The sequence below is a fragment of the Lissotriton helveticus genome, chromosome 7 (genome assembly GCF_964261635.1).
Source record: "Lissotriton helveticus chromosome 7, aLisHel1.1, whole genome shotgun sequence".
In the NCBI taxonomy this organism is placed as follows: domain Eukaryota; kingdom Metazoa; phylum Chordata; class Amphibia; order Caudata; family Salamandridae; genus Lissotriton; species Lissotriton helveticus.
The window spans coordinates 277178972-277323150 of record NC_136068.1 but is presented as its reverse complement, the minus strand read 5'-3'; positions in this window follow the sequence as shown (position 1 = coordinate 277323150).

Here is a 144179-nt window from a genome sequence, read left to right as displayed (position 1 = left end):
ATTCTTGTTCCACAGCACATAAATGTACGATATTTGCCTGAGCAGTTCAGCATCCAGTGGGAGCCACCATGTTTTAATGCATGTTTAGGTTCTCCTATACATGTCATCGTTGCTTTGTTCAGTGCTAATAACAAATATTAAGAAGGTGTCATCAGTACTAATAATAGTCAAGTTCAGATTCAGGAGCAGGCATTCTGACGGGAAAAAGAAAGGAGAGATTATCGTGATACATGTAATAGGTGTGTTCAGTTAATCACGACAATGACAGAAAAACTAAAACAGCAATTATTCCCTTTTAAAGACGTCACAACATCTGCCCCAATTACAAAAATCAGACATGCAATTTGACCTAGGAAAACCGCAGAGCGTACTTCAAATTTGTTTCATGTTTCAAAGCTATTATTTCTATTTGTAACAGTAATAAAGGCGTCATCGTAAATGGGAGCAGGTGAGTAGTGAGTGCCTTTGGAAAACCATATAAATAAATAGAGACTCTTAGCATTTTAATAGAATAAAAACACAAAATAGGGAAGCATTAAAATGTAATGAAGCAGGCTGCCAACAGGCACTGGTGTTTACCCTTGAAGTAGTGCGATTTCCCATCAGGTGATTGGTCTGGAATGACTGGTGGCCCTCCACCGGGGGAGCGGAGGCCATGCCCACGGGAATATCGGAGGCCCCTTAAACCCCTGCGGCGCAACTGGGCCCAAGCCCACCAGGGGGCTCCAAACATTCAAAGGGGCCCCATTTAGCCCAAAGCTAACGAATATCAGTGAGATATGGGAGATTCGAGGGAGAGGGGCTCCTTACTTCTGCAAAAGGGGGGGGCGTCATTTTGGGTTAAGCCACTGGTCATGCCTCTGTTGACCTGGCAGGTAGCCCACCAAAATCCAATTAATCTCCGTTCCCCTTGCAGGTGTGTGAAGATATATAACCACTAATGAGGGTCAACCTCATTTGTGTCTATGACCAAAACGTAGGGGCAGATTTATGAGTTCTGGCGCATCTCTGCAAATCAGCAGGGATGCGGCAGAACTGATGCGTCACGCAATTCCCTCCTTGCGGCACCACCGATGCGCCGCATTTACAATGCGGCGCACCATGGTGCAAGGAAGGGCAGATGCGTGACGCATCTTGTGGTGTACGGGTGGCGCATTGCTGGAGTAGCGTCGCAAGTGCGACGCAACTCCTGCAATGTACAGAGGCCACCCATACATAACGTGGTGCGTCAAATCCTTACGCCTGCTTCAAGCAGGCGTAAGGATTTGACGCAGCAGCGTTGTAAAACTGACTCAGTGAAATCTTGTAGATTTCACTGCGTCAATTTTACGGGGCTTTCCTACGAGGGAACGCCCACCCTGCGACAGAACGCCCACATGAAACCTGACGCAGGTTTCATGTGGCGCAGGGCTTTACAACGTGACGCATCTGCCTAGATGCGTCACGTTGTAAATAGGTCGCAGGGATGCGCCACGTTTTCGCGCCGTTGCGTCACGCAACGGCAGCGTAAACGTGGCGCAAGACCGACATACATCTACCCAATAGAATTTAACTAGCTGAAACAGGAAACTTGAATATCTAAGGAGTGAACGTTTGTTTTTGACAATGTTTACCTTTCAGATCCATAAATACTTGCTTGTAGTAATACATTATTTCTCTTGACTCATAGAGTTGTGAAGTATGCTTTTCCCAAAGCCCTGTCAAATGGCACACGTTTTAGCACTAGCATCTGTCAAGGGTTGAGCCAAGACAATGCTAGCTCCAATTTTAGCACAGGCACGTACCACGAGTTTTACCTAGTGATAAAAGCGCGTTGTAAATGTTAAATAAATGGGATAATGGTGGCTGCCATATGATCTCAATTGCCATTGGCATATGTTATTCCGCATTATTAGTGCTGGACTCCGGGTAAAAATGTAATTTACTCAGCTGTGTTTTTGAGGCTTCATTTACCGAATTTATCTGAATAATTTATTACTATTTTATAGAAAGCTAAACTAGTCTATAGAGAATCAATGGCAGACAATTATATTGTTCAAACAAAAACAGCTGTCTCCACTAATTACTTTAATTTGTGGCTAGATGTAGTTTTTAGCTCTGACAATATGTTGTTATAATAACCTCATCTATTGTCAATAGCACCACGGCAAAATAGAAAAAATAAATTAAAAATAAAATGATCTAAGTGGTAGTCACTGTGTCTAGCACATCATTTACGACATAGAGGTGCCCTTAACCCCCAAGCAAAGGAAGAGGATAGGGGCTAGTAAGCAGCTATAAAATCCTTTAAGTAGTACTTTTTCAAATGTCACTAAAGCAAGTCAAGCAGCACACCCCTACATCCACGGCACACTTTTTTTTCAGGTCCATATAGGATGCATCTGCTGCAATAAATGTGCAAAACGGGAGACGACCTTTACAACAGGCGGGTTTCACCGCGGTGGGTTTACAACGCTGGCTTTACAACGGAAGTCATTTCAACAACTTGCGCTGGATAGTGCTGTAAGCTAAGGAATAGTATGGTTTACTATTCCAATACCTTCCCTACTGTACATAGTCTGCTGTTGGAATAGTAAATCGTATTATCTCTAAGTCCCGCGCCCTCCAGCGCAAGTCGTTGAAATGACTTGTGTTGTAAAACCTGCATTGTAACATACCGCGATCAACATGATCGCATAGTAACATCATACATTCATGCAAAACGAGGACATCTAAACCCCAAAATGGCACTGATGGCGAAAGTGAGATGCTAAGGTTATAAGAGAAGGTCTATGTGTTGGAAGTACAGAAAGTTAACATGGCCCTTAATGCTTTGTTGATTTTCTTTACGTGACACTGCCTTCTAGTGCTTAATTTGATCCGGTGGTTGCAGGTGAGGCCCACCGGCACTCATTTTTGGGGACCAGCACTTATATTTCCTCATCAGTCATTGACCCACGGAAAGAGAGAAAAAGACACAAAATAGGTTAATAAAGAGATAGCTAATGATGGAAAAAGGGTGACAAAGGTAGAAATCAGGGATGAAAAAGCAACTGAACTAGTTAAATAAAAGGACAGGGAGTGTCTGGTGGTGGATGAAAGGGACATGAGGTGGAATAAAGAATCTGCAGCACTGGTATTCGCCATCCCCAACATTTGATAGCACCAGCAGTGAGCATCTAAGGAAAATCTTGGGTCTTGGCATTCATTCTTTTACAAATTAAGCACTGCTTCCTTCTTCACCTTGAGTACAAGGATAGTAATGACATCTCCAGGGTTATCAATACCAAACCTAGGGTATTAGCTATTCTACCAATTCATAGTTGATGTCGAAGTTGCAGAGGTTACTAAAGTTACTACATTTTGCCAAGTCAAACGCACACCCCTTTCACATACCTGACAAAAAGCAACTGGTCATTAACTGCCAGAGACAATGTATGCAGATGACATGATGAAAATGATACTAGGAAAAGTTTGGTCAAACAGGAAACCACTCTAAAAGTATTGTGAGTAATGCGATTCCACTTTGCGAATAAATGAAGACGGAGCATAGATGACAGCCACCCCCTTTTCGAAGAATGTTTGGAATTTAAAATAGAACAGAACATAGCTGCTGATGACATTACAGGCACACAGTCCTGCTCTGCAACAGTGTGAGATCTCATCCCACCTCACTTCAGGCCGTATGCTCATCACAAAACAAAATTCTCTGTCTCTCCCATACTACTGCTGTCCAAAAAGGAATACCAAGGGTATTCATTTGGGAAGCTTTTGGAACTATTTTTTTGATATATTATCAGTTTCCAAACTTTAAATGGACTTCTCATAAATGTATCATTCTTGGAGGTCAGGTATGGTAGGAGACAATCACTTGGCTCAGGACATAAGAAAATAAAATGTATTTACCAAAAAGCAAAAAAAGAAAGTTTTTCTCATTTGTATTCACATAATTGTAGAATACACAAACGTACATAACTTGTTTGAAGCACCGAAAGATCCCAGTGTAGGTGAATAGGTTATTCTAAAATTTGTTAGTGAGGTGGATTGAACAAATGAAATATAATACAATTTGTGAGTTTTTAAATCACGACAGCTGTGATATTTCAAATTGTATGTCCACATTGGAGACAGATTTCAGGCCCAGTAACAAACAAATGAGGCCTAAAAAGATCAGGACAAAAGCAGGATCTGGACACATGTTCCAAAAGAATAGTGTAAATAAGCCAAGATATCAAGATGGTAGGTAATCCGCATCTTACAAGTTTTATCATTCATTTATTCATTTGATATGCAGAATCATCCACAATATATCAGCCTGCCTCCATGCCTATAACGAAGTTAACTATGTACCTTTACTTAATTGATTCCTTGGTGGTACGTACAAGTTGAGTTGGATGAGGATAGCGGCAGAGCTTTATCCCTGAATACTGAGGGTTGTGTAACTCAAGTGTTCTCAGAGAGCTCTGGATATTACCTAATAAGGTAGTTCAGAAATCACAGACCTCAGGAGTCATATCAATTAAGCTTGTCTGCTCTCTCACTGTGGCGCCTTAATGATACACAGAGGAGAATCCATTCTGTAAGGGGAACAAATTAGACCAGAGCACACATCTAAATTGCACGGCACACTAGTAGCACAACAATATTCACCGATTTTGAGACATGGTATGGTGGTTTGGAAAATATAAACAAGTAATAGTCAAGCCAATGCAAAAATCACACAATGAGAGGAAGAAAATATATTTCATAAAGGCAAGAGTAGTATGGCGCCAGATTGCGAATATGCATGACAACGGAATGCTGGCAACCAAATAAATGATGACAGCATTTATAAGATGACCTAACAATGGTGGTGTTTTGCATCCATTCTGTGAATGTTCCAGGTAAGTTTAATTTTGCTAGAATGGCACCAAGCCAAACTGGTTGTGTCAGAGATAACATCAGCCACATTTATAGATGCAGGACCTTTGGGTGGATATCTTTCTCTGAGATTGGCTGCTGCATGCATGGCCAAAGTCATTTTAGGGCACAGCAATATTAATATCACTTATTGTTGGACTCCTAAATTCGGGGGTCTGTTTCCAGGATCCTCATAACTAATGCATATTTTGTGCTGTGTGTTCTCGCCCAGCGTGTGAGGGAAGGAAGGCATTTCAAAGGTTTTTCATTTCCGAGACTGTCATGGTTATAATAAGATGCCAGGTAATATGGGTCTCAGTATAAGTTACAATGGGCAGCCCTTCCAATGTATTTTTGCATAACTACTCAACCGGCAGAGAGTTGGTTCCTCATGTCGGAGGAGACAGAAGCACTACCAATGGGACCACCACCGACAGACACTCTTCAGAAGTGGTGGCAGGTCAGAGGGGTTAAAAGAAAAGGCCCAGGGAACTGAAAGTGCCACTATCCGAGGTCAACCTTAGGTCAGCTATAACTGCTCTAAAAGAACAAAGGGGCATATTAGCAAGACCCTCATTAAAATTATCGCCGTTTTAGCGGGAGGAAACTGCAGCTAAAATGGCGATAATGGACTTGCTAATATGCGTTATAGAATTCCAATAGAAGCCCAGGTTAGATGTGCAGGACATCTAACCTGGGCTTCTATTGGAATTCTATAATGTATATTAGCAAGCCCATTATCGCCGTTTTAGCGGCAGTTTCCTGCAGCTAAAACGGCGATAATTTTAACGAGGTTCTTGCTAATATGCCCCAAAGTCTGTACAGTGATTAGGGCAGAACCTACTGGATACTCATCAAGAGTTTGTTACCTTTTAATATTTCTAGACAATGGGCTGTGACAGCTGCTTTCAAAATCTTTGAAAAGGTGGGAAGTAGAGAAACTGGCCGGGTATTGGATAAATTGAGATGACCAAAATGAATTCTCCCAAAAAATCAGACATTTGATCACAAATATTTTGTAGATGTGATAGGTGACGCTAGAAAAGCCGGTGCAAAGAGTCTCACTACATTGGCACTAAATTTTGGATGCAGCAAGACAACAGAATCCAACTTCCAAAGGCTACTTCGATTTGGCCTTCTATGGTAGAACTTTTCCCAAAGAAAAGGAAATCCAAGGCAAGTTCTTTTTGGGACAGAATTTGGTTAGAATAGTTTCTAATATGATTCATTTATTGTAAATCTATATAAATGGGTGAGTTTTAAATAAAATAGCTGTGCTGTTTAGTACTGTCCTAGCTGCAAGCAATCCCCCTATGCTTCCCTATCACACTAATGTTTCTGTATCTTGGTATAGACTCAATCACAGGTTTGAAATCGCTGCTCTGAGCAGAACAATTTAGATCTTGACTTCATGGGGGCCCATTCAATGCCTTGAAAGTTACATGCTTTGCACACTAATGAGCTATGTAGGGGCTGTTCTCAGAAGCTCTAATGTAGCCCTTCTTCATTGCTAAACATTGGATTTTCCTACCCAACCAGCAGCCCCTTTCCTGAACACAAGGAAAGAATCCCTATAACTAGGCTTAGGTGAAATGTTACTTATGTCGAAGTAATCAGAGTAATTTCTGTAATTTTGAGTTGCCCTTGTGAGGTGAAATTACCAAAAATTACATGATTATACTTGTTTGCATGATTTTGAATATTTTGGGGCACAAATAAATGCCTACTGAAGAGCACAGGAGAAAAGCGGCTGCTGGCTGCTGCTGTTCATGTTCTGTTGTGTTATTTGCTTACTGCAAAATGCATCCTCTGTCCATTTTGGATGCAAGGGTGCATTCTGTGCTATGAAAACAGTGCTAAATGCTGGGTTACACTTCTTCTTATTCTGGGTAGTCTTGCATAATTTTACTGTTATTTCACGTAATCAAACTACAGCAAATTTTGCAAGTCATGGCCAACGCTACCCATAACATTATATTCCTTCTTTTTGAGTAACCTACTTGTGAGATTCAGTTTGGTCTCCCACACACGTACTCTTCAAACCGTAAGACTTTTACAACCAAAGTGCATACACATGTTTTACTTATATATCAATTTTATTTCTTTATCCATGTTTAACAAAGGTGTTTATGAAATCAGTAAATTAACTTCCACCCCATACACACTTTTTCAGAGTGGGAACAGATGAAACGAAACATACTGTCATATTATAGAAAGGGTACACTAATTCTAGAAATTGATGAGTTGTCTGAAGAATGAGATAATCCTTCAATCAAATCTAAAACAATTTACTTTTGGAACACTTTCTATTCCCAAACCTGAATTTCTTTAGGAATTGATTTAGATGATACAAAAATTGTTCACCACTTAACACATTTTATGATGCTCTGGGAATGGCCTGGTCACCTAAAACATAGGCAAAAACAACAGTTGATGGACAGAATGCAGAACAATGTCATACATTGACCCCAGTGGAGAGATCTGGGCCTAAATCCATTGTTTTTTTGCAATCCACACTATCCCTGGAACCGAATCAAGCATCCTAGGACCAGTTTCTGGCTATCAGCCGTCATCAGCCAGGATAGCTTGACTCCAGTGGTGTGGAGAGCACAGGACTCACGTCTGAGCATACCCATCCCACTCGGGGTGAAAAATACGAAAACAACAGTTGATGGACAGAATGCAGAACAATGTCATACATTCACCCCAGTACAGAGATCTGGACCTAAATCCATTGTTTTTTTGCACTCCACACCACTCCAGTTCAGACATGGCCATATGCAAATCAGCCTTGACCCTGTGCCTCATGGGAACAGTCCAGCCCGAACTGCCAAGCCATGTCTTCCCTGGACCAGAATCAAGCATCCTAGGACCGGTTTTGGGGTGACAAATGCAAAAACAACAGTTGATGGACAGAATGCAGAACAATGTTATACATTCACCCCAGTACAGAGATCACTACGCCACTGGAGTCAAGCTAACCTGGCTAAAGACGGCTGATAGCCAGAAACTGGTCCTAAGATGCTTGATTCCAGTCCAGGGAAGACATGGCTTGGCAGTTCGGGCTGGACTGTTCCCATGAGGCACAGGGTCAAGACTGATTTGCATATGGCCATGTCTGAACTGGGGTGGCTTGGTGAGCAAAAACACAAAGGATTAAACCCAGATCTGTGAATGGGGGTGATTGTTTTGCCATTGTGCAACATTCCATCCATCATCTTGTTTGCTTTGCTGTTCACCTAAAACATAGCATTAAACACAAAGGAAGGGGAGAGGGTCAACCACATACAACTCTACCAACCCGAACCCCCTAATAACTATTTTTACACACGTTAAGGGATGGAGAGAAACAAAACAAATCAAGCCCCAAACACACCGTACAACAAAACAAAAGTGTTTGTTTTGAAAATACTGCCCTCACTCACACACCGAAGTGTGTGACATGCTTCATCATATGGGTCTGCTTACAATACGCCCAGGTGTAGCCACACTCTGAACCGAGCATAAGGGAGGGGAGTTGAACATAAAAGACCACTGGACACAATATAACAATACACAACATATATACATAAACAAATAAGTGATCAGTGAGTGTCACCCTGTGACTGGAACTAAAGTGCAACACGTGCAGTTAAACAGGAAGTGTTAAAACTGGTTTGAGGATACCAAACAGGAAATTTATTGACAGGTTCCACAACCAGGATTAAAAGAAAAGAAAGGATGGGTAATGTTTGCAAGAGAAAATCAAGTTCTCAAAACAACCCTCCTTATACCGCTGTTGTCAACATGTTTCGACCGACTTACTGTGCCATGAGGGTCACCCCGGTCTTCATCAGGACGTGTGTTGCTGTTAGTCCTGCGATTGGTCAAACCGCAATTCGGTCAAAGTACCAATTCCTACTGATCACCCTGGATTCTGATCGAATCAGCATGAGTGGAGGGGATCCCGACAACACGGGAAACATAAGCTGGAATATAATATTACGAAGTAAATATGTTGTAAATGGGGATGTGCAGACACTATTATAACATCACCCGGATTCTAAAAAAGAACCACGATATTGGTCCATTGGCTCAACTGTGGGCATATCATGATCATTACCCAACAGTAATAGTAAATTGAATATATATGCAATGCTGTGGTCAAAAATAAAAATTAAATACATCTCTCCATGAATACGGGCCACATATCCAATGTAGGTAGTATCTACACGGGAATGAGCCCCACGTTTAAAATCATAGTTCATTGTATAGGAATAATACCATTTCAAAAGACTCACCGAGTTTTTTGTTAATGTAAACTCGCCATGGCGTCCTGCAGATCCGTCTCCCAAGAACACAACCTGTATGTACAAGAAAGAAGTAAGCAAAAACAGGTAGTGTCCCAAACGCACTCCGTCAGGCAAAGGACTTCGTCCTGACAAGAAGTGAAGTGAAATGAAATAGGTATCGACAGCGGCGTGTGGATCTAAACAGCACTGCGGGAAGCGTTCGTGGTAAACCCTTAGAAGTCGCCTACATCCGAGAATAGAATGGTTAATAGCCCCACTGGTCTTTCCTTACTGTTCCGAGGAACGACCTCGTCCGGTTCCCTGCTTCTCGATCGCAGTGTAGATGATGGCGGCTAGCCGGACTCCATTGAAATACCCGCCGGCTTTCTCTCGGTAGTCCACGCCCCATGCGCGTTACTCCGCGTGACGTCTGACGTCAGGGCGTCCTGTATCGAAACCTCGGGATCATGGGAAATGGAGTTCCCAATCGCGGACACTGCAAGGAACTGTCGGAAATGCTCATACAACGACCCACGAGTGGGTAATTTTGGCGAGAAAAATTAAATGAAAAGGGATGCACAATCAGGGAAGAAGGAGGGACAATAGCCACCCTGCAGTCAGAGAAGGTATTTTAACAGTATCAACAAAGCTGGAATGTGAGGATATGATATCATATACATAGATATGTATATATATGTGTATGTACCTCTACAGTCAATGTGAGCCCAGGCTGTCTGATAGAGTAATCAGAGAAACCTGGTTTCACATTAGCCTGGCAGTCCGTAGGCTCTACCACTTGAGAGGATGATCAAGGAAAAATCATGTGAAGATATATACCGGCCATATAGAATGGAGGCACAATATTGAATTCATCCAAACTCAATTCCAGTGGCCCGTACAGAGGTTTCATACACAGGAGCCAAAATTGCATAAGGTTGCATACATCAGAGCAATGATATTAAAGGGCAACAGCTAAATAGTCGTAAATGGGACAAACACGTGGGTCCAAGAAGAAAATATTTCTGTTGTGTACGCCCGTCCAGAATAGACATATTAGTGCCTGCCCAGTGCTTGCCAAGGTATATCATCATTAAGCCCTATAATGTGGCTCCTCAAGCGGTACACCCATTTTGTTCTCTATGAAGTAAGATGCGTTGTTCATCTGTCATAGATCTACCAAGGTTTAATTTATCTATGACAGTCCATCTTAATTCATCCGCTAGGTGTCCCATTTCAGCAAATTGTGTTGTCAGCTTAGTGTTTGTTCTGTCACACCGTATCGTACTTCGATGTTCGGTAATTCTTGAACGTACTTTTCTGCTTGTCATCCCCACATAAAATTTGTTGCAAGGGCATGTAATGAGATAGATCACTCCCTGGGAATTACAATTGTTGTGAGATCTCTGTTCCCAGGGTGTGCGGAAGCCCAAATCAATATGTTTTGTGTTAGAAGTCAAATTGCATACACTGCAAGAACCACATCTTGTATGACCCATCAGTTTAGGAAGACCAGTTACTGACACAATATCCCTGTTCATATTCAGAACTCTAGGTCTCGTGTGGACCAACATGTCCTTCAGGTTCTGGCTTCGTCTGAACGAGAAAAGGGGCTTCTCTATCTGTAGGCCCCCTGTGTTGAGGATTCTCCAGTTGCGCAGCACTAATCTTCTAATCTGCTGTGATGCTGTATTAAAGGTCAATACAAATACAGGTTTGTTGGACTTTGGTCTGGTGGTTATGGCTAGAAGGGAGTCCCTGTTAGCATTCAATGCCCGTTTCTTGGCTCTTTTAATGGTGTTTGCTGGGTAACCCCTATATTGTAATTTCAATGAAAGAGCCGTGGCTTCTGTAGCAAAATCAGCACGATCTAAACAATTTCGGTGGATACGAAAGAATTGGCCCACCGGTGAATTCTCTCGGAGGGACTTCGGATGGAAACCTTCGTATGCCAATAAAGCGTTCTTATCTGTGGGTTTGTGGAAAGCCTTAGTTTTTAGGACACCCCCATCTGGTTCTAGTAACAAATCCAGGAAGGGAAGACTGGTCTTCGTGACTGTCGAGGTGAAGTGGAGGAATGGGTTTCTCTCATTTAGCCATTCGAGAAACCGACCCACCGACATCTCATCTCCTCTCCAAATCACCAAGACATCGTCGATGTAGCGACGCCATAATCTCAGTTGAGAATGCCAAGGGCTTGTGGTGTCAAAGATGGTAAGTTGTTCAAATGCCCCCACATACAACCCAGCCAGGCTGGGGGCAAAGACACTTCCCATGGAAGTACCACGGGTTTGTAAATACATCGTGCCCTCAAACTCGAAAACGTTTTTTGTTAAGGCTATTTCTGCCAGGTGTAGTATGAAGGCTCTGGGGGTGTGGTATCACCAATCCTCTTCGAATAAGATGGTTTCCAACATACGAAGAGTTTCTCTTTGAGGAATGTTAGTATATAAAGCCTCTATGTCCAGGCCTATAAGAAACTCAGTTGCTGGATCAAAAGGGGTGTCTTTAAGTAAGTTCAGAACATCTAGGGTGTCCCTAAGATACGCAAGGAGTTTCTGTACCAAGGGTTTTAGAAAGAAAATCACAGAATTGTGATAGAGGTTCGAGCAGTGACCCCATCCCGGAGACAATGGGTCTCCCAGGAGGGGGTCTAAAAGCCTTATGAATCTTAGGAAGTACATAGAAATAAGGAATCTTTGGATGTTTATTTATCAAGAAATCAGCCTCATGTCCCGTAATCCAGTCGTTGGTACGAGCCTCCTCCACCACCGTAGTGTTCTCCCTGGTAAGAATATCAGTAGGGTCCGCCATGAGTCTTTGGTAAGTTCTGGAGTCAGAAAGTAAACGACTGCACTCATTCTGGTAGGTAGCCAGGTCAAGGATCACTGTGGCACCACCTTTGTCCGCCGGCTTAAGGATAATTTTCTTGTTTGCAGATAGTTCCTTGAGAGCCTGTTTTTCAAGTTGAACAAATTAGAGAACTTATGATATTGTTCCAAATTCGAATTTTCCAGATCATGGATGACCGACTGTTCAAAGACCGCCATTTGTGGAGGTAACAAAGACAATTGGGGAGTGAATAGAGAATTAGGTCGAAGGGAAGTATCCCCTCTATCCAACTCCAAAGGTTCCTGATCTTGAAAGTAAACCTTCAGCCTCAGATTACGGAAAAAGGCTGCCAAGTCTTGGCGGAGTTTGAATAAATCTGGAGGGTTCGTGGGGACAAATCCCAATCCCTTATTCAACACTTGTTCTTGTATTGCTGATAGGGAATGGGAGGATAAATTCACAACTAAGGAGGTACGCTGCTGGTACTCGGAAGGCTGCTCTGTGCCATACTCCTGGTGATCCGTTGAGTGATCTCCTGATTCCGATCCTCCCAGGTCACTTGTTGTTGACCTCTCTGTTTCCCACGTCCCTTGTTCCGGCCTCTTCCTAAAAAAGGCCCCTGATAATTTTGATAGTGGGGGTTCTGATATTGAGGATTCTGGAAACGTGGATTCTCAAATTGTGGGTTTTGAAAATGCGGATTCTGAAAAGGTCCCGTGGGAAGGTAGCCCATACCAGACCAATTGAATGGTTGGTTGGAGTATTGTTGTAATGGCTGCTGGTACATCGATGGTCTTGGTCCCCGCCATTGTCCTCGGCCCCTGCCTCTTCTTCTCTGTTAAAAAGCCCCTTCACTGCCCTCAATAGAGCTACTGGTGGTATAGTGGCGAGGTCGGCCCTGTTGATTGTTTTTATTATTTTCAGCCAATTTCATTTTGGCATATTCATCATTGGTGTAGGGATAGACTTTTTCCCTAGAGAAATTTTTTAAGTCCTTTTGTAACTTTGAGATCTTGGAGTGTATTAGATGGTCCCTGTATTCAGCCAATTCCGTATTGATCAGATCCAATTTATGGTCAAAGGTATCCATAACGATCTTAGTTTGTAATCCAGATTCAGTGGGTTGGATCTGGATCAATAAGGCATCTGCCAGATGCTTGGCCGTGCTAATAATCAAGACTAGCCAGTCCCGATTGCATTTCCATGCCGCCAGTGCCCAATCTCATCTAAAGGCCTCATCTTCTAAAAATATGAGAGGCTCATTAGTTACTAGGAGACCTCTATGGGCGGCATTAACCTGCAGATACTCAGTAAGAATAGCCCCATGTAAAATCGTCTTAACTTGAGTTTTCTTTAATTCCAAAAGTGTGTCCCAGCCTTCCCCTTGTGCTAGAACTTCCGAAACGGCGGCATCACCTAAGAGGGAAGGTCTTGCCAAAATGTCTGACACTATATCTTCCCCGAATGACAGACCAGGAATCAAAGCCAGCAAAGAAGATATAACAGAAATAACGAGTGAGAGGTACCAGAGTAGGTGGGTCCTCGGGAACCAGAAGGAGAGAGTAATTAATAAAACAAGACTAGCATTGCAGAAATCCTGGATAAGAGACTGATCACAGGATATGGAAGAAAGGAACCCCTGCGGCTAAGCTGCCGCTTTAAATATCATTAAACACAAAGGAAGGGGAGAGGGTCAACCACATACAACTCTACCAACCCGAACCCCCTAATACCTATTTTTACACACGTAAAGGGATGGAGAGAATCAAAATAAAGTCAAGCCCCAAACACACCGTACAACAAAACAAAAGTGTTTGTTTTAAAAATACTGCCCTCACTCACACACCGAAGTGTGTGACATGCTTCATCATCGGGTCTGCTTACAATACGGCCAGGTGTAGCCACACTCTGGACAGAGCATAAGGGAGAGGGGTTGAACATAAAAGACCACTGGACACAATATAACAATACACAACATATATACATAAACAAATAAGTGATCAGTGAGTGTCACCCTGTGACTGGAACTAAAGTGCAACACGTGCAGTTAAACAGGAAGTGTTAAAACTGGTTTGAGGATACCAAACAGGAAATTTATTGACAGGTTCCGCGACCAGGATTAAAAGAAAAGAAAGGATGAGTAATGTTTGCAAGAGAAAATCAAGTTCTCAAAACAACCCTCCTTATACCGCTGTTGTCAACATGTTTCGACCGACTTACTGTGCCATGAGGGTCACCCTGGTCTTCATCAGGACCTGTGTTGCTGTTAGTCCTGCAATTGGTCGAACTGCAATTCGGTCAAAGTACCAATTCCTACTGATCACCCTGGATTCTGATCGAATCAGCATGAGTGGAGGGGATCCCGACAACACGGGAAACATAAGCTGGAATATAATAATCCGAAGTAAATATGTTGTAAAAGGGGATGTTCACACACTATTATAACATCACCCGGATTCTAAAAAATAACCACGATATTGGTCCATTGGCTCAACTGTGGGCATATCATGATCATTACCCTACAGTAATAGTAAATTGAATATATATGCAATGCTGTAGTCAAAAATAAAAATTAAATACATCTCTCCATCAATACAGGCCACATATCCAATGTAGGTAGTATCTACACGGGAATGAGCCCCACGTTTAAAATCATAGGTCATTGTATAGGAATAATACCATTTCAAAAGACTCACCTAAAACATAGGCTTTTCAACTCACACGATGTTGTGTGACACTCGGGTGTCTCACAATATCGACTCTGAGCAGTCGAAACCCATTATGGGGTGTGAAATCTCCCCAGGGCATCAGCAGCAGCCTCCAAGTCTTTGTTTTTTGGTGTTTGACAGGGCAGGCGGTGAACTTTAAAGTACCTTAGTCTATAATCGTCACTAAGCCATACACCCTTCAAGGCCCTGCCCCCTCCTCACAAAGTGACAAATGTTCATAAGTTGTCAGGTCTGAAAACAATGTACGAGTGGATGAGGGCACCACAAGTGTTTGATCTCTAAAAATGTATGAAGAAACAATGCCCTCACTTCCCATTATATAAGCAGTTTTAAATACAAAGGCCCTCATTACTAGTACGTCAGAATATTGTGGGGTATTTACCACATGGGTAAATTACCCTGGAGTGAAGTATTTACCACTTGTGGTAAATGCCTCATAATAGAAGTTTTTTAAAAAGAAACAGGTGCATAATTGTTTCCAGTTTGGTGCAGAGCTCTGTCAACATGACGAAGCCCTGCACCAAACTGTTTTCTTTTCAAAATAAAAAAACTACTTATCAGGATTTGCTTTGTGAAAATAAAAAATAAAATGCTACCCTCACCATGGGAGTTATCTCCCATGGCAAGACAAGCTTTTAGCAGTTTTCACTGTTCTTTACTAGCAGGGTTTTCTTGGCAGTGACGGGCAGTGAAACCTGACCTTTAATTCCACCCATCTAAACTAGGTGGGTAGAATTAGAGGTCTGCGTCCAACGGCCCCTACTCCACAGGGCCTTCTGCGTGGTTTAATCAAGATGCAGATGGATTAGTCTCCACTGTGATTAAACCAAAGGTCCTCCCTCATCTAAATTCGGTGAGTGGACCATTATGCTGGCAGTAAGCATTCTCCGTTGCGATAGAGTATGCTTACCGCAAACAAATAAATCAAGCCCTTAGTCTCAAAAATGGTACTCAAAAATCATATGCAGCCAAGACAACCAGCTGTACCCAAGGCGGCCAGACACAGAAAAGGGTGGGATGGTCGCATGAACAGCACTTGTGGGTCATGACTCACTCCAGCATAGGCCACCAACACGGTCCAGGGCACGTCCAGATAGAATTGGTCAGCTGGGCAGTTGCAAGAAAGGCCTCTTGTAGTTTGGTGTGTCCCTGTATCTTGAACAGTAGGCCATTTTATGACCCTTGGAGTCCACTTGTTTGTCCAGGGTACAAGAGAGAGCACATCAAATCCTTCAGAACTCACCTGAGGTTACAAACAGCAGTTTCAGTCCTCTTCTGATCTTTCCCAGTTCCAGTAGTGTTCTGACACTGTACCGTAAGGACATGTTTAATATTAAAACTCTATGTATCCTGTGTTTGAAATATGTGCACCCTGCTTTACGGGCTTTAAGGCCTATTTAGACGTGAGTTATTAACATTTAAAGGAAATGTTTAGATCTGTCAAAGGGTTTATTTTGACACATTGACTTGCAGTTCATAAGTGGCTTCAGTCAGGCTACACAGGTGGCCCTGAAGCTATGTTTGCACTGCCCCTGTAGTGGATGGCACATCAGGTGCTGCAGTCTACTAGTGGCATTTAATTTACATGTCCTGTGAACACTTTGCACCATATGCAAGGGATTTATAAGTAAATTAAACATGTCAATCAAGGTGATGGCAATTCTATAATGTTTAAAGAGGGAGCACAGGCACTCTATTGCTGGTTGGCAGGGTTGAAATGCACAGAAAGCTACAGCCAGTATAGGGAAGAAACTGGGAATACGCCACACAAAAGATGGCCATTTCCTAAAATATGATTCAGAAAAGGGGGTGGTGATGAACAGAGTGCCTGAATTAAGCAGACCACTCTTACCCAGTCCAAAGATCAGGGCTTGATCCATCACCGTTTTTTAGCTCACTGCACCATCCCAGCTCAGAACTTGGCTATATGCAAATTAGTCTGTTCCTGTCCCAGTGCATGATGGGAACAGGGCAAACCAAACTACCAAGCCAATTCTTATACTGGGAAGGAAACAAGCTTCCGGGGACCGGTTTCTGCCATTCCAGGCGTCGTCGGCCCGGCTTGCTTGAATCATGATGGTGCAATGAGCAAGGGACTCACATCTGAGTATACCCTTCCACGCTTATGGTGGACAAAATGATTCAGAAAAGGGGGTGGTGATGAACAGAGTGCCTGAATTAAGCAGACCACTCTTACCCAGTCCAAAGATCAGGGCTTGATCCATCACCGTTTTTTAGCTCACTGCACCATCCCAGCTCAGAACTTGGCTATATGCAAATTAGTCTGTTCCTGTCCCAGTGCATGATGGGAACAGGGCAAACGGGAGATTTTAATATGCACTGGGATAGACCCCAAAGGGATCTGCCAACACGCCAACTGGATACTACCATGTCCACTTTGAGTTTTAGTCAACTCGTGGAAGTACCCACACACATCAAGGGTCATACGCTTGACCTAGTATGGACCACTGACCCAAATGTTATTCTTAGGGATGTGGTTCCCTGTGTCTGGACTGACCATTACCTGGTGACCTGCGAGGTAAATGTTAAAGATTATTTAAAGCACCTACCCCGAGGTACCAGAAGAACCCGCAAATGGATCGAGGTTGATTTAAAAACCTTGACCTCGGTGCTCCCGGAAATGGCTTGTCTGACGAATACAGATGGAAGCCTGGATGTTGAATATATGGATCTAATCCAGAACTTGAATAAAGCCATTGACCAGATAGCGCCGGAAAAAACTCAGTTAATCAAAGGACCTGGTAAAGAGGCTCCATGGTTCACTCCGTTGTTAAGGGAGCAAAAAAGAAAACTCCGAGCCCGGGAGAGAATCTGGAGGAAAACTAAACAGGATTCAGCAAAGAACCAATATAAAGACTCACTTCACCTGTATAAAAAATGTATCTCTCAAGCTAAGGCGGAGTATTATGAGTCTCGCCTACAGAAGGCTAGGAATACCCAGAGGGAGACTTTTCAAATCCTATCGGAGTTAAGCAAAAAACAGGAGAATTCTGAGTCTCCGATAAACTGCGACACCTTCCAGGGGTACTTCTTAGATAAAGTAAAGACCATTATCCTGGAAATTAAGAATAGTATGGTGAATAGTGATACTATACACTCTGAGGTTCATAATCCTGCTCACTGTTCTATAGTACAGTTCCCTGAGATGGATGAGCTGAGCCTTGAGCAGCTAATGGGTAAAACCAAATCTGGCTCCCCAGCGGGCCCATGTCCCCCGAGTGTCTTCCGTGTGGCACGGCCGCTATTGGAAGCTCGAATTATTTCTCTCCTTAATAGGTCTCTAGAAACAGGACATCTACCAAGTGATCTCAAGGAGGCGCGTGTAAGACCCCTGCTGAAGAAATCAGGCGCAGATCCGGCTGTCCTGAAGAACTACAGGCCGATCTCCCAGTTGCCCTTTCTTGCAAAGGTCCTAGAGCAACACGTGCTGAAGTCCCTGTCCCTGTACCTCGAATCCCATAGCTTACTGCATGAGCGACAGGCGGGGTTTCGAGCACACCATAGCACCGAGTTAGTGATGCTCTCGGTGCTAGACGAACTGAGAGGCATGGCTGACAGCAAAAAACCAAGCGCCCTGATTTTATTAGACCTGTCAGCGGCGTTCGATACCGTCAGCCATGACCTGCTCCTGGGAAGACTGGAGGCCGTTGGGATCAAAGGCTTGGCCTTTAAGTGGTTGCAATCTTTCCTTTCGGGAAGGACACAGAGGATACAATTGGGGGAGTTGATATCTGAGGTGGGGCTCTTAGAGTGCGGGGTACCACAGGGTTCCGCACTGTCCCCACTTCTGTTCAATCTCTATCTGCAGCCTCTGATTGCGTCCTTGGCCGAGATGGGCTGTAGAGTCTTCAATTATGCTGACGATACTCAGCTTGTGCTGAGTATCGATAACACAGGGACAGCACAAATCCAAGCTCAAAACATCTTGAGGTATACCGTGGGGTGGATGACGGAAAACCTACTAAAGATCAACCTGGATAAATCCGAGGTACTGGTAATCCCATCTACCACCTCACCATGGAGTGATCTGTATTGGCCTGCTGAGCTTGGATTAGCCCCAAAACCTAGTGCCAACGTAAAGAGTTTGGGGATTAAACTAGACTGTGATCTGTCAATGTGCAGCCAAATTTCCACCGTTGTTGGAATCTACAGGAACATCATTAGACAACTGAGAAAGCTAGCCCCCCTCCTCTCTCATTCTATGATGCGCTCAATTGTAGCAGCAACCGTCATTTCACGGATCGACTATGGGAATGCCCTGTATCTTGGCCTCCCAAAAACATTGACAAACAGACTCCAGGTCGTAATGAATGACGCCGCACGACTGATCTTCGGATTACCCAGACGAACAAAGGCCTCCCCTCTACTTCAAAACCTTCATTGGCTCCCTGTTAAAGAGAGGGTTGAGTTTAAGAGCCTCTGTATAGCGCATAAGGCGATCTATGGCCATGCGCCGGCCTATATCAAAGCTCGTCTGGAAGTATATAGCCCGAAGAGAACACTTAGATCATCGGATGCTCAGCTACTGGTCTGCCCCCGCTACAAACTAGTGACTAAGGGAGGGAGAGCCTTCTCTGTTTTGGCCCCTCAGTTATGGAACAAGTTGCCTGAGGGGCTACGCAGGGAGGTGAATCTCCTACGGTTTAGGAAAGAGGTGTGGCGCCGCGGCCAGGGCGACTGACGCTGGAATCTGGGGACCACGGTTCGATCCCCGGCTCCGGCGGCAGGTCAGCCCAGCACCATGTGACTCTGGGCAATAGCTCGCTTAATCTTCCCGACGGCCCTCCAGCGCCTAGAGACCCTTACGGGTGATTGTGCGCTTTACAAATGTGGACTTTACTTTACTTTACTACGGTTTAGGAAATCACTAAAAACACTGCTGTTCAGAAGAGCCCTGATCGCAATATAGTCCTGTAGCTGTGTCTCTTGGAGGAGTGAAGCTAAGTTATTGTAATAACATCTATTTCCAATGCGCTTAGAGACCTGTAGGTGATTGGGCGTGTTATAAATCTATTAAAAAAAAAAAAAAAAAAAACTACCAAGCCAATTCTTATACTGGGAAGGAAACAAGCTTCCGGGGACCGGTTTCTGCCAATCCAGGCGTCGTCGGCCCGGCTTGCTTGAATCCTGATGGTGCAATGAGCAAGGGACTCACATCTGAGTATACCCTTCCACGCTTATGGTGGACAAAAATATGTCATAAACAAGAGGAGTTTAAAGTGCATGTTATACTTCCGCAGGTGGTAAAATTAAAATAGAATGAAAATACTGCTGCAAAGCATGATACAGTTCTGATGCACACCATAAATACAAGCATATCGTTGATGAATCTCGTGCAATTTCCACAGGTAACTAGGGAATGAACAGGGTTCCTCAGAAGAGCGCATATGCTAGAAAAATGTCGATTAAGCAAGCCCACCTCTTCTCTTTTTCCATGGGTATACATTCTTTTTCAATCTTTGGCTCTGCTTTTGAAAGAGTTCCTAGTGAGTTTTCATGACATTATAGAATTAAGATTAAACTGTTAGGGCAGGGATTAAGATTATGCTCAAATCAGAGCTTCTCTAATACTTTGGTGTATGTAGACCTATTTAAAGATTTTTAAAAAGTGAAAAAAAGAAAACTCACCTTTTCTAAATGACAGGAATTCCCTTATTGCTCCCAAATGACACCCTTACAAATACCTAGAAGCAATTGAGTTATGGAGTTTGAGTTACACTACATGCATGCACTGATAGAATATTCAAACTGTTTCAGAAGCTAATACTTATGACTGTCTTCATGTTTAATGAAAAGTAATGTTACCACTATGTGAAAGAAATCATTCTGGAGTGAGGGATGTGCATAAAAAGTAAAGATTTTTCAAAAGAAAGTGGGTGTCAAAAAAAGTGATATATGAACGATGACTGACGAAGGATATCACACTTTGGTGTGGTCTTTCCCAAACTTTACCTGTCCACCCTATTTCCTAAGCCCTTAACTACGCTCACTCATTCTTCTACCTCTTTGCTTGTCCCCGACTGCCATTAATATATTGTTTTATCCTTTAATTCCTTCTTTTGTTTAACCCTAAAGTTTATATAATTTATTTTATTTTGTATTTTTGTAAGTATAACATGTCAAATGCAATACAAATAAAACTCATCCATTTAGAATTTAGCACTTGCAAAAAGACATTTACTTTATTTCCTGTTTTCTTAAGATGTGTATATGAACCAGGTTTTATATCAGAGGATTTAGTTGTTACTTAATCAACTTGCACACTGTGGTCAGACATGTGCAGACAAAATGTACATACCAACGAGCGAGTATCCAGAGATACAATTCCAAAGGCAAAATAATTGAATTAAGCTAAAAATACATTCTGATTGGTACTTGGAGTAGATGCTAAAAAATAAATTTGTTACAAAAAACATGACAAGAAAAGGTAAAAGTACAAAAAGTTATGTAATTGTGGTACAAAATCTATTTTTCGGTAGTAACACATCGTCACAAATATGTTGTTTTTATAGCTGTTTGTTTAAAACTGTGTCCAGATTTTTAAATTGAAAGATTACTAATTTCAATCTGAATGGCAATGCCATTTAGTGTTTCCATTCTGCCATGCGCCACAATGACCTCCTAGATGTTTTCAGAATATACTCAGGGGCCCTCATTCTTTTAAATACTGGTGTTAATTGGGGTGCTGGTTTAATTAGGTTTAACTAGCACCAAATAAAATGTATGATCTATACCTTTAGAGTGTTCGGTTAGTCTTTGTTTCCAACATTTATCAAGATTTTTCTTTTTTTTTAAATTAATGTTATGTTTTAAAAAAAAAAGTTCAAAATAAACAGAACAATTCATGTACATCATGAAATACTGGTTGCATTATAATTGTAAGTGTCAGGCTAAAACGATGATTTTAGGCTGTCTCCCTGACTTACAGGTTTAGGGCATGTAAAATAGCCAAGTTATTTTCCAAGTTCCATGCTGACATCGAAATGCAAAAGGTTTGAAGGAAAAGTGTCTGGTTTAAAAGTAAATCGAAGGATTTGGTACATTTGTTTTTATGCTGTTCTTCCCAATTAATGAATAATGTACCCTTATCAGTCCACTAATGAATTTCTATAAATAACTTTAAAATAAAACGATTCAAGACGTGCTATTTTGATTAGGTACATAAAAAGTTACCTTTTTAGTAAAATCCCCATGGCTGTTGGAGAGTGTAGGTTAAAAAGAGCCAAATAGTGCACTGTTTTCCTTACTGCCAACCACTGGCGCATCACAAGAAATTCAAACTGACTGGCCCTCATTTAGTATTCATTATGCTAAAGGATTAACATCCCAGACATAAAGCAGCAGATGCGGCTATACAATGAAATGTGCAAGATCTGGAGTGTGACCAATTAATTGAGCGCTGTCGTCTGGCATAGGACAATAAACCAGATAAGTAGATAAAAGCCATCTTCAAATTATCTTAAATGATTTCTTTAAAAAAGAGCTACTAAAAACAGGAAAACATAGCTTTAATTAACAGAACGCTTTAGAAATAATTGTCTCTTCCCTATGCTTTAATTAATAGGCAGAATAACGTTCATAAGTAAAAACAGATCAGTGGTTGATGAAAGTAATTGTACTATCATCAGGACAATGGTTTTACGAGATAATTGTACTTTGTATTCGCTTGACTATTTTTACCAAATGTAGGTATTTTATTTTAGTGCATTATGTTGTATTGCACTGTAGTTGCTTTTATTTAGAGTTTCATAACTTAGACGAAGCATCATATGCTTTGTCTATGGGTAACAGGCTACTTCGTATGTGGGGCTTAGTTGAATGGTCTGGGTTTGCAGTGTAGCTCATGCAGTGCGTTTTTCACTGCTGACAGTGTGGGGCAGAGTTGTGTTCTTATCATGTTCTGTGTCACTGTCTCATGGTGTGTTGTGGATAAAAATCAGTAAGTGACAGGACACTTTAGCTTATGAAGCATTGTGTTTCGATGGAAGTGTGGATAGAAAAGCGGTGTGGACTAGGTGGGAAGTGTTTCAGAGTTGCGCGTGATTGACAGAGACTAGTAATATCATGCAGCTACAAGCATGTTTCTGCTCTTATGCATGGAGTGGAGCAGAGAGAGAGAGTTACCATCCGAGATGGCGATTTGGTTGCAGTTTTAGAGTGGGTATCATCTTCATTTCTGTATTGATCATTATCTCCTCGAAGCAGTGAATAATTCATTATTCTCCTTGGTGTCACCCTTCTTCATCTGTTGGGAATTAGCAGATCTTCACTGCTATGGATGTTTCTTGACTTTGCTTTGATAATTTCATTTTTTTGTGTAATTGCTAGAAGGAAGTTCCAAAGATGTTTTGTCCTGTACAACAGAACAGTCAGCAAAGGCGTCAGTCCAGAGCAGAGGGTTGGGTTATGCTTTGTGAGCATCTTAGCAGCTTCCCTTGAATGAAAGTAAGGGTTTTGCCATAAATGACCCTGTGGGAAGTAGACAGTCCTTGAATGCATACAGACCGGCTAATTATTGCTGATACACTGCTTGGAGCAATAGTAGGGTGTGGACACACAGGTGAATGTATATGAGTTGCATTGTTTTGTATCATTTGCAGTCTTTGAAATGTTAGGAGCCACACACCTAAGAACCGCTTACTTCCACAGTCTAGGCAAGACATGACAAGGGTAATGATGGCCCAAAACATCTGGGTGGAGACAGATATTAATAGAGTAAAAAGTACTGACAGTACATTTAATCTGCCAACTTCTTTGCCTGCTGAAACACTTTAGCTCCCTTATAGCTCCTCATTTAGAATTTTGTGTAGTTTACCTATGATTTTCTGTGATGTATAATTAGCACCCTTAACTTCTGGAATACAAGCCTGTAATTTAAAATGGTTTGCAGTTTATGGGATAATGGTAACCTGGCATGCACTACAGACACACTTTTTGAGCATGTGCTGACATCAGACGTGTGTAAGGCAACATAAACAATGTAAAAGGGTCAACTATATGGATAGCACCATGAGCCATAACAGTCTTCCCAAGCACAGATATTGCTACAGGCCACAGAATTTGCCATGCAAGTGGTATCACAAACCTATGAAGTAACTAGGGGACATACTTTGTGTTTACCTGCAGCACTGTCCAAACAGACTTTGTCCTACCAAAATCAAAATGTCACGTCAGATAAAGGACAGAAAGGGACCCATTATCTGGCGAGGAACTGCAGCTGATGGCTGAAGATGTGGTCCAAGTCCAGTTGAGGGCTCATCCACCAAGCCACAGTAAGTGATACGTTTTAAAAATATCTGGAAATGTCATAACTGATGTTACTGTCATGCTGTTGTCAAACTACTCACTATTGCTAGCCCTGAGGATGTTGCCTGAGAATAGAGGACTGGGCTCCAGACACATAAGTATGTCAGGGAGAATTAAAGCTGATTGCACGCAGCACTCTGACAATTCTGACAGGTCTAAATCCTTCAAACACTAATATAAGGGGCAATCAAACAATTTTATACATATATATCCACAACATGCATTGTCACCAGCATCCCAACTGCGGGTAAAGTATGATGAAGGAGATGCATCCTACACACAGAGGGTTCTTAACCAGCTACATCCCAACAAATACGACATGGCACCAGTAAGTGCTGTCAGCAAGAGATAGCCAGTTTCTGCATGAGCTAGTAAGAGGTTCCCAAGGACGTGGTTTTATGCATGATGCAAACCAGTATATAAATGGTCCTCACGTCATAGAAGAGCCATTTCAAAGACATTTAGCCTCTTCGCCGCGGCGGACATTCCGCCGCGGTGCTGAAAAAAATGACGCGTGCGCAGTTCGGACGGCCCCCGGCCGTCCTCCGCACATGCCCACTATGACGTCGGACGGCCGAGGGCAGTCCGACGCATCGAAGAGGTTAAAGCTGATATGGTGGAAAGTTGTTATGTCTGTGGCTGGCTTGGCAGCAGCATGAAGGCTTGCAGTGCGGGATGATAAATCTAGTTATTGAATACCTTTGAATATGGAGTTACTCTAGTCCCAGCTATATCCTTCAGCCCTTGCATATGCATCTCTGCACAGAATGCTCCACAGAGATCGATTAGTGAGTCTAATAGGCCGCAATACAATATATTCCATCATTCTTGTCATAGCTAAACTATAAGCATTTGCACCAACCTGTAGCCCAGGGAACAGAGGTGGAATGCAATGGAGAGGGAATCATTTGCAGTGGTCTGGTCACTGAAGAAGCTGTCACCATATCTGTTGGTGACTCACTTCCCAGTTCAGACAGAATATAGACCCCTAAGATGGCTGATGCAAATAGGAGTGAGAATCTAAAGCTGTTGAAGTGCTCCATCTCCCACCAGGGAATGGATTTTACTGTGGAACATCACCCTAGGGCTGACCATTTTCTGCCTTAGCAATGTAAACTCTCAAGATCATAGGCAGTCCTCTCTACCAGGTGAGGATAAAGTGCTTATGCTCTCATTTTTAAACATGGTATAATTGACATACACTTGATTGGCACATTTAATTTACTTGTACGTCTCTAATATATGTTATGGGAAATGTGAAAATGCGGTGAAACAGCAGCAGATAACAGTAGCGAGCGTCACACAGTTATACGTGGTAAAAGAACAGTGCAGGCCAAAAACAAAAGATGAGGAAGAAGTGAAGAGTTTACTTCAGAACAGAGTGCATGACCTGTAAGGTCATAGTTAAAGAAAAACTTGTGTTTAGCAAGCCTAATGAAATTTATGGCCCTAGCACACAGGCACAATGGCCTGTATTCTATGTTTTCAAATAGATTTGAAATTGATCAGACAATAAGAGCGGGAGATCGAATTAGCCAAGAACAGAAGAAATCTGATAAGAGGCCTTAGGGGCACAATGATAATGCACACACACCAAAAAACATGCATTCAACTCAAATACACACACATTCAACAGTAGAAGAATACTTACTTTGCTAAGCATTGTTAGACAAGCAGTAAAGGATGTGTAGTGAATTAGGTTGAGATTTATGGTCATAGGGTCACACGTGGCATGATGGTTTTTTCACAACTAATGTATAACTATGTAGTGAGTCACTGTTTGATGTTTTATAATAAAGTATTGTACATCTCTGTATAAAGAAGCTACCTGTGAAGATGCAGATTGAGACCAGCTGATTACTGGTGTGGACTTGCCACTCTCCCTTTCGGGACAGTAAAAAGCTGTTATTGAATTGCCAAAGAGGAGTCTGTCTTTTCTTAATTTTCAAGTTACCCTGCAACAGTTGGCAAGCTAGCCTTGAAGTCTCTCTTGCCCCAGCGAGCATTTCATACATGCATGAATGATCATAAAGGTGTGCGTATGATTTTGAGGATGAGGGTGTTCCTTATGTAGTGTTACATAAGGGTGGGCCTCATGACTTTCAAACCTAACCTGTGTCATTGTGGGGTAGGTTGTCTTGGTGTGATGGTTTGCAGTAGGATTTTGGCACCTGTGGCCCTCCACTTGACCTGTATAAGCTGATGGTTATCTGTCGCAAGTGTGATTCAAACATAACTCTTGTGGCTAGTGATTATTGTATTTTTCTAATACCTCTATGTACTTACAGTTGGCAGTTGTGCTATGTTCGTTCTTTGGTCTGATCTACTCTGGGAAAGAAGTGTGCTGGTGAATAAATAATATCTAGTCTTTTTGATTTGCGTCAACTATGCTAGTTCTAGTTTAGCTCCTGAAGTCCTGCTTGTCAAGTATTATTCTTGACTGGTTTATTTCTGTCACACTTTCCTGGCCTATGTTTCCTTTTATATCAATTATCAGAGTGCCGAGTTCTAGAATTTTGAGGTATACTTAATTGATGGTTGAAGAGCCTGATGCAAGACTGGTAGGTTGTCCATGAGTCAAACCAAGGTCTGTGCAAAGGGGATTTAAAGGATTCCTGTCTAGTTTCACATTGCACATCTTAATCTGTGTGGAGAGCTCCCTATGGGATTGATAGGTGTAATAGAGACATTGAGTTGTTTTTGGTGACACAGAAGGTGAGGTTTTGTATCAGTGCAGTACAGTGTCATGGTTAGTTGGGTTGAAGCTAGACTGTGGATAAAGAAAGATTAGCCGTCTTTGACTGGCCCATGTGGGAAAGTGCTGTGTGCTGACTGTGTAGCACATTGTATGGCATACTGCAGTTTATATTGTCATGTGATGTATTGTGATGTTTAATGATAAGGATGTAGTGTGTAGGTATGTAGGGAGAGATGATGAGATTGAGAAAGGTGCCATACCAAGATGGTTGAGGATAGAGACGTGAGGAAATGTTACAGTGGTCAGAAGCATTTTAGTTGTGTGTAGTTGTATTTAGGGAGGTTGGTTTCAGATAGAAAGGAGGACTGATGGGCATTTGAAGAGTGAAGGAAGGTGTGGCAAGGAGAGGGAATGTGAAGAAGAGAAGAATGGAGACCAACAGTGTCACATTACGTTGTTGGAATGTATGCCTGGTTGTGGGTTCTAGGGGCAATGTTGTGGGAGTATGTGAGACAGTAGTGGAATATGGGTGTGAGATTTAGTGTGTGTGTTGTGTAGGTTTGTGTGCGGGTGTGTATAGCTCAGAGGTTGCTTGAGCTGGGTGTTTGGGTTTGGGTGTTGGATGAGGGATAGAGAAGTGGATAATATTGAAAAAAGGATTGGGGAAGAGGAAATTTAGTGGGATTGAGGTTATTTGTTGACTTATTTTGAGTGAGTCATGTATTGTGTAATTGAGTGAATGGTGGACTAGTTTTCTATGCTTTTCAACTGCGAAGAGTAGATGGTGAGGGGTTGGGCATAATAGTGGGCGTAAGAGAGGTAAATAGACCAGTGGCAAGCACAGACAAGCAATAGCCTTCGCACTGTTGGCAGAGGAATTTAGATCCTTTGCCACACTTGCCTCTATGGGTGATTCACAGGGTTTTGAATTTGACTCTATGTATGATAGGGAGCCAATGAAACGTTTTGGTGGCAGGGGAGATGTGTCCTTTGCAGCTGAGGTGAGGAAGTAGCTTGGCCACTACACTTTGCACTCTTGTGAGATGTGTTGGGTGGCCCAGGAAAGAAGCATTCCAGGCTAAGGTGTTTGGGGGTATACTAGGTAGGGAAGTATGGTGTTAGAACTGGGGGTCTCTAGTTGGCAGAGGTAGGTACCACTATCCAAATAGGGACCCTTGCTTCTAGTCAGGGCAAGGAGATAACCCTCTGAGATAACCCCTGCTCACCCTCTAGGTAGCTTGGCACGAGCAGTCTAGGCTAACCAGAGGCAATGCGTAAAGTATTTGTACCAACACTCACAGTAACACAGTGAAAACACCACAAACTGACTCCACAACAGTTTAGAAAAATAAAGGTATTTAATCTAAAACTACACAAGACCAAAACGACAAAAATCCAACATACACAGTTCAAGAATATGGTTTCAAAAGAGTTCTTAAGGTTGCGTTAAAATTCTTTAGGTTGCGACAGAATTCTCTACGTTGCGATAGAATTCTCTACAGATGCGTGAAAAGTTCACAGTTGCGTCAGGTTTACTCACAGTACCTTTTAGTTGCAACAAAGTTCCAAAAGCAGAAGCTGGTGCGGTGGAAAACAAGCAATGCGTTGCTCCTGGGACCCTGGGGAGGCATTTGCGACAGCCCCGCTGCAGCAGCGGGCGTGTTGCGACGAATCCGGTCTGTATGGGGAGGAAGGCCACTTGTATGGATTCCGGTGCGTAGGTTCCGTAGGAAGTCTGTTCTCGCAAAGGCACGATGCGACGATCTCGAAGGGGGCTGCAACGATCTCCGGGGCGACGATGCGCGGTCCAGCGGTGATCCTCTCTCTCGCAGCTCCTCGATGCGATGGTTCTGTGACGATGCTCGCAGCGACGTGATGCGGTCTGCAAGCAAGCGGTGCAGCGTTCTCACCCAGCGACGACAGGCTCTGCGACGATACTCGCAGCGATGTTCGATTCTCCCGCACCGATCTGGTGCGTCCCGCAAACGAAGGATGCGACGTCTCTGGCAGCGGCGTCAGTCGCTGCGACGATCTCGACCTCCGTAGCGGCGGGAAACTACTCGCACTGTCGGGGATGCGCTCCGCAAGCGAGCGATGCAACACTTTTCAGTTTCAAAAGTCTCTCAAGCTTTAGTCTCAAGCTTCCCAGCACAGGTACAACTTCCAGAGGCCCCACAACTGGATCAAGCACTCTAGGAAGGACAGAACTCTCTCAGTAGAGTTCAGGGAAGCTGGGGGTGAAGTCCTTTTGTTCCTGGGACTTCAAAACAGGGAGCCAGCTCTACTCAGGCCCTTGGAGATTCCTTCAAGACAGGGGACACAGCTCACAAGCAAAGTCCTTCCCCTCTCCTTGGCAGCAAAGCAACAGCAGGTCAGTCCAGCAGAGCAACAGCAGGACAGTCTTCCTTCTTCAGAGTCAGCTTTCTCCTTGGCAGAGGTTCCTTCTTGATTCCAGGATGATCTAATTTTCTGATGTCAGGGGTCCTGTACTTATACCCCTAAAGTCTTTGTTCTCTCTGTGCATGTGGGCCCTGAGCCCGGTCTGAACCAGTTCTCGGTGTTTCCTGAGTACTTTGTTTTGCTGGCTGCTTCTTTCCTTTCAGAGTGAGGGGCAGGGTCCTCAGCCGCCCAGCAGGGGGGGGAGCCAGCATTGTGGAAGGCAGGCACAGCCCTATTCAGCCCAGGTGCTAACTCCTCCCACCACTCCAGTTGCAAATGCAGTCATTCAGCCTAGGGCTGACTCAGCCAGCCTCCTGGGGAATTCCCCAGCCCCTGTCACTCTCAAACCAGACAGTCAATACACAAACAGGCCCAGGCACACAGAAGGGTCAGACAAGAGAACAGCAACTTTCTAAAAGTGCTGTTCTCAAACACAGGATTTAAATACAATCTTTCCTAAAAGATGTGTTATTAACTTCTGAGTTCAGGGATACTAGATACTTATGTCCTATCTTGTTCCTATGGGAAGAAAGGCTGTTAACCACTGTAGCCAGTATCCCCCATGTTAATCTTTGGAGCAAGATAGCCTTACAGTAGTGAAAAACGAAAATGGCTTTAATTCACTACCAGAACATGTTACCTGCACCAGTACATGCTCTACCTTTCACATACACTGCACCCTGCCCAGGGTGGTACCTTGGGCCTTCCACAGGGGTGGCTGATGTGCACAAAAAGGGAAGGGTTAGGCCTGGTCAGTGGGGACACTGACCAGGAGGACATGGCAGTTCTAAACTGCCCATAGGCACTGCAGTGGCAGGCCTGAGACACCATTTTAGAGCTACTCCTGTGGGTGGCACAATCAGTGCTGCAGGCCCACTAGTAGCATTTGTCATCACCAGGCCTGGCACACTCAGTGCACTTTACTAGGGACTTCATGGTGATACAAATATGCCAAACATGTATATCCAATCAGAATAACACTTTACATAGGGAGCACTTACACTCTCGCACTGATCAGCAGTGGCAGAGTGTCCAAAGCATCTAAACCAGCAAAAACGAAATCCAGCACAGCATAAAAAATACAGGAGGTAGAGGCAAAAAGATAGGGGGAAACCACGCCAAAGATGCCAGGTCTAACTCGTGTCCCCTCCAGTTGAAAGTGGGGAGAACTACCCACCCTCTTGGGAGTTCTCTTCACTAAGGCGGAAAAACCTGGACAGACCATCAGCATTGGCGTGTTCTGTGCCCGGGCGGTGTTCCACCGTAAAGTCCATTCCCTGTAGGGAGATGGACCACCTCAACAGTTTTGGGTTCTCACCCCTCATTTGCATTAACCATCTGAGGGGCCTGTGGTCGGTCTGAACACGGAAGTGAGTCCCAAACAGGTAGGGCCTCAACTTTTTCAGAGCCCAGACCACAGCAAATGCTTCTCTCTCAATCGCACTCCACTTCTGTTCCCTGGGGAGTAGCCTCCTACTAATGAAAGCTACTGGCTGGTCTCCATTCTCCTCAGGGACTTGTGAGAGTACTGCTCCCACACCATGCTTTGAAGCGTCTGTCTGTACTATGAACTCACTGGAAAAGTCAGGTGCCTTGAGCACCGGTGCTGTGCACATTGCAGTTTTCAGGGCATCAAAAGCAGTTTGGCAGGCGTCAGTCCAGTCAACTCTTTTGGGCAACTTCTTGGAAGTGAGTTCTGTCAAGGGGGCGACAATGGTGCCATATCCCTTGACAAACCGTCTGTAATACACGGTGAGTCCTAAAAAGGCTCTCACCTCTGTCTGGGTCTTGGGGGGCTCCCAAGCCAGAATGGTATCAATCTTTGCCTGTAGGGGCGCCACCTGGCCGCTCCCCACCTGGTGTCCCAAATACACCACAGATCCCTGCCCTATCTGGCACTTGCTGGCCTTGATAGTGAGGCCTGCCCTTTGCAGAGCCTTCAACACTTCGCAGAGGTGTTGCAAGTGTTCCTCCCACGTGGAGTTGAACACAGCAATGTCATCCAGGTATGCGGCGCTGAATTCCTCCAGCCCGGACAGTACCTGGTTAACCAGTCTCTGGAACGTGGCAGGGGCATTTTTCAACCCAAAGGGCATGACTCGGAACTGGAAGTGCCCCTCTAGCGTGGAAAATGCTGACCTCTCTTTGGCCCCATCAGTTAAGGCAATCTGCCAGTACCCAGAAGTCAAATCAAATGTACTGAGGTACTGGGCAGCTCCCAACCGATCCACAAGCTCATCAGCTCTGGGGATGGGGTGTGCGTCAGTCTTCGTGACCGCATTGAGCCCACGGTAGTCCACGCAAAACCGGAGTTCTGGAGGGCCACCGGGTGTAGCAGCTTTCTTGGGCACCAAGACCACTGGGCTAGCTCAGGGGCTGCTAGAGGGCTCAATCACCCCTAGCGCCAACATCTTGGAAACCTCTTCCTTGATGCTGGCCCTGACCTTGTCAGCTACCCTGTAAAATTTTTGTTTCACAGGAAGACTGTCTCCAGTGTCCACCTCATGGACGCACCAGTTGGTGACTCCTGGGGTCAGGGAGAACAGGGAGGAGAACTGGCCCAACACTTGGCGACAGTCACTCTGCTGTTCTGGGGTCAGGGTGGGCGAGAGGACCACACCATCCACTGACCCATCTTGCTCCTTAACTGCCAGGAGGTCAGGGAGAGGATCACTATCCTCTTCCATTCCTGCATCTGTAGCTATGAGCATGGTTACTTCAGACCTCTCAAAGTGTGGTTTGAGGCGGTTCACATGCAAGACTCTCAGGGGCTGCCTGGGAGTCCTCAGGTTAACCAGGTAGGTTACCTCACTCTACCTTTCCACCACCTCATATGGCCCAGTCCACTTGTCTTGGAGTGCACAAGGCTCCACTGGCGCCATCACCCACACTTTCTGCCCAGGTTGAAATTCGACCAGTGTGGTATTCTGGTCGTACCATCTTTTCATCTCTTCCTGGCTTGCTTCCAGGTTCGCCTGAGCGAGCTTCCTGAAGCGTTGTGTCTGGTTGCGGATGGCCGGCACATAGCTGAACACATCCTGGGGGGTTTTCCCACGGGACTTTTCCCAACCCTCCTTCACCAGTGAGAGAGGTCCTCTAACAGGGTGGCCATACAGGAGTTCAAAGGGACTGAACCCTAAGGACTTCTGAGGCACCTCCCTGTAGGCAAACAACAGGCATGGTAACAAGACGTCCCACTTCCGTCTCATGGGCTCCGCTAGGCCCATAATCATGCCTTTCAGGGTCCGGTTGAACCTTTCAACCAACCCATTTCCTTGAGGGTGGTAAGGAGTGATGAACTTATAAGTTACCCCACACTCCTCCCACAGAGACTTCATGTACTTAGAGATGAAGTTGGTACCCCGGTCGGAGACCACCTCTCTGGGGAACCCCACACGGGAAAAGATCCCCATCAATGCACGGCCCACCACGGGTGCTGTGATTGTCCTGAGAGGGACTGCTTCCGGGTACCGGGTGGCATGGTCCACCAAGACCAGGATGAACCTGTTGCCTAAGGCTGTCTTGGGGTCCAGGGGCCCTACTATGTCTATGCCCACCCGCTCGAAATGGGGGCTCACTACTGGGAAGGGTTGAAGGGGTGCCTTCAACTTCATTCCAGTCTTGCCACTGGCTTGACAGGTTTGGCAAGATCTGCAAAAGGAACCAACGTGCTTTCTCATCTGGGGCCAGTGAAAGTGGGTGACAAACCGGTTTAGGGTCTTGTCTTGCCCCAGATGTCCTGCAAGAGGCACGTCATGAGCCAGACCCATTAGGAAGTTTCTGAAGCGCTCGGGTACCACCAGCACACGGGCTGCACCGGGCTCAGCAAACTTAGGCTCACTATACAACAAGTCATCTTCCCAATATGATAGCAGGTAGGGGGACCTTGGTTATCCCTTCTGTCTCTATTGTCCCGCCTGCCCTTAGAGGGCCATGGCTGTTTAGGTTTGGGGGGTTGGGACTCCTTTCCCTGGGAACTATTTTGGGGCCCTTGTGAGAACTCCTTTTGGTTACCCTTGTCCCCCCCACTCTTCTGCTGGGGACCCTGCCCACCTTTGGCTGTGGTACCCACAATTCCTCTGTGGACCCTGGTACTGGTCCAGCGGTCCGCCTCCTTAGCAAGCTCAATGGGGTCTGTCAGCTTGCTGTCTAAAAGATGCTGGCGCAGCTCTGGAACACAAAGACTACTCAAGTGCTCCCAACTGATTAAATGCAACAACCCCTTAAAATCAGTTACTTTACTACCCTTCATCCAACCTTCCAGTGCATGCGAGTACAAATTCACACACTCCATCCAAGTCTCAGACTCTCTCTTCTTAGAGTTTCTAAACTGCAGTCTATACTGCTCTGGAGTAAGGCCATACCTGAGACATAAGGCCTCCTTCATATTGGGGTAGGTCATGGCACCAGCCAACTCTAAGGGTTCTAGAGCACTCCTCCCAGACGCCTCAAAATGTTTCCACATGCCCGCCCCCCAATGCTGTTCAGGCACACCATTCATTCTCAATGCAATCTCATACGAAGTGAACCAGGCATAAATATCCTCAGTCCTATGGTAATTCTGCACCAGGTCCTTGGGAATGTATACTTTACCCCCCTGCACTGGCTGCGCGCTGCCACCATTAGAACTGGCATCCACCTCCTTGGCTTTAAGATCCAGTTCTCTCATGCTCAACTCATGAGCCAAAAGCAATTTCTTTTCCTCCAAGGCGCGGGCACTTTTGCTCTCCTCCGCCGCCTTTTCTCTTTCTTTATCCATTTCCAATTGCTTCATTTTCATTTTCATGACCTCCAACTCATACTCTCTCACTCTTTGATTCTCTTGTAACTCTTCTGGGGAGAGGCCCCTGCTGGAATGATCGCTGCCAGCTCCTGCACCTATCCTGCCCACTGGCAGATCTGTGCTTTGAAAACCATTTTCTACATCCACATCATTTCCCTCTTGTGCCTCCCAATGGGCTTTCAAGATTCTCTGCAGCTCCTCCTTTCTGTAGGCGCTTTTTATGGGGCATTCAAACTCAAGGCAGAATCTCCTCAGTTGCTCAACTTTGTATGAACACAAATCTCCAATGCAAAACTCTACTTCTGCTTCTGCCTCCTTACTGGGTGCCTTCCCATGCTCAGACATGATGCTTTAGAAGAGTTACTCAAATAAAAAAAAATCAAAACCAAAAACCAGTAGTATGCGGTGGCGTAGTGGTCTGCACTCACTAGTGATGAACACCAATTACTGTGGGTCAAGTACAAATACAAGTTCGAATCCCACCGCCTGACCACCAATGTTAGAACTGGGGGTCTCTAGTTGGCAGAGGTAGGTACCACTGTCCAAATAGGGACCCTTGCTTCTAGTCAGGGCAAGGAGATAACCCTCTGAGATAACCCCTGCTCACCCTCTAGGTAGCTTGGCACGAGCAGTCTAGGCTAACCAGAGGCAATGCGTAAAGTATTTGTACCAACAATCACAGTAACACAGTGAAAACACCACAAACTGACTCCACAACAGTTTAGAAAAATTAAGGTATTTAATCTAAAACTACACAAGACCAAAACGACAAAAATCCAACATACACAGTTCAAGAATATGGTTTCAAAAGAGTTCTTAAGGTTGCGTTAAAATTCTTTAGGTTGCGACAGAATTCTCTACGGTGCGATAGAATTCTTTACAGAAGCGTGAAAAGTTCACAGTTGCGTCACGTTTACTCACAGTACCTTTTAGTTGCAACAAAGTTCCAAAAGCAGAAGCTGGTGCGGTGGAAAACAAGCGAAGCGTTGCTCCTGAGACCCTGGGAAGGCGTTTGCGACAGCCCCGCTGCAGCAGCGGGCGTGTTGCGACGAATCCGGTCTGTATGGGGAGGAAGGCCACTTGTATGGATTCCGGTGCTTAGGTTCCGTAGGAAGTCTGTTCTCGCAAAGGCACGATGCGACGATCTCGAAGGGGCTGCGATGATCTCCGGGGCGACGATGCGCGGTCCAGCGGTGATCCTCTCTCTCGCAGCTCCTCGATGCGATGGTTCTGCGACGATGCTCGCAGTGACGTAATGCGGTCCGCAAGCAAGCGGTGCGGCGTTCTCACCCAGCGACGACAGGCTCTGCGCCGATACTCGCAGCGATGTTCGATTCTCCCGCACTGATCTGGTGCGTCCCACAAATGAAGGATGCGACGTCTCTGGCAGCGGCGTCAGGCGCTGCGACGATCTCGACCTCCGTAGCGGCGGGAAACTTCTCGCACTGTCGGGGATGCGCTCCGCAAGCGAGCGATGCGACACTTTTCAGTTTCAAAAGTCTCTCAAGCTTTAGTCTCAAGCTTCCCAGCACAGGTACAACTTCCAGAGGCCCCACAACTGGATCAAGCACTCTAGGAAGGACAGAACTCTCTCAGTAGAGTTCAGGGAAGCTGGGGGGGAAGTCTTTTTGTTCCTGGGACTTCAAAACAGGGAGTCAGCTCTACTCAGGCCCTTGGAGATTCCTTCAAGACAGGGGACACAGCTCACAAGCAAAGTCCTTCCCCTCTCCTTGGCAGCAAAGCAACAGCAGGTCAGTCCAGCAGAGCAACAGCAGGACAGTCTTCCTTCTTCAGAGTCAGCTTTCTCCTTGGCAGAGGTTCCTTCTTGATTCCAGGATGATCTAATTTTCTGATGTCAGGGGTCCTGTACTTATACCCCTAAAGTCTCTGTTCTCTCTGTGCATGTGGGCCCTGAGCCCGGTCTGAACCAGTTCTGGGTGTTTCCTGAGTACTTTGTTTTGCTGGCTGCTTCTTTCCTTTCAGAGTGAGGGGCAGGGTCCTCAGCCGCCCAGCAGGAGGGGGCAGCATTGTGGAAGGCAGGCACAGCCCTATTCAGCACAGGTGCTAAGTCCTCCCACCACTCCAGTTGCAAATGCAGTCATTCAGCCTAGGGCTGACTCAGCCAGCCTCCTGGGGAATTCCCCAGCCCCTGTCACTCTCAAACCAGACAGTCAATACACAAACAGGCCCAGGCACACAGAAGGGTCAGACAAGAGAACAGCAACTTTCTAAAAGTGCTGTTCTCAAACACAGGATTTAAAAACAATCTTTCCTAAAAGATGTGTTATTAAATTCTGAGTTCAGGGATACTAGATACTTATGTCCTATCTTGTTCCTATGGGAAGAAATGCTGTTAACCACTGTAGCCAGCATCCCCGATGTTAATCTATGGAGCAAGATAGCCTTACAGTAGTGAAAAACGAAAATGGCTGTAATTCACTACCAGAACATGTTACCTGCACCAGTACATGCTCTACCTTTCACATACACTGCACCCTGCCCAGGGGGGTACCTTGGGCCTTCTATAGGGGTGGCTGATGTGCACAAACAGGGAAGGGTGAGGCCTGGTCAGTGGGGACACTGACCAGGAGGACATGGCAGTTCTAAACTGCCCATAGGCACTGCAGTGGCAGGCCTGAGACACCATTTTAGAGCTACTCCAGTGGGTGGCACAATCAGTGCTGCAGGCCCACTACTAGCATTTGTCATCACCAGCCCTGGCACACTCAGTGCACTTTACTAGGGACTTCATGGTGATACAAATATGCCAAACATGTAAATCCAATCAGAATAACACTTTACATAGGGAGCACTTACACTCTGGCACTGATCAGCAGTGGCAGAGTGTCCAAAGCATCTAAACCAGCAAAAACTAAATCCAGCACAGCATCAAAAATACAGGAGGTAGAGGCAAAAAGGATGGGGGGAAACCACGCCAAAGTTGCCAGGTCTAACATATGGGAAAGAGGGTGTGGAGATACTAAAAATACATTTGTACTACTTTGTTAACATTGGGCTCTAGGGAGAATTCCGATACAATAATTACTCCAAGGTTTTCATTGTTTATAATGGGAGGTCACATGACCTAAGCTGAGTGGCCAAGGTAAGTCATCACAACTCTGACAATGCCATGGCAGATCAGGAAGCCAGTTTTGTGAAGGCAAGTTTAAGATGATTCTTGAACATCCAAAAAGGTATCTATTGCAGGAAGGTAAGAAAGACTTTGTGTTTAATTCTGGTGGCTTTTGTACTTTAAAGATGATCAGTCTTTGTGTCATTTCCATAGTACCACCATATCACACTGAATAAGATTAGTAGATTAGTGGTATCACATATGCATTGAAAAGTCATGATGAAGTTGTCAATACTACGGGTACTCCATAGGTTGCTGGGCTGTTCTTTGAGTGAGGAGGGTTTCAGAGTTTGATTTAAGTTCTGCTTGAGATATAAAATGTAAGTCAGACTATAGCAGAATCCTTGGCCCCTGGGCCACCCCCTCTGATGAGCAGATCTGAAGGTTCACTGTGCATAATTCTGCTGTGAGGTCCCGGGACGAGGATCCATGTTTTATTGTTGCCTGCCATGGTTTTCAGATTGTCGCAAATGGAGACTAGTGCCGTCCCTCTCATCGGTCTGAACCCTTCCTTTGCTGGATAGAAGAAGTAGGATTCTAGGCCTATGATGAAATGGTTGAAAACAATCCGCTCCAGTATTTTTGTCAGGAAGGGAATATTGGAGATCGGTCTGTAGACTGAGGGATCCAAAGGAGGTAGAAAGGATTTTTTGAGCATCAGTTTGATTTGGGATATTTTTTTTTTAATCTTGGACCATCCCTTTTTCCAGGGAATTGTTGAAAAGGGACAGGAAAGTCTCTATGACCCCTGGGTGTGCACAGCAGACCTTCGAAGGTAGCTAGGGGACCAGGGTCTAATCTTCATTAGATCCTCCATTAAGATTCTGCAGATCTACTTGATTGTACTCATCCATGCAGAGTGGTAAGTGACATATAATGGAGATGGACAAGTGTCTGAGGACCTATTAGGCTGTAGATTGGTGAATAGGAGGGCCATCGCCATAATGATGGATTGGTGAGCAGATAACTCAGAGATGTGTTGCAGTTTTTTACCTTTATTTATGATGTGTTTGGCCAGTGTGTCACAAAACTCCTGGGATGGGAAGACACTTTCTGTCACAGCCTTTAGGTTGCTGAACTAGTTGGTGGGTGTAACGGATTGAGATTGTAAAGGTAACAAGAGTGTGACCACCCCAGGGTAGTGAGTGGTATGTTATTGAGCATTTCGGGATTTGCTATAAACCTATGGATGGGTTAACAACATTATCTAATTCTATATTGGAATTTAATATTCATGCTTGGTGACTGTATATGATTTTTTAATCTTTATTACATTTTTTTGTATTGGTATATTGCTATCTATCTATCTATCTATCTATCTATCTATCTATCTATCTTCATATAAACTATATTAAATTGATTGACTTACTGACTAAAGAATAATAATTTATTTTTTTGTACTGCTTAATACTCCACTCCTCACATTTTTTTAATGCAGTCTAAGCGCAGTAAATAACAGGTGTTGTCATTACCCAATGTAATCAATTTACTGAACTGGAAAGGTTGGAATGCTGAGTCGGCTTAGATGGCAGTAGAGTGAGCCCATTGGCACAAAGGGGCTTTAAGCCTAATTTCTTTCACCTGTTGATTTTACCAGTCTTTGCTCTACCTATATAGCTGAAGGCTATTGTACATGAATGATTGACCCCCGATGGTACGTAGGCTATTTGGAGGAGAAATGTCAAAGCAGGTTATGTGAAAGAGAAATAGCATGACAGTACAGCTTCATAATATGAGTAGGAAAATGAGTAAGTGATTGATTGTGTGTCACAAGTCTGACGAGAACATTTGGAATGGAGGCAGCAGCAAGTCCTCACTTCTCAGGGGCTTTCTTCAAGAAAGGTGCCATAAGCCTAAAGTGGATCCAGATGGAAAGAAAACTACCTCCCAATATTGGGTCTACTTTTAGCTGCAAAACGTATTGAAAATATGTAATAAAACTACTAACCCAATATATTGACAATCATGGACTACTAAACAACTGCTGGACATAGGTGAAGAATGTTCATCTAGATAATATAAATATCATGTGCACCACTTCATCCTCCTCTTTTATTAGATGTCCATCGCCAAGATAAGTATATCAGTTTCAATAACAGTTTTTTTCTCGCAATCAGATACCTTATTAATATATCAATTTCACTGGTTATACTGTGAATGATATTTAAGGCATGCTTCTATTATTCTTAACATCTGTTTTATCTACATGAAAATGCTTTTTCTTAAAGTTTTAAGTTAGTGTTTTGTAAACTTTAATTTGTATGCCCTTTCAATGTACGATAGGGCCAGGTAAGTGTTAGCCTTTCTCACAGTCTTTGTTTAATATAAAAATGCCTCTTTTTTGAAACTGTCAGAAATAGCAAACGACTCCTACATACTCTTGATACAAAGGATAAATAGGACGCGATCACCGATTCAATCTGCATCGCGTCCTCCAGAGCGCTTCACACTTGCATTTGTTTTTCTAAACAAACGTTATTGGCAGCTTTCTAATGCTGACCGCAACGAGGAAGGCTCCTTACTCACGGTTTCCCTGGTGCAGCTTAGCAACCAGAGCCACATTTCCAATGTCAACAAAAGAGGTGATGCGCATTACCGCATAGCGGAAATGAGTCATCAATGAGTCATCAGCTAGGAAGGAGAGCTTCCTTTGTGTTGACGCTACCCTGTATCTCCTGAACACGTTGCCATAATGACAGCTCTTCACTCGAGCTAAAACGGCTCTGACCTCCCCCCTCTGTCCTAGCGACCTTTCCATTGTCTCTTCTGTTGCCTCTGACACACTCCTCACTGTCTCCCTCATTACTATCTGCTCCCCTCTCTCGTTTGTCTCACTTTACTGCCTTTCTCTGTTCCCCCCCTTGGTGCTGTGACTGCATCCCCCCTCCGACCCCACTTCATGGAACTGTGCTTCTCTGTATATAGAGATAACTCTAATCACTAGTATATACAGTAGACCTTTGTATATCTACCATTCCTACGTGACTCTTAGAGTATATCCATTTGTATCCCTTCCCTGTGTATATAGAGATAACTCTAATCACTAGTATATGCAGTAGACCTTTGTATATCTACCATTCCTACGTGACTCTTAGAGTATATCCAGTCATATCCCTTCCCTATGTATATAGAGATAACTCTAATCACTAGTATATGCAGTAGACCTTTGTATATCTACCATTCCTACGTGACTCTTAGAGTATATCCAGTCTTATCCCTTCCCTATGTATATAGAGATAACTCTAATCACTAGTATATGCAGTAGACCTTTGTACTATCTACCATTCCTATGTGACTCTTAGAGTATATCCATTTGTATCTCCTCCTTGTGTGACTTTACATCTTGTACATTTGCAATTTTTTCTGTTTGAATCCTTTACGTAACGCATGTAATCCCAAGTCCTTATGTTTTTCAACTGGTTCTTATGTAAAGCGCTCTGACACCTTCGGGTAAAGTTTGCGCTATATAAAATCGCATAAATAAAATAAAATAATAAATACATTTAAATATTTAGTACTTCAGGTCCTTCTAGTGCTCATATTGATATTTTTATAAAAATATTCAGAAAGTTCTTCATAAATAAGATGAGAACTCTCAGAACTGTGAGTAGTTTTGTCGGATTTTAAAACTATTCATTCTTCAGAGAAACCCTCTCTATGAATACAGAAACCAACATTCTCCTTCCACAATCTAAAGACCTAATGGTGAAAAACATTAGGAGGTTTCTTGAAGAGGAACTTAGATCCTTGGTTAAGGAGGCAGTGGATGCCGGGCTCACCAAGGGGAAGAGGGAAAGCCCCCGGAGGAGAACTTTTTCTCCCTCTCAGAAGGGGACTCCCTCTCTACCTCTGAACCCCAAAAATGGGGGAAAGTTTCCTGAAAGAGGAAACACTTAGGGGAGGCTTCTAACCACGCCTATCACGCGGGTAGCCCTCGAGCTACAACAGAAAATGGTGATCTTAACAGCACAGGACAGAAAGGCCACTCTTCCGGGGCTCATTGAAAGGTTGCCCGTAGCGGCATGATATAAAGAATTGACCCTTGTGGCACAAGAGAAAGAAATTATGTTCTTAACTCCTCTTCGGAGAACTTTGATTATGATGAGATGCAAATGGACAAATTTATATTCGATCCAGAAGACACCTCTTATACTATTGAAATGCTAGACAAAGATCTGGAGCAAGCTTCAACTTTTCAAGGATTAAAGACCCTTTCGGGGGGGGGAATGTTCAATCCCACCACCATTAGGCACTCATGTACTGCAGAATGGTGGCCTATGGATCATGTAACAAAGTATTTGAGACAGTGGGTAAGAAAAGGACTGGACAAATAATCTGATGAGAAATGAATACCCCAGACCCTCAACTGGGGACAAAGTTTGTAATGCACCCAACCTCGAATTAATTACATTCCTGTTTAAGTTTGGGAAGGATCCCAGGAAGGGCATTGAGAAATGTCTAAAACAATGCCAGGACAAGCTCCTGGACATACTTAGCCCGCTTAACCACAAATTGGACATGGCTGAGGAAGCAAGAGGAAAAAATACACATGTGAATATCGACCTCTTGGGAGGCTGGTCCCAGTGCGCTATATGCCTTCTAGGAAATGCCAATGCTAACCTAATCACTGAAAGACGTAAAGCAGTTTTACTAAGGCTGAACCAAAACTAGCTTCTTAACCTCTAGGGAGGTTATGGGTGATGCAAAGGATCTTCTTTTTGGAGACGACTTTGTTAAATCGCCGGGAAAGTATGTCTCCACCTTCACAGCTTTTAGCAAAGCTCAAACCAGCATCGGATTGGTAACGTGGGCACTCGGGCAATGCCTGAGGGGCTGGTGTCCAGTTCTAGCTGTGGGCTGCTTTTTTTAGCAGCCTGGGGGCGATTTGGCGGTTTCTGAGTTGTTTGGATGCCTCCAGCCGCCCAGTAGGGGCCTGAGTAACCTTTCTGGAGGCAGATGGGCCTCAATTACTTCCTTTTTATCAAAGGGCAGCGGTGTCACTCTCTCTCGCTGGGGCCGGCCGATTATCATATGCTTATTGAGCGGGGGCAGGGGGCCAGAGCAAAAGTGGCCTCACTTGTATTCAGGTGTGTTTCACCAGTGAAAGGGAATCTGTGCATTTTTACCCCCCCCCCCCCTCGTTTAAAAAAAAAAAAACTTCGCTGAAGCAGTGTTTTGCAAAGGCAAAATGCAAATGTGGGCAGTGTTCCCTCGAACCTGCGAGCAGGCGTGCGCGCCCACCTCTTTCACCCCGAGCGCGCATTGACCTATGTGAAGCGCGCACATAGCCAATCCCTCGAGCAGCTTGCAGCAGGGGGCTGACTCACGTAAAAACACAGGGTCGCCTCTGGCAGTCCAGGCGCGCAACGCCTTTAGGGCTCAAGGGCTACGTCTCTCCCCCCTCCCCCCCCACCCCCCGGTCCCACCACTACCACCTCCCCCTTCGTGTGTGTCAGCCCGGGCTGAGATAGCTTCCCGGGCACACACCCAGACAGTTTTTCAGCTGCCAGCCGCACCCGAGTACTTCACAGGTCTTTAAAAGACCATTAATGTGTTAACGAGGCTTTAGAAAGTTGCCACTCTTTTGCCCAACATTTCCCATGACTGTTTATGGTTGCACACAAGCTTTTGTTCTCTTGACAGCCTTCTGCCATCTTAGGGACAGGTGAGAACCATACTCAGGAAAGAAAACAAAGGATCTGCCAAGGCAGGAGGTGTGATTTCCTTCTAGCTGGAAGGCCAAACAGGGTGTGAGCCAAAAAGGTGAGCTTCAAAGGGAAAGCCATATTTGGAGGGCAAATTGTAGTCACACTCGAGAGGTGCTGCTCTTTTGATTTAGCAGATAGACTGGCAATTCTGACAAAGAGGTAGATGGCCCCCAGGTGGTCAGACCTTTGGGATGGACTAGGGAGTCTCACACATCAAGGGAAGGTTCTGCCTTTTTGGGAATGGGTAGAATGGTATGTTTTGGGCTAGCCAGATGCCACTCTTCGCTGGATGTCGCCCCTAGGCGAGAGGAGAACTGGTAGCCCATTGGCTAGTAAAACATCGACAGGGCCATAAATAAAAGCTGAAGAAGCCTGCCATGGTGAGTTGGTAGCTAAGAACACATAATTGTCACTGATTGCCAAAGTGCAGTCTAAGAGATCAAGTTCAGGCCCTCAAAATTTTTGCCCGAATCTGCTGGACCCGGTAGAGTCATTGGAGTACAGGTTTATGGCTTGACAAGGTAGTTACTGACATTTAAAAGAAACAACGGGTTTCGCGGTAGTGGAGGCCCAGTTGTATCTGTTTTTTGGCTGCACTTCACATGAACTTCAAGGGACAATGGCCTCTGAGACCAAAGGTGCCCCACTATGTTCATGGACTGAGGGGTGGCCACAGGAAGGTCCCCCGACACGGGCTCAGCATCCTTTATCCCTTGCATCACTACTACTCCTTTGATTCCTATGGCGCTTCCGCCGTCGACTGTGGAACTAGAGTGGAGACTGCTTTAACTGCAAGGTAACTGTTACTCTGTACCTCATTGTTCCCTGTGACTGGCTCAGTTCGGAGCTGGTTGCCACAAGAGCCGTTGTCAAATAACTTGTGATGGCTAACTCTGTAGTGAAGTTCGCAGGCTAGTGGTTGTGGGTGGAGCTTAGGGGGTGGACAGGAAGAGGAGGGAACCGACGAGGAAGGGGCAGTTAGAGTAGGGACAGGAGATAGGCAGGGAGCATGAGAATAAAGCTCCAGTAATAACATATAACTGTGTCTGTGGTTATTGTAGCAGGATGCTACAACTGGCGACGAGGGTGGGATACCATTAGTAGCAGCCCACAAGATCACGGAGAGACACCCTGTCCCCTACAGCGTTGAGGGAAGAGCTCCGCTGTTGAGAGAAGCTGAGGCCGAGAGAGGAAGGTCAGGAGCAAGCGACCGCGACCCTGAAGACGTCGAGGAACCTCGACGAAATCCCGACCTGGGAGCGCTGAAACGCTCGGTCGAAGAAACCCCTGAGCGCGAGTCCCGCTGGGGGTGTGTCGCCTAGCAGCCGTGCAGGAACAGGAGCCGGGAGCTCACTCCGACCCTGTCCAGTGCCCCACCGTGAGTGAGGAGGCGCCCTTGTGGAAGGGAGCGCTGCCTGGAGAAGCTGCCGTCAAGCGCGGCCAAGCGCGCCAAGACCGGAGCCTGTGCCCGTGAAAGTGCCTACCTCACGCTTGATGCGTGGGTCTTGGCACGCGGTCGGCCGAGAAAAGCGGGAAGACAAAAGCAAGGTGGGAGCCTACCCCAGCCCTACCTGTTCGCAGCACCAGTTGAGGAGAGGAAGATCCTGAGGCGTGCTGTTGCTGAAGACTGCCAACCGGTGAGTCCAGAGTGGACGAGTGACCGAGTGAGCAGAGGAGAGAAAAACCTTGTGTGTGCAGTGACGGCGGCCATCTTTAAGTCAGGTAGGTTTCAAGACAAACCCCTTGACTGTTACACGGCGGCCATTTTGAAGTCAGGCACTGATGACAGAAACAAGCATTGGCGAAGAAACAAGCATTGGTACCCGAAAACAAACAAACCTTGGCAAGAGAAACAAGCGTTGGTACCCGAAAATAAACAAGCATTGGTGAGACCAAGTGAGGGTGACAAAGACACAAGCAAACACTACCAAGCTGTCCGGTGATGAGAGAAATCAGCCGCCACCTAAGGCTCCAGGTGGGTCGCACCTGCGAGCGCCTGAACCCCTAAAAGTGACCACTGGGGGAACCATGGGTCCCAAATGGCAAGAATGGTTCGAAGAATTCGAGGATTATATCGAAGGATCAGAAGTGACTGAGGATAAAAAGAAGCTGATTGCCCTGCGTAACTTGGCGGGGCGGGAGATAGTCAAAATATTCAAGGACCTTCCTGAAGCTGAGTCGGACACCTATGACAAAGTGCGTGACGCATTAAACAAGAGATTCCTTCATAAAAAGAATGTCGACTATGAACGCCATACATTTCACTCAGCTCGTCAAGGGAAAGAGGAACCAATGAGCGCTTTCATGATGCGACTGAGAAGACTAGCTAAGCATTGTGCATTTGATAACTTCTCGGCAGATGCTGCAATTAAGTCACAAATAATTGATGGATGTCACTCCGACCAATTGAGGAGACGACTATTGAGAAAGGAACATAGCCTTGATGATATAGAGGAGATGACGCGAATTTTTGATCAAGCAGAAGAGTATGCAGCAGACATCGAAACGGGACACAAAGGATGTCACGAACAAGTGTGACGTGTGCACGCTGAGAATGAAAGTCGAAGACGCTCGAGTGACAAACACTGGAGATCACGTCCGTCATCACGTCGAGAGCAATCAAGACATCAGCGGCGAGAACCGTGGAAGAAGGAAAGGAGATCAGAGAATGTGAGGAAGTGTTTCCGTTGTGGGTATGATTACCCCCATGTAGACAGCTGTCCTGCCATGGGCCAAAGATGTCGGAAGTGCGGTCGAACTAATCACTTTGAAGCGATGTGTGGGGAATACAACAAGGAGAGAAGAAGTGGTGCCACAAAGGCAGCTCAGCCCGACTCACGAAGAAGTACCCCGAGAACGTCCCGATCTGGCACTCGAAGACACCATGCCCGAGCTGTCCAAGACCAAGCTGAACAGTCTTCTGGGTCATCACACTCCAGCCGAGAGTCACGTCGGTCCAGGTGGGAACGGAGGTCACCATCCCAGGAATCGAGACCGTCATCTAGAGACTCAACTTACACCATTGAATATCTGAACTTGGCCGTAGATCAAGACCAACTTAAGACATATCCCAGACTGGATATCAAAGTTGGCAATCATGACACACAATTTGTACTAGACTCAGGTGCATCTCTGAACTATATTCCAGTCACCGAATATGAAAGAATGAAGCCACGTCCTCCACTGACCTTTGCACCAGTCAGAGTCTTTACATGGATGGCCAAGAAGCCACTTCCTTGTCTCGGGAAGTTTTTAACAACCCTCCAACATGAGGACACAACCATCCCAGCAGTAATCCACGTCATCAAGGGCCCGGAAGCGGACTGTCTGCTGAGCCTCCCGACAGCTGAACGTCTTCATCTAGTGGAAATCCTTTTCAAGGTCAGCGGAAATCAAGATGTGACCCGCCAGTTTCCCAGACTATTCCAAGGACTAGGCAAGCTAAAGAACTGCCAAGTACAATTACACATTAATGAACAAATCAGACCTGTCGCTCAACACCCTCGACGGGTACCATTTCATCTCCAAACCGCTGTAGAAGAAGAACTCCAGGACTTGCTAGCTGCTGATATCATCGAGCGCACCGAGGGTCCAACACCGTGGGTGTCCCCAGTAGTTATCGTTCCCAAAAAGGGCACGGCCAACAAAGTCAGACTCTGTGTGGATATGCGCCTGCCCAACACTGCAATTGAAAGAGAGCGACACCCGGGGCCACACTTGAGTGACATGATCTCGGCCCTAAATGGAGCGAAAATATTTTCCAAGTTGGATTTAAATAAGGGGTACCACCAGCTAGAATTGGAGGCAAAGTCGAGATATATCACCACATTCGCAACCCACCTGGGGTTGTTCAGGTACAAGAGACTAAGTTTTGGGGTTTCCTCTGCAGCCGAAATATTCCAGGAAGCCATTCGGCAGGTCATTCAGAACATTCCCAATACCTTCAACTACAGCGACGACATCCTTGTCTATGGCTCAGATCTGCGAGAACATGATATCGCACTCAATCGTGTTTGCCACGCACTGCTAGAAGCAAATCTGACCCTCAACAAAGAGAAGTGCGAATTCCATCAGGACACACTAAAATTCTTTGGCCATATCTTCTCACGCGCTGGCATGAAACCTGAACCCGACAAGATTGGGACTCTGAACAACACCAAGAGCCCCCAAGACGTCAGTGAGCTCAGGTCGTTTCTCGGCATGGCCAGTTATTGTGCTCGCTATATCAGGGACTACGCAACAATCAGCCATCCCCTTCGCCTGTTGACCAAACAAGGCCAGCCGTTTGAGTGGACTCCTCAATGTGAAAAATCCTTCAAGGAAATCAAGAAGGCGGTAGCGTCCGCGGATCACTTGTCCTATTTCAACCCAAAGAGAAAAACAGAAATTACTGTGGATGCCAGCCCTGTTGGTCTTGGTGCCATCTTGGCACAGTATGACAACGACTCAGACCCACGTCGGATAATTGCATATGCGAGTCATAGCCTGACTGACCCGGAGCGGGCATACTCGCAGCCTGAAAAAGAAAGTCTGGCCGTAGTGTGGGCATGTGAACATTTTCATGTCTTCATATATGGAAAAAATTTCACTTTGATTACGGATCACCAGGCTCTTGTCACCATTTACGGAAACCCACGATCCAAGATGCCCCCAAGAATAGAAAGGTGGGGTTTACGACTACAGGAGTACACATTCACCATCATCCACAAGCCAGGGAAGTCAGAAAACCCAGCTGACTATATGTCCAGACACCCGGCCACATCTTCAGTCTCTAAATCGTCCATTGCGGAAGAGTACATACACTTTGTGACCGATCAGGCTCTTCCTCCAGCTATCCCAATGGACACTATCAGAGAAAGCACAGCACAAGACATCATCCTGCAGAAAGTCCTGCGCAGGATTCGACATAACAGATGGAGGCATGATTCTCAGGATGAAGAGACTGATCCGATCCTTAAACAAGAAATGCAGGCCTTCCGGCATGTGTGCAGCGAGTTGTCAGCCACCACGGATGGCATAATACTGCGAGACCAGAGAATCGTGATTCCCACTCAACTGAGACAAGGAGTGGTTGCCCTTGCCCACGAAGGACATAGGGTTATTGTGTCAACCAAACGCGCGTTGAGAGAGCGAGTGTGGTTTCCGTATCTCGACCAAATGGTTGAAGCTACCTTGAAGGACTGTCATCTTTGTCAACTTACGAGCAAAAGTGATCCTCCAGCACCCCTAAACATGACCCCCTTACCACCTGGAGTGTGGCAAGAGATTGCCATTGATTTCTATGGACCCTTGGCATCGGGCAAGTATGTGCTGGCCATCATCGATGAACACTCTAGGTATCCCATTGCACGTTTTGTGTCATCTACAAATGCCGTAAGCACTCTCAAGGTATTAGACGAAGTCTTTGCGGCCTGGGGCGTTCCCTTCACGGTCAAGACAGACAATGGACCTCCATTTAATGGAAATGACTTTGCAGCATTTGCGAAACACCTGGATTTCCATCATCGTAAGATTACACCCCTCTGGCCACAGGCCAATGGAACAATTGAAAGATTCATGGCCACGCTCAAAAAGACTTTTCAACATGCGACGGCGGAAGGGAAAGATTTACAAGTCGCCCTCAACGAGGTCCTCCGAGCCTACCGGACAACTCCCCACGCTACCACAGGGAAATGCCCGGCGACACTTATGCTGGGGCGTCCTATGAGGAATCGCATCCCAACGTGGGAAGGGGCATTACGACCATCATTGTCACCCACTCGAGATCATCAAGAAATGATGAAGACAGACCAGCACCGAAAAGACAAAATGAAGTCATATGCAGATCACAGGAGAAGAGCGAGATCACTCTCGTTACATGAAGGAAATCGGGTGCTTGTCAAGCAAGAACAACAGAAAAAGACCGACTGCCTATTTAAGGATGAACCGTTCCTGGTTACGAAAAGGAAAGGAACTATGGTGACTGCTGAATCAGAACAGAGACGAATCACGAGAAATATCTCGCATTTCAAGAAATTGCCACACGATGCCACTGAGATCTCAATGAGTGAAATGGACACTCCCGGTTCGGAAGAACCACCTTCAGTCAGTCGTGAGAGCACTAGTCCAATCAGTGAAGCAAGGAGTGATACTAATCTGGGAATGAGGTCACCACGACCTCATCGTGACATACGTCCACCCAAAAGACTTATTGAAGAAATGGACTAGAAAGTCAGTATGTTGCTTGTTTTGTTACAAAGGGGGGAGATGTAGTGAAGTTAGCAGGCTAGTGGTTGTGGGTGGAGCTTAGGGGGTGGACAGGAAGAGGAGGGAACCGACGAGGAAGGGGCAGTTAGAGTAGGGACAGGAGATAGGCAGGGAGCATGAGAATAAAGCTCCAGTAATAACATATAACTGTGTCTGTGGTTATTGTAGCAGGATGCTACAAACTCTAAATCGAAAGTCGCAGTAGATTGCAGTGATTTATTGTTCTAAGTGAAAATCTGTGATTTATTGCTTCTTTGAAAATTCATATCACTGGTACACTTAAGTGGATTTTTGTAATTGAAGTGTTTTTTAAAGACAAAAATGCATTCTATTTTTGTAAATTGGAGTCTGTGTTTTTCTTTATATTCAACTGTTTTGGTACTGCTAAATGCTTATCACTTGTTCATTTGGTAAATCCTGACTGCTGTGGCTCAGAAGCACAGCTACCCAGAAATGAGCTAAGGTTTTTTATACGGACCTGATACTTAATTGTGCTTTTATTACACTGTGAGGGTGCACAACCACACCCTACATTAAACCACTTCCCTCACATCTTTAGGCATTCACTCAGGTCATTTCGCTACAAAAGCTTTCTTTCTTTCTTTTTATTACACTTTGTGTAAAAGCGCCCCATAGGCACTTTCACTTTAATGTTGGCCGCGCCCCTTTTTTAGACGCTGCACCCACATACACGTTCTGGTTCCTGGCGCACATAACCTTGGCTGCAGCGCACAGAGATCTTACACTGCCGCTCACAGAGGAAAAAAATTTGAGGGAACATTGAATGTGGGCCACTTTTTTATATCGTGCCCGGGCCGATTTTTAATCCCAATCCAACCCTGACTCAAACCAATATCCGTAGAGTCTTCGGATCACGCTCCCTTTTTGGACAGGCTGACAGGAGAGGACCGGCAATCAGCCACATAACTTACAGGTCCCACTTCTACCCACAAAATCAGAGAGGACCCTCTAATTACAACAGAGTCTATCGTCAGAACTCCAATTATTTCCCCCAAAGAGGAAAAGGCTCAAGATCCAGTGGCAGAAGATCAAGATCTTCTAACTGAGGATATCAAGGTGAGCAAGACTATTTTACACCCCATAAAAGTAAGAGGAAGTCTAAAATATTTCACGAACAGCTGGGAGAAAATAACACAATGCTGAAAGTAAAATAAAAAATAATAAATAACCAAATGGTGAAAGTAAACTGTGCATTCAAACGCTCTATTAAACTCCATTTGGTGCCTAGTTTTGTTTAATATTGGCATTCATCCTAATTATTCTATCAGAGTTCAAAAATATGTTTGGAACAAATGTAAAACTGTAGCGCAAGACTCAGAAACCTATGAAACAGCGTCAAAAACAATAAGGGAGTACACCGACATCTTGGAATAGACCACAAAACTCATCTAAGTTTATTACTGCATTCGCTAAGCTTTAAATACATTTAGGAAATGATCGAATTGTGTTTGCAGCCGCGCACATAGAGCAAACCTTTGTTAATTCAGTCCTTCCATGACTCACACCTTGAAATTCAGGCCAAGGCCTCGGACCCTCCCCGAAAAACCTGAACACCAAGGAGGGCGGAGGCGGCACTTCCTGGTGAATGTAAAACCTTTCATCTCAATGTGTACGTGGCAGCGGCATCTGTCCTTGTAATTCGATACCCAGCGAGTTAATGAAATCCACTAATAACGCGACCCTTTGATCTCACTCCACCAGTTTAAGCTACCGCGAGAGAAGGCGAGGCCACGCTACAAAAACCTACATGAGAGGGAAGAGACCCCGATTTAAGTGGTCTTATTTTAGCTTTCTCACACTCAAACTTGCGTATCAATTAAAGTTAACAGTGAAATAAACACATTTCCACTATTTTTTCTCTAACTCTCCCTCATCGGTGTTTCCAAATTTTAGCTTGAAAAATGCTAATTAGGTGTGATACGATTTGGCGTTTGAATGTCATGTTCTCAGATATGCATGGACACATCCCTATCCTGAATATGCTAAAGTTCGAATAATTTTTTTATCACATTAATTGAAGCTGAGAGCATTTTCCTAGCAAACATAAAATGTCCCAGTAGGATAGTTACAGAAATAGAATAAACTAAACTGGGAAGCTGATCGCCGTCCCTAAAGAGTTTGTCTATGGATTAACCTCAGCTAATTTTCTGTAGAATTGTTTACATAGAGTACGATACATGAGGCACAACATATATGAATACGCGAATTCTTTACGAACTATTCCTTCACAGGATTACAAAGCATTCAATAACACACCCATATAATATTATGTTTTCTCTTCTGTAGTTTCTTGTTTGGTATTACAACCTGTAATCTTTTTTCCGGTTTAATTTTATTTGTGCTTGTAATCATAGGCATGTGGAGAAGTGTGGCTCAATGGTTAGAGCTGCAGACTCTGAAGCAGAGGTCAGTCCCGGAACCAGGGTTCAATTCTCGACGCGGCAGGGTCTTGGGCTCAATGTCCGCGGACTCGACAATTCTCGCCTCAGTGCCTACTCTAATCATGGGTCCCACTCTGCACCTCTGGGCAAAAGCTTGCTTAATCTCCACAACGGCCCCAACAACGCTAGGATGCCTGGCTTCACCTTGGTGGTGCCCAGGAGTGGGTACTTCACAGGGAAAGCCAGGAAGGGTTCCAAAGCAGTATTCATACAGCACCTTGAGACCCCTGTAGGGGTGATAAGTGCGCTATACAATTACAAAATAATAATATTGTACATTATATTCCTTCACTTTCCAGCAACTTTGTGAGGAGAATCAGTCCTGGGAATATTTTCCGTGCTTGTGTAAACATTCTCATGTTTTCATTCATATTTTCACCGATATGTTGAGTTATGTTATGTAAAGTTCCATGGGATGCTGTATGTTTGTTATGTTACCAGGATTTTGAGGTTCGATCACAAATCAATGTGGGTGAGGATGTGGCTTTATGGCTAGAGTGGTCGGCCTTGAACCGGGTTGGAGTCTAGGCAAGGAGGCTCAACATCCAGTAATTCTGGGCAAATCACTTAAACTCCCTGTGCCTAACAAAAATGAATATGTCCATCTGTAACTAAAAAGGTGATCATGTACCTTAGTGCCACTATAGGAAACACACCCCACCCACACAAACACATAGCATGCATGCTACATAAATAAATACACAACACAACTTTTGTTTGGGTAAATATTGCGGCAGGTTTATTCCATACAAAAGTATGCAATATGATGGGTTATCTTACGGGCGATCCAAGGGCAGGCAGCTGTAACCAAACTGTGCTGCCTGCCCGCCTGATGAGCCAAGCATCACTAGGGAGAACCCAATCAGTGCTACACCTTATGGGGTGATCCTCTTTTCGGATCACATGACACTTTGGTCCCTTATTACTCACGCCCCTTTCAGGGCAGAGCGTAGCAAGGCAAGCCCCCGGTTGTTCAGGCCCACAACCGCCCGAAGGACTAACGGGACGCTGATGCGGTTTTCCAGGAACCCCGATTGTGTGCATATCACTTAAACTCCCCGTGCCTAACAAAAATTAATTTGCCATCTGTAACTAAAAAGGTGCTCATGTACCTGATATCTTCGGATCTAATTCGCGCTATATAAAAGTTTGAAAAAATCTAAATATTCACTATATTATAAGAGGTTCGGAATATTGGGTTTTTTGTTCGCTCACTCTCGTTCGTTGATTCCGCATTCAACAACATTTCATCATGTTTTTCATCAACTTGTACTTCAGGCTGTGCTCCTGGCCTGATGCCACTATTGTAATTCTCTCTATTGAGACTTACCAAACACTCTACTCCACTACTTTATGTGCATTCATTCTACAGTGGTGTGCCTAATATACAGTCTTCTTAACACACTCACATTTCATAGCACATGGCTGCCTTGCACCTCCTACCGGTCCCTCCTCACACAGGGTCGGACTGGGAACAGCAACCAGCCTGGCGATTGCTGCCCAACTGGCCCTGGGAGCGGAGGGGGGGGAGGGGCTAGCAAAAAGCACCGTTCACGCTTTTGTTACAGAGGGGCAATATTGCATGCAGCACTGCTGTAAAACGTAACAAGCCCGGCCTCATGGGTACAAAACCATCCCCTTCCGGCCCGCCGGGGAAATGTCTAGTGCCCGCTATGGCCAGTCCGGCCCTGTTCTCATATCATATTTAAGTCCACGAGTATAGTTCATCAGGATTTTCATAAATGTGAAGTGCACCTTCTTGAAGCTAAATTTCAACCATACTACCTATCTTAAACCTGGTGTTCCTCCTGTAAAAAACACCTCTTCGTTCCTTCTGCCATCTGGCAGCCAAAGTCTGGAATTCTCTTCTGTCTACGTTTCACAGGCTAGACCATGACCTTCAGTTTTGCAAAACCCTCAAAAGATACCTGTTTTCACACAAAATTTAATTTCTGTAAACACCCTTATCATTTGTCTCAATCCTCTTTGGTGACAGTTCAGGCTCTATAAGTCCCTTATCACCATCCTCATCGTCTAAAGAATCTAACAAGCAACTGAATAGGTGACCATAGTTTTCTGAATAGAATTTAAATTGACTGCATCTTATAATTATTATAGCTGTTTATCATTGAGATTGATACCTAAGAGCTAAGGGCCTGTTGTACCAACAGACCAGCCACAAATAGTGGGTGCTAATTGCTCACTGACTTTTTGCGACCTGTGTGTAATAGTTCTAAGTACTGAGAGATCTTGTCACAAAATGCCTTATTACAGGGGGTTGCATAATGACATGCCTAATGAATATTAATGAGGCTAGTAGCTATTTGTAGCCCACGGTGATCCTTAATGGAGCTGGTGTTCACTTAAAAAATGTTTCCTGTTTGGACCGATATTGGAGGAGGAAGGGTAACTGCCTACTCACCCCTCACTCCAGAGAAGCCCACCATTCCTAAAGGGGAATCTGTCCCTGCCTCTTACAAATGAGTTACTACCTCCTCTCAGGTATTAGTAGCAATCATAAACCAATACTGCATCTCATTGCAAATTGAATCTCAAATGGGGTGAAGGCCCCTTTTATGCCTATTCCTAAATGCAATGTGGAATAAGTCACAAAACCCCATTTGTAATTCAGAAATGTTTTTGTGAGTCTCAAAATAGGTTTAGTTCATTTAAAAATAAAATGTTTCACTCACAAACCCAGTGGTTTCATGAATCGCAGAGTTTGTGACCACTAAATGCTTTCCTACTTCTGGCCCTAATTTATGTGTATAAACCATTATAGAACGCAAAGAGCTTAGTTTAACCCAATGGCAACCTCCTTACTCATGGCATGGTTTATATTTGTATTCTCCCCAGTTGGTTGATTTGCTGTCCATCAATAGTCACCATATTGGGACGAAATGTTTGCTATTTATCATTCTCACCGTTCTCCAAGTGGTTTCCTGGCCCACACTGACCCCCTATGTATTGAGCATAGCTTCCTGGAACTAAAATCATGAAATGCAGAGTAGACTTAGAGAGGCTGATTCACAAAACTCCTCCCTGACACAAAACTGACATAGAACCATAAGATTCTGAAGGTGTGCATGAGTAAACTGTGCATGATACAAAAGCAATAGACATAGAATGCTTGTATATAAGTGAGATATGCAATTGCACTGTGTAGGTAAAGCATACGTTCAGATGGAACATTTTGATATAATCAGCACAGCATTAACTGTTCAGGTATTCACGAAAAATTAGTAATGCACTTCCTACATTTATCTATAAGCACTGAATTGCATTCAAGCAACTGCTGCGAAAGTGGCAAGAGGCGGGGCAACTTATATTTAGCGGATTGTTGGGATAGGTGGATAAGTGTGGTGACGTGGCACCTCATACATTGTTGCTCAGAGGCACTTAAACCTTCTAATTAATGCTCCTGGTTTTAATATATATTTATTTTAGAATTTAAATCTGTATTTATCCATATTTATTTTTTGGTCATCTGATTGGTATATATCCATACTAATTTTGTGCTTTCAGAATGAATGAAGTTGTACAATGGCACATTTCGACATTTATTTAAATGACAAACATGCACTCCTGCTTTGATGCCTTTCACGTTTTATCAAATTAAGCAGCCACTTATAGCAAAACATTACTCCCTCAGGGAAATATTAGCATTACACCAAAAATATATGTTAACATATGCCTATGTTTAACAAAATCTCAACCTGTTTTTTAAATTTTCATGCTGTTTATCTGCTCAGCTGTTGTCCTCAAATTCACGAAAGACAGAACTAGTCAGCTAAGCAGTTACAGAAAAAGGCCTCCTATCTCCTGTTGTGTCCATGTACCTTTAACCGGAGGTCAGACATATGACCCTTGGAGTCCCCTTCTTTGTCCTGGGTACAAGAGGACAAACAGGTCCTGTCTTCAGGGTTCTTCTCTGGTCACAAACAGCAGGACCGGTACTCTTTCGTTTTTCCACAGGTCCAAATGTGATCTAAAGTTGGTGCCTTAAGGTGCCCCATTTATGCCTGGCACAAACTAGTGAGTGCCAATCACCGCTGGAGACAACTTAACCAAAAGGTTACATTTTCCCCTGGCTAACCCTACCTACTTGGGGCATTTTCAAGATGGCCAAAGTCTTCGGACACACTAAACCCGGTCTTTGAAGGCTGGGGATATGTGTGGGGAGTATACTTTGGTAATCTTGGTGTCCTCCCACATCTAATACTAAAGCCCAAGTCTAGACAGTCCCTATACCCCCAAAAAACTCAAAGTCAGATGTCTGGTAAAATCAAAACTGAGCTGTTAGCAACCAGACAGTGGATACACACAAAGTATTTTTATAGGTGGACATGTCTAACCATGCAACATGGCAGACGCATCTTAGGCTAGCCCTTGCTGCCAGCCTGCAATATTTGTTATCATTGGCCCTGGGGAACCTAGTACCAGCCAAAATAAAAAAGGGAATCGCCTGCTGGGGATGCAGTGATGTACTGGAACCTCGTATTGTCAGGCACTGTCCAAAGATTACCCTGATGAGATGCTTGCTACTGGAGGCCACGAGACTGTGTGCTAGACCTGGTCCTGTGAGAGGAGAGCGACCACATGCGATCGACTTTTGCAGGGGCACAGCCTCTGCGGGTGGGCTTATGTGGATTGTCTCTCAGGTGTGAGGCTCGGAGCCTGTGGTGCTTGAGGTGGGCCCAACCCAATGGCCGGGGACCAGATTGACGTGGTTTGGTGAGAGCACCAAGAGCCCTGGATCAAGCAGCTGGTGACTGGCGCTCAGCGGTCATGGCCTGGAGTGCAGATGACATGCTGGAACGCTACTGGCATAATAGACATCGGAACCGAAAGAGACTGGAGAAGCAGATTGAAGCCACAGCCTGTTCCCAATTCATGACAGCAACTGGACTACTCTGGTGGCCACAAGAGAACACAAAAACAATGTGTGTTCATAAAGTGAGAACGGCTGGATGTATTTGATAAAAACACCACTCTGCCCTAATTGGAGTCACCTACAAATATACTTCCTGGTGCCACGCACATGCATAAATCACCACATGTACTATTACAGGTTGGACCTCGGCCTGGGGGACGGTTGCACTGCATCGCACACGTGGTTTGGAGCTGAGGAGTGGCCGCACCTGCGACAACCAGAGTTGGGACATGAGAGCTTCACTGTGAAGCTTCACAAAAGGAGGTAGACAGTGGCATCACTGCTTGCCATATCACCCAGACCACCTTGACTGGTGTCACAAGTCTGGGGCCATTGGTGGGGCTGCACATGCCACCCCGGATGGACCATTGAACTGCCCTCCGTCTAAGGCATATTGCTTCCCCATTGCACTGGGCCCATGCACCACCTGGGCCCACCATCACCTGGGCTCCCCACTTTGGATTTGAACATGGGCAGAACAAACCCTTTCTAGAGCAGTAGTGTCGCACTGCAATGGACGAAATAATGGCACTTGAGGACTCACCTGGATATTCCCCTAGATTCTACGGACTCCTCTCAACCAACTGGCTCCACAGGCTCTACTCCTGACAAGCTTGACCTTATCCACGCAGAAATACGGAAGACATGAACAACCCTGGAACTTAAAATAGACATGCTGGCCCTGGACTTTGGTATACTTAGAAAGGACTATCAGAAACTGTGAGACAAAGTCCAACAACATAAATCCACCCTGCAAGAACCTTGCTCCAAAAATGGAGGATCACACAGCACATTTAAAATAGCCAGCAGGCCGCATCCAACTCCTAGAACTCCCCCCTTGGCTATTGCCACAATGTTTTGTGCCGAAGATTGGTTCATCAATGTATATGGATGGTCGGCCCGTTGGTCTCTGTGGTTTCAGTTGAGGGGTTCTGTTTTCTCTATTTGGAAGACTCCCATCATCTTCGAATACCAAATCTACGCAGGCGCCATAGGCTCTAATCACACTCCTCTTCCTGGACCCAGACTAAGACCTACAGGTTCCTAACCTAGAATGTCAGGGGTATGAGGTCCACCATCAAGTGCTATGAATTCCACACTTAGCTTAGGTGCACAGGAGCACACATTATCTTTGCCCAGGACACCCGCCTTGACCAGAAAGAGAGCAGCCAGCAGTGCTACAGTTGGAGAGGTCGGCTTTTCCATACCTCTTACTCCTACTTCTCTGGGGGTTTGGGGAGTGGTGATCTGGATTCACCCCGGCGTCCCCGTTCAAGATGAAGCCTGCTCCATTGTTAAAAAGGACTGATGCGTTCTGCTTCAGGGTCACTTGGATGGTCAGCGTAAAATACTGGGTCATTTTTATGACCCCAATTTCGATCACCCTCAGTATTTTGGCTCCCCCTCTTTACAACCACCAAACTCTGGTGGCTACTGGTGGGCAACTATAACTGTGATTGATCCCACCCTAGGCAGGTGCCACCCTCCCATCCTTGTAACCTGAGTGCCCAATAATGCCACAGCCTAGTCTGAATGGCAACAACTCTGGCCCCTGACGCAACAGGGGCCATCGTTTCTTCTCCCCACTCCACGGGCTTCATGCCCGTTTGGGCCGTATAGTGTGCCTCAAGGACCTGATAGTGGAAACCAAGTACATGTCCTACCTAGGTAAACTCTTTTCCAACTATAACCCACTATACGGGGACGTGCACTAGTGGAGCGTGTCTGCCCGAGTCCCGACATGGTAACTGCAGCCCCTACATTCAGGTCTACTATCCAAAACATGATTGCGACCTACTTTACACACAACCGGGGTTCTGCCTGACTAGCGAAATGGGAAGCTCTCAAAGTGGTTTTTCGAGGGGCATCTATCCATACTGTTGTAGGAAACCAACAAGCAATAAATAACCAACTTTGAGAGGTTGAGCGCGCCCTGAGAGCGTGAGCGATGGAGGCCATGACAGACCCCACATGGAGAGATGACATAAAGAGATAGAAAAACCCATGCTACTTTGACTGAACGTCTCCTGTGCCTAGACTGGCCAGCACGTGTAGCATGAACTAATGATGACTAGATTGGCTGGTTACTCTCCACTCCCAAGTGGCACCCCTATACATGATACAAAACCACAAGGGTATCACACACAACACACAAGGCAGCATTAGCACTACCTTCCACTCATATTACTCTAAGCCCGTGGTTCCCAAACTATGCGCCGCAGCACCCCGGTGCGCCATAATGAGGGGCCAGGGGCGCCGCGACTACAGTGGGGAAATGGTCGGACTAAGAAGGTAAATAGACAGCGTTTAAAATGCAGGAAGTCAATTGTCCATAGGTCGGACCTCCGGTTACCGCAGCCGCAGAGCAGGCGTCAGACGGCCGCTCTATTTCCCCTCACATGCTCCTGTTGGCTTTTAGCTTTCTTAGTTAAAACTGATATATCTTGCGACCACTTTAAGGGAGTCTGGTTACTAGGAGAAAACTGAGTGTTTCCGAGGATGAGAGGATGGGAACTGTAAGGCATCAGAGCGTCAGAGTGAAATATAGGCAGGGAGATATACTAACAGAGAGGACGAGAACATGAGCATGGGAGGGAAAGACAGAAAAACAAAAGAGCACAGTGGAGTGAGAAAGAAATTAGATCGATAGATTGCCTGGTGCTGAACAAACGCAAGGAAGGGATGATGAATGGAAATATGGAAGGGTGAATGGATGGGTGCACAGTCGGAGTGAGAGAGGCATAAGAGAACACAAATTAGGCGGAGGGAGGTGATGGTAGGGTAAGAACAGAAATGGATAAGGAGAACACAAAATCTACAAGTGGTAGTGAGTGAAAATGAAAAAGGAATAAGGAAAACAGAGAGGCGTTATAGCTGAAAGAACAAGGTGACATTTGGCAAAAGAAAGAAGTAGAGAAGTACGAGCATGTGAGCAGAGAAGAGAGATAAAGATAAGAGCGAGCTAGAGGCATAAAAAGCAGAAGAATAAACAGATGAACGGGAGAAAAGACAGAAGAGCAAGGAAGGAGCAGCAAAAGAAGAGCAATGCAAAATGGAGAAAGGAGACAGAAGAAAAGAGAGGAAAGAGACATTGAGAGCCAAGAACTGGCAATCCCAATAGGCATAGCTTATGACTGAAATGCCTCTTCAGTCACTGATGAAATTAGACACTCAATAAGTCAACCTACACACACTGTGTCACTCATCTCTGCACTCGTATTCATCCACCCACTGACCCACTCATGTATTCATCCATGTACCCACCTGCAATAAACAGACACACAAACATAAGCACTTGGAACATAAACTAAAAGAATTAAAGTGTAAAAAAACGAGCTTTTATTTAACAACTTATTTTGTTACAAATATGATTATTATACCTTCATTGCATCCCAATTAATTTAAGGAAGACAACAGGAAGTACTCCTGAGGTCGGGCTTACATCCTCCCCCACCCGCCCACTGGTAAAAAAAAATGGTGGGGAGCCACGGCCAACTGCCAATTAGGTCAAGGGAGCCACGGGTCAAAAAAGTTTGGGAACCACTGCTCTAAGCTATACTGTGAAGATGCTCCTGGGATGCATGAGACACAGTACCAGACCTTAGCAGATATTTACCTACCCCAGGCACCAAGAGACCATCTGCCCACATTGGAGGGCCTCATCACAGAACAAGAGATTAAGGAGGCAATCAGAATTCTCCCAAGAGGCCGATCAGTGATACCCAGACAGGATACCCCTTGAGTTCAACGTGACCTACGATGCTTCTGTGACACCGCACCTGCTACAGTTATTCCAGTCAGCAAGGGAACTTGGCTTTCTCCCAGCCTCTCTGTGGGAAGCCCAGGTAACGCCAATTCCAAAACTAGGCCATGACCCCTCCCTTCCCTCCTCTAACAGACAGATCTCCCTTCTCTCGCCAGACTATAAAATTCTCATAAAAATAATTGCAGACTGCATACTACCTATTCTACCTGAACTGATCCATACTGACTAGAACTTTTACTTGTATCCCCAGCCATAACAGCTATTTACACATACAAAGTTTATATGCAGTTATGGATATGTGAATAACAAGGACCCCCTGAACCACGTATACAATGATTCCTAGGACAGGGATATATCAATTGCGTATTATCATTCCTAGGCAATCTGCAATTTAGGCATTAATAAGTGGCACCATACCTAATTTTTGAGAAAGTATCTACAATCTACCGAATAAAATAGAAAAGACAATAATAATAAAAACAATTTTCATAAAGAGAAAAGGGAAAGATTTACAATTTTTAATTCTTGCATTTAAAAAAAAAACCTAAAAAAGGATACATGAAAATACATTCATCAATACATTTAAAAAGAAATATACATATATTTCTAAACAAGATTTAGAATTTAAAAGGTGGCAACAATTAGGTTTTAACATTCTTTCGATGCGCGTTTCGGCGTTTATGCAGTTATGGAACAGGCTCCCAAAGCTTGGCCCAACATTGCCTGCCTTTCACCACAGAATGGATCCAACACCTATAGTCCAACCCCACCGCCAGTACCAGGACTAACTGACATATATCGGAGGCCTTTACCATGTATAGAGGCACCCAATAAGGTTGCACCCTATCCCCGATATTGTCCATGTTGGCTCTATGGCCACTGATTGTTATGTTATGTTATGTTATGTTAGGGTTTTTTTGTAAAGCGCACGTACGCCCGTGGGCTTCATGGCGCTGTTGAAGTAGGAACCTAACACAACAACTTACTGAAAATAAGCCTGTCTGAACAGCCAAGTTGTGCAGTTGTGAATCAGTGCAGGGACTGGGGCATTGTTCTGGCAACCCACGTCATCTCTCTAGATGTAGATGACACAAACCTTCAATTCTGAATGCCTATAGTGAGGTCAATAGCCTTTAAGTTAACTCCGCCACATCCCTTGTCTTCCAGTTTAAGAAAACCTTCCAGCACAACAAATCCAGCAGGGCTCTGGGAGCTTAAATTGGGCCATATGGATATTTAAATATTTAGGAATTTAAATACACTGAAGCAGAACTTCTTGGTGGAAGCCTTAGGAAGACAGTGAGGTCCTTGAGATCCCAAATCTCCTTCTGTTTGACTCTCCTACTGTTGACGGTGGGCTGAGTGGCCCTGTTGAAAATGGTGATGCTACCTCGACTCCTCTACTGCTATGTAAACTTTCGTTCATAATCCCTGAAAGCACTCTCCATCATCTAGATTCTTTATTACTTGACTGATCGGGGGCACGGATAGGAAAATTGCTGTACTACACACACTGTAGCTTCCTCCCTCCGGTGGAGATATGGGAGCCCAAACTTCATACACTAATACCTAGCAGCCCAACTCCAAAGGCTGGCCCACTGCCTAGCGGACCATCACACTGACGAGACGGGAATTCCCTGGGCCATCATCTGCGAGGGTCACTTGTTTACTTTGTTACTCCCAGGGCCTCTATCCACTTCATTTATGCACAGCTTGTGAATGGCTACTGAGGATTGTTCCAGGGGGCAAAACTATCCAACCTTAGTCCCCACTGCTACCACTCCAAGGATTTCCTTTTGGGGACCATAAACTAGGTGTACATCAGTTAGAGGTGTGCGAGGAGGCTGACATCACAAGGCTCAGTGACCTCTTAGCAGAGGTACACTAAAGCCTTTCCAGGAGCTCCAGGATCTCTATGAAGTACATGGGGGAACATTCCTGACCTATGGTGCACTCAGGGTGACACTACAAGAATACTGGGACATCTGGGGTCCGGAATCAACACAGATTCGCTACTCCACACATTACACTCAATAGGGCACGTCACTCTGCTCCCCCTCCCTCCCGACATTTCTAGCCCCTTCCCATGCCTTTTCCATATAATCACACCCTCCTTACACCAAGGCACTGGAAATAGATCCCGGCACCATAGACTGCCCTTCTCTAAAACTTTACTTGGTGAGTCTCCAGGGTTAGAGGGATGCACTTTATTTATTCTTTTTATAGCTCTTATTGTTATAGAAATTGTTTACATGTTATTAAACCAAAAACAACACTGCAATTTAAGCAAACTGTCTCTATTCTGCGGCAGTGAGACTGCCTGAGTCCAGCACAGTCTCCAGATATGTAGCGACTCAAATAAGTTGAATTTAAGTCTTCTCCGGCATGTGACTTGTTTTAATGAGCTACATTTTGGAAACATCAATTAACAATATTGGACAAAGTGTTTTGGGTATTCTGTTTCCCTCCTTTGAAGTGCACACCAAAGTTATATGTAAACCCAGCTGGTCTCTCAAGCAGGCTGTGACTGCTGTAATGTTGAAGAGAGTGCCCATAATATTGGGGCCTGACTGGCTGGCAGTGCAATAGAAGTTGTCTGCCCAAGTGTCAGCTAACAGCTGAAGTACTACAGTTAAGTTTGCATTGTTACTGCAGTGGGTGGCACAATGAATGCTCTAGCCCAATGGGTGACATTTAACTTACAGGCCCTAGGTACACTGTGAATAGCAACTAGGGAAGCATAGGTAAGTTAATTAAGCCAATCAGGAGTATACCAATTTTACCATGTTGAAAGGAGGATCACAAGCACTTTACTCCTGACTAGCAGGGGTAAAGTGCACTGAGTTGTATAGCCAGCAAAAATAGGGTTCAGCAGAAAACCCCAAAAAATCTGACTATGCAGAAAGGGCAAATTTCCAAAAATACCCATTCCTTCTCTTCCACCACTTGGTGCATTTGATAACAGAGGACATAAACTATATGTCACAGTCATGCCACTGATGGCTGGTGTATGCTTTCATGGCTGCAACTCTTCAAACACTTTTTTCTTCTTCACCCATTACTAACTTGCAGTGAGGCAGTCAGAACAGACTTCATATAAGCATGGCACAAGATCATTTTCAAGGTAGGCCACAATCGACTCACACACTTCCTACCCATCCACACTCTAGCACTTAATCTTTACAAATCCCTCCCCTTACACCTTCCTATTTTAGAGTTTCAGTGGCAACAACACAATAAAAACATTTCTAAGGGCCCGATTATGACGGGGGCAGAACGTCTACGACCGTTGGACGGAGCCCTTTTGCCTGCATTGTAATCGGCTGGTCCGATTCCTTTCCGACCGACCCATTTTGATGGGATTGGTCGGATGGGAATCCGAATCTGTTTTACAAATGGCCTCTGACAGGCACTCCCATGGTCCAAGGCAGCCGAATGGTGGCGGCCCCACTATTGATCCCCGCACCCGATAGCAGGCACCATGAGGCGCCTGCCACCGGGTACAGGGATGAACTGCACCTCTGCTCTTTGCAATGAGAGCATGCATTCCGTGCATGCTCCCATTGTAAAGAATACGATTGCGACTGAACAGGGTTCAATTGAATCCTACTTCCTAGACTGGAACCAACTACAGGAGGTCGTTCGGTTCCAGTTCCCAACCAGACTCTGTCCCACATCGGAATTTGCCTCAATGTCTCCACACACAAAATCATGCACTACCCATATAGTCTACAAGTCTTAAACATACTCTTTTAGCCACAGCATGATGTAGCATGCCATCTGTATGCCTCGTCAGATTTATTAAGCCCTATAAATGTAACTATAATTCAGCACAATCCATTCAGTGTCAGTAACATTGAGGCAAAAACATGAATGTGTGTGCACACACAACTTTCTCTATTATTATAAATAGAGTACAACCCCAATGATTATTATTATTATTATTATTATATTTGTTAGCGGTGGGGCGGTGTGGGGTGGAGTGGATTGGAGTGGAGTGGGGCACAGCGAGGGGGATGTTGACAGGTGACAGACTAGGGTGAATTAAATAAATAATTAAATCGTATTCCATCGTCTTTTGACATCCCCTCACAGCACCCACCCCACAGCTGAAAGTTGGTGGTCACCTTTCTTTGCTCAGTGTTTCCCTGGGTTAAAATAGAAAAATGAAGAAGTGCTGCATTACACTGCCTAATTTGGCTTTCCTTGCCCCATAATTTAGTCAACCATGCTGCATAATTTGGCCCTCCCCTGTAAAATAATTCCAATGGCCATTTTTAACTGAATTCAACAGAGAGCCGCATGCTTACACTTTACTCATATAGCAAATGACTGTCATGGAGACCCGCAGGTTGGTCTCTGGCCTCAGTCTGCAAAATGTCTCCCTAGGACTACAGGATTCATACTGACTCATTCTTGGAATTCAGTAGTAAGGTGTACTACTCACAGCAAAAGGTTTGTGAATTTGGCCCATTCTCTATTATCCATTTTTCTTAAAAAGTTAAAGAATACAATAAAGATGCATTCTCATATTCAAAAGAAATCCTCAAAGAAGTTGATTAAAATAGACAATATCTTATCTGATTTCTCCATCTTCGAGGGGCCTTGGACACTGCCCCCTGGGTATAAGGATTATACAATGAATTAGGTTGATTGAATATGAAAATGAAGAAATAGTTAGCAAATCACACCGAAACAATCAGGATTTTACAATTAGGTTGATTGAATATGAAAATGAAGAATTAATGAAGCAGATCACACCGAAAAACTGAACGAGTCTGAGTTACAAACAAAAAATGCCTAAACCGATCAACTAGAGTCTGAGCATGACCAATTCAATCCCCATGCATAACATCGTGCACAAATTAAAATGTGCAACTAATTATTTTAACAACACATGATAAAGGAGCTTCCAGATTCAATGTATCACTTTGAGCTCTTGGGTAATATCAGTCTGCGGTTTTTGTTCAAGTATAAAGAGTTCGCTTAATATACTTGGGTTGGTCATTTACTACAATCAGTGACTTGTAGAGTACATGATGGTCTGATGGTTCTGTGCAACGTGTAAGAACGCAGTGTTTCCGTAAGATTGTGAAATCAGATCAATGATGCATTTCAAGGGATAATGCACAATGATGCCAAAACATCACCTAGAGTAAAATCAAAAAGGTAAATAGATTGTCTCTAACAGATTGCCTTAAAGGAAATGCATTTCATTGCCAATGCTGCAAAAATCAAGAGCTGTTGTATTGTATTAGAAATAGCATTCATACACCATCTTATTTCCCAGAAGAGGCGCTAAAGACTTTGCAGACAGGTAGCATTCTACTCAGTGGAATAAAACACTCGAGACATTGATAAGTGCCACTGCCTTTTTGGGGGAGCATATTGAAGGATTCTGATTTCTTGACAATACAACTCTGTAACTCTATCTGTTGGCATGATTTGTAAAAGTTAGTCCTAAACAGACTGAAATATGTAAGCATTAGAAATACTAATAAAAAAAAATAATGTTGATGGTTTGTTTTCAGTAGGTGTTTTAAAGAGCCCATGGATTGTATTTAATCAGCAAATGTTGGTTTTATGCTATAATTGTCATGATATTTTACACTTCAACATGACATCATAATGGAATGTACTGATCCTTTGTTTCTTTTGCCTTGTACCTAAATGCATTCCTACAAGGAGGAACTGAAGGTAGGGACTTTTTTATTTTATAGCCATTCATTTTGCACTTTTGCTACTTCAAAGCACTGTAAATTATCGGTGTTACTGTTATTCACTATAATCACACTCATGTTCATCAACCACATAATAGTTAAAAGCTGAGAGGGCCTTGCCAGAACTTGTGATCTGTAGTTGGGAATATGTTAGCAGTGAGCGTTTAACTCACAAAGTCAGTTAGGACCTGGGGAACCAGGATCGAGTATCCCCAACGACGCTCAACAGCCTGTGATTCTGGGCAATTAGATTAATCTTCCCATGCCTAGCAAAAATTAATGTGTTCATCTGTAATGAAATTCGTGCTCATGTAAAGCGCTCTTATACACGATATCTCGGGTCTAGTTTGCGCTATATAAAACTCTTTAAAAAACAAGCATTAAAAATGCTAAAGGTCTTGCCTAAAGGCGAGACCTATTGCATTTTCAATGCTTGTTTGTTTTGTTTGTGTCTCACTCGAGACAATACTTTGTTCCCACTTCATTGTTTGTGTTTAGGAATATTTGCTACATGAAAAGATTCCTGTCCGGCTGGACAGCACAATATAGATCTAACTTTATTACTATATTTATTACTCCTTTCTCATTGTTTTTCTGAGGGACCACTTTATCCTAAGTAGAGGCTGACTATTAACAAGCTAAACCTGGAATTTGTAAGGAAGTGTCTACCCGAAAAGAACCATAGACAAGACCTCAACCACAGCTGATTCAAAAAACATGACTGTGCTGTTTACTGTGATTTTTTTTATTTTATTTTTTGTATCTGGACTAGTTGCCAAAGGTAAGTAATAGAAATGGATAAATCACATAACTGAAAGGGGTTGTTCTAAATATTTGTGATCATAAATCTGTAACGATCTTACCCCACAAGGTGTCTTAACAAGTGTTTGTCGGGTGAGAAGGGGACTCATGGCCGAGTAGCCCTACTGCTTGGGCTAATGTGCAGGTATGGCTGGGCCTAGAGTCTGAGTAGCCTGCAACCCCTAGAAAGGGTCCAATAAGAGAGAATTCAGCAGTGAACTATAGCAAAGTGTTCCAAGCTGAAGTGTGCCAATACTATCATGAGACCAAAGAGAGCTCAGAATCTAAGATAGACTGGCTCTGCCTTTGCCCTTGCCACTGTGGGTAAAATAAGAACAAACTCCAGATGTGCACTTCTAGAATGCATAAAATCGGCTACTTGGATCCTGGAGCTTTCTGCTTCTGCATAGTTGTCAGCGGTGGCCCCTGCAGGTAAGAGCGGTGGGGCCCGGTGGGGGGGATTTTGACAGACGACGACGAGGGGAAATTAATTATTTATTTACTTTTTCCTCGTGGTCATCTGTCGAATCCCCCACAACCCGGCCCCACCGCTCTTACCTACACAGGCCGTTCCTGACATCTGTCCCTCACTCGGTGACTCCAGCTCCCTTATTGCACCTGTTTGAATAAGCACTTGCACCCTACAGGTGTATATATACATTCATTCACTTCTCCATTGTGTGCAACAGCATCAGTCTGTTCGTTGCATCTTTCTTCTGCCCCTCGTTTAAAAAGCACATGTCCAACGATCTCCACAACGAGGGAGAAGACGTTTCCCAAGCAGCAAGAATTCTACACACCTCTCTTTCTTCTGGGAGCTTGTCTCTTCCGGCCTTGTTGATTTCCCATAAAATATACCCACATGATTGAAAACCAGGTGAAGGGATAACATCAAAGGTGGAGAGAAAGTAAGTGGCTGGAGTGTGACGGCAGCCCGTGGTGGGAGCACTGTTGTGAGGGATCCATGGGGTGGAAGGGCCTGGATGCTGATAAGGGGGCTGGTACTGGGCCATGAATAATTATATCTCTGTGGCCGCAAATGGGTGGGGTGGGGGGACTATTTGAGCGGCAACTCAGTGGAATTGGGACCCTGGGGCTGGGTGCTGCTGGGCGAGAGAACGGGGGTGACAGGACCCCTTTCCCATATGTGAACCACCATTCTTCGAGTGAGGGCCCCAAGCTGCAGCGGTGACCGGCGACCTACAGCAACCTCTCCTGACCAAATAGGGGTGCCAGGGCCGACCCAGCGACGGCCCCTAAGGATAACCCTGTGACGGCCATGTGGGGCAAGGCGAGGGCACCGGCGGCCGGAGAGGGCCCATCCAGAGGGGCGACGGACTCACCGCCGGTCACGCAGGCGTTCATGGCCGCTTTTATGTCTGACCTCAAGGCTGAGATCGGCTCCCTGAGAACTGAGGTACATTCCTGCGTTACCGAGCTTAAGAGGGAGGTCACGGAGCTGGGAGACCGCGTGGATAGCTTGGAGAGGACCATGGACACGCGCACGGAGGACCAAGAGCATCTGTGGCAGCGCTTGACGGCCCTTGAGGAACAAAACATTGAGCTCCAGATCAAGCAGGAAGACTTGGAGAACCGGGGTCGGCGCAATAACCTCTGTATTCGCGGCGTGCCGCTCGGCGAAGAGGGGAAGGACGTGATGGACTACGTGGCGCAGCTCCACCACGAGGTGCGGGGTGATGAGGACGTATCGCCCCCCACTCTTGACCGGGCACATCGGGTGGCGGCCCCTGCGGGGAGGTCGGGCCTCCTGCCGGACATTCTAACAAGGGTGCATTTCTTTGTAGAGCAGGAGGAGATTTGGAAGTGCGCGAGGGACAAACCTGACCTACAATACAAGGGCCATAAGATTCAAATTTTCCAGGACTTGGCGCCCAATACCTTGAAGCGGAGATGTGCTTTCCGCCCGGTGACGGACAAGTTGCGGAGCATGAGCATCCCATACCAATGGGGCCATCCCTTCGCGCTTATCTTCCAGTGGGAGGGTAGGCGTAGAGCTCTGCGATCATACAACGAGGCGGCGCGGCTCCTCAATATCACGTGTTCTCCCCCGGAGAGTCCTTCTAGACATCCATCCCGTAAGAGACCGCCGACTGGACCGGACTGGACCACGGTGCCGCGGAGGCGACGTGCACCACCTGTTGACGCACCCACACACAGCCAGGCTCGGCAGGACGTTATAGCCCACATCAGAGCTCTGGAGGAAGTGGAGGCCGACCCTGAGGAACGCTCTCCCAAGGAGTGTCCTCCTACGCCGTGAGGATTGCGTCACACTTGCTGCGCTTCTTTTGAGGTACTGTTCTCACAATCTCCTTCGGCAAGCAAGGGGTTGACTGGCGAAGGGGGGGTCGGATGGGCTCATGATCCCTCTGTGCTGGGCCTGGGAGGGTGGGGGCTCCATACCTCCTAGTGCTTTCTGCCGGCCATGTCCCTCTTGTACTGCCCCCTGGGGAGTGACATCCCGAAGGACATTCGAACCCGAGGGTGTAGGATGCCCTATCCTGGGGACAGTGAACTCTGGCTCTGTTGGCCGCACTTCTATGGTTCTTACCTCCAGCCCCACCGGCTGATGATTGTTTGGTTTATGTACTTGACTATTTCTCTCTTCCTCTTTTTCTTTTCTCTTCTTTCTCTTACCTTCTGTGCGGGACCTGGGAGGGTGGGTGGAGTGGTGGATGGGGTCGAGATGGGGGGACCCTTGTATGGGGTGTATGGTTGATGTGTGACTTGAGGAGGATGGCCCTGATTGCGTATCCTAAGGTTCCCTACCATGGCTAGTAATGTGAATAGACCCCTAAAGATCTTGTCCCTCAATGTTAAAGGCCTTAATTCGCCCAATAAGCGCAAGCAGATATGGCATTACCTTATGCGGCATGACCCAGATATCGTTTTCATGCAAGAGACCCACCTTCTTCAGGCTGATACTGGGCGCATGGCACATCCTAGATACCCTCTCCAATACTGGGCGGCGGCGGACACGAAAACGGCAGGGGTGGCGATTTTGTGCAAAGCTGGCATCAGGCGGGGGAAGGATAGGCTGTTCCGAAGTGGTGATGGCCATTTCCTTAAGGTGACTGTTGAGGTGGGACTTCGTTGTCTTACACTGTGCAATGTGTATGCCCCCAATATGGCGCAGGATCGTTACCTCCGAGACCTATTGCGCGAACAGGTACCCTAGGGTGGGCCCTCTACTGTCCTCGGGGGGGATTTTAATTTGGTGTGGTGTCCGAGGATGGACCAAAGTGAGGGCTCCTTTCACGGGGCGGGGGCGATGTCTCTGGCGCTTCGCAAACAGATTGGCGACCTAGGCTTATTTGACGCATGGCGATACTTCTCCCCGGATAAGAGAGAGAACTCTTTTTATTCGAGCGCCCACCGCTCTTATTCTCGCATTGATCATGTCTTCCTGTCCCATGACCTCCTTCAAGATGTGGTGGATGCTGGGATGTCAGACATATCCATCTCGGATCATGCACACGTGGAGCTGCTTCCCTGGGACCCGCGAGACGGCCCCCCCGAGAACGGAAATGGCATTTACCACCGCACCTCCTCAGAGATGCGGCGTCTGTTGAGGACATTCGCACAGCCATTACCTCCTATTTTGAGTTCAATGACCTGCCAGAGACGCCTTTTCCGGTGGTCTGGGATGCCTTTAAGGCCACGATACGGGGCCACATTACATCCCTTGCGATCGCGAGGGCGCGAGAGGGGACGGGGGTGGAGGACGGCTTGGTGAGGGACCTGAGGGTGGCGGAGACGCAGGATCAGGAGGGATCCACCTTGAGGACACGGCGTCGCTTGGCGAATCTTCGGGGCCAACTGCGACTGCTGCGTGCGAACAGAGCTGAGGGCTCTCTTTTGGCTCTGAAGCAGTTGCACTTTGACGGAGGGGATAAGGTTGGGAAACTCTTGGCGAGACGGCTGAGGGTCAAAGCGGCCAGGTCCCATATAGCGAACGTGGTGCTCCCTGATGGGTCTCGAGCGACGGCAGCAAGGGATAAAATGGGGGCGTTCCGGGATTATTACACCTCACTCTACACGGCGGACCCACCGGCTCCCGCCCTGTCGGAAGAAGTTTTAGAGCAATATGGCGGGACGCAGCTGCATCCCCTTACGGCTGAACATTTGGAGGAGTCGATAACGCTGGAAGAGATAACCTCGGCTATTAAAGAACTAAATCTGGGGAAAACGCCAGGCCCTGATGGCTTGCCGCTCTCCTTCTATCGCCTATTCCAATCTCAGCTGAGCCCATACCTACTTCGGCTCTTCACCTCTTTTGATGATGGTCAGGGCCCTTCCCCGGACATGGGGATGGCGGAAATAGCCTTAATTCCGAAGCCTGGGAAGGACCCCACGCTTTGCTCGTCATATCGCCCGATTGCGCTGCACAATACCGACTTTAAAATATACACCAAGGTACTGGCTAAGCGTTTAGACCCCCATATGCCTGACCTTGTTGACCCGGACCAGGTGGGCTTCATTCGTGGCCGCCAGGGGGCCGATAATGTGTGGAAAGTTGCGCATTTGGTGGGGAAGGCGCACCATTGGCGTATCCCGGCGTGCCTCCTCTCGTTGGACGCTGAGAAAGCGTTCGCCCGCGTGGACTGGTCATTTCTCCGGGCGGTCCTTTGTAAGGTGGGGCTCGGTCTGAAGATGGTGGCCAGGATCATGGCGCCTTATTCTGCGCCAAAGGCTAGGATCCGCGTGAATGGGAGGTTAACGGACCCGATCGCCATCGGGAGAGGGACTAGACAGGGCTGCCCTCTCTCGCCCTTATTGTTCGCCTTGGCGATTGAGCCGCTGGCGGATTTGATCAGGCGAGACCCGGGCATCCACGGCATTTCCATGGGTGGACAAGTCCATAAAGTGGCGCTTTATGCAAACGACCTCATCCTCACCCTTACGGAGCCCCGACAGTCTTTGCCGGCGCTCCAAGCGGTGCTCTGCTCCTTCGAGGGCGCCTCTGGTCTGAAAATCAATCACGATAAATCGTGGGTACTTAACCTTACGATCCCTCCGGCCGATGTCCCCTCGCTGGAGCAGTTGTGCCCCTATCGCTGGACTGATCGCCATATTAGATACCTCGGCCTCTCCCTGACCCCCTCCCTGGAGGATTGGTCGGCACTCAACTGGGCGAATTGCCGCAGATCCATCCTTGACGACCTGAGATGCTGGAAACCACTTATCCCCTCTTGGCGGGGAAGGCTAAACGCAATCAAAATGTCTATCCTGCCTAAGCTTTACCTGTTCCAGTGCCTTCCTACGCCTATCCCCTTGCCAAATATCAGAGCCCTGCAAAAAGACTGCACTAACTTTATATGGGGTGGTAAGAGACCCCGCTTCTCTCAGTCACTTCTTATGGCCCCGCGAGATCGCGGAGGACTAGCATGCCCTAACCTGGTGGATTACTACTGGGCTGCTCACCTGCGCTTTGTGGTTGAATGGGGCACCAGGCGGAGCGAGAAGGGGTGGCTCCATATGGACAGGGCGGTCACGGGCCGCACCATTTGGAATCTAGCTTGGACTCATAAAGCGGGGCGATCCCCTAGTGCATATTTGGCGGTGCCCACGAAGACCGTCCTGAACGTGTGGGACAAGATAGCGGTACGGAGAGGTCTCACGACTTTCCCCTCCCCGCACACCCCTATTGCAGACAACCCATGGTTTCCGCCGGCTTGCTGTACCGGTGCCTTTCGCACATGGACGCAAGGAGACTGCGAAGTCCTTACGGATCTCTTTGATGGGGGCACCCTTAAGACTTTTGCCCATTGTAAAGAGGAATTCCGACTTCCGCCTGAAGCTAAGTTGCAATTTCTCCAATTGCGCCATTGGGCCTTGTCGGACGCGGTATACCCAGGGGCCACCCGGGACTTTACCCCGTTCGAGCTTCTGGCCCGCTTCTGCACTGACACGAAGGGCCTAATATCTCAGATATATCGAATTTTGCAACACCCTCAGACTCCCCCCTTGCAGCCGTACCAGCAGAAATGGCACGCGACGCTGGGAGCCGATATCGCGCCGACGCAGTGGGCTCGCCTATGGGGAGATATCCCCAAAGTATACCGCAGCATTCTGCAGCAAGAAAACGCGTACAAAGTAATGGCACAATGGTATTACACACCGCAGCATTTGCACAGAATGTTCTCCTCTTCCTCTCCCGGTTGCTGGAGATGCCATCATGTGCCTGGGGACTTTCTACACATCTGGTGGACCTGCCCCCCGATCGCTATCTTCTGGAAAGAGGTTCTGAGCCACATAAGGGGGGTTCCTGGGTTTCCTTTGCCTGATGCCGCTAGTACAGTATTGCTGGGAATCAAACCTGCCAATTTGCTTGCTCTGACCCGTAGTGAATGGAATATAGCATTGCAAATGCTGGGTGCTGCCAGACAACTTATCGCCCTGTACTGGAAGAAGGCGGAGGCCCCTCCCCTTGCTGCATGGTTTGGTAGACTCTGGCAGGTCATCACTATGGAAATGCTCTCAGCAAGACTACAGTCTCGCACTACACGCTTTGACAAAGTTTGGCAGCCCCTGGTGACTTATCTGTGCAAAAGTGAACATGCGAGAAACATGCCTCCTAAGCTGCGGGCGCTGCGCTTAGTGGATGATGCGGTGATCCCCTATATCCCCCGTAGTACCTTGAGATAATGGCCCTCGAACCCGGCATGGCTCTGCTGAAAGGTGCCTCGATGATTGCTCCTCTCCGGATCCTCTCACTTCCCCTTTCCTGACTTCTTCTTTCCTACTTTCCTCTCGGCTCTCCCTCGACACTGTCTCTATTCTTCTGTTGCCTTCCTCTAGGCGCCCGGTTGTATGTTGGCCCGCTATGGTCCGATGTTTGTTTCTGTTTGGCCCACTAGTTGCTGCCCGACCTTCAGGGCTGGCCCTTATGCGTGGTGACAATTGGGCGTGGTGGACTGCACATAATGCTCTTTCATATGGCCGGCCCGATTGGGTTGTAGGCAGAACACTGTGTACGAGACTGAAGGAATTGCAGATCATGCACGCACGGAAAGCTATTGCACTTAGAGTTACCTGTCGCGGCCGGCCCCTTGGGGGTTGTAGGCTTATCGCTGTGTAAGTGTCACCTTTTTCTTTGCGTATCCCTCTCTGGGGGTTTAATAAAAGAGATGTTGAACAAAAGTGAGAATGGAGATGACCTTTATGATCCAGTCATATCCCCAATAGTAAGTGACATACTGTATATGTTTCTTTTACAGTAATGCTTTTCTACTATTATGCTTAATAATGCTTTATTTTGCAAATGTGTATGTGGTGTTTCAGTCATAACCAATTCCATTCTGTAAAACACAGATGCAGCTAGAGAGCTCATATTTTGGGCAACCAACTGTTTAATTTTCTGATTTACGTTACTATGCTCATCTACAGATAGCGTAATATTAGCAAATGAGCAACTTTAAGTGCTATACTTTCAGAGTTCTGTGCATAATGCACTATACAATAAAGCAATACTGTTTGCATAAAAAATAAAAACAAATTTTTAAAAATCGCGGGAACGCCCACGAATCTGCTCCGGCAATGACGGGCAGATCTGTCTTCCAATGGCTAGCCTCCATTTATGGAGCTAGCCAATGGAAGACAGAGGCGGGAGAAAGCTCCATACTTCTAAACAAAAGTTTTCGCCTGCGCGATACTGCTTGCGCAGTAAACGCCAGGCGAAACCTAAAAACTGCTTTATGAAAAAAGCAGTCACAGACATGGTGGTCTGCTGATCCCAGTAGGCCATCATCCCTGTGAATGCTAGCCATTCCTAAAGGAGTAGCTAGTTGCGCCTGCCTCATTAATATTAATGCGCCTGCCTCATTAATATGTCTGAGACACTGTTGTGCATTCCAATTAGCGAGTCGCAAATGCGACGCAGTTTGCGATTGCTAATTGATGGTCGTACATCTGGCACTAACTGTTGAGTGAACTTGGTACCATTCTTAAGAACTGTGAACTTGAACTACTGAGTGAATCATTCAAATGATCGTATTGCATGAAAGAATGTATTGCACAGTAATCATAAGAAACAGTATGAACATCTGTAAAGTGTCAAAGTGTTACACATAGTGGACATTGCATCTCTGAATCCCATACAGGTAAGGGTGGTTAACAGATTACCCATTGGTTTTGCATTAAGTAACTCCCATAGTAGAACTCTGTTAATTATTCTTCATCACTGTTCCACTTCTCCCTCCCAATATTGCCTCACCCAAACCCTTTCTCCTCACCCGCCCACTCCAAACCTCTGGTGTATTTATTCACAGAGTCGGTGCTGCCAGAAGGTGGGCATTGGAGGGTACTGCTCCCGAGGAACTCAATTGTAACAACTTGAGATGGTGTTGAACTGTGCCAAGCTATTTCTTGTATTTTCCAATGCCAAGTGTAAGCTTTGATGCTGACCATGCTAGCACATGTTGAACCACAGAAAGCTTTGTACAATCTGTATATTTCTTTGCATGACTAACTGACTCCAAGTGCTGTAGCATATTGGCCTTTAACTCCATCTCTGCATCACCTCTACTAGGGTAGCAACTGCCTCACATACAGACCAATTAAATAGAAAATATAGGTTGTATTCTCTTTTTCTCACACTTGTTTTCCTGGATCTCTTGCACCATACATAATTGAGAGGTGGTCTGTGTTTTTCATGTTAGCACTCAGTTTGTGTCTCTTCATCAGCCCCAAGTTCAGTCACAGCCTTTCCTGATAAGATTTTTTAAAATGTGATCTTTGGTCAAGCAACCAAGGATGTTGCTTACGGCACACATTTGCTTAATCACATAGACCCAAAGCCTCCCCTTTTCCCTGTGTAAGCGTTGGGTTTCTCTTGCCAATTTTTTATTTTATGACATTTTATTTTACAGTTCTGAACATAGCTACATGTAGCCGTTCAATAAATCCACTAATCTGCTTACTGTGTGTATTTCTGACACCATGATCTATCTATTATCTGAATGACACCCTCTAGATGAGGATTAGTACTATATAAAAAACATACATTTAAATTAAATTAAATGGCTTGTTTTGCATTTCTATGGATATTTAGTTAAATCTCTGGTATTGTGATTTTTCCCATAAGTATCGTTCACCCAACCAATTTATCTTGGAAGACTGATTAGAAACCAATCTCCTATCCTAACACATTACATACAATTCCTTGTACCTCTTACTGTGTTAGCCTCAATGCTGGGAAAATATATGTCTCTGCAACCTTTTCTATCTGTAGTTGAAGCTTTACTATTTATAGTGTTTGGCATCATTTTTGGTATACTGCTTGTGGACCAATACTGCTACTGTAATGCAATATATTCATCTTTTCCACCATGTCCTGCTATTGTAATGCAATTTATTGGATGCCTCCCTGCCAAAACAACAAAAACAAAAACCAACAAGCATGCTTCCTAATTCTGCCTCTGTGTCCTGATGCAGACTTCATGAAGTACAATGAGTGGTTGAATACTCACCTCAAGCTTACTATCATAACCAATCGAAAACTGAATGTCAGTTGTTTATTGATTTCATCTTCACCCACCCACAATGTCTACTAAATTGAAGGTGTTGCAAACACAGATTTCCTTTTGCCACAGGTATTTCAATATTTATGTTAGTGAGGCTCATGGCTGTATGCACAATCTATAATGAACTTATAGATTAAACATAATATCAGCATTACTTTTTATTGACTAGCCGAAGCTGCTCTTTTCCTCAACAAATTCAATATCTTAGAGTTGTCAGTATCCTTCTGCAATATTATGTACAACAAAAAATGAAAATTAGCAAAATCAGTATTGTCTCACATTCAGCTCTACAAAGATACAAAAAGATCTCTAACTTAAAGCAACAGGCATTTACGGAGTCTCTGCAATTACAAATCTGATATTTAGACTCATTTGAAAGAAATCAGTAAGGAAATAAAAGTATGTCTTCATCCGCAGTCTACAGCTCCTAAGGAGGCAACATTATATTAGCTTTTTACTAGCATATTATAAAAATGTTCTATTTACCAGCATGGATAAAATAAATAGAATTGATTATTTTTGCTTTAGATTGATGCAGATAACTTTTTTTAAATTAGATTTCTCTTGCAGAAAACAAACTTAGAAATGAAAACATTACACACTTGTTAGCACTACAGAAGAAATCATAGTATACTTCTGTGCTCAAATCAGCAAGCCATGAAGATATTTTGTTAAAATATTACATAAATGTGGCAGATTGAAATTACTAAGATATTATTGCAGAAGATTGCCAGTGTAGTAGTTGGTAAAATCCGAATGCCTTGGGTCATCAGCCTTGACTGTAAAAAGATTAACTGTCTGAGTAACACTCAATTCACATTTTAGACTTGGGTGCCTTTTCCCAAAGGTATTTTTATGAGTATGGGTAGTGATACTAAGAGGATAGTCTTTTACATACTCCAATGCCTTTGTCAATCAGCACGGAATATTACAGCGCAGTATAGTTAAAAGTGCAGAGGGTACAGTCCTTATGAAATGTACAATAAAATTCCCTGAATATTCAAATTTTATTTCCATATTAAATTATTTGGAACAAATTCACAAAAGTCATAAAGTTGCCTAAGAGTACATCAAAGAGTACTACATAACTACCCTTTATGGTCTCTAAAATGCCTTTATGAACCGGCCACTTAGGAAACATCCCAAAAAAACTGATTTCATCTTCATATTTAATCTCTATGACTTGCTTAAATATCATTGCGCTAAATTTTATTTTTAGAATATGCATGATGTAGGTTGCTTGAACCTTTTAATTTTGGAAATTAAATGTGTGTGTCTGATAGTCTGTGTATTTTCTATTAACAGAACACAATTCCTATTATTTTACAGTATTCTTTTAAATCAAACACGTTTTAATTTGTTTGTAAAACTGAAAGACAGTACTCTTCAATTATTTGAGATGTGTTTTAGACCACTGAAGTGTGTTTTATAATGTTACACTGTAAATGTTTTATGAAATAAATGATTAACTATTTATATATTTAATACAAATACAGTAATACAATATTTTAGGAGGGTCTTGGCGACTATCAACATGTTTATATTCATGTGACTCAAATATTCAACAATCAGTGTCAATATGTTCCTCTGTCAGTGAGGAGGAACTAATTCCTAGCTTTATTTTACCTTAGTTGGAACCAAAAGTAGTATTTTCTAAAAGAAATTATCATAGTTGTGGTTGATAATTTCCTTCTATAAAATCTAATGTTGGATTTATCTGTTACACTTGCTACATCACAAGATAGTTGAGAGGTATCAATACTTATATATAGCAGTAGGAAATGCCATATACAATGTGGATGTAAGCATGGTTACGCAATAGCATAACTTTGCCTATAATGTACATCATGCTATATTTGCCATATGAGATCATAGTCATTCCCCCACCCTCTTCCCTCACATAGCCTCACACTAAAGCTTTCCCACACCTTCCATATACCACTGTTGATACTTTAGCTAAGAATTAAAGGGTCAATACACATGAATGGCACTATCTGAGTCACTCACTGACTTAGTCCAAGGCTAATAATGAAACATGCACATAACAAGATTCTAAAGTTAATAATCCTGTGGAAGTATTCAGAAATATAGTATCATTACAGAAAGCAAAATTAGTTAGCTAATTAATCAAGGGAATTAGCAACCAGATTGACTTAAGATCTGTCTTCGAACAAAAGCCTAAAGGATCACTACTCACCATTCTGTAGATAAAAGACAAATGAACAAAAAGTTGGCTGTTCCCCAAAAAGCATGTCTATTATAATATTTCAGGAACAGAAGGCGTACACATTACATATAAGGGTTGGATTGAAAAAGTTTCATAAATGACAACCAATAAATCTATTATTTGGTACAACACCACTACACATTCCTACTTCCTAAAGCATCTCATTGGTTACAACTGTTCATATTTACTTAAGAATATGAAATAATATATTATGAATCACAGGAATACGTTGGCATGTTCAACAACCAACAGAACTTTGCGTAATGACCTTGAATTTGTGTAACAGAAACATATCCTTCCCTCCAGAGAACAGAACAAATGAATTTCTTTTAACAAAAAGACAATACTGAAGTTGCGTTTTCATTGATTTTCTCAATGGGAGAAAGATACCTGCATGTGGAATTCTCGTAGATCAAAAATAAATGTGCAATTTTCAGAAACATTTTATGGATGATTCACAATGAAGTCTGGTGAGGCCTAGTTATGCTAATTGAAGCATGCCTAAATTCATTATTATTTTCTAGCAAATTAAACTCTTGTACACGACATAGACTAGTAGCTCTCACCAGTCACCAGATCTTGATGGTAAACAACTTTAATTCCTTGGTAGACCTCAACATGCAACCTATCACTTGATAGTATCCACCCATTCGCATTATTGGCCTGCTCTCCCCAGCTCTGACACACTCCAAGTACCCACTGCCTAGATGTGTCATTAACCAGTCAAATTCTGACCCAAATTCTGCACATGCTTCTCCCCAAAATAATTCCTCACCACAATTCAAACCCAACTTCAGCTCATTCACCCATGTTGTTTCCAGACTCTTTCAAATACTGTATGCTACACTTCTTCCCCACAAATCAGCACCCTTATATCTCACCTACATAACCTTCTCCACACTTACCTTGGATGTCACTGACCCTGTCCATTGCTCTCGTGGTCCTTCCAGAACTCACCATGCACAATCAACTTTGACTTAACATAGCTAACAAAATCCTGCCTGAACCATGCCACAAAGCATTTGTAGAGGGAAAAATTATACTTTAAAACAAATGATCACTCTCCCTTCAACAAAGTTTATTACATATTTAAATTCATACAGAGCATCTTTAAACTGCATACACGGAAGCACAGATTTATAAAGGGATTGTGTTGCCTTTGCGTCACCTAAAACAATGCACAACAACTCAAGCCCTGAAGTCAGATTTAGTAAGTGACGCAGAGCCACCTTGCATGGCTCTGCATGGCTTAGTAAATCTGGAGTAAAGCAAGGCAGCGCAAGTCACTTCCTTGTGTTACTGTGCTTTGCGAAGGCACTCTGATGTTTACTAGCCTTAGTAAATTTAGGAATGTACCAAAACCATGGGCGGATGAGTGGGAACACTCACACTCCACCTATGGTTTTGTTACATTCCTAGACTTAATAAGAGTAGTAAATCTTGGAATGCGTCAAAATGATACGTCTTCCCAGGTGAGGCGTAGTGAGGAGAGAAGTGTTTATTTCTTTCCATTATTTTCTCTTTTTCTGTGGCAAACGTAGAAAGAGGAAAATGCTTCTGAGGATTTTTTTGTGCAGGAAGGTGCCCCTTCTGTATAAGAACAATCCTGCCACTAACGCAGACACCCTTGCACGATGGATAATGGCTGCCTGGGTTCGCAACCACAACCTCGCCACCATAGAGAGCATAAGCAGGAATGAGCCATATGTCAGTAAATATGGAGCATTCCTGCTCTCTCCATTTGAAGCAGCGCACCAAGTTGTGTTGCTGCGCTGCACCAAATGTTGATAAATTGTGGGCCTGAATCTAAACCTACAGCGAAAAATGTTGATTCATTTTCAGTTGTTTTGTGGAAAAGTAAATTTTGCCATGTTCTGTGTCCCTACGTGTTCCCCATCCTATGTTGTATGTGCATGATTAATATGCATATGTATTCCCCATGATCGATTAAAGACGCAATTACAGTTGTGTCCATCTCTAGTATGCCAGTTTCCAGTTCTCGTGAAAGCTACGAGTATTAGGCCTATGTAAAAGTTACGTTGCCACGTTTCTCAGTGTGCACGTTATTTCATTGAAAAGTCCCAGTTTCTAGGCCTCAAAAGGGCCCGGACACCAGATTCAGCTCCTGTCTCCTGAGCCCTCGCTGAGGAGCGATACAGCCCCCACCTGTGTTCCTGACCCTTCACTTACTTCCTGCCTCACAGTGCCCGGCTCGGCCTGGCTCTGCCTGCCAGTCTGCCAAGAGTATGTTATGATTCTAGTTATCAGTCCAGCCCTCCTTCTCTGCATTCCTAAAGCTACTGAATCGCATCAATAGTTTCCGTCATCGTCTAGCCTTTACGTCTCCATGTAAGAGAAATACTGTATTTATGGTCATTTAATATTCTTCAACACGCACTACATGTAGAGTAATGCATGCACCAGTCTTAGAATCTGTTAGCCTTTACCCCGATAACTTTTGGATTCTATCAACATGTTCTCTAAACATCAGATACTAGATAGTGTTTAGGTACATGTCGCCCTGACTCTCCAGACTTCAGTCTCTGCTCCTAGCGCAGAAGTCATAGCCCCCAGCTTCTCCTAGTAACACGTCATTGTCAGTTTACGCGCACCACTAGGTTAGAGGTCCCGGCTCCTCAGGTAGCCCCCTCCATGTTTCCGCCCCATTTATGACATATTCTGTTACGTTTACATCACATGTTTATGTACACGCCTCCTGTTACACCTACTTTCACCCTTATCTTTCGCGACTGCTATGCACCCCACCCACTGCTCCGCCTATCGTATGTATTGTAATGCAACTGTTTTAGTATATATGCTTGTGCACTGTTATTAAATGTTACGCCGATCCTGCCCCCGGCAGCGCTGCCATCCCAGGTCTTGCAGGTTGTCCTGTTCCTGTCCTTTATGCTGTATTAAACCTGCAAACTCCTACTACCTCGAATCTTGACTCTTATTTATTGAGCTATCTGTTATTACTATATCCAGTCAAAAATAGATCCGGTATTATTTATTTATATACCACATAATGGCGCCCGAACAGGGACCTGCCCTTTCCCCACGCGCCGGTGAAGCCACGTATGCCCCCTGACCCTCTGCAGCCGTGACGGAACCATACCGTGCACGTGCAGATATTTCTGCTTCAAGTATCCCTCAGGCCCACGGAGGAGACGGAGGTTGCGGTCCAGCATCCAGACGAGGCGGTGGAGGAACGCGGCGAGTCCCGACCAGAGCCCAAGCCGAGAGTCCAAGGTCCGAGGTATCCGGAGGCCCACCCGTAACAGAAGTCCGAAGTGTGTCCGTCCGGCGTCGTAGCAGTCCAGTCCAGTCCGAGGCCTTCCGTTCTTGCTGCCCGGTGAGTACCGTTGCTGGGGTAGTATCTAGACAGGGTCAATCTAATTGACTCTGGTCCGTGGGTTTTGGTGGTACACAGACCCAACACGAAGTGTCCACTCCGGTGAATGCGGGTCCTGACGTGTCTCTTTATGAGACCGGTAAGTTCGTACTGTTTTAGCAGTGCATCTAGTTTCTGTTCTAGTCAGTTCTGTTCTCGAGAAAATTCATGTATCCTGTTTTCAGTATTCCAGGTAGTATTTTGTCAAGACTGTTATTTTAAAATGTCATTCATGTATTTTAGTGTCGTGGAATGAAAGTGGTGTAATTATCGTGTTCATTGTGTATTGTATTGTGTCTAGATTACAGTCCAGTCATGCCTTTGTTTTCCAAACTACGTCAGTTAAAAACTAGAAAAGGTCTGTTAGAAGAAGCAGTTCCTGTCCCGCCTAGGGACAGTCCAGGTCATTTTATGTATCAGAAGCATGGCATAAGTGCCATATTATATCTAGATTTATGGGTGGAGTACACCAAAGAGTTAGAAGAAAAGTATAAATGGCCCGTATCAGGTACGTGGGATGCCGAGTGCATCATGCGAGTAGAAGAAGCATTATGGAAAAAGAAAGCCAGACAGTCACAGAAAGATGCCATCGAGTTATGGCGCAAAGAATCTCATAAGAGAACCGAAAAAGAAATCAGAAAGTCAGAATTAAGTAGAGAATCCATAGAAAGAGCCCAAGAAAGGGAATTAATCGAGATAGGTGAGCGAGTTAAAACCGAACAGTCAGACAGACAGAGGAATGCCCTCATTAAGGGTATGTATCCTCTTCTTGCCGAGGGCTTGCCAAAAGCAACCCCGGAGGCATCCAGTAATTTTCCGCCACCATTAGTTCCGACCAAGCTACGTCACAAACCGACCGCAGCTGATATTTTTCTCTCGTCCTATTTGGACGACACAGTCCCAGAATACGCAAATCCTGTTCCACCAGTTCCACCAGCTCCTGTAAATCCTCTTCCAGACACCGGGGTACCTGCTACGGTACCCCCGGTCCAGCCCACATTACAATTTCCCGCCGCGCCAGCAAGAAGAGTATCAGTCGACGATTCTAGTTTAGGGGCCGCAGGAGGAGGTCCTCCTGGTACCCCGCCACCACACCAACGTGTAACATTAGTCGAGTTACATGAACGTGCGTTACAGCGTATGCCCAAATATAAGTCCGTTGCAGAAATCCGACGAGCTCTTACTGAATGCCGCTATGACCCAGTCACAGGCGATGATAGTACGGTTATATATTCCATACGTGTAAGACGGGTGACCGGGTATTTGGACACCCTACCGGATATGAAAGAGGATCTAGACAGAATATATCGTTTCATCCGTACTGGGGATGATCCAGAAAGTATTGGCGAAACCATGTCCCAAAGGAAAGCTGAGATCCAGCTCATGATATTAAAGTTTCTGATTAATTGTTTAATAAGGGAACAAGATTACCCGTCCAAAGATCCGACAGAAATGAGAACCCTGACAAGGTGGAGTGATAATATAGCCGAGGGTAAACACAGAACCATCAGTAGTATAGAGAGTATGTACAAGAAAATTCGTAAGGAAATAATAAGGTTACACGAACAACGTAAAACAGCACAAGTAAGCGAGAAAGAGAATGACTCTCCTACAGAAGAGGTAGAGGACGAGAATACCGCCAGAATAGCGTATGTAGGTAGATCTAGATTTCCAGACCGCCATTCACGTTTGGAACACAAGAAAATCTTTCATCATCCAGCACCAGAACAAGGTTCTCTAGAACAAGTATTTCAAGCTACCGATCACATTTTGAAATCACGAATCGGTTATAGTGAGTTAAGTACTATGCATGAACAAGAACTAACCCGATCAGCAGTCCGATGGACTACTGATTCTACCACTTTTCCAGGCGAAATAGTGGCACAAATGTTTCTGAAACTGCCCCCAGCCGAACAGCGACTGGTGGGTATGTATATGATTCAGCACCTCATCACATTGTATGAGGGTCAACATTCTGATCCAGGTCTGTTACATGATGTCCTGAACGAGTTACTCCAGTATAGATGGAAAGGTTTAGGTACCGATTTAATTAGTGTCATTCTAGAACAGCGTCATAAATATAGTATGTTTTTGAACCCGCATTTTGTTCATGTCTCACCTCCAGAAAGTAAACCGTTTTACATAGATAGACAGAATCCGTTACGAGAAGTACACCCAGTCAGGACAGCAGATGGTGAAATGCAACTAGTATTTGTTTACACCCCGATTACAAAGATGGAACTCTTAGAGATGAAGAAATTAATTCCCTGTCACGACAAAGATCCAGCAGGGTTCCACCGAGAGTTAAAGGACATGCTCCGTATGGGAGAATATACGTATCCAGATATTATTAAAATGCTAAAGGTCCTGTTGCCCGCAGGGGTATACGAAAAACTCAAGGAAAAAGAATGGGAGGTGGGAGAGAAAAAGATCGATTGGGCAGTTCTAGAAGCTGAAGATAAGATACGAGTACCAGGTACCGGTCTTGGAGACAAATGTAAGGAATTACCAGAACTGTTAATACAAGTTTTGCCCAGATTGTTAGCCACTAAAAAGGAAGACTGGGATGCAATCTCAGCCTGTAAACAGAAACAAGACGAAGACACTAGTGATTTTTATTCTAGGTTTGAGAAATGTTTCATTATAAACAGTGGCTTGAAGACGAGTAGCGAGTCATACTCTCATCTTTTTGTTACTAAATTAGTCGAGAATTCAAGTCCACAAGTTAAGAATCGAGTTTTGAAAGTCGAAAGTACATGGCAAGCTAGTACCCCGTCCCAGATGTTACAGATGCTCCAGTACCACCAGAATAGAATCAGAGAAGAGCAAGATCACGAGAGAAAACGTATGAAAGACACGAAAATGAAAGTACTAGTTGCACAATCTGTTCCACAAGACAGTCAGAAGAGGGGTCCGAATCAAGCCAGTCATCCTGCAGCTCCCGTTAAAGGGACATGTAATTATTGTAAACAGCCAGGTCATTTCATAAACGAGTGTGCAGTTCTGAAACATAATATAGCTACCGGTAAAACTAAAGAAAGACCACGTCCGCCTAGACAAGAACAAGTTTCACAGACTTCTCAGCCACAGAATGCACAACAGACAGTTCCAGCACCGCAGCCTATTGCTGCAACACAGCATGTTACACAGCAGATGTACCAGTATGCTCAGGCAGAGTATCCAGAGTACCAACAGTATTCATGAAACAGCCTAGAGAGGGAGGTAGGCTTGCCTCTCATCGAGATTCCTGTAGATCAAGAAGGTCCCTATATTCATAGTCAAGTATTAGGGAAAGACAGAAAGTTTCTGATTGATACAGGGGCAAGTAGGACTACCATAAGTCACGCCGAGGTTCCAGGGGCTCCGCTCTCAGGCTCTAGAAATGTTTCCCTTGGATTTTCAGGAAAGCCTATTGTAAACGAGATATCTAAGCCAGTTACTCTAGACGTAGGTCCATTGTCCCGTACTACTGATCTATTACTTACGAAGTCATGTCCAGAAAATCTGTTAGGCATTAAGACACTGAAAGAATTAGGTGCAGTTATTTGCTGCTCCCCAGAGGGAATACGGTTGTTTTTACGTGACTTCAAGGGTCACTATGTATTACGAGATTTTGATCCAAGATTGTCAAATGTTCCGCAGCATCTATGGGCGCAAGGTCCAACTGATGTTGGTTTCATGCAAATCACACCCCATCGTGTGACTCTCAAACCAGGTGTAGTGTTACCACGAATCAGACAGTACAGATTGCCACCTGAGGCTGTAGCAGCCTTATCCAAAATAATTGACGAGCTCATTGCTCAAGGAGTAGTTGTAGAGACTGACTCCAATGTATGTAATTCTCCGATCATTCCAGTCATGAAACGTACTGATCCAAATGCACCCCCAGTATATCGATTAGTGATTGACCTTCGAGAACTCAATAAATGTATTATTCCCCAGTACCCAGTTGTCCCAGATATCTCTTCCCTATTGACAGCCATTGATTCCGAAGCCACATTTTTCACAGTCATAGACCTCAAGAACGCGTTTTTCAGTGTCCCCATTCATCCAGACAGCCAGTACCGTTTCGGTTTTTGTTTAAATGGAAGGAGCTATAAATTCACACGAGCTCCTCAAGGTTTCACAGAAAGTCCTAGCATTTACAGTCAAGCACTTAAGAGACAACTAGACAACATTCACATGCCAGCTGACACTGCCCTGCTCCAGTATGTCGATGATCTACTGATTACAGCCCGTTCTGAACGTGCTTGCGAGCGAGCATCACTTACAGTCTTGTATTTCCTAGCCGAGATGGGGCACAAGGTGTCCCCTTCGAAGCTTCAATTCTGTGTCCAGCAAGTGATCTACTTAGGCCACTTACTGTCCAAGTGGGGTAGGCAGTTGACACCAGACCGTATCCAGTTAATAGCGAGTCTTCCTCAGCCCAAGACACAGAAGGAGGTACGTGCTTTTATCGGCCTTACTTCTTATTGCAGACAATGGATTCCTCAGTATGCATTTCTAGCTAAGCCACTGATACAGTTAACGACACAGGAGGCAGCCGTATCGACTGTCCTCCCTTGGACATCTGAACATACTCTTAGTTTCAATGAGCTAAAGAAGGCTCTATGCCAAGCTCCTGTTCTAGCTACACCGAACTACAGTAAGCCTTTTACACTTTTTGTTACAGAACGTGATGGTACAGCATTATCTGTTCTCACACAAGATCAAGCAGGACAATACAAGCCCTGTGCTTATTTTTCGAGCACATTAGATCCTGTAGCCCAGGCTTTGCCTGCGTGCCTCAAGTCAGTTGCAGCCACAGCACTAGCTATCAGACAAAGTGATTCCATAGTATTAGGACACTCTCTGACAGTACAAGTTCCACACTCCGTGGAAGTTCTTTTAAACCGAACACAGACTCAGCACTTGACAATTGCACGTTTGACAGGTTATGAACTGACACTGTTCCAGCCACACATAGAAATCAGACGCTGCAACGTTCTAAATCCTGCTACACTGTTACCGTCAGTTAATTAAAATCCTGCCACACACGACTGTGTGGAAGTAGTTAATACTATGACTAAGCCAAGACAAGATCTGACAGACATTCCATTACCAGATCCTGACCTGACACTTTATGTGGATGGTTCATGTATGAGAACAAGTACAGGAGAACTAGTAGCCGCGTATGCAGTGACTACTGACACTGAAGTTATAGAAACACACCGTATTGACACCCTGTCTGCTCAAGCAGCAGAGCTAGTTGCTCTGACCCAAGCCTGCATACACGCCAAGAACCTGAAAGTTAACATATATACAGATTCACGCTACGCATTTGGAGTCGTACACGACTTTGGAGTGCTCTGGCAGGAGAGAGGTTTCATGACTTCTCATGGAACCAAGATTCAGCATGGTCTCCTTATTCAAGCTCTGTTAGATGCTATACACTTACCGACATCTATCGCTATCATGAAGTGCAAAGCACACACGAAGGTTACTGACACTATTTCCCAGGGTAATGATCTAGCAGATCGCACAGCCAAGCTTACAGCACAGACACCAGATATACCAGTTAACAAGACACCGACATCCATTCTAGAACAGACTACTTGTATGACAGTTAAGGACCCCACTCAAGATGTCATAGATATCCAGTTACATGCTACTCCCGAAGAAATCAAGAAATGGTCCGAACAAGGAGGGGTCCAGACAGATCAGGGATGGGTAACGAAGGGGAAAGCCACATGGTTTCTCCCCGACTCTATGGTTCAAGTCATTATCAATACCGCACATAGTCCAGCACACTTAGGAGAAAAAGCTATGTTAGACAGTATCCAGAACATTTGGTTCAACAAGCATTTACGAGCTGCAGCCAAGCAGAAAGTCCGTACCTGTATGATATGTTGCCAGTTCAATCCAGGTAAAAGTGTTCCGGTGGAACAAGGTGGATTCCAGCCCCCTGACCACCCTTTTGAAGTCCTCCAGATGGATTATATTCAGATGGAGCGATGTCGAGGTTTCAAGTATGTCCTTGTAGTTATATGCGCTTTGTCCAGGTGGACAGAAGCATATCCAGTCCCAGATTACACAGCCGCGACCACTGCCAAGCAGTTGGTTCGTGAATTCTTCCCCCGCTATGGACTCCCTAGGGTCGTATATTCTGATAACGGCCAGCCATTCTCATCTGAATTAATGAAGCACGTTTCCCTTTTACTAGGGTACCAGTGGAAGTTCCATTGTGTACGCCATCCAGAAGCAGCTGGTCTCGTAGAGAGACATAATCAAACCTTGAAAATCCGTATTGCCAAAGTCTGTAAAGAGAAAGGTGTGGACTGGTTAGTAGCTCTGCCAGTTGCCCTGTTTTATATGCGCATGGTCGCACATTCCAGATCAGGTCTGTCCCCGTACGAGGTCGTTTTTGGCCGCCCCCCGAATATGTGGGGTACACCTAGACCCCGAAGTATTACAGATGTATCAAGTAACATGCTGACAGATTACCTAGCTTCCTTGATGTCTGCCCTACACTCTTGTCGTTCACAGGTTGCCGCCGCATTTCCAGACAATACCGAGGTGGCACCGCATGAAATCGTTCCCGGAAGTCTGGTTCTTGTAAGGAACTTTGATCGTTCAAGTCCGCTGGAGCCTCGCTGGAAGGAGCCAAAGCAGGTCCTCCTGGCCACCCGTACTGCCGTCAAGCTGGAAGGCAGGAAGGGGTGGGTCCATCTGTCTCACGTAAAGAAATTTTATGGACTAAAGACTGTTTCCAAGAACATTTCCGAGGATTTTAAAGACTGCCAAAGTACTATTCTCAAGGACTGTCCCGCAAAAGACAATGATACAAAACCCTCCCTGTTAGAGAAAACTCCGCAACAGGAGTATAAGTTGAAATTAAGGTCTAGTAAAATAAGTCAGCCAGTTTGATTGTCTAAGTCCTCCCCTAGGTGAAACGGTTAGACCGGTTTCTGACATGTATAAAATAGACCCCCATAGAGAGAGAGTTAGTGAGAACTCTAAAAGTTGCATTATTATTTTATGTTTCCTGCTATATCTCAGCCTTATGATTACCTGCACGAGTTATGCATTGCATTTATGTTTTCCTACTTCTCATGTAAATAAGACTTCTAATGCTACAGTAGAACACACGTTTAGTGATCTGCCTCCTCATGAACTCTCTTATCGTCTTGCTATGCGAAATAATTCCTTTATCCGCATGTTACATTATTCACACCAGACCAGCAATGCCACTAATTGTTGGGTGTGTGGTCGACTCCCCCCTTTCCAGACACCGAAGGGAGTTCTGCCACTCTTTCCTTATCCGTTTTCACATAATGGTTCATGTGGAGCCTGGTCCATGTTAATGTCATCCTCAACTGATATGTCCCTTCTGAACAGTACATGTTTTCCAGACAAGCAAGGTCTTCCCCACAGAACAGGGTTAGATCTAGAAAATGAAGTTTATAATTTGGGTAATTATTCTTCGAATTTCATGGTCCTGAATGTTCAGTCTGATCCTACTCCAGACTTACCTGCTATTTCAGTACTACCAGTCAAAGGCGAATTATGTGTCCGAAATAACGGTTCCGTACATGTAGGACATAGTGATTGTACTACTATTGTCAAGTATAGTGACAGCAGGAAATCTATTTTCAAAGCTTCACGTCATTCTTATTTTGTTTGTGGTCAGACCGCATATGTTCGTCTGCCCCTCGATTGGGAGGGAACCTGTTACATTGCATTCCTTCTGCCACCAGTTTTTCTAGCCCCACCTGACTATCATAGGAATTCCCACCTAGTACATACTAGACACAAGAGAGACCTCCCGATTGTCGATTATACTGAAACTGCTCTAGAACAATACATAGATATCAATAAAGGTGTCTTCCCCTACTTAGGTACTGTCGTGAATAGTAAACTGATACGTAGATTAACCAGAACCCTTGAAGCAGTAGTGATTGAGACTACCTCTGCTCTAGGTAACTTAACCGAAGAGCAATCTTTTATGAGAATTGTCGTGCTCCAGAATCGTCTCGTCCTTGACGTCATACTGGCCGATAGGGGCGGGGCATGTAGAGTCATCGGATCTAGTTGCTGCATTTTCATTCCTAATAACGCGCCGTCTGTTTATTCAGCTATAACCAGACTCCATAAAATTGCCCATCTGTTACACCAAAATCCAGGCACCTGGACATGGTCCGGTTGGTTCTGGAATATAATTTCCGCCTGGGGATGGAAAGTGTTGTCCTTTCTAGGTATTACAGTAGCGATCATATTCAGTTGCTGCCTCTGTATACAATGTGGCCCTGCGATTTGCGGCATTTGTGCTACCTCTTGTATTCCTAGTCCCAAGTCCCGTTCTAAATCCAGTTCCAAGAAAATTCGAGACGAGCAAATGATACTATATGAAATGATAGATGGTATCATGAATATTGATGTTTCCTGATGGAAACGTAGTGACAAGGAGGGAATGTGGAAAAGTAAATTTTGCCATGTTCTGTGTCCCTACGTGTTCCCCATCCTATGTTGTATGTGCATGATTAATATGCATATGTATTCCCCATGATCGATTAAAGACGCAATTACAGTTGTGTCCATCTCTAGTATGCCAGTTTCCAGTTCTCGTGAAAGCTACGAGTATTAGGCCTATGTAAAAGTTACGTTGCCACGTTTCTCAGTGTGCACGTTATTTCATTGAAAAGTCCCCGTTTCTAGGCCTCAAAAGGGCCCGGACACCAGATTCAGCTCCTGTCTCCTGAGCCCTCGCTGAGGAGCGATACAGCCCCCACCTGTGTTCCTGACCCTTCACTTACTTCCTGCCTCACAGTGCCCGGCTCGGCCTGGCTCTGCCTGCCAGTCTGCCAAGAGTATGTTATGATTCTAGTTATCAGTCCAGCCCTCCTTCTCTGCATTCCTAAAGCTACTGAATCGCATCAATAGTTTCCGTCATCGTCTAGCCTTTACGTCTCCATGTAAGAGAAATACTGTATTTATGGTCATTTAATATTCTTCAACACGCACTACATGTAGAGTAATGCATGCACCAGTCTTAGAATCTGTTAGCCTTTACCCCGATAACTTTTGGATTCTATCAACATGTTCTCTAAACATCAGATACTAGATAGTGTTTAGGTACATGTCGCCCTGACTCTCCAGACTTCAGTCTCTGCTCCTAGCGCAGAAGTCATAGCCCCCAGCTTCTCCTAGTAACACGTCATTGTCAGTTTACGCGCACCACTAGGTTAGAGGTCCCGGCTCCTCAGGTAGCCCCCTCCATGTTTCCGCCCCATTTATGACATATTCTGTTACGTTTACATCACATGTTTATGTACACGCCTCCTGTTACACCTACTTTCACCCATATCTTTCGCGACTGCTATGCACCCCACCCACTGCTCCGCCTATCGTATGTATTGTAATGCAACTGTTTTAGTATATATGCTTGTGCACTGTTATTAAATGTTACGCCGATCCTGCCCCCGGCAGCGCTGCCATCCCAGGTCTTGCAGGTTGTCCTGTTCCTGTCCTTTATGCTGTATTAAACCTGCAAACTCCTACTACCTCGAATCTTGACTCTTATTTATTGAGCTATCTGTTATTACTATATCCAGTCAAAAATAGATCCGGTATTATTTATTTATATACCACAGTTTAATAACCTAAGACTATTCATATATTCTTTGTTTTGTAACTTCATACCCCTACTGATGTCTCATAAAGATCTCTTTACATTTCCATTCATTACACAGATTTAATTAATCTCAAAACAGAATGTATTCTTCTTTCTTGGTATAATTCAGTGAACTCCGTTTTGTGACTGCTTCTTACTCATCCTTGCCTATCGTGTACATTATTGAAGACTTAGCCCCTCACCGTCAGTGGCTCAATAATTCCAAAGCGATCATTAAAGGATCAGTAAATGGAGTTGTCTTTCACCTTCATATTTAATCTGCTGCAAGCAGGCAACCTCTTTAGGTAGCATGCCAGGGAAAAACAGGCAGGTATGTCTGCCAAATGGATGTTACTCTCTAAAAACACATCTTGTTATTTCCTCACCCCAAAATTTCTAGAACTACTGGTAACATTAATTCAAGGCCCACCCTGCCTTGATTATTTAAATGACGAGTAACAGGAATATTCATGAGCCACTTGCAATGAGGACCATAATGTTCCAGTTAGATTATCTGGTATGTGCCCTGGGATTTTGTTGCAATTTACAAGGTATATATTGCTGCACACAGTTTTGGGGATATTAGATTCAAGAAACATGAATCTGTTTATTTTTGATTCTCTTCTGCGTTGGTACATTTCCTAGTCTGTCATATCCCTGTTATTGGACGTGGCCCTTTTGGCAGGTTCACCCCAAAAATTTTTGCGTTCTCTTAGCCTTTTTCTGTAACCCGGTGTTGGTAATTTTAGGCCTCTGAGCACTTTAGCACTGTGGTCCAGTGTAAAGTGCGTGCGCTCTCTGTGTATGTGTGGTGAAATGGGCCTGCCCTCTCATAGGAATGCATGGGGTATATGAGTGTCCATGGTAATTCCTGGTATGAGAGGAGTGCAGGGGCGAGTTTAGTATGTATGAACTTGTGAGGATAAATGCTGCGCAATGGTGTGCGCAGATTTATGGTGACTGGTGGAAAAATTACACTTTTAGAAGTTGGCATTTCTGTGTACTGCGTTTCTGCCTGCCTTATGTGAATTTCATGTCTGGCTTGTGATTGACAGGAGCTGAGAGGTGTGGGTGGCTCCAGGAGCCAGGGGGAGTCCGCCCAGTGGTGAATAGAGAGATCTGCATGCAGATGGGAGGGAGGAGTTGCACCTGGGACCTGAATAGGACTGTGCCTTCCCTCCACAATGTTGGGCGCCCCCTCTGGTGCGTCTGAGCACTGAGCCGCCACCTGACAAAGGAGAGAGGAGCTGAGCAAAACAAAGTGCTCCAAAGCTCCCCTATACCAGTTCTAACTGGTATCCCTAAACCCTATGCTGTGACACAAAGGGAAATGATGTATAAAAGTAGGGGCTGTGACCCCAGAAAAATGTTCTGTACCTTGGTGCTGATCCTGCTGGGGCGTGCTGCTGCTGGGGCCCAGGGGGGCTGCCAGGAGGGTTTGCCGCCCTGGGCCCTGCATTGCCCCCTCATCTTTATTGACTTCCAGGACTTTAATCTAGTGCTTCATGAGCGCTTTGCTCTTGGGACCTGGAAGCTTTGTTGGGTGTTGCTGGGAGGAGCTGGCAACAGCGCTGGGCTGTATCGTGAGCGCTATATTTGGAAAATTGGCTGAAAGAAGAGAAGCCTGTGGGCACTGCAGCGCTGAGCTGCTCTTCGACTCGAGGGAATCCCGGTGTGGGGATTCCCCCACCCTGCCGTGAAACTGAGCGGGAGCCCACCCTGCTGGCTGTGCTGAAAACCGCGGGTGCCTACCCCGCTTATTGCTGTTGAGGATAGCGGGTGCCACCCCGCTTTTCATTGTTATTTGAGGGCGGGTGCCCACCCCGCAATTTCTTGTATTTTATGCGGGTGCCCACTCCGCTTATGCGGAATTTTGGCGGTTGCCTACCCCTTGTCTCCGCTTTGTGAAATATGTAGGTGCCCACCCTGCCTTGATTATTTAAATGACGAGCGAGTGCCTACCTAAATAAGGATCACCGCTGCAGCCTGGGGAAAAGAGGAAGTCAGGCCAAGATGCTTGGCATTGGGCAGGACAGGCACAGGAAGTCCCGCCCGCCGCTGGAAAAGCCACCTGGAGCCTTGCAGACTCCACAGCAAAGTCCCGGGTCCCAGGAGGGGGCCTGGGTGAAGAAGAGAGGCCGGTAGAGAAAGCCTGTGATCCGGCGGGGCTCCTGTAAGCAGAGGGAAGCCCCGCGTGGTTGTTGGACTCCAGACAGCGGTGAGAAGCCTAGAGTAGACCCGGCTCAGAGGGACCCAACACGGCACATTGCCAGTGCTTTTCCCCCTACCGATTGCTTTGGAGAGCCATGAAGTCTCTGCGGGCAAGTCCCGGTCCCAGGAGGTGGGTGCAGTCCGCAGATGCCCAGAAGCGGCAACAGGAGAGTGTACCCAGAGCCCTGCGTGCGCCCTGAAGATAACAGGAGAGTATCCCCACACACTGGAGCAGCACGAGGAGTTCGCCAGAGAGCCCAGTGAGTGGGGCTCAGTTTTAGTTTGGTGGGGGTTGTGTCGGGGCACATTGTCAGTGCCCGCCCCTGTAGGGCCCGTGCTAGTTTCACAGCTGCCCCGCCTGGCAGTGGGCAGCTGCAATGAGGGGGCCACATGGTTTTCAGAGCCTGCGTGGCTCCAACGAGGGGCACAGTCGTTTTAAGGCCCCAGTGGGTGTCCTGAGGGCCATGCGGGTCCGGGCCCATTTGGCCACAATTGGCGAAGAGAGTCCCTCAGTGGCACAGGAGGGCCCAGTGGTGCCATTTGGTGATCCCTACTAAGTCTAATCCTGCTTACTACTTATCAGTTATCATTGATTTTCCTGTATTGATTTGAAATCATTGTGTCATTATTTACCAGCAGTTTAGACTTTTTTGTGATGTTAGATTGTAGCACACATGATACTCCTTCTATGTCTCAAATGCATCTCATTGTACCCTATTTTTATCATTGACTGAATTCATCTTTTCTAAAGAAAATAATAATCTTTTGAATCAACAACCTGGTTTTTGTATTTTCTCATCTCAATGTGTTAGTGTGGTAACATTATTGATCTGTATTAGAGAAATTACATTCAGCCACTAACCAACGGTAGTGTGGGTACCCCTTTTTTGCTGATATTGAGAATTTCAAATAAAATCCCTTGCTGGCCCAATTTCTTTAAACATACTATCTGCCCAAGCCCGCAAGGGTATATTGGGTTGCTCACCCTTTCTACAAAGATTTGGTGATCCCAGCTGCCCAGCAATTAGTGGGCAGCTGCTACGTTTAGGCTAGGGAACATGGAGGAGTCCTAGGAGAGGACCCAGGAGGCACATTAGTGCCAGCGCATTGCGCACTTTTTGCTCCAGCTGCAAGTGGCAGTTTAGTGCCCGAACATTCTGGACACAGGGCTTCTGAACCCAGAGAAAAGGCCAGTTGGCCTGGGGTCAGTTGGTAAGGTGCTGTGTGCACTTTATCTGGGCTAGGGAGGCCTATTGCGTAATGTGATTTATGCTGGTGATACCTAACGCATAAGATGTTTATGCTAATGAGGTTTGGGCCTAATGTGCTAATGCCTAATGTCACGCTATGAGGTTTTGGGTTAGTACATGTTTGCGTAATGTGTTTATGTTTATGGGGTTGGCGCATAATGTATTTATGCTGGTGAGGCCCATTGCGTAATGTATTTATGCTGATAAGGTTTGGGCCTAATGTGGGTTTATGTCTAATGCTAATGTGATAATGCTGAGGTCATTATGGTACCAGTAATAACTGTTTGTGGTTTGCATTTACTTACCTGTTCTGATGGTTCAGACCTTGGCCCGATTGGCCGGGTCCTGTATATAGTCCCCTGTGAATACTACTCGTGCCAGCTGCCATAGTGTAAATGTGTGATTATGTGTCTAATGTGTTATGAGAATACAAAGGCTATGCTTGTGTGGAGTTCCTTTTGTATTGTGCCTGGAATGTTGTTGCTGTGTGCGTGCGCAAATGCTTTACACATGGTCTCTGGGATAAGCCTGACTGCTCTGCCAAGCTACCAAGGGGGTGAGCAGGGGTTATCTTCAGCGTTTAACTCCCTTGCCCTGAATAGAGTGGTGGTTTCTGCCTGGCTTTGGCGCAAGCCTTAGCTAACCAGAAATCCCATTTCTAACACCTGTTTTACTCCAAGGCGATTGTGAGAATTGTGAGGCAATCTGCTAAGTGGCTGAACAGATTTATACAGCCAACATCACATAAACAAAACGGACACATGGTTTGCCCACAAATGTGTGTCCAAGCGTTCTCAGGGCTGTCTGGATACAGTATGAGGTGTTCAGAGAATATGTGGAAAATAAGGCATAGAAAAAAACATTACTACTAGAAATTACACTGGATTCCAAATAACTATGAGTAGATAACCATCATAGTGTCATACCTGACTGAAATCACATAAGATGGTTACATCAATATATGCCCCAACATGTTTTTAAACATGTTCATGGTGTACCAATTCGAACAGGAATACAACCCCTGTCAATCACAAATTATAGACACCTGATTTCATGTATTGTTCCATGATTAGTCTTTGAAAGGCTTGAGTAATGCCTTACTTCAGTGTAGTTGGTTCGGTACAATGCGGTCAATCTTGTTTTGTTAACTTAATTCTGTTATGGAGATGTTGGGGAATATTATCAAGAACGGCGTTAATAATTATCACAGCTTTAGCTGCAGAAAACTGCTGTTAAAGTGGCGATAATGGGTTTGATAATATGCCATTAAGAGTTATCAAGCCCATTATCGCCGCTTTAGCGGCCGTTTTCAGCCGCTAAAGCAGCTTTAATTTTATCGCCGTTCTTGATAATATGCCCCCTAGAGAGGGGGAGGAGGGCTGTTCACAGATTACAGATATTTGATTTCATGCAGCATTCTATGATTTCTCGTTATACAGGCTTGAGGAATACCCACCACAGTATAGTTGGTTAGGCTACAATCAGTCAATCTTGTACTGTTAACTTAATTTTTCAATGGAGGCGCAGGGGTGGCATTGAAATGATAAAGAGACTGGAGATCTCACCGCACTGTGCAGGCTAAGTCAGAACACTGATGAGCCACAGTTGATTTTGTAAGCTTTAGGCGTTCCTGCGTGCTACATAGAGGGAATGATTTATATAGGAAATTAATGAAACATTAACTTTATTTTAGGTGAATATTTGGTAGCTTTCTGTGAATTTGAGACACACCCAATATTACTGCAAGCCACACACCACTCCTTTACAAGTAATTCCTGTTTTGGAAAAAAATATACCTCGCAAGGGAGGGAAAGAACACAAAGCATTTAAGAAGAATACTTCACTGCTAAAGGACTGGTTGAACTATCTTTCCAAGCTGGACATTTGTTTGTTCGCTTCCAAAACTGTTAGGAAAATAACCTTAACGAGCCATATGCCTTCACCTTTCTCCTTTTCAAAATCAAACAGGTTTCATATTGTGGTTCCGAAAGGAAAAGTAGAATTTCTTTGTGCGGTGCCATGCTTCCGACAGGCTCAATCCGGTTTGTGGAGTGTACTACAAAATATCGACACCAACAATATTGAGATTGAGGAATATCAGGACAGAATATCGAGGGACATAATATTGATGGAGCAAATAGCAAAAGGAAGTGCAAATACGGAAATATAAGATTTACTATTCCCAACTCCATGTCTACATACCTTGAAGATATATGTAGAGTGTAGGTACATATGTTTGAAGTTGAGGCATAGAAAATCTAAACTTAATTACTTGTTGATTTTTTTTTTATATCCTGTCCTCGATATTATGTCCCATCTATAGTGTCCTTGATATTATGTGCTATCTATATTGCTGTCTCCATATTCAGGGTGCACATCCCTATTTGTGGCCACGCATGACATGAACTAATGCAGCAATAAATGGCTCCCTATACAAAATAGACTTCAAACCTATTTCAGCCAATTCACACGCAAAAAAATTGAGTTAATTTCCAGGACAAATGTTATTATTAAGAAATCACAGGTCTCATCCCCACTGCCCCTTCCTCCCCCACCCTAAGCCCTAAAACTCGCCCCTGCCCTAAAACCTACCCTGACCCCAACCCCAACCCTGAGCCCTAAAAGCAGCCGCCCACACCTAAATGTACTCTCTCCCCGCACTAGCCCCAGCCAAACTTTCTTCTCCGTGTCCCAGTCCTTCCACAGCGATCCTTCCAGTTCCTCTTCCCGCCCGCTCAGACAGCTAGACCGCGCACTACCTTAAACAGTCATATGCGTGGTTAAGACATATGCATAGTTAAGGTAAGCATTGTTCAGTTTGTGAGGAAACGGCACATGGGCTAAAGTTTGCGTTGTAAACACCATTTCTCTACCAGTGCTGATGTGAATGCAATAACTTACCACTACTTTTCAGGCAAATCACCTTCTCTGTCAAAAGCATTTCAGACAGCCCATTCCTCAACACTGTTCTTTTCAGTAACATTTCTACAAATATGTACGGACTTTTTCTGATTTCCATGTTAAGAGCCCAAGTAGAAGCAAAGTACCCTGAGTTAATGGTTTGTAGTGCTTTTTCTAATCCTTATTATATCTTGCGTCCCCTTTTTCGTCGCAGTCAGGGCCAAGCGAGGCATGCTACCTCTGTGACGGACCATTAAAGCCCCTGGCATCAATCAAGTCTTTCATGAAGATCAGATTATTTATTTGTGTTTTTACTTATTTATGTATTAGGCACATGCTCCAAATGTAATTATCTGTGCCAGTCCTCTCCAGCTAACAATTGAAAAGAAAATCTAGGACTACCTGTCGATATATATATATATATATATATATATATATATATATTTATATATATATATATAGTGGAGGCCGGCAAGGAGGGCCTTTGATGTGGTGGTTACTGGGCAGTGCCGACATAAGGTGGACATGTGATGCAACCCACATGGGGGAGAAAAATCAGAAGCAGGCTGACAGTCAGACCCACTTGGGTGGAATCGTGCAGCACTACAGAGCCCATGATGCACTTCGCTTGAGGACCCATTGGGTGGGAACTTTCTGGGTTGGGCCATGTGACTGTTTGCCTGAAGACCTGTGAGCAAGGGCGTCCAGCCCGAAACGCGTAAGGCAGCTTCTGCGTATGCTTCCTGACTTCCTGCTGTTCACGCTGCCTCACCTACCTTGATGTGCGGTCCAATCGTTGGCAACCTTCATTTCCATATATATATATATATATATATATATATATATATATATATATATATATATATATATATGAAGACGAAGCTCCTCCTCAGCTTGCTCTGCGCTCGCAGACACCGCCTCCACGCCAGCAAAAGAATGAGGACCGGACCAACAGAGTCAGCAAGATGGTAATTTTTATTTTAGAACAGAACCAGCGACGCGTTTCGAGCAAAAAGCCCTTGGTCACGCTGCAACATGTTTTAAATCATTATGCTTTTTTATAGGTTGATGCAGTGATATTGACACCGCCCCCGGGTGGCGTCCACCATAATCATGTGACATATAATAAACAGTGAAAACACACTATCGCCAATATACTGTTCCATTTGCTGGTATAAGTACAGAGAATTATTACTGGTTAAATCCAGGATTTATGTTGATTATGACAGATAATACAGTTTATAAATAAAAAGTATTAAAAAGCAATTTCTGTTGTCAATTATAAGTACGAATGACATGTATACCAATACTGTGCAAATATGCAAATTCTTATATATAGCAGCGAAAGCTTATAAAGTGCAAAGATTAAAAAGTGCATAAGTGATAAAGATGAAATAAAGTGCTAGAGAATTGCGGGAACCTACTACACTACCATTAGTACAGTAATGTGCAAATATGCAATAAACATTAAAAAATGCATGATTAAATTCATCAAGCAATCATTGTTCTATACTAAGTTCTTTTAAAGTGTTCCAGGTAAATCAAAAACATTACTATCCGAAAAGCTAAAAATGACAATATGTATAAATAAGACCATATTTCATATATATACATCCCACACCACCTTTACATACCCTCCCCCACAACTAACAAATGACAACATTAGATTGCCTCAAAGAAAAACCCCACTCTTATAGTGAACACAAAGAAAAAAAACCCAAAATTACAACCCCAATATCTACATCTATATACATATATATACACACACACATAAGAAGATTTATGTGCGAACATACATGCACACACATGCAGATACCAATTCAGACCTATTCTTTATATACAAATATACATATGTAATATTAGTACCTTTCCTCATTAATTCCATGTATGTAGATGTTCAGCACAAAATTATTATACACGGCTCCAAAATTTATATCTTCATAATTAAATCCCTGTACAGTCTAAAAGTTGTCATATAAGTGATTATCTAAAATTCTTACAAATAGACCTGGAATAGAATTGTATGAATCTATTAAAAAATTGGATATTGCTCATACTGTATGATAAAGTGCACCATGTATGTCACCGAGAGTGAGTAACGATCTAAATTATCACTAGTTATAAAAGCAATTCATGGGACAAGGAATGACCCCAACGTGCGGTGCCTCTAATAGGGAACCTAACTAGAAGCACCAATCTTAATGCCACGGGGAAAGAAATAGATGGAATAGAGCAACCAGTATCAAAATATAATTACAGAAAATGGTGCATTTCCTCAATGTTATTCAGCCCATTAGGACAGCGGCTATCAAGTTCCAAAATAAATCTGGATTCTAATTTCCTGAGTTCTATTTCACGGTCACCTCCTCTCCTTGATTTCGGTACTGCTCCAATCACAAAATAGCTGAGGCAGTTTAAATCTTTATTATGAAACCGCTTGAAATGTCGGGCGACCGGGTAAGTAGGATCGCTGTGGAGGATAGCCCGTAAATGCTGTAGTATTCGGACGTGCACCTGGAGCTTAGTGCTGCCAACGTATCTAAGCCCACAGGTGCACGCCAGAACGTATACGGCATACTCAGTTTTGCAGTTGTAGTTGCCATTGATGGTCTTGGCAACTGTGCTAAACGGAGTAGAATAGTGAGTGGTGGTAACACCGAACTTACAGGCCCTACAACTGGAACATTTAAAGAATCCCTTATTCGGGCGTAGCCATGGGATCTTGGTCTTTAATTCAGGCGCAGCTTTATCCAAGTAATTGCCCGTGGTTTTGGCCCGTCTAAAGGTGACAGTTGGAGAAGAGGGTAATCTGGTATTTAAAATGTGATCACTTAAAATGATCGGCCAATGTTTATTCAATATTGACCTGATTTTCCTATCTTCCCTACTGAAAGTAGTAATAAGCCGTGGGCATTCTCTTTGGGATTCTGTGTTCACAGATAGATCAGTAGTAGAGGTAGACACTGGGAAAAGACTCTCCCTAGATCTTGAAAGGGATTTGGTAACTGCCGCATTTAATATATGCTCAGAGTACCCTCTAGCTCTCAATCTGTTGAGAAGTTGTTTTAAGCAGTCATCAAAGTCAGAAGAGGAACTGCAAATTCTCTTTAACCTGAGGATTTCCCCATAGGGGATTCCAGAGATCGTATGTCTGGGATGCATACTGGTTGCATGCAATGTAGCATTGCCTGCGGTCTGTTTCCTATGAAGGGTGGTGTTGAGAGTTCCATCGGAGACATATACCTCAACATCCAAAAATTGGATGCGAGTTTTATGAATGTGGGCCGTGAAATTAAGATTCACCGCATTGTCATTGATGTCATGAATAAAAGACAATGCTTCCTCTTTGCTACCCTTCCAGACGATGAAAACATCATCGATGTACCTTAAAAAACACCTAACATGATTCTCCATCAATATTTTATGGCGCACCATGAGGACCTGCTCCTCCCACCAACCCACGTGCAAGCATGCATAGCTGGGAGAGAAGCAGGCCCCCATCGCTACACCCCTAAGTTGCCTATAAATCTCCTTACCAAAGGAAAAGAAGTTGTTGTTAAGGCACCATTCTATAAGGCCTACAATCACCTTATTGTGTTCATAATATTGGATGGGTCTGCTAGAGAGGTAGTGTTGTACGGCTAATAAACCTTGTGCGTGATCTATGCTGGTGTACAGCGATTCGACATCCAATGAAATGAGCCACATATCACTCTCCCATGTTATTTCAGCTATTTTGGTTAAAAAATCACTGGTATCACGAGTAAAGCTGGGGAGTTGTTTAACAAAGTCTTGGAGGAAAAAGTCAACATACTCTCCAACTTTTTCCCCTGCACTGCCAATGGCAGACACAATTGGCCTGCCTGGAAGTGGTTGCACGGCCTTGTGTACCTTCGGAATAAGGTAAAGGGAAGGCAAGATGGGAAAATTAACATACATGAATTTATGTTCTTCAGATGATATTAGTCCCTCCCTTTTCCATTGGCTTAAAGACTTGTGTAGCTTAGATGTGGCTTTTTCATATTCTTTTTGTGTACTTTTAGCATAACAGAGGGGGTCATCAAGTTGGCGATTGGCTTCCGCAATATAAGCTTTTTTAGGCCAAATTACCAGATTACCCCCCTTGTCCGATTTCTTGATCACTATATCAGGGTTGTTATCTAATTTCTTCATCAGCTTTTCATAGGCAATTTTTCTATAAGTCTCCTTTTTGCGTCGTTTGTTGTTGGTTTGGGTATACAATTTCTTGATGTCATTAGTAACGCAGTCGTGAAAAATGTCAATAGCGTCTTTTGGCATTAAAGGTATGAATTTTGATTTGCTGTGGAAAGGACTTAAACCAGCTCCTTTAGGAAGGATGGGGACTTGCCTTAAGCGATTCTGGGTTGTGTCTATAGACTCAGATTCCGCATCATTGTTTGAGTTGAGTAAATCATTGGCATCAAGGAAAACATGTGTGTCTGATGCCAATAACAAACCTGGTTCTCCAAATACATTTACTCTTGTATCGTCATTCTGATCATCGGAATCTTTGGCTGATTGTAAGGCGAAATGTTTTTTTAGTTTTAGTTTCCTTATGAAGCAGAAAAGATCAACTCTAGTCATGGTATAGTTGAAATTTTGTATCGGTGAATAACTCAAGCCCAATGTGAGTAATTGCTCCTCTGCTTTGTCAAGAACAACATTGGAAAGATTAATGATGGTGTTATCGCTTATCGTCGTTTCCCCCATGTTTTTTTCTTTTTCTGTTGCTGTGTCTGCAAACCGGCGCTGCTTCCTTCTGCGCCGTTGTTCCTTCCTACGTTTGTTTCTCCTTTGTTTGTTTGTGGAGTGTTTTGCCACGATCTCAGGGTTTGGAGCCTCTCCTTTACTACAAAGTCCATTTCCTGCTGGAGATTTAGTGTTTCCAGTCCGGTTAAGTTTAAATCAGAGCTAGCTGAACCCGAAGACAAAGATTCTAGGCTGGATGCACTCGTGACCGATGAGTCCGTTTGATGTGCCACTCCCTCAGTGCAAGACGCACTAGATGCCGTTGGATCAGAGTTAGTTGATGCCATCCCATTACTGGTTTTGGATGCAAAAGCGTTCTTCCTGTTGGTATACGCCTGTCTTTTGGCTGTATTATACTTCCTGGAAAATGTGAAGATCCTGCCCAAGCGGTAATCATCTGCATCCCGAGTAAACTTGGATGCTTTACGAGCCTTTATTTTTTCTTCATGTTTGTGAAGTTGCTCATTCATATTATCTGTGAGTTTTTTTATTTCCACCGCATTTTGGCAAGCATCAATTTCCAGTTCTAGTGTTTTAATCTGTTCCAACAATTTAGCACGATCACTAACAGCAAATTCAATTAATATACAAACTAAATTCATCGATGCAGCCAAGTTGCTTTCCCCCCATTTTTGCAACATGGCTGGGTCCGGGTTATCAAAACTGGGGGCCAGTAAAATTCTCAGTCCTCGAGGCACCCGACCCACCTCTTCATATTTGCTGAGGGATTTGTGTTCCCACCATTTTGTGCATTCTGCCTTACGTAATTTCACTAGTTCCTTAAACAGATGTTTCAAATCTTTTGTTTGTGAATTGCCATTATCGCTTTGCGTTTGTTCTTTGCTGCAATTGGAAGTTGTGTTGGTAGTGACAAAAAGTGATAAGGCAGCTTCTTCCCGCTGTTTATCAATCTCATTTTCATTCATGTTGATAACGGTTCTGTTCGTTTACAATGATCAGTGATTACGAGCACCCGTAAGTCTCGTTTTTTTCTACCGCTGCTCGATTACTTCGTCACCGGATGGCATTGCATTTGAAACGCACTCACCGTCGGTAAATGGCAGGAACTGCTCCGCGTACCACGTCCTCCGACGCGAATCCTCGGGGCTGCTCACAACCGCCAAAACCAGAACGGCCGGGTCTCAGTGCATCCAGGGACAGCTGCTGTAATTCCCATACGAGAGTCAAAAAAGTCGATTTGAAACAGCTATCAGCTTACGACGAAGGGGTCCGTTACGGAAGCAAATCAACTTCCGTCAGCATATGAAGACGAAGCTCCTCCTCAGCTTGCTCTGCGCTCGCAGACACCGCCTCCACGCCAGCAAAAGAATGAGGACCGGACCAACAGAGTCAGCAAGATGGTAATTTTTATTTTAGAACAGAACCAGCGACGCGTTTCGAGCAAAAAGCCCTTGGTCACGCTGCAACATGTTTTAAATCATTATGCTTTTTTATAGGTTGATGCAGTGATATTGACACCGCCCCCGGGTGGCGTCCACCATAATCATGTGACATATAATAAACAGTGAAAACACACTATCGCCAATATACTGTTCCATTTGCTGGTATAAGTACAGAGAATTATTACTGGTTAAATCCAGGATTTATGTTGATTATGACAGATAATACAGTTTATAAATAAAAAGTATTAAAAAGCAATTTCTGTTGTCAATTATAAGTACGAATGACATGTATACCAATACTGTGCAAATATGCAAATTCTTATATATAGCAGCGAAAGCTTATAAAGTGCAAAGATTAAAAAGTGCATAAGTGATAAAGATGAAATAAAGTGCTAGAGAATTGCGGGAACCTACTACACTACCATTAGTACAGTAATGTGCAAATATGCAATAAACATTAAAAAATGCATGCGACTACAAATACCAAGAAGCCATCTGTTTGGCAACGCCCACCGAGGCGGGGATTATAATGTGCCTGAAAAAATGCTTGCCTTTAAGTACTTGTCCTAGCCTCTGATGAAGTAAGGTCACGAAACGCGTCAGGCTGGACTGAGATGCTGCTGCCTGAACTTGCATCCATTTCGTTGCTGCTTTCAACCGGAAATAAATGCCATAATCTTACCTTGCTTGTGGACTCCTTCTGTTTTCCAGGCAACTTGTGTGTGGTATTTTAGCGGCGAGCCTGAGCCGCTGAAGTGAGTCCTGGGCTCGTGTAGCCCACCACGGAGACGCTAAAAACGCCACCGACTTGGAAGCGAGGGGCACCTGTTGGGAGAATTAAGACAGCTACGACTGGTGATGCAAACTTGGCACACCCCACTGTGGTTTTATCAACAAATCTAATCAGGTGCTTAGAGGCGAGCTACTCACTGGAGAAAGAAGGCGACTACAAATACCAAGAAGCCATCTGTTTGGCAACGCCCACCGAGGCGGGGATTATAATGTGCCTGAAAAAATGCTTGCCTTTAAGTACTTGTCCTAGCCTCTGATGAAGTAAGGTCACGAAACGCGTCAGGCTGGACTGTGATGCTGCTGCCTGAACTTGCATCCATTTCGTTGCTGCTTTCAACCGGAAATAAATGCCATAATCTTACCTTGCTTGTGGACTCCTTCTGTTTTCCAGGCAACTTGTGTGTGGTATATATATATATATATATATATATATGTATATATATGTATATATAACTATATATATATATATATATATATATATATATATATATATATATATATATATATATATTCACTGAAAAAAACATAGGTTATAGACCATATATAGTTAGGAATTAGCATTTACAAAACCTTGAAAATTCACTGAAAAAACCATAGGTTATAGACCATATATAGTTAGGAATTAGCATTTAAAAAACCTTATTTTACTCACACAAAACCATTGAAATTCCATATATAGTTAGTTGCACTAACTATATATCGCGCACCCGCAATCCACTGCTGATGATGTCACATATTACATCATTCATGACATGGTCAGTGACATCACTGATGACATCACTGATGACATCTCAAATGACATCACTGATGACATCACTGATGACAACATCCAGTGACTGTATGTTTCTGTAAAGTTAAAATGTGTCTTACATATTGAAGAATGAGTGGAAGTATAAGTGTCTGGACAAAGGATTTAGTAGGTGCATGACTGAATGTATGAGTGAGTGATTAAATGTGTCTCACTGAGTGCATGGGTTAGTGACTAAAGTGTCTTAATTTGTGCATCATTATGTCTGTTGTTCTGTAAACTGCTGCATGTGTTGATCAGTAGCTATATGATTAACTATATGGGTTACTGATTGATTGTCCAAGTATTCGTATGGGAGACTGAGTGTGTGTGTGGCTGGCTGGGAGGTGTGTGACTCTGTGCAGATCAATGTGTACTTATATCAATGATTGTATAACAAGGTAAGTATGTGTTAGTATATGTTTGAAAATGTAAGGTGCTCTATGTTTAACTGTATAGACAAGAAAATGGAAGTGTGATTGATTCTTTACAGGACTGACTAGGTGTGTGAGTAACTCCATGGATGAGTGGCAGAGTGTGAGTGTCTGTATAGGTGTATGAGTGCACATGATAGTGTTGTAAAGATGAGTGATTGTATGTATGAATGATTGTATGGGTGAATGAGTGAATGTGTGTGTAGACGTAGGAATCAGTGAGTACATATGTAGTAACTAGTATTGGTGTGTCAATGGTTTCAAAAATTATACTCTGTATTTAACACTGGGTGAAAAAGAGGTTATATTAAAATGTGAGGAGATGCATTGTATTGTCACATGAATGATATCATCAGTGATGTGGTCATTGATGTCAAATGAGATGTCATCAGTGATGTCATCAGTGATGTCATTTGAGATGTCATCAGTGATGTCATCAGTGATGTCACTGACCATGTCATGAATGATGTAATATGTGACATCATCAGCAGTGGATTGCGGGTGCGCGATATATAGTTAGTGCAACTAACTATATATGGAATTTCAATGGTTTTGTGTGAGTAAAATAAGGTTTTTTAAATGCTAATTCCTAACTATATATGGTCTATAACCTATGGTTTTTTCAGTGAATTTTCAAGGTTTTGTAAATGCTAATTCCTAACTATATATGGTCTATAACCTATGGTTTTTTCAGTGAATTTCAATGGTTTTTTAATAGCAAATATCATAAGCTGTCGAATGTCAAGTACGTGGTAAGTGAAAACATTTTCGTGTTTATGCACACTGATCTGCTTTGAATGGTGCCCCCCCCCTCATTTCTCTTAGGAGTACTCTCTCTTTGCACATAGTGAAGGGTAGTTAACGCAGGCCTTTGCCCCCGTTGTAATACGTCGTGCCTGCTTCTCTCTCCATTTGATTGATTGTTATCCAAGTATTTACTGTTTAAGAATTGGTTCTCTTTGGTTCATTCTCTATTTACAAACAAACACAGAGTCGCAATACTCTGTTTAGTCTTTACAGATAACGAAAAATCGTGTAAAAAAAAAAGAAAAGGAATCGAGCAAAATCAGTAGGCCACTAATGGGATCTCTTTTTGACCTCGGTAAAATAGAAACATTACGAACAACCCCTCATGACAAATACAAAACTAGTGAAATGAACTGAACTCCACACAATGACGGCTGCAAAACAGCTCGGCTTCGCCACCCACCCCGCCCAAAATAACGATAAAGAGCGGCTGCCATGATTGGTTGCGGAATGGCCACGACGGAGCTACGAAATGGTGCTGCTCTCATGCTAACCCCAGCTTCAGTCTGAAACATCCAGAAACACTGTAGACTACCAATTCGATCAGTTCCGGTAGCGCCCCAATGTAACCCGGTAGAGAAGAACTAGCCCTCCCCTCTTTGACTAATGGTTCTTGTTGCCTGTCCCTTCTGTTGTCATTTAACAGAACTATTTAGCCTGCTGAAAGGGGTTGTGTTCCGACCGCTGGTTGGTGGAGACATTTTGACTATATTCTGGACCTGCGTTGTCGCGTAATGCGTCATATGACGCGCCGCGTTAGCGCATCCGGAAGTCATCCGGGGCGCGCAGCGCGTAACGTAAGCATAACAAGTCATGTGACTTGTTAATAAAACTTTTCATTGGTTCATTTTACTTTTCTTATTCTAATGATGAAAGGCTTGGTCATATGACCTAAAAATTACGCTTTTTATTACTTCCGAACATTATTTTTTCTTAAATATATGTTATAATGTTCCAGGCTAATGTACTTTCCCGGAAAATTTACAACTATCCTGCAAGTAAAATATATTCTTTTTTCGAGAAAAAGAGCGTTTCTTCGTCCCATGACGGAGCCGTTGAGCAAAAGAGGGTCGACCTGCTGTCTTAGTCGCCGATACGCCTGAATATGAGATTCTTATCGATCACTTTATGTTGCAGGAATAGAAAACACAACAGCCCTTGACCATTTATCTTTACTGCGTTCCTTCGTATTATACCTTTTACCCTTCATGTAATTGGTCTGCTTTATTTCACTTGCCTTTTAATGATTCTAAAACAGTGACTATTATTAAAAACTTTACCAATGTATATACTACTACCGTGTTTTCTTTTAAAAACCTTTATTGTGAAAATTTCATTATACAAATACGAGCCTATAACCACGTGGGCCGGCCACGGAGCAAACTGTAATCGTATATGATGAGTAGACATTTACACTGTAGAGGAACGTAACGGGCGGGCCATTAGGTTGCAAGAACTAAGGTGTCTAACAGTTACGGAATCGGTGGACGTACATTTTATAATTAAAATACGACAGGGCCAGTTACAATAAAATTATCTAGATATACATTTGCGGACAAGTACCATGGGTGACGTTAATTCGAACTTTCAATAGTACAGTAATCAATAACACATCAGAACTTAATATCAATAGGGATGTCGAAATATTCAATCAATTCTCGTCCCCGCCCGCCATGTGCTTCAAAACTGCATACGTATCTCGTGATTTCAAGGTTCTGCAACCAGTACACAACAAGGAGTTACGAGTCCCATTTATTCCGGCGCCATTTTGGGCGAGGACGGGCAGGTCCAGGATATAGTCAAAATGTCTCTACCAACCATCGACTATGATGATGTTCATATGCTGTATTTATTAGAGTAACACTCATCTGTCCACATGAAATTAATTTGCCACAATCTAAACATGTCATTTTAATCTTTCCAAAGTTCTTCTAAATATTTGGGACCGTTTCCCTTGCCTCTGATGCTGTCAGTGCCACTTCTTTGATGAATGTACTAGCAGGTCAGGGGTTCTCCTCCAAATCTCTCTTTTATGCAGCACTATAATTAATTGGTGCCACCTCTCCATATGACGATGCATGGTATAGTTACCATAACTATATTTTTTTTCGGTTCCTCTGGAGAGTTCATCGTGGCAGATGAAGCGTGTAACATACCGGGCATTTACCTTTTTTTGCATGTACAGGAAAGGAAAAAAAAATTGAGCGTCCGAGTTCTAAGGTGTCCCAGGGCCATTTTAGTGGACCAGGCCCAAATCCAAAGAACAGGCCGCCATTTTGAGAGTCCTGTTGCAGCCGCCTGTCGCTGTAGCATCAAGAGCAGCCGAAACTCAGCTGAATGGCAACTGAAACGGTAAAGGGGCGCCCCACTACAGCAGACGAGCCTCCACCTAGGAAGGCCCGTTCACGCCGCCCCCCCCCCCCTTCGGGCACCCCACGCCGTTATTCGGAGCAGTATTGTAGGATGGCCACACCAGTGCGGCAACTTGCTAGACATCACCTCGGTGGTAACCGAATCTCAGCGCCTGGTGGTGTCTCCTCTTCAGAAAATATTGTGGCGCTGCCTTTGCCCCATTCACACATCGGTCCGCTACTGACGCCATCTCACAGGCTAATGGGGCGCCCCACGCCGAGTTTCAGCATTGTAGGATGACCACACCAGTACAGCAACTTGCTAGACACCACCTCGGTGCCATCCGGATTTTGGCATCTCAACGCCTAGTGGTGTCTTCTATTCGGAAAATATTGTTGCGCTGCCTTTGGCCCCATTCGCACATCGGTCCGCTACTGACACCATCTCACAGGCCAACAGGGCGCCCCACGCCGACTTTTACCATTGTAGGATGGCCACACCAGTGCCACAACTTGCTAGACACCACCTCGGTGCCATCCGGATCTTGGCATCTCAGCGCCTTGTGGTGTCTTTTATTCAGAAAACATTGTTGCGCTGCCTTTGGCCCCATTCGCACATCGGTCCGCTACTGACGCCATCTCACAGGCCAACGGGGCGCCCCACGCCGACTTTCAACATTGTAGGATGGCCACACCAGTGCACCTTACTAGACACCACCTCGGTGCCATCCGGATCTTGGCGCGTTGTGCTGCCTTCGGCCTATTCGCACATCGGTCCGCTACTGACGCCATCTCACAGGCTAATGGGGCGCCCCACGCCGAGTTTCAGCATTGTAGGATGACCACACCAGTACAGCAACTTGCTAGACATCACCTCGGTGCCATCCGGATCTCGGTGCCCCACTGCAGATGAAGTGCCTTTCAACTATGAAACCACCACGGTGACATCCGGATCTTGGCGCGTTGTGCTGCCTTCGGCCTATTCGCACATCGGTCCGCTACTGACGCCATCTCACAGGCTAATGGGGCGCCCCCCGCCGAGTTTCAGCATTGTAGGATGACCACACCAGTACAGCAACTTGCTAGACATCACCTCGGTGCCATCCAGATCTCGGCGCCCCACTGCAGATGAAGTGCCTCTCAACTATGAAACCACCACGGTGACATCCGGATCTTGGCGCCTTGTGCTGGTTCCGGCCTATTCACACATGGGTCCGCTACTGACGCCATCTCACAGGCTAATGGGACGCCCCACGCCGAGTTTCAGCATTGTAGGATGACCACACCAGTACAGCAACTTGCTAGACATCACCTCGGTGCCATCCGGATCTTGGCATCTCAGCGCCTTGTGGTGTCAGTCAGAAAATATTGTTGCGCTGCCTTTGGCCCCATTCGCACATCAGTCCGCTACTGACACCATCTCACAGGCCAACAGGGCGCCCCACGCCGACTTTTACCATTGTAGGATGGCCACACCAGTGCCACAACTTGCTAGACACCACCTCGGTGCCATCCGGATCTTGGCATCTCAACGCCTAGTGGTATCTTCCATACAGAAAATATTGTTGCGCTGCCTTTGGCCCCATTCGCACATCGGTCCGCAACTGACACCATCTCACAGGCCAACAGGGCGCCCCACGCCGACTTTTACCATTGTAGGAGGGCCACACCAGTACAGCAACTTGCTAGACATCACCTCGTTGCCATCCGGATCTTGGCATCTCAGAGCCTTGTGGTGTCAGTCAGAAACTATTGTTGCGCTGCCTTTGGCCCCATTCGCACATCGGTCCGCTGCTGACGCCATCTCACAGGCCAACGGGGCGCCCCACGCCGACTTTCAACATTGTAGGATGGCCACACCAGTACAGCAACTTGCTAGACACCACCTCGGTGCCATCCGGATCTTGGCATCTCAGCGCCTAGTGGTGTCTTCTATTCAGGAAATATTGTTGCGCTGCCTTTGGCCCCATTCGCACATCGGTCCGCAACTGACACCATCTCACAGGCCAACAGGGCGCCCCACGCCGACTTTCAACATTGTAGGATGGCCACACCAGTGCGGCAACTTACTAGACACCACCTCGGTGCCATCCGGATCTTGGCGCGTTGTGCTGCCTTCGGCCTATTCGCACATCGGTCCGCTACTGACGCAAACTCACAGGCCAACGGGGCGCCCCACGCCGACTTTCAGCATTGTAAGATGGCCACACCAGTGCTGCAACTTGCTGGACACCACCTCGGTGCCATCCGGATCTTGGCGCGTTGTGTTGCCTTCGGCCTATTCGCACATCGGTCCGCTACTGACGCCGCCTCACGTGCCAACGTATTTTCTCCGCATTTTATACCCTATGCCGCATAACAGGTCATGTGACTTGTTTATAAAACTTTTCATTGGTTCATTTTACTTTTGGTTTCCTAATGATGGAAGGCTTGATCATATGACCTAAAAACAACACTTTTCATTGGATGAAAACTTTTTTTTTTTCCCAAACGATGAAAGCCCCACCTTGTTTCTGGATGTTTCAGACTGAAGCTGGTGTCAGCATGAGAGCACCACCATCTCGTAGCTCCGTCGTGGTCATTCCGCGAGCAATCATGGCAGCCGCTCCCCACCAGAAGCCTACAGGAGTCGGGGGCCCCCAAAACTTTTGATGAATCCTCAAGGCGGAGGGGACGCTTTCGAGAATGGGGTCCAAGACCTAGCAGACTAGCGTCCAATTTCCAAGGTGTCCCAGGGCCATTTCAGTGGACCAGGCCCAAAAAGGAAAGAGCCTGCCGCCATTTTGAGAGTCCTGTGACAGCCGCCTATCGCTGCACCGCAAGAGTGGGCACAGCCGCCTATCGCTGCACCGCAAGAGTGGGCGCAACTCAGCTGAATTGCGGCTTTTGACACAGTGGACCAAAAGCGGACGGAATGGCAACTGAAACGGTAAAGGGGCGCCCCACTACAACAGATGAGACTCCACCTGGAGAGGCCCGTTCACGCCGCCTCCCCCGGGGCGCCCCACGCCGTTATTCGGAGCAGCATTGTAGGATACCAAAACCAGTGCGGCAACTTACTGGACATCACCTTGGTGCCATCGTTCTGCTGCCTTGGAACTATTCGCACAACAGTTTGCTACTGATGACCCACCCCCGCGACGCCCCACGCCAGAAATCTGGACGTTGTGCTGCGTTGGGACTATTCGCACAGCCGACCGCTACTTCGTTGTTTTTCCCTAAAAATGTTTATATGTTATTACTGTTTTTGTTTTCTTGTATATATTTATAAGTTATTAAAGTTTTATAATCTTACTACTTTGTTGGAGTGCTATATATTTTTAATGTGACACATAATTGTAAAAACTTTGATGTACAAAGAGTCATCCCTGGAATCTTCCGCTTCAGGCTCGATCCCCTCCCCAATCACAATACAGGATGGTTTTCAGATAATAGGAACGCGTCTGCTGTGACGGATCTCATCGAGGTTGGGCCTTGATCTACTATAACTCCTTTGAAGAGGGGTGATTCTTTACAGCTGGGGCCATAAACTACATCTGCAGGGCTAGCTGATACCCTAGGACCGGCCTGGACAATCGGACACAGAGGAAAAGGAGTGTCAGAGGGTGCGGTTGTGAATAGGGCGAAAGGGAGGTGTCGGGCGGGCACAGGGTGTGATTCTCAGGGAAGAGCAGCGCAGATGGGGGGTGGTTTATTACCCATAATGCATAAGACAGAGAGCGGGGGAGACCACTGCCTGGGGGAGATGCTTGCGAGGGTGGGGAGCCATGCTAAGGATCGACAGCGTGCACAGAGTGGGTCTGGTCAAGGCATCTAAAATGACTGCCGTGCACGACAAAAGTGTGGCATTTGAAAAAAGGCAAGATGGCGCAGACAATGTTTTTCAACACTTCCTGATTTCCTTCGAATCGAACGTTAACAGACGTTGGGGCATATTACCAAAGTTAAGCGATATTTATCCCTAACGATGCTTAGCAACGATTTTTTTACCGCTAAGCATCGTCAGAAATTATCGCAGATAAACCTTGCTATTATCAAGGTTTATCGCAAATACGATAAAAAACGACCGCAATGCATTAATATCGCTGAAAACTCAGCGATATTCATGCATTACCGAGCTAATGCTCTTAGCCATGTTATCCACCTCCCATTGGATGACATGGCTAAGAACTGCTCAGGGCAGGTGCTAGCTTTTGGAGATATTCGCGCTTATCGCGAATATTTCCAAAAGTTGATAATAGGAGATAGCGATGTTAGCGACTGTTTCCAGTCGCTAACATCTTGGCATCCCCACTTTGCATGTCATTAGTGATAAATATCACTCACATGCAAAGTGGGGCCCAAGATGGTCGCTATCTCCTACTAGCCGTCGCTAACTGGTGTTAGCAACAGCTAGGTAATACAGATATAATTTTATCTCCGCGAAGCGGAGCGCTGTTACAGATATATATCTTGTTTTTGAACGTTAATTTCTCAAAATCCACTGAAGCACATATATTGACACCTAGCAAAGGCACATCGAGCTACCAGTCCCTACAATTTTGCCAAGTTTCGTGCAAATCCATTCAGCCGTTCGATTATTATTATTATTATTTTTTTTGCCCCGCGGGGCCCTTTTAAAACCTCCACATCAAACCTAAGAGGTCAAGGAGGATCTACTATGCCCCCTTGTGGTCATTTGCCCCTTCGCTTTGGCCTCCTCTTGTCTCTCGATCCTACCGAGAGACAAGATGGCGGCCGCTACGGACTGTTTGCAATGTTTACAGACGCCGGAGAACCAATCAGCTTCGCAAACCTCCGTTACGCGAAGCGGAGCGCTGTTACAGATATATATCTTTTTTTGAACGTTAATTTCTCAAAATCCACTGGAGCACATATATTGAGACCTAGCAAAGGCACATCGGGCTACCAGTCCCTAATATTTTACCAAGTTTCGTGCAAATCCATTCAGCCGTTCGATTATTATTATTATTTTTTTTTTTTGCCCCGGGGGGCCCTTTTAAAACCTCCACATCAAACCTAGGGGGTCAGCGAGGATCTACTATGCCCCCTTATGGTCATTTGCCCCTTCGCTTTGGCCTCCTCTTGTCTCTCGATCCTACCGAGAGACAAGATGGCGGCCACTACGGACTGTTTGGAATGTTCACAGACGCCGGAGAACCAATCAGCTTCGCTTCACAAAGCTCCGTACCGCGAAAAGTCCGCGAACCGGAGCGCTGCCCGGTCCGCTGTTACAGATATATATCTTTTTTTGAACGTTAATTTCTCAAAATCCACTGAAGCACATATATTGAGACCTAGCAAAGGCACATCGGGCTACCAGTCCCTACAATTTTGCCAAGTTTCGTGCAAATCCATTCAGCCGTTCGGGCTAAAAGTGAGGCCAACCGCCCTATGGAAAACTCAATGTTAAAAACACGTTTTGGGACCGCCCTTGACGAACCCCCCCCAAATTTTCAAGGGCTGCTCAGAAACAAAATGTGCCATTTTCCTGAAAATTTCAGCCAATTCCGTCCACAAACGCCAAAGTTATTAGACATAGAATTTTCAAAAATCCCATAGAGAAAAAATCCTAACTATATATACCTACTGGCGACCGCCAGTAGGTAATATGTAAATATATATATATATATATATATATATATATATATATTATCGCTCGTGTTGAACCAAAGTTCTGAGTTGCACTCTAGGACCTGCAATGCCTCGTAGTCTCCGCAGCACACAGGAGGCAGCCTGACGCGTTTCGCTGTGATAGCTTTCTCAAAGGCCGTTTCCCTGCGTCACTTGGCGGGATATATATAAAACACAAAACGCCCTGAAGCATTAGAGGGGAACACAACTGTGCTTCCAACCATCCAGTAATTCTGTGCCTCGCTGGAGCTTGCTCTGTGTTGCCATTAAGTATTAGCAAAGGCCGACGCGTTTCGAGGCATATTATGCCCCTTCATCTTGGGCAGGAAAAACAAACACCGATTGCTCACCTCTTTTGTTTCTGTCATTTATTTATTTTGGCTTTGTTTGATGTCCATTGCATTGTGGGAAACGTAGTTTCTTGAGGTAAGTGTTAATTGTTCTTTTAGTAAGTTTGTTGTTGAAAGTCCAAAAATTAATGCATATTTATTTCCTTGAGTAGGATTGGTAAAGCAGGGCAGGCCGAATTTCTGCAAAGGAATCACAGTGCTGACAGGAATCGGTACGTCCTTCTCCTCAGCCTTCACTTAGTTCAGGAATGGTTCTCCCTCCCACGGCCAGGCTGCCGTGCAGAAAATTGAAACACAAAACGCCCTGAAGCATTAGAGGGGAACACAACTGTGCTTCCAATCATCCGGTAATTCTGTGCCTCGCTGCAGCTTGCTCTGTGTTGCCATTAATTATTAGCAAAGGCCGACGCGTTTCGAGGCATATTACGCCCCTTCATCTTGGGCAGGAAAAACAAACAACGATTGCTCACCTCTTTTGTTTCTGTCATTTATTTATTTCACACACCCAAAGGGATTTGGCTTCGTTTGTTGTCCATTGCATTGTGGGAAACGTAGTACCTTGAGGTAAGTGTTAATTGTTCTTTTAGTAAGTTCGTTGTTGACAGTCCAAAAACTAATGCATATTTATTTCCTTGAGTAGGATTGGCAAAGCTGGGCAGGCCGAATTTCTGCAAAGGAATCACAGTGCTGACAGGAATCGGTACGTCCTTCTCCTCAGCCTTCACTTAGTTCAGGAATGGTTCTCCCTCCCACGGCCAGGCTGCCATGCAGAAAATTGAAACACAAAACGCCCTGAAGCATCAGAGGGGAACACAACTGTGCGTCCAACCTTCCGGTAATTCTGTGCCTCGCTGCAGCTTGCTCTGTGTTGCCATTAATTATTAGCAAAGGCCGACGCGTTTCAAGGCATATTACGCCCCTTCATCTTGGGCAGGAAAAACAAACAACGTTTGCTCACCTCCTTTGTTTCTGTCATTTATTTATTTCACACACCCAAAGGGGTTTGGCTTCGTTTGATGTCCATTGCATTGTGCGAAACGTAGTTCCTTGAGGTAAGTGTTAATTGTTCTTTTAGTAAGTTCGTTGTTGAAAGTCCAAAAATTAATGCATATTTATTTCCTTGAGTAGGATTGGCAAAGCAGGGCAGGCCGAATTTCGGCAAAGGAATCAAAGTGCTGACAGGAATCGGTACGTCCTTCTCCTCAGCCTTCACTAAGTTCAGGAATGGTTCTCCCTCCCACGGCCAGGCTGCCGTGCAGAAAATTGAAACACAAAACGCCCTGAAGCATTAGAGGGGAACACAACTGTGCTTCCAACCATCCGGTAATTCTGTGCCTCGCTGCAGCTTGCTCTGTGGTGCCATTAATTATTAGCAAAGGCCGACGCGTTTCGAGGCATATTACGCCCCTACATCTTGGGTAGGAAAAACAAACAACGATTGCTCACCTCTTTTGTTTCTGTCATTTATTTATTTCACACACCCAAAGGGATTTTGCTTCGTTTGATGTCCATTGCATTTTGGGAAACGTAGTACCTTGAGGTAAGTGTTAATTGTTCTTTTAGTAAGTTCGTTGTTGACAGTCCAAAAATTAATGCATATTTATTTCCTTGAGTAGGATTGGCAAAGCAGGGCAGGCCGAATTTCTGCATAGGAATCACAGTGCTGACAGGAATCGGTACGTCCTTCTCCTCAGCCTTCACTTAGTTCAGGAATAGTTCTCCCTCCCACGGCCAGGCTGCTGTGAAGAAAATTGAAACACAAAACGCCCTGAAGCATTAGAGGGGAACACAACTGTGCTTCCAACCATTCGGTAATTCTGTGCCTTGCTGCAGCTTGCTCTGTGTTGCCATTAATTATTAGCAAAGGCCGACGCGTTTCGAGGCATATTACACCCCTTCATCTTGGGCAGGAAAAACAAACAACGATTGCTCACCTCTTTTGTTTCTGTCATTTATTTATTTCACACACCCAAAGGGGTTTGGCTTCCTTTCATGTCCATTGCATTGTGGGAAACGTAGTTCCTTGAGGTAAGTGTTAATCGTTCTTTTAGTAAGTTCGTTGTTGAAAGTCCAAAAATTAATGCATATTTATTTCCTTGAGTAGGATTGGCAAAGCAGGGCAGGCCGAATTTCTGCAAAGGAATCACAGTGCTGACAGGAATCGGTACGTCCTTCTCCTCAGCCTTCACTTAGTTCAGGAATGGTTCTCCCTCCCACGGCCAGGCTGCCGTGCAGAAAATTGAAGCACAAAACGCCCTGACGCATTAGAGGGGAACACAACTGTGCTTCCAACCATCCGGTAATTCTGTGCCTCGCTGCAGCTTGCTCTGTGTTGCCATTAATTATTAGCAAAGGCCGACGCGTTTCGAGGCATATTAAGCCCCTTCATATTGGGCAGGAAAAACAAACAACGATTGCTCAACTCTTTTGTTTCTGTCATTTATTTATTTCACACACCCAAAGGGGTTTGGCTTCGTTTGATGTCCCTTGCATTGTGGGAAACGTAGTTTCTTGAGGTAAGTGTTAATTGTTCTTTTAGTAAGTTTGTTTTTGAAAGTCCAAAAATTAATGCATATTTATTTCCTTGAGTAGGATTGGCAAAGCAGGGCAGGCCGAATTTCTGCAAAGGAATCACAGTGCTGACAGGAATCGGTACGTCCTCCTCCTCAGCCTTCACGTAGTTCAGGAATGGGTCTAACTCCCACGGCCAGGCTGCCGTGCAGAAAATTGAAACACAAAACGCCCTGAAGCATTAGAGGGGAACACAACTGTGCTTCCAACCATCCGGTAATTCTGTGCCTCGCTGCAGCTTGCTTTGTGTTGCCATTAATGATTAGCAAAGGCCGACACGTTTCGAGGCATATTACGCCCCTTCATCTTGGGCAGGAAAAACAAACAACGATTGCTCACCTCTTTTGTTTCTGTCATTTATTTATTTCACACACCCAAAGGGGTTTGGCTTCGTTTGATGTCCATTGCATTGTGGGAAAAGTAGTTCCTTGAGGTAAGTGTTAATTGTTCTTTTAGTAAGTTCGTTGTTGAAAGTCCAAAAATTAATGCATATTTATTTCCTTGAGTAGGATTGGCAAAGCAGGGCAGGCCGAATTTCTGCAAAGGAATCACAGTGCTGACAGGAATCAGTACGTTCTTCTCCTCATCCTTCACTTAGTTCAGGAATGGTTCTCCCTCCCACGGCCAGGCTGCCGTGCAGAAAATTGAAACACAAAACGCCCTGAAGCATTAGAGGGGAACACAACTGTGCTTCCAACCATCCGGTAATTCTGTGCCTCGCTGCAGCTTGCTCTGTGTTGACACTAATTATTAGCAACGGCCGACGCGTTTCGAGGCATATTACGCCCCTTCATCTTGGGCAGGAAAAACAAACAACGATTGCTCACCTCTTTTGTTTCTGTCATTTATTTATTTCACACACCCAAAGGGGTTGGGCTTCGTTTGATGTCCATTGCATTGTGGGAAATGTAGTTCCTTGAGGTAAGTGTTAATTGTTCTTTTAGTAAGTTCGTTGTTGAAAGTCCAAAAATTAATGCATATTTATTTCCTTGAGTAGGATTGGCAAAGCAGGGCAGGCCGAATTTCTGCAAAGGAATCACAGTGCTGACAGGAATCGGGACGTCCTTCTCCTCAGCCTTCACTTAGTTCAGGAATGGTTCTCCCTCCCACGGCCAGGCTGCCGTGCAGAAAATTTAAACACAAAACGCCCTGAAGCATTAGAGGGGAACACAACTGTGCTTCCAACCATACGGCAATTCTGTGCCTCGCTGCTGCTTGCTCTGTGTTGCCATTAATTATCAGCAAAGGCCGATGCATTTCGAGGCATATTATGCCCCTTCATCTTGGGCAGGAAAAACAAACAACGATTGCTCAACTCTTTTGTTTCTGTCATTTATTTATTTCACACACCCAAAGGGGTTTGGCTTCGTTTGATGTCCATTGCATTGTGGGAAACGTATTTTCTTGAGGTAAGTGTTAATTGTTCTTTTAGTGAGTTTGTTGTTGAAAGTCCAAAAATGTATGCATATTTATTTCCTTGAGTAGGATTGGCAAAGCAGGGCAGGCCGAATTTCTGCAAAGGAATCACAGTGCTGACAGGAATCGGTACGTCCTTCTCCTCAGCCTTCACTTAGTTCAGGAATGGTTCTCCCTCCCACGGCCAGGCTGCCGTGCAGAAAATTTTAAACACAAAACGCCCTGAAGCATTAGAGGGGAACACAACTGTGCTTCCAACCATCTGGTAATTCTGTGCCTCGCTGCAGCTTGCTCTGTGTTGCCATTAATCATTAGCAAAGGCCGACACGTTTCGAGGCATATTACGCCCCTTCATCTTGGGCAGGAAAAACAAACAACGTTTGCTCACCTCTTTTGTTTCTGTCATTTATTTATTTCACACACCCAAAGGGATTTGGCTTCGTTTGATGTCCATTGCATTGTGGGAAACGTAGTTCCTTGAGGTAAGTGTTAATTGTTCTTTTAGTAAGTTCGTTGTTGATAGTCCAAAAATTAATGCATATTTATTTCCTTGAGTAGGATTGGCAAAGCAGGGCAGGCCGAATTTCTGCAAAGGAATCACAGTGCTGACAGGAATTGGTACGTCCTTCTCCTCAGCCTTCACTTAGTTCAGGAATGGTTCTCCCTCCCACAGCCAGGCTGCCGTGCAGAAAATTAAAACACAAAACGCCCTGAAGCATTAGAGGGGAACACAACTGAATTCCAACCATCCGGTAATTCTGTGCCTCGCTGCAGCTTGCTCTGCGTTGCCATTAATTATTAGCAAAGGCCGACGCGTTTCGAGGCATATTACGCCCCTTCATATTGGGCAGGAAAAACAAACAACGATTGCTCAACTCTTTTGTTTCTGTCATTTATTTATTTCACACACCCAAAGGGGTTTGGCTTCGTTTGATGTCCATTGCATTGTGGGAAACGTAGTTTCTTGAGGTAAGTGTTAATTGTTCTTTTAGTAAGTTTGTTGTTGAAAGTCCAAAAATTAATGCATATTTATTTCCTTGAGTAGGATTGGCAAAGCAGGGCAGGCCGAATTTCTGCAAAGGAATCACAGTGCTGACAGGAATCGGTACGTCCTTCTCCTCAGCCTTCACGTAGTTCAGGAATGGGTCTAACTCCCACGGCCAGGCTGCCGTGCAGAAAATTGAAACACAAAACGCCCTGAAGCATTAGAGGGGAACACAACTGTGCTTCCAACCATCCGGTAATTCTGTGCCTCGCTGCAGCTTGCTTTGTGTTGCCATTAATGATTAGCAAAGGCCGACACGTTTCGAGGCATATTACGCCCCTTCATCTTGGGCAGGAAAAACAAACAACGATTGCTCACCTCTTTTGTTTCTGTCATTTATTTATTTCACACATCCAAAGGTTTTTGGCTTCGTTTGATGTCCATTGCATTGTGGGAAAAGTAGTTCCTTGAGGTAAGTGTTAATTGTTCTTTTAGTAAGTTTGTTTTTGAAAGTCCAAAAATTAATGCATATTTATTTCCTTGAGTAGGATTGGCAAAGCAGGGCAGGCCGAATTTCTGCAAAGGAATCACAGTGCTGACAGGAATCGGTACGTCCTCCTCCTCAGCCTTCACGTAGTTCAGGAATGGGTCTAACTCCCACGGCCAGGCTGCCGTGCAGAAAATTGAAACACAAAACGCCCTGAAGCATTAGAGGGGAACACAACTGTGCTTCCAACCATCCGGTAATTCTGTGCCTCGCTGCAGCTTGCTTTGTGTTGCCATTAATGATTAGCAAAGGCCGACACGTTTCGAGGCATATTACGCCCCTTCATCTTGGGCAGGAAAAACAAACAACGATTGCTCACCTCTTTTGTTTCTGTCATTTATTTATTTCACACATCCAAAGGTTTTTGGCTTCGTTTGATGTCCATTGCATTGTGGGAAAAGTAGTTCCTTGAGGTAAGTGTTAATTGTTCTTTTAGTAAGTTCGTTGTTGAAAGTCCAAAAATTAATGCATATTTATTTCCTTGAGTAGGATTGGCAAAGCAGGGCAGGCCGAATTTCTGCAAAGGAATCACAGTGCTGACAGGAATCAGTACGTTCTTCTCCTCATCCTTCACTTAGTTCAGGAATGGTTCTCCCTCCCACGGCCAGGCTGCCGTGCAGAAAATTGAAACACAAAACGCCCTGAAGCATTAGAGGGGAACACAACTGTGCTTCCAACCATCCGGTAATTCTGTGCCTCGCTGCAGCTTGCTCTGTGTTGACACTAATTATTAGCAACGGCCGACGCGTTTCGAGGCATATTACGCCCCTTCATCTTGGGCAGGAAAAACAAACAACGATTGCTCACCTCTTTTGTTTCTGTCATTTATTTATTTCACACACCCAAAGGGGTTGGGCTTCGTTTGATGTCCATTGCATTGTGGGAAATGTAGTTCCTTGAGGTAAGTGTTAATTGTTCTTTTAGTAAGTTCGTTGTTGAAAGTCCAAAAATTAATGCATATTTATTTCCTTGAGTAGGATTGGCAAAGCAGGGCAGGCCGAATTTCTGCAAAGGAATCACAGTGCTGACAGGAATCGGGACGTCCTTCTCCTCAGCCTTCACTTAGTTCAGGAATGGTTCTCCCTCCCACGGCCAGGCTGCCGTGCAGAAAATTTAAACACAAAACGCCCTGAAGCATTAGAGGGGAACACAACTGTGCTTCCAACCATACGGCAATTCTGTGCCTCGCTGCTGCTTGCTCTGTGTTGCCATTAATTATCAGCAAAGGCCGATGCATTTCGAGGCATATTATGCCCCTTCATCTTGGGCAGGAAAAACAAACAACGATTGCTCAACTCTTTTGTTTCTGTCATTTATTTATTTCACACACCCAAAGGGGTTTGGCTTCGTTTGATGTCCATTGCATTGTGGGAAACGTATTTTCTTGAGGTAAGTGTTAATTGTTCTTTTAGTGAGTTTGTTGTTGAAAGTCCAAAAATGTATGCATATTTATTTCCTTGAGTAGGATTGGCAAAGCAGGGCAGGCCGAATTTCTGCAAAGGAATCACAGTGCTGACAGGAATCGGTACGTCCTTCTCCTCAGCCTTCACTTAGTTCAGGAATGGTTCTCCCTCCCACGGCCAGGCTGCCGTGCAGAAAATTTTAAACACAAAACGCCCTGAAGCATTAGAGGGGAACACAACTGTGCTTCCAACCATCTGGTAATTCTGTGCCTCGCTGCAGCTTGCTCTGTGTTGCCATTAATCATTAGCAAAGGCCGACACGTTTCGAGGCATATTACGCCCCTTCATCTTGGGCAGGAAAAACAAACAACGTTTGCTCACCTCTTTTGTTTCTGTCATTTATTTATTTCACACACCCAAAGGGATTTGGCTTCGTTTGATGTCCATTGCATTGTGGGAAACGTAGTTCCTTGAGGTAAGTGTTAATTGTTCTTTTAGTAAGTTCGTTGTTGATAGTCCAAAAATTAATGCATATTTATTTCCTTGAGTAGGATTGGCAAAGCAGGGCAGGCCGAATTTCTGCAAAGGAATCACAGTGCTGACAGGAATTGGTACGTCCTTCTCCTCAGCCTTCACTTAGTTCAGGAATGGTTCTCCCTCCCACAGCCAGGCTGCCGTGCAGAAAATTAAAACACAAAACGCCCTGAAGCATTAGAGGGGAACACAACTGAATTCCAACCATCCGGTAATTCTGTGCCTCGCTGCAGCTTGCTCTGCGTTGCCATTAATTATTAGCAAAGGCCGACGCGTTTCGAGGCATATTACGCCCCTTCATATTGGGCAGGAAAAACAAACAACGATTGCTCAACTCTTTTGTTTCTGTCATTTATTTATTTCACACACCCAAAGGGGTTTGGCTTCGTTTGATGTCCATTGCATTGTGGGAAACGTAGTTTCTTGAGGTAAGTGTTAATTGTTCTTTTAGTAAGTTTGTTGTTGAAAGTCCAAAAATTAATGCATATTTATTTCCTTGAGTAGGATTGGCAAAGCAGGGCAGGCCGAATTTCTGCAAAGGAATCACAGTGCTGACAGGAATCGGTACGTCCTTCTCCTCAGCCTTCACGTAGTTCAGGAATGGGTCTAACTCCCACGGCCAGGCTGCCGTGCAGAAAATTGAAACACAAAACGCCCTGAAGCATTAGAGGGGAACACAACTGTGCTTCCAACCATCCGGTAATTCTGTGCCTCGCTGCAGCTTGCTTTGTGTTGCCATTAATGATTAGCAAAGGCCGACACGTTTCGAGGCATATTACGCCCCTTCATCTTGGGCAGGAAAAACAAACAACGATTGCTCACCTCTTTTGTTTCTGTCATTTATTTATTTCACACATCCAAAGGTTTTTGGCTTCGTTTGATGTCCATTGCATTGTGGGAAAAGTAGTTCCTTGAGGTAAGTGTTAATTGTTCTTTTAGTAAGTTCGTTGTTGAAAGTCCAAAAATGTATGCATATTTATTTCCTTGAGTAGGATTGGCAAAGCAGGGCAGGCCGCATCTCTGCAAAGGAATCACAGTGCTGACAGGAATCGGTACGTCCTTCTCCTCAGCCTTCACTTAGTTCAGGAATGGTTCTCCCTCCCACGGCCAGGCTGCCGTGCAGAAAATTGAAACACAAAACGCCCTGAAGCATTAGAGGGGAACACAACTGTGCTTGCAACCATCCTGTAATTCTGTGCCTCGCTGCAGCTTGCTCTGTGTTGCCATTAATTATTAGCAAAGGCCGACGCGTTTCGAGGCATATTACGCCCCTTCATCTTGGGCAGGACAAACAAACAACAATTGCTCACCTCTTTTGTTTCTATCATTTATTTATTTCACACACCCAAAGGGGTTTGGCTTCGTTTGATGTCCATTGCATTGTGGGAAACGTTGTTCATTGAGTTAAGTGTTAATTGTTCTTTTAGTAAGTTCGTGGTTGAAAGTCCAAAAATTAATGCATATTTATTTCCTTGAGTAGGATTGGCAAAGCAGGGCAGGCCGAATTTCTGCAAAGCAATCACAGTGCTGACAGGAATCAGTACGTTCTTCTCCTCATCCTTCACTTAGTTCAGGAATGGTTCTCCCTCCCACGGCCAGGCTGCCGTGCAGAAAATTGAAACACAAAACGCCCTGAAGCATTAGAGGGGAACACAACTGTGCTTCCAACCATCCGGTAATTCCGTGCCTCGCTGCAGCTTGCTCTGTGTTGACACTAATTATTAGCAACGGCCGACGCGTTTCGAGGCATATTACGCCCCTTCATCTTGGGCAGGAAAAACAAACAACGATTGCTCATCTCTTTTGTTTCTGTCATTTATTTATTTCACACACCCAAAGGGGTTGGGCTTCGTTTGATGTCCATTGCATTGTGGGAAATGTAGTTCCTTGAGGTAAGTGTTAATCGTTCTTTTAGTAAGTTCGTTGTTGAAAGTCCAAAAATTAATGCATATTTATTTCCTTGAGTAGGATTGGCAAAGCAGGGCAGGCCGAATTTCTGCAAAGGAATCACAGTGCTGACAGGAATCGGGACGTCCTTCTCCTCAGCCTTCACTTAGTTCAGGAATGGTTCTCCCTCCCACGGCCAGGCGGCCGTGCAGAAAATTGAAGCACAAAACGCCCTGAAGAATTAGAGGGGAACACAACTGTGCTTCCAACCATACGGTAATTCTGTGCCTCGCTGCTGCTTGCTCTGTGTTGCCATTGATTATCAGCAAAGGCCGACGCTTTTCGAGGCATATTACGCCCCTTCATCTTGGGCAGGAAAAACAAACAACGATTGCTCAACTCTTTTGTTTCTGTCATTTATTTATTTCACACACCCAAAGGGGTTTGGCTTCGTTTGATGTCCATTGCATTGTGGGAAACGTATTTTCGTGAGGTAAGTGTTAATTGTTCTTTTAGTAAGTTTGTTGTTGAAAGTCCAAAAATTAATGCATATTTATTTCCTTGAGTAGGATTGGCAAAGCAGGGCAGGCCGAATTTCTGCAAAGGAATCACAGTGCTGACAGGAATCGGTACGTCCTTCCCCTCAGCCTTCACTTAGTTCAGGAATGGTTCTCCCTCCCACGGCCAGGCTGCCGTGCAGAAAATTTAAACACAAAACGCCCTGAAGCATTAGAGGGGAACACAACTGTGCTTCCAACCATCCGGTAATTCTGTGCCTCGCTGCAGCTTGCTCTGTGTTGCCATTAATCATTAGCAAAGGCTGACACGTTTCGAGGCATATTACGCCCCTTCATCTTGGGCAGGAAAAACAAACAACGTTTGCTCACCTCTTTTGTTTCTGTCATTTATTTATTTCACACACCCAAAGGGGTTTGGCTTCGTTTGATGTCCATTGCATTGTGGGAAACGTAGTTCCTTGAGGTAAGTGTTAATTGCTCTTTTAGTAAGTTCGTTGTTGAAAGTCCAAAAATTAATGCATATTTATTTCCTTGAGTAGGATTGGCAAATCAGGGCAGGCTGAATTTCTGCAAAGGAATCACAGTGCTGACAGGAATCGGTACGTCCTTCTCCTCAGCCTTCACTTAGTTCAGGAATGGTTCTCCCTCCCACAGCCAGGCTGCCGTGCAGAAAATTGAAACACAAAACGCCCTGAAGCATTAGAGGGGAACACAACTGAGTTCCAACCATCCGGTAATTCTGTGCCTCGCTGCAGCATGCTCTGCGTTGCCATTAATTATTAGCAAAGGCCGACGCGTTTCGAGGCATATTACGCCCCTTCATCTTGGGCAGGAACAACAAACAACGATTGCTCACCTCTTTTGTTTCTGTCATTTATTTATTTCACACATCCAAAGGTTTTTGGCTTCGTTTGGTGTCCATTGCATTGTGGGAAACGTAGTTCCTTGAGGTAAGTGTTAATTGTTCTTTTAGTAAGTTCGTTGTTGAAAGTCCAAAAATTAATGCATATTGATTTCCTTGAGTAGGATTGGCAAAGCAGGGCAGGCCGAATTTCTGCAAAGGAATCACAGTGCTGACAGGAATCGGTACGTCCTTCTCCTCAGCCTTCACTTAGTTCAGGAATGGTTCTCCCTCCCACGGCCAGGCTGCCGTGCAGAAAATTGAAACACAAAACGCCCTGAAGCATTAGAGGGGAACACAACTGTGCTTCCAACCATCCGGTAATTCTGTGCCTCGCTGCACCTTGCTCTGTGTTGCCATTAATTATTAGCAAAGGCCGACGCGTTTCGAGGCATATTACGCCCCTTCATCTTGGGCAGGAAAAACAAACAACAATTGCTCACCTCTTTTGTTTCTATCATTTATTTATTTCACACACCCAAAGGGGTTTAGCTTCGTTTGTTGTCCATTGCATTGTGGGAAACGTTGTTCATTAAGGTAAGTGTTAATTGTTCTTTTAGTAAGTTCGTTGTTGAAAGTCCAAATATTAATGCATATTTATTTCCTTGAGTAGGATTGGCAAAGCAGGGCAGGCCGAATTTCTGCAAAGGAAGCACAGTGCTGACAGGAATCGGTACGTTCTTCTCCTCAGCCTTCACTTAGTTCAGGAATGGTTCTCCCTCCCACGGCCAGGCTGCCGTGCAGAAAATTGAAACACAAAACGCCCTGAAGCATTAGAGGAGAACACAACTGTGCTTCCAACCATCCGGTAATTCTGTGCCTCGCTGCAGCTTGCTCTGTGTTGCCATTAATTATTAGCAAAGGCCGACGCGTTTCGAGGCATATTACGCCCCTTCATCTTGGGCAGGAAAAACAAACAACGATTGCTCACCTCTTTTGTTTCTGTCATTTATTTATTTCACACACCAAAAGGAGTTTGGCTTCGTTTGATGTCCATTGCATTGTGGGAAACGTAGTTCCTTGAGGTAAGTGTTAATTGTTCTTTTAGTAAGTTCGTTGTTGTAAGTCTACAAATTAATGCATATTTATTTCCTTGAGTAGGATTGGCAATGCAGGGCAGGTCGAATTTCTGCAAAGGAATCACAGTGCTGACAGGAATCGGTACGTCCTTCTCCTCAGCCTTCACTTAGTTCAGGAATGGTTCTCCCTCCCACGGCCAGGCTGCCGTGCAGAAAATTGAAACACAAAACGCCCTGAAGCATTAGAGGGGAACACAACTGTGCTTCCAACCATCCGGTAATTCTGTGCCTCGCTGCAGCTTGCTCTGTGTTGCCATTAATTATTAGCAAAGGCCGACGCGTTTCGAGGCATATTACGCCCCTTCATTTTGGGCAGGAAAAACAAACAACGATTGCTCACCTCTTTTGTTTCTGTCATTTATTTATTTCACACACCCAAAGGGGTTTGGCTTCGTTTGTACTCCATTGCATTGTGGGAAACTTAGTTCCTTGAGGTAAGTGTTAATTGTTCTTTTAGTAAGTTCGTTGTTGAAAGTCCAAAAATAAATGCATATTTATTTCCTTGAGTAGGATTGGCAACGCAGGGCAGGCCGAATTTCGGCAAAGGAATCACAGTGCTGACAGGAATCGGTACGTCCTTCTCCTCAGCCTTCACTTAGTTCAGGAATGGTTCTCCCTCCCACGGCCAGGCTGCCGTGCAGAAAATTGAAACACAAAACGCCCTGAAGCATTAGAGGGGAACACAACTGTGCTTCCAACCATCCGGTAATTCTGTGCCTCGCTGCAGCTTGCTCTGTGTTGCCATTAATTATTAGCAAAGGCCGACGCGTTTCGAGGCATATTACGCCCCTTCATCTTGGGCAGGAAAAACCAACAACGATTGCTCACCTCTTTTGTTTCTGTCATTTATTTATTTCACACACCCAAAGGGGTTTGGCTTCGTTTGATGTCCATTGCATTGTGGGAAACGTAGTTCCTTGAGGTAAGTGTTAATTGTTCTTTTAGTAAGTTCGTTGTTGAAAGTCCAAAAATTAATGCATATTTATTTCCTTGAGTAGGATTGGCAAATCAGGGCAGGCCGAATTTCTGCAAAGGAATCACAGTGCTGACAGGAATCGGTACGTCCTTCTCCGCAGCCTTCACTTAGTTCAGGAATGGTTCTCCCTCCCACGGCCAGTCTGACGTGCAGAAAATTGAAACACAAAACGCCCTGAAGCATTAGAGGGGAACACAACTGTGCTTCCAACCTTCCGGTAATTCTGTGCCTCGCTGCAGCTTGCTCTGTGTTGCCATTACTTATTAGCAAAGGCCGACGCATTTCGAGGCATATTTCGCCCCTTTATCTTGGGCAGGAAAAACAAACAACGATTGCTCACCTCTTTTGTTTCTGTCATTTATTTATTTAACACACCCAAAGGGGTTTGGCTTCGCTTGATGTCCATTGCATTGTGGGAAACGTAGTTCCTTGAGGTAAGTGTTAATTGTTCTTTTAGTAAGTTCGTTGTTGAAAGTCCAAAAATTAATGCATATTTATTTCTTAGAGTAGGATTGGCAAAGCAGGGCAGGCCGAATTTCTGCAAAGGAATAACAGTGCTGACAGGAATCGGTACGTCCTTCTCCTCAGCCTTCACTTAGTTCAGGAATAGTTCTCCCTCCCAAGGCCAGGCTGCCGTGCAGAAAATTGAAACACAAAATGCCCTGAAGCATTAGAGGGGAACACAACTGTGCTTCCAACCATCCGGTAATTCTGTGCCTCGCTGCAGCTTGCTCTGTGTTGCAACACTGATCCCCCCAATTAGAAGAGAAAACTAGCACTCAAGATGAATTGTACAGCACAACCAATGATCAAAATGTCGGTTTGTTGCAGCAATAGGAAAGAAAACTCTTGTATAGAAGGTTTCCAATTGCCTAGTACAAAATGACGCATGCACGAATATCGTGCGTGTTCCGTTCCTTTCCCTTCTCCGTAACAAGGAGTAAAGGGACTTCAGCCGATCCACGGCAGGACGAAATAAATCAGTAAACTGTACACATCGGGAAATGTAACTGATGCAATGCATGTTGAACTAATACGGAACATAGATTGCATGAATAAGCAATTTGAAATGCAGACGCATGTGGAATTTGTGGAATTGCTAATTTTGATGAATGCCAAAATATAGTAGCTATTTTCAACCAATGAGTTTAAATTTGTGGAAGTATGTATAAATGCTATGACAAACTATGATGATGAACGAATGAGTCACACTTGAGCGTTAGTGCACACAACAAAGTGGCGCTTACATTGGTAATGCTATGAGAGTCCCTTATTCATTTTGACACTTAATTGTAATGTGAATGAAAATGGCGGTCTCCCAGTGTGTCGGCAAACACCGAGGAAGGCATCACCGAAATGCGTCTGTTTGTTTGAGAATACAAGAACCCGGAAGAACACCTCTCGTGAGTGCTGGTTTTCTCTTCTAATTGGGGGATCAGAGCTACAAAATATTGTGTCTTGCACAGCCACTTTCCATGCACCCGCCCGTGAGTGATTTTGCACAATGTGCAGTCTCGAGCTTTAATGTATATGGGAAAAGCACCGCCGCATAACAGAATTTTCAGTTTGTAAATGCAACACGCCGAAGGAGCTTAGCGCAGATCCGCTTTGATCGGAGACAGCAAGGAAACAGCTGAGAGACTATTGACTTGGAACGCTAATGGCGGAACCTGAAGAATTGTTAATAAGCGGCTGGGCGAGAGAGACTATTTTAGGGACAATTTTCCAGCAAACTTTCACTGAACAGATAAGATGTTCAGTGTCACGGCCTGCCGAGAGGCCGCAAAAGGCATGTTCAACAATAAAAAAACTTGCACTGCAGAGAATATAACTGGACCGATGAATCCTAAGTCCATTACTGGCCTCAATGGTATAATGTCGAAATTGGAAAGACTGTATGAGCGTGAAACACGCAAATGGTGGGAGACCACTTCACTCCAAAGCTACATCGAAGTGAACAGGGTGCCCAGAGGTTTGAGGGTATACACAGTTCTGCCTTATGATAACCCAGATCCTGGACTATTGATGGAATGGGCAGACCACACGGCACAGTATTGCCAGGGCACACTAGGCATACTAGTTAAGTATGCATGGAGCGATCGAGAAAAGGCACTCAGCGAAATAAAGGAACTAGAAGAAACTCTGTCCAAGGAGGATGACAAAAACAGAGTGGAAGAATTATTGGGACAAATAAAGACAAGCCTGCTGAAATATGAGAACAAAATCAAACAAAGAAAGCAGGAGAAATTCGAGCACGACAAGCACGATTACCTTCAGGGCAGAGTGCTAATGTTTGCGTGGAAATTTGATGGTCCCCGTAAAGAATTGTCACAAAGAACAACAAAAATAGTCACTCAGAGAGTGGAAACATCAAAATCGGAGCTGGCGGTACAGGAATAGGGGTGAGAACAACTACTCCATTTTTGGGCGAGTTCCACGTAATAAGACAATCCTGGTTGAGAGGAGGCAAGAACAAGCCACCGGAACAAACCACAGAAGAACACGGAGATCTGGGTGGGGCAGGAAGAGGAAGAGGAAGAGGAAGAGCACCAGCATGGGGAGCACTCAAGAAGAAATACAACAAAAAGAAGTAAACACTACTAATCTCACAGTAGTGAATGTGATCCCCAAAGAACTGACTGACAATGAAATCAAAGTATTGGCATTAGGACTAACATTCTGTCCTACGAGTCATCTAGAGTTTACTCAAGCACGGATTGATCTGTTCTATTTTATATGTAAATTAAAACTGCACAAATACTTCAAATTACGACTATGAAAGAGACCAAGGCTCTGGCACAAAGGATGACTGCTACGGATAAGCTAACATGTAATGAGCTAGAAGCAGTGGAATTGCTCCAAAATCTGGATAGAACATCTGAAAATCCTAATATTCCAGACATGGGAATGGCACAAAGGGCGAAACGTGCAGGAATCGAGCAAGTGATACAGGCAAACTCCTTGGCGCATATTGGAGGTACCTGGTGGGCTAGTTGGCTGCCAGGGGACCGCAGGATTCAAGGGGACTTAATCCCCCAACTTAAAATGTGCCACGGGGCGCGTTTGCACAGTGGTGAAGGTAGGGAGCGGGGCCTGAGGTGATATGTGTGCAACACGCCCTGTGGTGCGTTTTAAGTTGGAGAATTAATTCCTCTTCAATCCAGAGGTCCCCTGGGGGCCAACTAGCCCACCAGGTACCTCCACTAATAACCTGGGAGCTGTGCTGCAGAGTGTTGTAAAAAGGGGCGTGGTCTCTGAACACTTCTCTGCAACGCAGCTCTCTGGCACATACTGGAGGTACCTGGTGGGCTAGTTGGCCCCCAGGGGACCTCTGGATTGAAGATGAATTAATTCCCCAACTTAAAACGTGTCACAGGGCGTGTTTGCCCTATTACCTAGCTGTCGCTAACACCAGTTAGCGACAGCTAATAAGCGATAGCGGGCATTTAGGGGCCCACTCTGCATGTCAGCGATAATTATCGCTAATGACATGCAAAGTGGGCGTGCCAAGATATTAGCAACTGGAAACAGTCGCTAACATCGCTATCTCCTTTTACCAACTTTTGGAAATAATCGCGCTAAGCGCGATTATCTCCAAAAGCTAATGCCTGCCCAGAGCAGTTCTTAGCCATGTTATCCAATGGAAGGTGAATAACATGGCTAAGAGCATTGTCACGATAATGCATGAATATCGCTGATTTTACAGCGATATTTATGCATTTCCCGCGATTTTTACCGCTTTTGAGATAAACCTTGATAATATCAAGGTATCTCAGCGGTAAAAATTGTCGGAGCGCGGCGATATTATTATACCCGCTAACCAAGCTTAGCGATAATTATCGCTATAGCTTGGTAATATGCCCCCCAGTTTTTTATTGTCATGCATACACCATATAAGCTCTTCCAGGGGCTGTCGGGTGATTCGCTAACCCCGGGTCACCCCCGAGACCAGAGTCTGTTTCCCTAGGGGCCTTACCTTCCAGTTAACTTGTAACTTGCTTCTTCCTGTTTTCGCTTGTCTTTTGTCGATGCTGTTTGTTTTACAGTGAGATACGCGTGCATTGTCAGACCTGGGGCGTACAATATACGGGTCGTCTTAAATTAAAACTTTTAAAGCTCTACACAAGTGTACTTTTTCCGTGCTCCATATAACACATTCCCTCACCGCAGAGAGTAGCTTTCGAAATATATGCAGGTGAAACGGAATCGCCTTCGCAAGTGGCTTCTAATCAGCTGTTGGAAATTCTTCAGTTACAGGCTTGTGGTGAATCATTTCCTTCTGCAGCTCGTGTGGCCATCAATCATGTGAGGCCCTGCTTTGTCTCTTCACACACAAGAAACACGACAAGACAGACAAGCATCTGTAACACACATTCAAAGGAGGAGTCGTGTTTTCCAGGCACCCATAAAACAGTACGTAACGCAGAAGCACTTAAGGGACAGTTCATACCCCATAAAGTGGGAGAGATTGAAGAGCATTCTGGCAATTCTGGCAAATGCTTTTCGCAGATGCAGGCGCCATGATGCAGGCAGATATGTACACGCAGAAGCTAAAACATTTGCACTACAAAGGGACGCCATGCATATCAACGAAGTGGAACGAGCGCGCACTTTGCATCAACGTGGCATCGACCCCTTTCCTAATAAAGCACAAGCCTGGGCTCTTTGAATGCAAAAGAGGGAGGGGTCACTTTTGGATTTGTTGAGACAGACAGGATATCACACATGGGTACACTGAGGCGAGACATTTGTCTGGAAAAACCGGCTCATCTCTCTTGTAGTCTGCGAGGCCCTATGTTTGACTACGGATCGATTTACATTAACTACTGATGGAAGCCACATGGGGCCAATAAAGGAGGGAGAGTATGCGGCGTATCCACCAGAGCTGCCGAATTTGGAACTAAGTAACATGGTTCGAGTCTCGACCTCAGGTCAACGTCCTGTGATTCTGGGCTAATTACTTAATCTCCCCCATTCCTACAAAAAAATGTGTCCTTGTGTAATGTAAATGGTGCTCATGTAAGGCGCTCGAATATCTTCGGGTCGAGTTCAGGCTATATAAACTGCAACAACAAAAAAGTACGCGTGGCTGCTCGTTTAGCATATATAGTAGTACTATAGCAAAATAACAACGTAATCAAACTTTCATCTTGGATCCAAAAATGTACACGATTTCTGTGGAGATTGTACATACATGCTAATTTACCCGAGTCAGGCGGGATTCTCCAGGTTTTTAAAGAAAAAAATGGCTTTATTTTAGCTGTCTCCTGCCAAAAATTGCCTCTGCTTCCATAGAAGGAATGGGGAAACTATTTTTTTTCTCTTAAATCTCCTACTTCCCTATTCAAAATGTCGGCGTGTATAAATAGATGTGCTTCTATTTTAAACATGTGACATGAGAAGCAAAATTAGACCAACATTCTTAAAGCCTAAAGATGTCAACCTGAACCTTTTGGCTATGCCAATGCTTTTTACTGATGCTAGTGAGCACCGGCAAAAATGTAAATAAATGAAAATGCAAGAAAGGCTAGAGGACACAGCTGCTGTTGCCTGTCCCGTAATTTTGTAGGTGGGAGCATGCATCGCCAACCATGCATGCAACTGAGGATAGGGCCATTTTTTTTATTTTTTTTTATTGACCAACATGACTGGCACAAAATAGATTGTTAAACAAAAAGTGTGTGGAAGATCTTTTCGTTTAGCATAGCGCCCGTCAGTAAATGGCAGTTGCCTGAATCTCCAAAAAGATGAAAAAAAATACCTATGAGGGGGTGGAGGAGCAGAGGTGCGGTGGTGGGGTGTAGCAAATTAGTGTGGGCAGGGGGCAAGGGAGCATTTGAGTCACACAAAAGCACTCGTTAGAGCCCAGCAGCAAATTGAAGCTGCCAGGCTATAGAAAAAAAAGTTAGATTAATGTAGTAGGAGGACCACGAAGGGGACAGAAGATACTGGGGGGCAGTGAAAGGAAAGCAACAAGGGTGGGCAGTTATTTGAAGGTGGGTAAGAAGCCCACGAGAGCAAGCAATAGAAAAGGCACGTATAATGTCACGTATAATGTCACCAGCCGACTGGGTTACGGAAACACCCTCGACACCGGAACCACAGCCAAACTGCAGAAAAGACTCCAACGCATCCAGAACGCCTCCGCACGACTCATCCTGGACATCCCCCGCCACAGCCACATCTCCGGACACCTGAAAGACCTGCACTGGCTCCCCGTCAGCAAAAGAATCACGTTCCGCCTCCTCACCCACGCACACAAAGCCCTCCACGACCTAGGCCCCAGGTACCTCAACAACCGCCTGACCTTCTACACTTCAACCCGCCAACTACGATCGACCAGCCACGCCCTCGCCGCTGTTCCACGCATCCGAAGAGCCACCATGGGAGGGAGATCCTTCTCCTACCTGGCAGCCAAGACCTGGAATTCCCTCCCCATCCACCTTCGTCTTACCCAAGATCACCTCTCCTTCAGGAAGCAACTCAAGACCTGGCTATTCGAGCAGTAGCGCCCCCCCCCCCCCCCCAAGCGCCTTGAGACCCTCCGGGTGAGTAGCGCGCTATACACATTTATTGATTGATTGATTGAATGTGCCTAGCAAAAAAGAAAAAAGCAGTTCCCTAAAATTGAGAAGTAGAAGGCCACAAGTAAGCCAATCATGGTAAAGAGGACATGCTGTACGAACAAACACAAGAAAAGGAAGGTAGGCTATTGAATCAATCAAATGAGCGTGACAATAAAGCCAACAAACGATAAGCAATGGACGTGGTCTATGGCCACTGTAAGTTTTTGGTGTGGTCCACAAGAGGTTTTCGCCCTACCGATGGCAATAAACTGTCTGGGAGGCAAAATGTACTGAAATGCATTAATTGCTCCAAAAACTCGTAAAGAAAAAGTTGTATGTGTTGCTTTTTATGAGAGATTTATTTTAGTCAAATAATTCTTCAATTTGTGGCAGTGATCTAAATATTTTAAGGTGTGGTCCATTAGTCGATTTTCTTTCTAATTTAGTAGTGTTTTTGTGTAGTGTTTTTGTAACTTTTTGCCCATTCCAAATCGCTAAGGGCTTGAAAGAGCTTATCCAATCATGACTGGGAGAAGTTAAGAGTATTCTGCCAGTCACACTTAAGTAAATATATTCGCTCCGACTTCAGTTCCAAACTATATATTATGCTGTAATGTGATCTATGCTTAGATGGAACCACAGGTAAACACCGTAAATGGAAACTAGATAAACAGCCTGTTCCAATGGGTATGTATTTAGGCAAAGAAAGTTGGTACCAAGAAAAACTGTATTCCAGACACTACTCGCACACCCTTAAAATTCATAAATAGATGGATTATTCCAATCAAATAATTCAATCACATTCCCCTGTCTTTATGTCATGTATTGTAGATATTGTATCCGGCACGTGATTCATCACATCAAGAATTTGTCAATTGTAATAGTGAAGCACCCAGTAAAAGACATACTTACTTTAGGGCGGGTTGCATCCTCCCACGTGTCTTCTGGTTCGTCACATGTGTTTCTTTATTTATATTGTGTTTTATGACGTGCTTGTGCAACCAGGTGATGAATCAGAGCATGGAAGCCATAATTTAGTCTGATCATATTATTACATGCGTATTCATAGGGCACAGGCCTTACATTCATAGGAGGCGGGCGGGGCCGACCCCTTTTCTCATTAGTGTTTTCCTGAGTTTTGTGTGTCTGGTGTTCAAACTTGGCCCAAAACAGGGATGGGAAGTGACAGCCAGTTATCAGTAAGAAGATGGTGTCATTGGGTAAGGCTAGCGTTTGACTAGTAGAGCTCCACATTCAGGTGCTGCGTTATGAGGGTGAAAGTTATCCAGACATTTTTTATACAGGACTGCAATTCTGCCAGCCCTTTTATGTGGATGGTTTTTAATAAAGATTTTAGATACTAGTGATACTGCTGGGTGCATAGGCCTTCCAGGTTTCATTTAATTTATTAGCCAGTCTAGATGAGTGACAGTGGTTAGGTGGTTTATGTAATCCATGTTTTTAGGTCTTCCTTTCGGACAGTTTTAGCATTGCTGAAAACCTATTGCCTACAATACAGTAACATGGAGCGAGCTCTGGGTCAGCTGCCCCGTTTCTCATGTTTGGATGGCTTTATTGTTTATCTCGTCCGATGCTCTTTACTTAATAGATTTCCTCTTTATTCTTCTTTTTGTCCCTCCACTGAGCATAGCTTTTGTTAACCACTCTTTTGGCAAGATGGTTTGTATCCTTCCACTGCTGACACCAGGGACCTATTATTTATTTTGCCTACATGAGAACACATGGCTTTCCACATTCTCTTCCCATTAACATGGCGTTCCTTCTGACCTCCCGAATTTTCTGTTACTCCTCCATCCCTCAGTGCATAATTTTTTTTTTAATTGCTTCTGTGAAGGCCCATCAGCTGTACACTGCTACCTAGCCACTTGGACCTCACTTCTGTCCGCCTTTCTGGCCATGCTTTATTTTTATTCATTTGTTTATTAATTATATCTGAATTGCCCAACAACCATATACTACTTCCGGACCGTTAATGTGTCGTTTTCCTCATCATCCTCACTCATATTTTCTTTTCTTAATTTACCATTCCAAAATGTCTATTTGCCATTTTGTTATGGTAATTTAAGACTGAAGCATAAACAGAAATTATTATATGATAGCCACTGCATACAAGTACTCATGAGCATATGCACAAACACACCACCCTCCATCTAGGAATTATGTATTTTGTACTTTAAAAAACAATCATTGTAAGGTGGCTGCCCATACATGCACACCCATGCTCACTCACCACAGGTATCTTAGAATGCTGTGAGCCACAAACTATGGACAAATAAGCAGGCTATGGCATATTCCTCATTTGAATACTAGGAACTAATGGTTTTGCCAATGCTTGTTTAATATTGATCTTCATTTATGAGCATACATTTTTGTTTATTTGTATTAGGATAGCATAGGTCAGATTATGCCAAGCAGTGGTTGCTTGCAACAGTGTGTGTTAATGGTGTACATCGAGTAGTCCCGTTTTTATAACACATTTGTCTTTGTGGTCGCAGTCCTGGTAAAAATATTCTGCCATGATGGTTGTGTTTTGCAGCTATTTTGGTGCTCTGCTCTGAAAGAATGGGATGTCAGCTCGCATACTTGTGTCAGTGTCCTGGAAGGCTGGTAGCAGACTTCTACTTCCAAGTATGGTGATAGTTGGTTTGCTGGAATGTTAATTTAATTTCAGGATACCTTGATGTATTGCCATGTTGGGCGGGGCACCAACTGGCATGCTTGTGCTGGTGTTCAGGATAGAAGGTGACAGACCTGGCACTTCTCTCCTAGGGCAGACAGTGAGCTAGCATGATGGTTTTATTTCATTGCTATTTTGAAGGCTTGCTCTGGCAGAAAGGATGGCAGTCTGCATACCTGTGTTTATATTCTGGAAGTTAGGGAACGGAAAGGGGACACCTTAGAAAGGTCAGGTTTCTTACAAGAGTGAGTTGATGTGGTGAGATAAAGCAATGGGGTGTCTTGGGGAGAGGTGGCATATAGAATTTGGTATTGTGCAGTGAGGCAGGGTAATCTGAGCTACACTGCTGTTCTTAAATACAGGATCTTAATACCGTGCTATTTGTGTGTCCCGAACTTCTAAGGGCAAGGCGCATGATTTTAAGACCCTCATTTATCAAATTTAATATTCATTCTGTTCAGGAGGCTCGATCTTTTGTCTTGTCCCGACCATAGAATATTTAAATGTTTTAAAACATTTCTGGCCATTTATTAGGAACATTTTTAAAGAGTTTAGTTGGTATGTGTAATGTTTGCTGGTTGGCAAGTGTAGAATTTTGTATCTGTTACAAAGTATGTTTTTCTTTCATTTCTCTGTTTTTATCTATTGGTGTATTTAAAAATATATATATATATATATTTAAAGTATGTTCTTTTACTGTACTGGTGTACTTTTGTGGACCTCCATAGGAGTTCCGTAACAAATAAAAACTAAATTGCAAAAAAGCTACACTTCTGCTTCTTAGAAGAGTGTGTGAGGGAGGAGGATCAGGAAGTTGGGAGGATCAGGAAATTGGCTAGAATTATTTGCATCTTAAAGAGAGAGAGTGAGTGGTTAATGCGTAGTTAGAGTAAAGCACTGAAGTATGCAAAAAAGAGATGAATGAAATGCTTGAATTAATCTCAGCCACTGGTGATTACTCTTGGCCGCAACCCATTCATCGTTATTTTGCACACCATGCCACTTCAGTTTGGACCCAGTCATATATTACAATCAGTCTTGACCCTGTTCCAATAGGAACAATCAAGTGTGAGCTGCCAGGCCAGGTCCTCCCTGAACCGGAACACAAGCAACCCAAGACATCAGTCGGGTATAGCTTGGTTCAAGAGCAGGGGTACTCACAAACATTTGCCCAGGGGCCGCAAAGTACGGTCCCTGATGTGACCGAGGGTCGCACTGATGCTGGCAGAGTGGTGGTAGGGGATCTGGGTGGATCAGGGAATGTGTAAAGAGCTCTAAACAAATGTTAAATAAATGGTTAAGCATTTATTTGCAGGTTAATAAATACTTGCTCGTCTATTTAACATTTTTTTCTGAATATTAGCGCCTCGCAACTAAATAGCAGCTTGTGCTGCTGTTCACCAGGGGGGCCGCATGTAAAGGTCAAGAGGGTCGCAAGTAGCCCTGAGTCATACTTTGAGTATCACTGTTCTAGAGGAAGAGTGTGCATGGGATCCATATCTGGGCATTTCAGTCTCACTTACGGTGTCGCACAGAAGTATATAAAAAAGTGACAGATGAAATGCTTAAATTAATCTCAGCCACTGATAATTACACAGGGGCACATCCCAATCCGTCATTATATTGCACACCATGCCACCTTAGTTTGGGCCCAGAATAGGCAAATCAGCCTTGACTATGCTCCATTAGGAACAGTGGAGCCCAAACTATCAGGTCAGGTTCTCCTTGAACCTGTACACAAGCAACCCAAGACCAGTTTCGCTCTTACTAGGGCTCATCAGTTGGTTATAGCTTAGGTACCTTGGCACAGTGTGCATGGGACCCATGTCTGGGCACACCCATACCACCTTGGGCACTGGACTGAGGTATACAAAAACAGTGATGGATGGAATGCTTGAATTAAATCAAAGCAAATCTGTCTTGACCCTGTAGGAACAGTCCAGCCTGAAGTGCCACACCAGCTCCGGAACATAAGCATCCCAAGAATGGAAGGAAGAGTGGAGGTAGTTGTCCAAGAGGAAAGGACAGAGTGTGAAATGGGCTTCGGGGAGAAGGGGGTTGATAATGGGAAAAAGTTTGAGACTGGGGTACTCTAGGGATTATGCAAGTGAAGAGGGGACATTGGAAAGCTGAACAGCACCTAGTGGGTAGTTTAGTCAGTATTGGATACAAGTGATTTGTCTGAGATGGTAGAAGAGTAGGAAGGATTACAGTGGGAAGGAGAGTCTAGGAAAAGCAAATGGGATCTGGTTAGGTTCATAGACTGAATGGGTAGAGTAAAGTGAAAAGGAAGGGTATGAGGCAGGTTTCATCAATCTAATATATGTCTTCAGGAACATCCTTCCAATCACACACCATACATGGTGTAGTGTGCTACTCATGTAGGCAAGCATCCCAGCGCTCCACATAGGAGTAGCAAGCACATTAGAAATGCTGTAATGCAATGGTGAAATCTACTGCCCTAAAAGAAGAATTCTGGAAGTGTTGAGTGATGTTGCACCTCTCAAGAGAGAAAGACAAGAAATCTCGAGGAAGGGGAAGTAGTGTTCTGGGAATGTTAGGGTAGTTCTGCAAATCTTTTTTGAAAAGTTCAAATGGGACTAATCCATAATGGAATGATTGATCAAGTAAGATGAATAGTTCTGCTTGTGAAGAGAGTGCCAGGTATGAGGTTCTGGCACAACTGAGATTGAAGCAGTTGTGCAATGCTACTGCATGACAGTTTGGCTAGAATGTGTTTGAGTAATCTGGCCTTGTTGTATTGTTCTCCGCCGTATTGGTTGCTAAGAGACAGCTTTGTGGTAACATTACAGCTTGAGGAGACCAAGCTGGAGCTATAAGAGTGGAACATAATGAAATGAAACGCTTATGTGTATACTCATCTATTGAATCTACCTATAAAGATAAGACAATGGTCTTGGAAAGCAGCAGACAATTGAGGGATTATTCAATGAAAGTACCAGCAGAAGTGCAAAGGATGTAAACTAAGAAGAGAGGCTGTAGTTTAGTGGAAGAAGAACAGTACCAAAAACTAAGGTTCTATGACTATTTAGAAGAGAATATGGTGCAAAGAAGTACACTAATCCTTCATGTCCACCAAACATGGAGGTATTTAGAGTCCAAGGAAGGCACAAGTAATTCATAGTATATTTATATATGGAGTCCACACGGAAGTGTAAGGGTGTGATTTAAGGACGTGTTATACTATTAGCAACTACAGGTGTTAATGGCATAGCACATGAAAAGCAATATGTTACAATATTACATTAAGCACCAAATAATATGAGTCAATGGTGTGTTCCCACAAGTTGAATGATGTTGTCAAAAATGTGGTGTTCAACTTCACCAACAAAATCTTAGGCTGTACTCTAGATCAAACATTTGTCACAACTACCACAGCTCACATCACAACTGACGTAACCACACAACAGGACAGAAATCTCCTGGACTTCCTCCTGACGACAGCAGTCAAAACAGTACTAGCCAAATTGAAGGATACCACCAAATCCCCATTCAAGGGGTGGCTGAACTGGGTGACATTTCTCAGAGGGGCGGACAACACTGCACTCAGACACACACCATGGAGGAACCCCAACAGAGGGATGTGGTCAAAACTAGACATATTCCTAAATCCATACAAACCCCCATAAAGAACAAAAAAATCCCAAATCAAGCAAACACAATTCCACGTGGGCCCGATGATCTGTCACTAAACAACTGCCCATCAACTCTATGTTCTATATAGCGTTTTATGTATCAACTAAACAACTAGACACGCAACCATCCGCAACAACTTACATGTTCAATGTTATATGTGCGCAAGACTGTGGGGCAGACAAGCGAGGACTGTAAGACCAATCAGCCAAACACAATCGAACACAGCCATCACCGCAAGCCGCATTGCCTTATGTGTATGCCCCAGAAACATGTTATGTGTTATATGTCACATTGTATTCTGTAATATGTAAATACCAATAAAAATATAATAAAAAAAAGACCAAAGATCACGTATCGCAAGAGCTGAAGCCGTAGAGACATACTCATGCAAAGCGACATAACTGAACGCAGTGACCAGAGGAGACATAACCTGAAAGGATTTTATCCGTGTGGCCACTGCAAAGCCTGTAAGTACAGCAGGATGGTTAAAGAATTTAGCATTCCCTATATAAAAGAGAAGAAGGAAATAACCCAGTTCTTTACGTGTAGCACACCCTATGTGATCTACATTTTGGAATGCTCCTGCAACAAAAGGTATGTTAGGAGCGCTACCCTGATGGCAAAGAAGAGAGTTATGGAACACCTGAGAGCCATCACAAACAAGGACCCCCAATACCCGGTGGCACGTCACTTTGCTGAATTTCACCTCTCCAACTGCAGTTTACTGAGGTACTTTGCCATAGAACAGGTACACGTGGGCCACAGGGGAGGGAACCGTGAACTAGCCCTTAGGAGGAAAGAATCCAAATGGATTCTTGATCTCGAAACCAAGCAGCCAAAAGGACACAACCAGGATGAGGAGTTGGCAACACACTTAATTAAAGAATGACTTTTACGCATGTTTTCTTCCCATGATGTATATGTAAATGCTATTTGAAAATGTATGAAAAATGTATAATAGATTTGATAATTCTGTACTAGGGTACCATGTACTCTTTTTTTAATCATAATCTCTTTTCTATTTTTCCACAGGAGAGAAAGCAGGTGCCCATCTTTAAATCACGAACACATCACAGACAACCTACCCTTTTCTTCAACACCACTTGGAGAGCACCAAGGAAGAAATAGATAAGAGACCCTTTTCACTTAGTACTTTTTCACTTTAATTCACATCATTTGTTCGCTGCGGCCGCATATTGAGTGACATATTGTATATTAGTTGAATCGTCATTTCATACCGGAAAGCCTACCTGACATGCCACTTGGCGCTAGTATTGATAAAATTGGTACATATGCATTTGCGAGTAACCCATGACTTATTCGCGTACATTACACCACTCGTCAATATGCATTTGCACAGTCATACTTGCAGGGGCTCACTCAGCACAACATAGTGTGTGGCAGTATATAGCATGAAATGAAATGAATGAAACTTATATAGCGCACGACTTACCCTGGGGCATCTCCGCGCTTGCTTAGGGAACCCGTCCTGGTATTCCCCTGTGAGATAACCCTGGCAGGGTATCCACAAGGTGAAAGCCAGGCATCCCACCGCGAGGGGCCGTTGTGGAGATTAAGCAAGCTATTGCCCAGAGTCGCAGAGTGTGAACCCGTGAGTCGAGAAGGCACTGAGTCGAGAAGGCACCGGAGCGAGAATTAACGAGTCCGTGGAATTGTGAGCCCAAGACCCGCCGAGGCGGGGAATTGAACCCTGGTCCAGGGCCGAATTCAAGCTCCAGGTCTGCCGCCTCTAACCCCTAAGCCACACTTCTCCACTAGCGTAAATGCATGCATATGCAGAAAGGGACACGGAGACCATCTGGTCCATCTCACAGACTATGAGGGCAGGTACACTTTCCAGTCAGTCGAGTAACATGAGGAATTAATAATGTTACTATAGTGATGCATTACAGTGCGCACGTACTAAGTTTTGAGAATTGTGTTTTTATGTATGAATTTAATACGTAATGTACCACATGACTGCAATGCCTAAAAAACACATTCAAAGATAGCGACCGAAACAAAAACAAATTGTAAAGTCCTCTTTCTATGCATATTCATGGCGTCTATGTATTGCACCCTTTCACGAGCACCCAGTGTGTGATCAAGAGAGCTCTGTCTGTCGAAACGCATAACATTGGAATAAAGACCTGCTACAACTTTAATAAAACAAGGAAAGTAATAAAGTCCAACAGGTATTCTATTCTGATGGCGTGCGCCCAGGAACAGCAGGGTTAAATACAAATAGGTGGCAAATCAAACAAGACTGAACCACAGAGACAGTCTGCAGTAGGTGGGACAAGTGTACTAAGCAGCAAAACCACAAGTATAGTAATGTAATGGAAATAATTCTGAAGTGTTGAAGTTGCAGCCCAAGACAGCCAACAAAGGTACACAAGTATAAGAATCTGAGGAGTCCACCAGAAGTGAGAGCTCAAAGGAGAGTGACAACAAACACATTACCTCAGGAATCTCTGTGATGGGCTGGAAGCACAAGAAATCAGATGGAAGCAGGAGCAAGTTAAGTATGAGGGCTATAGGAGTGGTATGTGTGAAAGTATGAGGATACAATACACTAAGGGTATAGGAATCTAGGATGTCAAATAAGTGTCAAGGACGTTGCAGCACCCAATACACCAACGTAACATTAGCTCTGGTATAAATGGAGAAGAGCATTGCACCTAAATACGGCACTCGTGGGTCAAAATAGACTGACTGAGTAATACGATCTAAAGGCTTCTGTTCTGTTTTTCTAACCAAGGTATGGAGGTATTGTTGGGGGAAGATGTCTAGCCCACCAGCATATCTCTCGCCACACTGCTTCACCTTATTAGACCAAAAGTACACAGGAAGAAGTACACGTATCAGGACAGAAATGTCAGAATACAGCAGCTTTCCAATAGTAATAAACTTAACTCTTTGATACTTTTATCGATTTGAACTTTGTAAAATCCCAAGGCAAACCTGTGTTCCTGAGCCTAGAAAAATATGTATTTGGTTCAGGTACTATGAGAGTATGTGAATTTATTGAAGAGACATGTATGAAAAAGGCAATTAATGTAAAGTTATAAACGGACCTCATAAAGGAAAGAGCATTTTATACATGATTCTTCGTGTCAACTTTGACTGTAGATACTTTTAATATTTATAGGTATCTATAGTTTGCACCTTAATGTGGACTTTAAATAAAAATTTACTTTTTATATATCTTTTTTG